This window comes from Oncorhynchus masou, chromosome 33, assembly GCF_036934945.1.
Source record: "Oncorhynchus masou masou isolate Uvic2021 chromosome 33, UVic_Omas_1.1, whole genome shotgun sequence".
Taxonomy (NCBI): domain Eukaryota; kingdom Metazoa; phylum Chordata; class Actinopteri; order Salmoniformes; family Salmonidae; genus Oncorhynchus; species Oncorhynchus masou.
Window position 1 is genome coordinate 4,685,617 of NC_088244.1, and position 138,092 is coordinate 4,823,708.

Here is a 138,092-nt window from a genome sequence, read left to right on the forward strand (position 1 = left end):
GGCCTGGTGTCAAGAAGGGCAGCAAAGAAGAAACTTCTCTCCAGGAAAAACATCAGGGACAGACTGATATTCTGCTAAAGGTACAGGGATTGGACTGCTGAGGACTGGGGTAAAGTCATGTTCTCTGATGAATCCCCTTTCCCATTGTTTGGGGCATCCGGAGAAGACGAGGTGAGCGCTACCATCAGTCCTGTGGCATGCCAACAGTAAAGCATCCTGAGACCATTCATGTGTGGGGTTGCTTCTCAGCCAAGGGAGTGGGCTCACTCACAATTTTGCCTAAGAACACAGCCATGAATAAAGAATGGTACCAACCCATCCTCCGAGAGCAACTTCTCCCCACCATCCAGGAACAGTTTGGTGAAGAACAATGCCTTTTCCAGCATGATGGAGCACCTTGCCATAAGGCAAAAGTGATAACTAAGTGGCTCGGAGAACAAAACATTGATATTTTTGGTCCATGGACAGGAAACTCCCCAGACCATAATCCCATTAAGAATTTGTGGTCAATCCTCAAGAGGCGGGTGGATTAACAAAAACTCACAAATTCTGACAAACTCCAAGCATTGATTATGCAAGAATGGGCTGCCATCAGTCAGGATGTGGCCCAGAAGTAAACTGACAGCATGCCAGGGCGGATTGCAGAGGTCTTGCAAAAGAGTGTCAACACTACAAATATTGACTCTTTTCATCAACTTCATGTAATTGTCAATAAAAGCCTTTGACACTTATGAAATGCTTGTAATTATACTTCAGTATTCCATAGTAACATCTGAAAAAAATATCTAAAGACACTGAAGCAGCAAACTTTGTGGAAATTAATGTTTGTGTCATTCCCAAAACTTTTGGCCACGACTGTGTAATAGGCCATTTTTTAAAATTAATTGTTTCACCTCTCTGAAGTATTACCCTTGGGGGCAAGTTCAGTAGGACAATGTTGTGGAGCTTTGCAGACAGAAGTGTTATGAATAGAGCTGGCATGATTCTGTATTCTACACATCAGAGAGGCATGTCGGTTCTAGAAATTGTATTTCTATCTGAACATTCCAACCACTTTGTTAGCCTGTTGAACGCAGCCCTGCTCCGATGCCCCTTACTACTCACCATATAAAACACGTACATTATGTCTACCATACAAATCACTGGTGGTGGGTGACGTACATTAGTTAATTTAAATGTATTTATTTTTCCACGTCTTGATTTCCGGTTTGCAATTAACTAAGTGCTAGCGCTTGAGTGAAGTCTGAAGTCCAGTCTTTCGTGTCAAACAAGGAGTGGAATGATAGCACAAACAGACTGGTACCTGGGCTAGAGAATAAGATAGCTAAGTATGTTGTCTTTAGTGTGTTAGTACTGGAACTTTAATAGTAATCTACATCTCTCTGGGCTGCTTTCACAGACCTACATTTAAAGGGCTCGATTCAATCCGTAGCTCTGAAGATCCACTCTCCAGTGTGATATCAATTTAAAGGCAATCTTCCTGCGTTCACAGTAAATGCTGCATTGTTTCGGCTCAATCGGAAATGACGCTTGAATTTCAAATCGCGCTATAACTTCCGTGATCCGGGTTGAATCGAGCCCTAAACTTACCTGGACCAAACTGCACTTATTTTATACAGACCACTGAAAAATCGTGTCGTTGTTTGGCCATGGATAGAATCCACTTCGACTAACTAGTTCTGGAAAGTGCTTAAAAACATATCTATATATACATAAATAAAGAATCCCTTTAGTAGAAAATTGTGTTTGTGATTCTGCTTTACATACATTGACTCGATTTAGCTTGACCATAGCTCAAAAAAAAAATGCTTTCATGTTGAGAATATTAATGTAGGTCTATGAAACCGACCCTCAGTAATACTGTGGTACATCCCTTCAACGTGGAATATGCATTAGGCGAAACAGCGCCCCCCCCCCCCACCTTTATTATTTGGCTTTATGGATGAAACGGTCAGGTGAAGTGCGGTACAAATGAATCGGTTTCATTGTTGGCAGTAACTTGAACTTTGGTTGTTACATCCAAAATAAACATGTCAATTTCACCATTAAGGTGTCCAGCTTTAAATACTATAATCAGTGTTATTGTTGATCCACATCACATGTACTGTATTCTATAGAATAAATGCACATTTTATATATAGTTATTATAATGGGTGGGGATGTATGGATTATATCACAAGAGTTTAAAGCTTTTACTACTGTTTATATGTTATTATAAACGGGGTGGTTCGAGCCCTGAATGCTGATAGTACAAATTGCCATACCCTGGCTGTTCTAATGACGTTGGTAACCAGTTTATAAACAGCAATAAGGCACCTCGGGTTTGTGGTATACGACCAATATACCACGGGCTACGAGCTGTATCCAGGCACTCCTCGTTGCGTCGTGTCTAAGAACAGCCTCGGTATATTGGCCAGTTACCACAAACACTCCTTATTGCTTAAATATCTCACTCAGAGAACATAAACCGATTCCCCCTTAAGAAGAATAGCTATGCTAAATACATGGTTTTAAATAAAAGTCTTACCTGATACAAAAATGGGTATGGGTCAACTTCTTCTTTGTATTTTTTGTGCGCTCAATTGTTCGCTTTAAAAAAAAAAAGTTAAAGAGAAAGGCATTGGTAATTTTCATTATTTTATGAATTTAATGTTAATGTAAATGCATTGAACACACACAAGCTATTCAAAGACGATTGATTCGTTGGCACATGCATTTTCTGTAAAGATGCATCTGAGAAATGCTAAATATTCGTTGAGGCAACACTCCAGACTAGCGGTAAGTAACACAAGGACGTGTGTCAAGAGACTCCAGGTCAGATCTTCTAATCCAGGCTCATGTCCTCGTCATCATCCTTCTTGTCTTTACCCTTGTCAGTCCCTTCCATGGCTTTGGCAAACGCTTCCACATCTAAAACAGAATTTTTAAAAAACAAACAAACATGGGGGTTTCAGTGCTTTGCTCAAGGGGGCAGCAGATGGTATATTGATGCCAACCTCTGGTTACGAGCCTGTCTCTAACTTCAAGGCAACTGCTGCCCCCTGTTTGCCACATGTGCTTACTGCTTGTGTGAGGATGTGTAAATTATGTTGTGTGTGTGTGGGTCACCTCCTTTGTTTGCTGCATCAACAGCCGCAGAGGGCAGACCAAACTGGTTCATGAGAGGTCCGAGCTGTCCTGATGCCAAGGCACTGCTGAACATACTCATCGCCTGGGAAGAGAGACACACACACAGAGAGAGGAGTTTAGCATTTAAGGGAATGTTGAGGAGGTCCTTTGGCAGTCATACCCAATCAAATGTTTCTCTATAAACTAGGAGATATACTGTCGTGACTATCGGTTTAAAAAAAAATTCCTTAACCTGTTGGAACTGTGGCGAGGTGAGTGTGTTCTGGATCTCTTCTGCACTCTGAGGTAGAGACTCTCCCGAGGGCAGGTAGGGTAGGAGCCTCTGCTGTACCTCAGAGTTAGACAGGATAGGAGCCATGATCTCTGGGGTACACACACTGGCCAGGTCCACTGAGGAGAGGGTCAACACAATGATAAAAACACACACTATTACTTCATGAAGACGTATTTTATTTTTTTATTTCACCTTTATTTAACCAGGTAGGCTAGTTGAGAACAAGTTCTCATTTACAACTGCAACCTGGCCAAGATAAAGCATAGCAGTGTGAACAGACAACACAGAGTTACACATGGAGTAAACAATTAACAAGTCAATAACACAGTAGACAAAAAAAAGGGGGAGTCTATTTACAACATGTGCAAAAGGCATGAGGAGGTAGGCGAATAATTACAATATTGCAGATTAACACTGGATACCGTAATACGTAATACCAGATATGTCACGGTCTACTCATCTAAAGAAAATGTCCACGTGAACTGTAGTCATGTATTGCCTACAATTTATTATTCAACTACACTCTCTTTAAAAAATATTTAAAAAAATAATCCCTAGTTAGTCATCTAAAAACAAGCTAATTGTTACAAAAAGTGAGACAAAAACAAAGCCACTAATTATCTGTAGAATGTATACTACTTCTCCACATCAATTTCCTTTTCTGTCGTCCGCTTACCGTCACCTCCCTGCACGGCGACGGCAGCCGACATGGCCGGTACGTTCATAGTGGCCAGGATGCTCTGCAGGTCGCTGAGCTGGATGGGCTGGGTGGGGGAGCCGACGGCTGCCGGCACTACGGGGGCTGCAGCAACAAATCCAATCAAATCCACGTTTATTCGTCACGTGGTCTAGGGTGTTAAGCCGAAACCTCAAGCACAAGTGTCTACAGGTGACCACTACCCTTTAACACAAGCTCTCCATCTTCCCCCCTCTTTCTACATATTCAATAAACTAACAAAATGTGTGTGTGTGTGTGTGTGTGTGTACACACACACATAAATAAATACACAAAAGTATGTGGACACCCCTTGAAATTAGCGGATTCAGCTATTTCAGCCACACCCGTTCACAACTTGCAGACTTGTTTACGTGTTGCTGTGCGTTTTGTTGACAACCTTACTTTGCTACCTGACAACTTTACGGTTTTTTATTTTTTAATTACCGTTTATATTTTTAGTTTTTCCCCCCCCTCACTCAACTTTTTATCTGGACGTGGTTCGTCAGGACCTCCACCAGCCGAAGCTAAGTAGTAACATTAACATGATGCCTTCTAATTGCAGTCGCTGTACTCATAATATACAGGAGAACGATCGCCTTACGGCGAGGATAGCTGTGCTACAAGCCCAGCTTCAGACGCAATCGTTAGGCAGGGTCATTTCAGTGTAGGAAAGGATGAAACAGCGTCTGTGCCACCAGTAAGTACAGATAGTAACGTTAGTATAAATCCCCTCGCACAGTCCCCGCAGCCGGACAACTTTCTCACGGTTTCTGGAAGGAAATGCTGTAGGAACGCTCAACCGGTGTCGCTCATTCAGCCGACAGAAACTTTCAACCAGTTTTCCCCATGAAGCAGCGAGTCGGAGTCAGAGGCCGAGTCTTCTCTGGTCTCTACTCCTCCCGTTATGGGGTCTGAGGCGCCGAAGCTTCCCACCATTAGCTTTGACAAATTGAAAACCCTAGTCATTGGCGACTCCATTAGCCGCAGTATTAGACTTAAAACGAATCATCCAGCGATCATACACTGTTTACCGGGGGGCGGGGCTACCGACGTTAAGGCTAATCTGGAGATGGTGCTGGCTAAAGCTAAAACTGGCGAGTGTAGAGATATTGTTATCCACGTCGGCACCAACGATGTTAGGATGAAACAGTCAGAGGTCACCAAGCTCAACATAGCTACAGCGTGTAAATCAGCTAGAGAGATGTGTCGGCATTGAGTAATTGTCTCTGGCCCCCTCCCAGTTAGAGGGAGTGGTGAGCTCTACAGTAGAGTCTCTGGCCCCCTCCCAGTTAGGGGGAGTGGTGAGCTCTACAGCAGAGTCTCTGGCCCCCTCCCAATTAGGGGGAGTGGTGAGCTCTACAGCAGAGTCTCTAGCCCCCTCCCAGTTAGGGGGAGTGGTGAGCTCTACAGCAGAGTCTCTGGCCCCCTCCCAGTTAGTGGGAGTGGTGAGCTCTACAGCAGAGTCTCTGGCCCCCTCCCAGTTAGGGGGAGTGGTGAGCTCTACAGCAGAGTCTCTGGCCCCCTCCCAATTAGGGGGAGTGGTGAGCTCTACAGCAGAGTCTCTAGCCCCCTCCCAGTTAGGGGGAGTGGTGAGCTCTACAGCAGAGTCTCTGGCCCCCTCCCAGTTAGGGGGAGTGATGAGCTCTACAGCAGAGTCTCTGGCCCCCTCCCAGTTAGGGGGAGTGGTGAGCTCTACAGCAGAGTCTCTGGCTCCCCTCCCAGTTAGGGGGAGTGGTGAGCTCTACAGCAGAGTCTCACAACTCAATCGCTGGTTGAAAACCAATTTCTGCCCCTCCCAAAAGATAGAGGGCCAATTATCTACAAATTCTTTCTGGGACTCACCCACAAACAGGACCAAGCCTGGCCTGTTAAGGAGTGACGGACTCCATCCTAGCTGGAGGGGTGCTCTCATCTTATCTATCAACATAGACAGGGCTCTAAATCCTCTAGCGCCACAATGAATTAGGGTGCAGGCCAGGCAGCAGGCTGTTAGCCAGCCAGCTTAGTGGAGTCTGTCACTAGCACAGTCAGTGTAGTCAGCTCAGCTATCCCCATTGAGACCGTGTCTGTGCAAAACTAAACATGGCTGTGTTCGCCTTAGCAGTCTCACTGGAATAAAGACCTCCTCCATTCCTGCCATTATTGTGATACCTCACATCTCAAAATAGGGCTACTTAATGTTAGATCCCTCACTTCAAAGGCAATTATAGTCAATGAACTAATCACTGATCATAATCTTGATGTGATTGGCCTGACTGAAACATGGCTTAAGCCTGATGAATTTACTGTGTTAAATGAGGCCTCACCTCCTGGCTACACTAGTGACCATATCCCCCGTGCATCCCGCAAAGGCGGAGGTGTTGCTAACATTTACGATAGCAAATTTCAATTTACAAAAAAAAAAAAAAAAAAAAGACCTCGAGCTTCGAGTCATGAAATCTCTAAAGCCGACTCAATCACTTTTTATAGCTACTGTTTACAGGCCTCATGGGCCATATACAGCGTTCCTCATTGAGTTCCCTGAATTCCTATCGGACCTTGTAGTCATAGCAGATAATATTCTCATTTTTGGTGACTTTACTATTCACATGGAAAGGTCCACAGACCCACTCCAGAAGGCTTTCGGAGCCATCATCGACTCAGTGGGTTTTGTCCAACATGTCTCTGGACCCACTCACTGTCACAGTCATACTCTGGACCTAGTTGTCCCGTGGAATAACTGTTGTGGATCTTAATGTTTTTCCTCATAATCCTGGACCATCGGACCACCATTTTATTACGTTTGCAATTGCAACAAATAATCTGCTCAGAGCCCGACCAAGGATCATGAAAAGTCGTGCTATAAATTCACAGACAACACAAAGATTCCTTGATGCCCTTCCAGACTCCCTCTGCCTACCCAGGGACAAAAATCAGTTCACCACCTAACTGAGGAACTTAACTTAACCTTGTGCAATACTCTAGATGCAGTTGCATGCCGAAAAACATTTGTCATAAGAAACTAGCTCCCTGGTATACAGAAAATACCCGAGCTCTGAAGCAAGCTTCCAGAAAATTGGAACGGAAATGGCGTCACACCAAACTGGAAGTCTTCCGACGAGCTTGGAAAGACAGTACCGTGCTGCTCGATCATCCTATTTTTCAAACTTAATTGAGGAAAATAAGAACTATCCAACATTCATTTTTGATACTGTCGCAAAGCTAACTAAAAAGCAGCATTCCCCCAAGAGAGGATGGCTTTCACTTCAGCAGTGATAAATTCATGAAGTATATATATATCTTTTGTTTCATGATCATTAGAAAGCAAATTACGGACTCCTCTTTAAATCTGCGTATTCCTTCAAATCTCAGTTGTCCTGAGTCTGCACAACTCTGCCAGGTCCTAGGATCAAGAGAGACACTGAAGTGTTTTAGTATAATATATCTTGACACAATGATGAAAACAATCATGGCCTCTAAACCGTCAAGCTGCATACTGGACCCTATTCCAACTAAATGAGCTGCTTCATGTGCTTGGCCCTCCTATGTTGAACATAATAAACTGCTCTCTATCCACCGGATGTGTACCAAACTCACTAAAAGTGGCAGTAATAAAGCCTCTCTTGAAAAAGCCAAACCTTGACCCAGAAAATATATTTTTTAAACTAATCGGCCTATATCGAATCTTCCATTCTTGTCAATTTTTTAGAGAAAGCTGTTACGCAGCAACTCACTGCCTTCCTGAAGACAAACAATGTATACAAAGCTTCAGTCTGGTTTTAGACCCCATCATAGCACTGAGACTGCACTTGTGAAGGTGGTAAATGACCTTTTAATGGCATCAGACCTAGGCTCTGCATCTGTCCTCGTGCTCCTAGACCCTAGTGCTGATTTTGATACCATCGATCACCACATTCTTTTGGAGAGATTGGAAACCCAAATTGGTCTACACGGACAAGTTCTGGCCTGGTTTAAATCTTATGTCGGAAAGATATCAGTTTGTCTCTGAATGGTTTGTCCTCTGACAAATCAACTATACATTTCGGTGTTCCTCAAGGCTCTGTTTTGGGACCAATATTGTTTTCACTATATTTTACCTCTTGGGGATGTCATTCGAAAGCAATGTTAATTTTCACTGCTATGCGGATGACACACAGCTGTACATTTCAATGAAACATGGTGAAGCCCCAAAATTGCCCTCGCTAGAAGCCTGTGTTTCATACATAAGGAAGTGGATGGCTGCAAACTTTCTACTTTTAAACTCGGACAAAACAGAGATGCTTGTTCTAGGTCCCAAGAAACAAAGATCTTCTGTTGAATCCGACAATTAAACAGTCGTCTCAAATTAAAAACTGTGAAGGACCTCTGCGTTACTCTGGACCCTGATCTCTCTTTTGTCGAACATATCAAGACTGTTTCAAGGACAGCTTTTTTCCATCTACGTAACATTCAAAAAATCTGAAACTTTCTGTCCAAAAATTATGCAGAAAAATTAATCCATGCTTTTGTTACTTCTAGGTTAGACTACCGCAATGTTCTACTTTCCAGCTACCCAGATAAAGTACTAAATAAACTTCAGTTAGTGCTAAATACGACTAGAACCAAAAAAAATGATCATATTACTCCAGTGCTAGCCTCCCTACACTGGCTTCCTGTTGAGGCAAGGGCTGATTTCAAGGTTTTACATGGGCTTGCTCCTACCTCTCCCCGATTTGTTCCTGCCGTACATACCTACACGTACGCTATGGTCACAAGACGCAGGACTCCTAATCGTCCCTAGAGTTTCTAAGCAAACAGCTGGAGGCAGGGCTTTCTCCTATAGAGCTCCATTTTTATGGAATGGTCTGCCTACCCATGTGAGAGACACAGACTCGGTCTCAACCTCTAAGTCTTTACTGAAGAGCCATCTCTTCAGTGGGTCATATGATTGAGTGTAGTCTGGCACAGGAGTGTGAAGGTGAACGGAAAGGCTCTGGAGCAACAAACCGCGACTTGCCTCTGTCTCTGCCTGGCCGGTTCCCCTCTCTCCACTGGGATTCTCTGCCCCTCACCCTATTACAGAGGCTGAGTCACTGGTATACTGGTGCTCTTTCATGCCGTCCCTAGGAGGAGTGAGTCACCTGAGTGGGTTGAGTCACTGACGTGATCTTCCTATCTGGGTTGGCGCCCCCCGCCCCCGGGTTGTGCCGTGGCGGAGATCTTTGTGGGCTATACTCGGCCTCGTCTCAGGGTGGTAAGTTGGTGGTTGAAGATATCCCTCTAGTGATGTGGGGGCTGTGCTTTGGCAAAGTGGGTGGGGTTATATCCTTCCTGTATGGCCTTGTCCGGGGGTATCATCGGATATGGCCACAGTGTCTCCCGACCCCTCCTGTCTCAGCCTCCAGTATATATGCTGCAGTAGTTTGTGTGTCGGGGGCTTGGGTCAGTTTGTTATATCTGGAGTACTTCTCCTGTCCTATCCGGTGTCCTGTGTGAATTTAAGTGTGCTCTCTAATTCTCTCCTTTCTCTTTCTCGGAGGACCTGAGCCCTAGGACCATTCCTCAGGACTACCTGGCATGATGACTCCTTACTGTCCCCAGTCCACCTGGCCGTGCTGCTGCTCCAGTTTCAACTGTTCTGCCTGTGGCTATGGAACACTGACCTGTTCACTAGACGTGCCGTTTTTCAACTCTCTAGAGACAGCAGAGCGGTAGAGATACTCTTAATGATCGGCTATGAAAAGCCAACTGACATTTACTCCTGAGATGCTGACTTGCTGCACCCAACAACTACTGTGATTATTATTATTTGACCATGCTGGTCATTTATGAACATTTGAACATCTTGGCCATGTTCTGTTATAATCTCAACCTAGCACAGCCAGAAGAGGACTGGCCACCCCTCATAGCCTGGTTCCTCTCTAGGTTTTGGCCTTCTTGGGAGTTTTTCCTAGCCACCGTGCTTCTACAGCTGCATTGCTTGCTGTTTGGGGTTTTAGGCTGGGTTTCTGTACAGCACGTTGAGATATCAGCTGATGTAAGAAGGGCTATATAAATTAATTTGGTGTGTATAAAATCGAGCACACAGCCATGCAATCTCCATAGACAAAACATTGGCAGTAGAATGGCCTTAATGAAGAGCTCAGTGAATTTCAACGTGGCACAGTCATATGATGCCAACTTTCCAACAAGTCTGTTGGTCAACTTTCTGCCCCGCTCGAGCTGCCCCTATCAACTTTAAGTTCTGTTATTGTGAAGTGGAAACGTCTAGGAGCAACAACGGCTCAGCCGCAAAGTGGAAGGCCACACAAGCTCACAGAACGGGACTGCCGAGTGCTGAAGCGCGTTAAAATAGTCTGTCCTCAGATGCAACCGAGTTCCAAACTGCCTCTGGAAGCAACGTTAGCACAAGAACTTTGTCGGGAGCTTCGTGAAATGGGTTTCCATGGCCGAGCAGCTGCACACAAGCCTAACATCACCTTTTGCAAAGCCAGGAGTGTTGTAAAGCTCTCAGCCATTGGACTCTCGAGCAGTGGAAACATGTTCTCTGGAGTGATGAAATACGCTTGAAGATGGGTTTGGCAGATGTTAGGACAACGCTACCTGCCAAAATGCATAATGCCAACTGTAAAGTTTGGTGGAGGAATAATGGTTCAGGCCCCTTAGTTCCAGTGAAGGGAAATCTTACCACTGCAGTATACAATAACATTATAGACGATACTGTGCTTACAACTTTGTGGCAACAGTTTGGGGAAGGCCCTGTTTCAGCATGACAATGCCCCCGTGCACAAAGAGAGGTCCATACAGAACTGGATTGTTGAGATCGGTGTTGAAGAACTTGACTGGCCTGCACAGAGCCCTGACCTCAACCCTATCGAACACCTTTGGGATGAATTAGAACACTGACTGTGAGCCAGGCCTAATCGCCCAACATCAGTACCCGACCTCACTAATGCTCTTGTAGCTGAATGGAAGCAAGTCCCTACAGCAATGTTCCAACATCTAGAGGAAAGCCTTCCCAGAATAGTGGAGGCTGTTATAGCAGCAATGTTCCAACATCTAGTGGAAAGCCTTACATTTAAGTCATTTAGCAGACGCTCTTATCCAGAGCGACTTCCCAGAAGAGTGGAGGCTGTTATAGCAGCAATGTTCCAACATCTAGTGGAAAGCCTTCCCAGAAGAGAGGAGGCTGTTATAGCAGCAATGTTCCAACATCTAGTGGAAAGCCTTCCCAGAAGACTGGAGGATGTTATAGCAGCAAAGAGCGGGGACCAACTCCATTTTAATGACCATGATTTTGGAATGAGATGTTGGAAGTGCAGGTGTCCACATACTTTGGGTCATGTAGTGACACACACACACACACTTTGACATTGCACCGTTTACACTTCGCTTTGTTGCGTCAGACAGAATACAGCGGGGTGTAAACGGGACAATTAAAATATAAAAGTATAAATGGTAATAACCAATAAGGTGCAACACTATAGACAGAAGAGATGGTAATAACAGTACCAGCAGGAGTGGTGGGGGTGACCGTGGGGGAGGCAGCGGAGGTGGCAGCAGGGGTAACTGGAGTGGTGGGGGCCACGGTCGAACTGATCCTGGTGGTGGTGGAACCGGAGGAGGGGGTGACAGCTGCAGACTGACTACGGGAGCTGTGGTGGGGAGGTAAGAGGCGGAGGAATTATAAATGATTTGTTATGATGCGTACTGTGATCGTAGCGCAGCTTGTATCTCGCACTCCGACCTTTGCAACATTGTTTCAATTTTGAAATGCGATCTCAACCGGCCCACAGAGAATGAACGCGTCAGAGCTGTTCTGAGACAGGTGAAATAATGCATCAAACTGTTTGTGGATATACACAAAAACCATGTCAACAGAACTGGTAAAAATGTCATTTAATGCAGCTGGTTTTCCGTCTCTCCAACTTCAGTCTGACGTGATTGTTTAGTATATAGTTGTTTTAGCTGTGTAGTTGGCTGGCTACGGAGCCAAAGGAACGAAGGAACAGCTTCTTTAGCACAGCTGTGCTGATCTAGGGAACAGCTTCTTTAGCACAGCTGTGCTGATCTAGGGAACAGCTTCTTTAGCACGGCTGTGCTGATCTAGGGTACTCTGCTCCGCCTCGACCGCAGCAAAAGTCGTATCACACGCCCCCCCCCTCCCTGCTAGGGCCTCTTACCTGGAGGATGAGGAGCTGGTAGCAGGGCCTCCACTGCCTAACAGACTGGCGAGACCTGGTCCTGCTAGGGCCCCTAGACCACCAAGTCCTCCCAGACCAGTTGGTCCAATCAGCTGCATCAGCTGTGTGTGGCTCATGTTACCCAGGAGGCTTTGCAGGCCACCCTCACCTGGGGGAAGAAAAAATTAATAATTCTGAACTTAAAACAATTCAAATAAATTGTTATTAAAATGTTGAGTGGTCTGTGTGTGTCCTACCTCCTAGAGCAGACAGCTCGTGGCTGCTACTGCCTCCACTGCCCAGTGTTCCAGGCATGGGAGGGTTGTTCAGGTACTCATTCACCTTACGGCAATACTCCTCGTCCTTGTCCGATTTAGGCTCCTGGTGATCACAGGAATCAATAACATTAAGAGATCAATATCAAAAGTATTGGCTCTTGGTGACAAGAGAAATGGATAACATCATAAAGAATAAAAAGTGAAGTAAAAAAATAACATAATCTTGTGTTTTATATCATATTTTAAAAACAGCTGATGAAACTAACACTGTAATAGTGTGAAAACATATGATTGGCGTTATTTTCTGATTCTATTTTTAACTATCAACACGGGACCTTCTAAATCAACAGGTTTGCATGGGGCGGGAGTTTTTCCCCAAATCAAATGTATTTGTCACATACACATGGTTAGCAGATGTTAATGCGAGTGTAGTGAAATGCTTGTGCTTCTAGTTCCGACAATGCAGCATTCCATGGTGACCTCACCATACGTAAAAAAAAAATAATAATAAGTTAACAGACCAATAACAAAGAGCGTTCCAAATCTCTCTACCAATAACAGCTAGGATTCAGTTCTAGCTTGAGAAATAGTTATTTGGCTCATTTGTTATATATTTTTTGCACATTTTAATGTTAATCTATTACAGTAAGATACTGAATTGTTCCCAAGAAAACATTGAATATATTTATTTAAAAAAAAAAGCTGCTTTGGTCCTTTAAGGGTCTAACAAAATCCCATAATTTCATTGACTGGTCCCAGGTCCATTTATACTGTCTTTCCAAACTCCTATGGTCATTGTCACACATTTGGAAAGACCGTACCAACAGACCTGGGACCACCAGGCTAATTAATTCCCACCTTGCCTTTGACAGTTCCACGTCAAAAGAAATGGTATTATGTTAAATGTTATGTGTAATGTTAATTCAACCCTCACCTGCATCCAGAAGAACAGCCTCTTGGATCCAGCCTTGAACTTGAGCACAAACACACGCCCAGTAGTACACTGGCTCACCTTCTTGAACTCACAGTCATCAGGGAAGATGATCAGGTCCTGGAATCAAAAAAAGCACTGATATTATAAGACTTACCGGAAACCATCACGTTTTCTTTTTACTGGGTTAATATTGTATAAAGTCGTTAAGATATTCTTCAGTTTATATACTGTTTCACTACCAGAGACATCATAGCCTGGTACAAGAATCTGTTTGTGCAGTTTTACAATCTCCATTGCTGCCATCTTTGGGCAAACCAAAATTGGGACCAGTCTAGAGACACTACGCCATCTGATTCAACTTGATCTAAATCCAGCAATCCACTCACATCATCAACATTTCCAGATCCCCGGTCCTTCCAGCAGAAGTGGATGAGGGAGTCGTCCGTCTGTTGGACATACACACTGCCCTTACGTTTGTCCGGTGTCACTGTGCTACCCTTCATGGTCATCTTACCGGCACGAAACTCCACCAGATATTTACTGGACGAGCCCCGGGAGCCTGACACCAGGCTGGGGAATAGGGCACCTGAAGACATGATGATCCTCGGGTTGTTGACAGACAAGTAGGCTGGTTGGTTTACTTCTGAAGTGGGAGGAGACAAGAAAAAAAATGTTTTCCTGACCTAGCAGACAGTTGCACGAGCAACTTAAAAATGACTATTAACGCCATAGTATTGTTCTGCAGTGTCACGTAATTTTGGACAATTCTTGAAAATGTGCCGTGTAATTACTTGGACATTATATACACTGAACAAAAATATATATAAAAAAAACACAACATGCAACAATTTCAACGGTTTTACTGAGTTTATATAAAAGGAAATCTGTCAATTGAAATGAATGAATTAGGCCCTAAATCTATGGATTTCACATGACTGGGCAGGGACGAAGTCATGGGTGGGCATTAGGCTTGAGAGCTAAGCCCAGCCATTCAGAATGAGTTTTTCCCACCACAAAGGGGATTTATTACAGACATAATTACTCCTCAGTTTCATCAGCTGAAGGATGGCTGGTCTCAGACAATCCCGCAGGTGAAGAAGCCGGATGTGGAGGTCCTGGGCTGGTTACACATGGTCTGTAGTTGTGAGGCAGATTGGACGCACCTACCAAATTCTCTAAAACGACGTTGGAGGCTGGTTATAGCAGAGAATTGAACATTAAATTCTCTGTCAGCAGCTCTGGTGGACATTCCTGTAGTCAGCATGCTGATTGCACCCACCCTCAAATCTTGAGACATCTGTGGCATTGTGTGGTGACACAAAACTCCAAATTTTAGAGTGGACTTTTACTGTCCCCAGCACAAGGTGCACCTGTGTAATGACCATGCTGTTTAATCAGCTTCTTGATATGCCACACCTGTGGTGGGATCTGGAGTGGCGCAGCGGTCTAAGGCACTACATCACAGTGCTAGAGGCATCACTACAGACCCAGGTTCGATTACAGGGGGGGATTTGGCCAGGGTAGGCAGTCATTGTAAAATTAGAATTTGTTCTTTACTGACTTGTCTAGTTAAATAAAATATTAAATAAAAAATAAAAAAACTCTAACCTGTCAGGTTGATGGATAATCTTGGCAACCGAGAAATGCTCACTAACAGGGATGTAAACAAATTTGTGTGCTAAATCTCAGAGGAAAAACTCCATGCGTATGGAACATTTCAGGGATCTTTTATTTCAACTCATAAAAAACACTTTACATGTTGCGTTTATTTTATTTTTGTTCAGTGTAACTAGAAAAATATTTGATTGGACAATTAAACTGCAGTTTCAAGACGAGACAAATCAACCAAAATATGTTGTTTGGCTAACTATCAATAAGAAATTCATAAAATGGAAACGTATAATCTAAAACAACATTTCGCTTGTGTCTGGCTGTATCATGATACCTGCTAGCTAGTTAGCATAAGCTAAGTAGCTAGCTAACGTTAGCTCATGACAAGGCTAAAAACTCTAAGCTGAGGACGGGACTAGTTTTTCAAAACCGTCATTCTCAAGAAAAACACATATCGATGTTCTCTCAAATTTAACTGAATAATTAATCTTTCTACATTTCACATACCGTATACAATGTTTTATTGAATTACCTGAAGTTTAGCTGGCAACAAAAGTTATCAGACTTCCTCGTTGCTCTTCTTCGTGGGTTTGCGTAAACTGTTCGCTTCTTCTATGGTGACTCTTTCGCAATTCTACCAGTAGAAAACGTGACCATCGCCACTCAAATAGAAATGGCAAGCACATTGGATTTCCTGTGGTTTTTATTTTCCTGGATGTTAAACCCAAGGATATACTGCTCAATTAAACAATGTAAAAATTTGTTGTCCTGTGAGATTTTGTAAACAGAGATTAAAGGCTTCCAATTAGTGTATAACATTTACATTTACGTCATTTAGCAGACGCTCTTATCCAGAGCGACTTACAAATTGGATAAAAAAAGTGTATAATGGAAAGTCAAATATGACTTGACCTTTACAAATAAAGTGTATTACAACGAATGCCCCTTGCTTAGATAGGCTTTGTCCTCGTTTGCTACACTAGTGTCAAATGTGGGTCTCGAGGCTACCAAAGACACGTGACAATAGAACTCTAGGATTGTCATAGTTCTATTTAATTCTACATGTGCATGCCTCTCTGATGGCCTCACAGGCGCCATCCCACTTCTGACACCAATGTCTCATATACACTGCAACTGGGAAGTGGTCCTCCATAGGAATGAATGGAATTCTACAGTATTTCAATTACATTTTTTCAAGGATAAAATTACATGTATTTAAATATTTTTGTAATGGGGACAGTAACAGTAGAACTTTCCAGAAATTATACTTTAAGGAAAAGGTTGTATATATTTGTATGTTTAGCTCACATAATATTTCTTACACAAGCATGTTGCTACACCTGCAATAACATCTGCTATATACGTGTATGTGACCAATAACATTGTACTTGATTTAAAAGTATGCATTAAAGTGTCTGGAATAGAATAAACATGTAAAAAAAAATGTAGACATTAATAAATGCATTTCAATAACATCAAAATACATTTTTACAACGGTGGAGGAGTGCCAAGATGGAGGCTTCAAAACAGCGCCTCCTATTAGTCACATCTAGTATATATATAAATCATTGTTAGGTAAACTAGTAACAAGCCTACCTACGCAAGACTTGATACAAAACAATGCCAGGTTAGACCTATCAATAAAGTTCCAAAATCTGATGCAGGAACGGGTTCATGTATTTCTCCATCAACGACTAGCTTTTAGGGACGTTGAAGGATAGATCAGACATGTTATAGAAAGATATTGTAAAGTGGACTTTGGGAAAAGGGAGAAACACTACTCAATTTTTCTCGATTACATCACTCAGGACGGATTTGAAGAACAGGAAAAGGACATCAAAAACAAAATCCCTCGTTTTTGTCGAGATCAGAAAATAATTGTGTGAACAACTTTTGTTATATCGTGATTACAATACAATTATTTTGTGATCGACAAAACGAGGGAATATTTTGATTTTATTGATATGACTTCTGTGCGAATTCCCTCATACCTCCCACTTTTCCAACACCCAGTGTGACAACATTTCAATTGAACCTGTGCTACATTGCGGGAACGATTTGTACTAATACACGTTTCTCCAAAACGTTATTCTATGTACTTGAACAAAGGGTGTAATTCATTATGCCAATTTTGTTGCAAAATATATCTTAAACGGAAACAAACGGAACGAAGCAAACCCCTCCGTTGTTTTTTTATTTTTTTTTTAAATTTTATTTACATAATGGTCGTTCAGTACAACACCGTTTCCGTTATATGTTTTCGTGATGAACGCAGCCCCCGGATGTGGGAGGGATTGACAGCCAACCAGGACCGCTTCTAGTTTAGCTAGTTTACTACGTGCTCTTTATTTATTTTATTTTATTTATTGAGTGCTCAACCAAAGGAAGAGAGCGTGTGTACTGTTGCTTTTTTGTTGTTGTTGGTATGCGAACAAACATAGATACCTTTTTCAAAATCGAAAGATCAACTGTGCCCAAAGTAGCTAAACGGTAAGAAGTGCATTTGGATAGTATGTTTCCTATCTCCCCCCCGGAGTGGCATGGTAGTATGCTTCTCCACCCGGCCTTGGATTAGAGAGCTAATGTTAGTGAATGGGTGGATGGTGTTAGCTAATCTAGTAACCACGAACCCAACATAGACGATGTGTTTCCCTTTTTGATACGGTAGCAAGAGATTATCCGCTTTACCGTTTTGTCTTCCGATCTTTATTTTATAGACAGCTAGTGGGAGATTGCTTATAGGTTGGTTTTATAACGTTTAAAAAATAAGTAAAAAGCCAATTCATCATGGCCCGGTTAACGTTAGCTGGCTAGTAAGTTTAGCTATATTTTAGTTAACTATTTACCTAGATAAACATCTCAAATTTAATATCCAGCTAACATGGACCCCGGTGAGTTGAGTAATTCTGGATTTGCTGTAAATGGGACCGGTGATTTATATCTAACTACCTAGCTAGTTAACGTCAGTTGTTGTCGATGTTTGTCAAAACTAATGTTTTATCTACTTATATATATATATATATATATATATATATATATATATATATATATATATAACACTAAGTCATGTTAAGGTCCCCCTGATCAAAGATTCGTTATGTTCTTTAGCCAGCTAGTTAAACAAAATCGGATATAGGTCTGATTTATTTTGCCCTGCTTGGACCCTTTTACATGAATCTAGTTCCTGTTAGCTATTTAACTGATCAGCTGATGCCAGTACTAGCCATGTTAGAATGTCATGCCTTTGCCATTTAAGAAGAACAGAACAGCTCAAATGTATTATATATTGAGTCCAGTGAGGCCAACCCACACATACAGTAAGTCTGTGGGCCAAACAAGCCCTTTATTCCACAACACGAGTTACAAAGGATTCTGGTCACTATAATGGAAATGAGCTACTTCTCATACAGACTGGATGCATGATTTAGTGATGTAGACAGCAACACATATAGCATGGATATGCCTGCAATTTCCTCCAAAAACCAACACACATTTAGCATTGTGTGCACATTTTTTAAAGGGAGTTGTTTCATTATGTTGTCATCAAGAAGATGGGCATCACTGACTCTGACAATGGCTGACTTAGTGACTATAGAGGATATCATAAATCAAATGTGTGGTTCCTTATTAGGCATGTCACACAGCCAATCCTGCATCCCAAGTGGCGCAGCGTTCTAAGGCACCGAATCTCAGTGTCCCTACAGACCCTGGTTTGATTCCAGGCTCTATCACAACCGGCCGTGATCGGGAGTCCCATAGGGCGGCGCACAATTGGCCCAGCGTCGTCCTGGTTTGCGTTTGGCTGGCGTAGGCTGTCATTGTAAATAAGAATTTGTTCTCAACTGACTTGCGTAGTTAAGTAAAAAATATGGCCAACCTTCATTTGAGCTCATTTGAGGGTGTGGATTAGCGGCCTAGCTAGCGACCTCGCTAGTGTCAACAAGTTCATTGTGTGTGTATAGGCCTAAAACGTGTGCTATTGACAGTCTTACTGCTTCAGGCAAGCTGTGGGTGGAGCTGACCATTAACTTACAGTATTGGTTTGAATGTTGTTGACCCAACATGTTTGTGGTGGTTACGGGTGATGTAGTGGTAATAAAATTGGTGGGTAAAGTCTGATTGCCGGTCGTGGTGGAAAAAAAGCAACGCTTTTTATGGGTGGGAGGGGCAAACTGTCCCAGAAGGGGGCACACAAACTGTCCCGGGGGGGGGGGGGGGGGCACACAAACTGTCCCGGGGGGGGGGGGGGCAAAACTGTCCCAGAGGGGGGGACTGTCCCAGGGGGAGGGAGAGGAAAAGGAGGGTAAACGGTGTTTACTTGCGTTTACCCTCCATTACTGGCTAGTTTCTATCCATGGTACCAGAGAGGATGGGCCTACTTCTCCTTTCAGGCATTACATTTACATTTAAGTCATTTAGCAGACGCTCTTATCCAGAGCGACTTACAAATTGGTGAATTCACCTTATGACATCCAGTGGAACAGCCACTTTACAATAGTGCATCTAAATCATTTAAGGGGGGGGGGGTGAGAAGGATTACTTTATCCTATCCTAGGTATTCCTTAAAGAGGTGGGGTTTCAGGTGGTTTCAGGCATGTGGAGAGCAGTTTAACTAGTTGATCTTCGTGTCTTGTGATCTCTGTCCCAATACATTGTTCAACTTTCACTTCCATTGTCCCTGCTCTCGCACTCTCACTCTTCTCTCACCGAATGACATTCTTCGCTAAGCTGCTGCTTCCACATGTGGAAAGGGGCCCACAATAGGGTTTGTAAATCAGCACTGTACACTATCAACACAATGCACAGTAAGCATCCCATTAAGGAAAATACCGTGTTTCTGTCTCAAATGGTACCAGGGCCCTAAGGGTAGTGCACTACTTTTGACCAGGGCCCTATGGGTAGTGCACTACTTTTGACCAGGGCCCTATGGGTAGTGCACTACTTTAGACCAGGGCCCTATGGGTAGTGCACTACTTTAGACCAGGGCCCTATGGGTAGTGCACTACTTTAGACCAGGGCCCTAAGGGTAGTGCACTACTTTTGACCAGGGCCCTATGGGTAGTGCACTACTTTTGACCAGGGCCCTATGGGTAGTGCACTACTTTTGACCAGGGCCCTATGGGTAGTGCACTACTTTAGACCAGGGCCCTATGGGTAGTGCACTACTTTAGACCAGGGCCCTATGGGTAGTGCACTACTTTAGACCAGGGCCCTATGGGTAGTGCACTACTTTAGACCAGGGCCCTATGGGTAGTGCACTACTTTAGACCAGGGCCCTATGGGTAGTGCACTACTTTAGACCAGGGCCCTATGGGTAGTGCACTACTTTAGACCAGGGCCCTATGGGTAGTGCACTACTTTAGACCAGGGCCCTATGGGTAGTGCACTACTTTAGACCAGGGCCCTATGGGTAGTGCACTACTTTAGACCAGGGCCCTATGGGTAGTGCACTACTTTTGACCAGGGCCCTATGGGTAGTGCACAATCTAGGCAAAAGGGTGCCATTCGGTTGGCCGCTGCCCATTTAGTTAATTAATTGGATGCTTTTGCTTCAGAGGTCTATTCCAAAATGTTAAATTAGAGAGCTGAGCTAAGCAGGTTGTGTGTGTGTGTGTGTGTGTGTGTGTGTGTGTGTGTGTGTGTGTGTGTGTGTGTGTGTGTGTGTGTGTGTGTGTGTGTGTGTACGCGCAGCTGTGTTTACCTCGGGGCTTGTACCTCCTGTGTCATGTTACTTTGCTAACATTGATTGTACACAAGGAGGAAGGCATTGGTTGTGGGATAGCTGATAGGACTGAAAGGGAAACCATCTACTCACCATTTAGCAAAGAGCACAGTAGGGCACGCTAGCTGCCTGGCAGTCTTGTTTACCCTATTCCCTATATACTGCATTTGTTTTGACCTGAACCCACAGGGGGAATAGGTTGACTAATTTGATTTCACGCGTATAGCCTCTGTGCAGCTGCTCAGTATATAGTGTATATAAATGCAACATACAATTTTCAAAGATTTGACTGAGTTACAGTTTATAAGGAAATCAGTCAATTTAAATATTTATTAGGCCCTAATTTATGGATTTTATATAACTGGGAAGACAGATATGCATCTGTTGGTCACAGATACCTTTTAAAATGTTATGGGTTGTGGGTCTGAAAACCAGTCAGTATCTGGTGTGACCACCATTAGCCTCATGCAGCACGACACATCTCCTTCACATAGAGTTGATCATGATGTTGATTGGTGGGGAATGTTGTTCCACTCCTCTTCATTGGCTGTGTGTTGCTGGATATTGGCGGGAACTGGAACACGCTGTCGTACACGTCGAACCAGAGCATCTTAAACATGCTCAATGGGTGGCATGTCTGGTGAGTATGCAGGCCATGGAAGAACAGGGACATTTTCAGTTTACAGGAATTGTGTAAAGATCCTTGCGACATGGGGCAGTACATTATCATGCTGAAACAGGATGTGATGGCAGTGGATGAATGGCACAACAATGGGCCTCAGGATCTCGTCACGGTATCTCTGTGCATTTAAATTGCCATCGATTAAATGCAGTTGTGTTTTGTTGTCCGTAGCCTATGCTGCCCCTACCATAACCCCACCACAGGCACACTGTTTACAACATTGACATTTATCCCTTTACACTTGTGTGTATACGGTAGTTGTTGTGAATTGTTAGGTTAGATGTTGGTTGTTACTGCATTGTCGGAACTAGAAGCACAAGCATTTCGCTACACTCGCATTAACGTCTGCTAACCGTGTGTATGTGACAAATAAAATTAGATTTGATCAGCAAACCGCTTGCCCACACAACGCCATACACGACGCCTGTCATCTGCCCGGTACAGTTGAAAGCGGGCTTCATCTGTGAAAAGCTCACTTCTCCTGCGTGCCAGTAGTAATCGACGCATTTTGAAGTTGATTTACGACGCCAAACTGCAGTCCCGTCAAGACCCCGGTGAGAACGACGAGCAAGCAGACGAGATTCCCAGAGACAGTTTCTGACACATTGTGTATAAATGATTTCATCAGTTGTCCGGGTGGCTGGTCTCCGATGATCCCGCAGGTGAAGAAGCCAGATGTAGATGTACTGGGCTGGTGTGGTTAAACGTGGTCTGCGGTTGTGAGGCCGGTTAGATGTACTGCCAAATTCTCTGAAAACAACGTTGGATGCCGCTTAATGTAGAGAAATGAATACAAAATTATCTGGCAACATCTCTGGTGGATAAAGCTACAGTCGGCATGCCAATTGCACGCTCCCTCAACTTGAGACATCTGTGGCTTTGTGTTGTGTGACACAACTGCACATTTTAGAGTGGCCTTTTATTGTCCCCAGTACAAAGTGCACCTGTGTAATGATCATGGTGGTCAATCAGCTTCTTGATATGCCACACCTGTCAGGTGGATGAGTTATATTGGTAAAGGAGAAATACTCACTAACAGGGATGTAAACAAATTTGGTCACAAAATTGCACTGAAATACACTTTTCTTAGTGCGTATCGAACATTTTTTCATTTTCTTAAAAAAAAAAAGTTTTATTATTTCACCTCATGAAACATGGGACCATGTTGTGTTTGTATATGTTTGTTCAGTGTATTTTTGTCTGGGTTACGCTGTCTGTGTGTTATCTGCATCCATTATGGAACTGAGAGGACATTGAAAGCGAATTAACTGATCTCTGTATAAGTGTCTGGAACATTTAATTTGAATTAAAATTAACATTTAACATTTAATAATAGCAGAACTGTCTCTTTAGGTCCAGGGATCGTAGTTCATATAGCCCACTTTTTGTTATCCTGAGTAGTGATAATTTTGGCAGCTATGTTAATTATTTGTCTTTTAATATACCTTTTTAGTCTTTAGTCATATTTTAGTCATTTCTAGTTATCAGTTGACTAAAATTGGACAAGTTTTGTTTAGTTTGTCACTGACATTTTAGTCAGTCAAAAAAAAAACAACAAAAGAAAGATTCTATAAAATAATGATTATTTAGGCTACTTCCATTGTGGTCGTTCAGATATCCTTGTCCAACTCGGTCTACTATCCCCTAATATGCCTTAGTTGGCAACGTGATATTGTGGCAGATGGTAACCAGTGCCAGCCATAGTTAACCATATAATTATAAAGCCTTGGTAAGAGGGGGGCCCATAGAAAGCTCTGATTTTTCTCTCTGTCATAACTGTCAATGGGGGTGAATGACAGTGGTTTCCTAGAAAAAGAGGAGAATTGGAGCTTTACGAAAATGACAGAAATATTACTGTACTCCTAATTAGTCAACAAATAGTTGTTGTTTTTCCCCCTATATGTGTATGTACAGTATATGTGTGTGATGGGATGGATAGACATTATGAACAGTATGTATTATTATTTATTTTATTTTACCTTTATTTAACTAGGCAAGACAGTTAAGAACAAATTCTTATTTTCAATGACGGCCTGGGAACAGTGGGTTAACTGCCTGTTCAGGGGCAGAATGACAGATTTGTACCTTGTCAGCTCGGGGATTCGAACTTGCAGCCTTTCGGTTACTAGTCCAACGCTCTAACCGCTAGGCTACCCTGACGCCCCGATACAATGTATATGTGTAGAATACATGGATAGAATGTAGTATATGTGTAGAATATATAGTATATGGATACACTATGTAGTATGTGTAGAATACATTGATAGAATATGGAGTATATGTAGTATATATGTAGAAAATGTGGGAAGCATAGTATATGTACAGCAATAGTTGAATAGGATGGACTTGACTAGAATATATTATATACATATGTAATGAGTAGAACAGTATGTAAACACTACTAAAGGGACCCGTGTTCCACTACTAAAGGGACCCGTGTTCCACTACTAAAGGGACCCGTGTTCCACTACTAAAGGGACCAGTGTTCCATGATAGTGATGATATGTTAGCGAGCTGGCTATGGCTATCCAACAGAGAGGGATGCTAGGTTAGCTAGCTGGCTATGACTATCCAACAGAGAGGGATGCTCGGGTAGCTAGCTGGCTATGACTATCCAACAGAGAGGGATGCTCGGTTAGCGAGCTGGCTATGGTTTTATTAAAAGGGGTGTTACTACTAGATGCAGGCAAGAATGTGCAAGGCAGTATTGAATGTGTCCCTGACTGTCCATGTGTCAGGTTGTAGCAACCTGGTTATAGATTAAACTTCGAGTATCATGAAGTAGCCTAAACCTATCGATGTTACATTTAACTGGGTGAATGGGAGATGAATGCTGTAATAAATAATAGAAATAAGACCATGCTCATGAAAACAATCGTACTCGCTCATTCTTATGGTATATTATGACAGCATTTAGTGATAATAATATTATTAGATAATACTGACATGGTGTCCCCCCCCCCCCCCCCCAGTCAGATAAAACTGACATGGTGTTCCCCCCAGTCAGATAAAACTGACATGGTGATCCCTCCTCCCCCCTGTCAGATAATACTGACATGGTGTTCCCCCTCCTCCCCCCAGTCAGATAACACTGACATGGTGTTCCACCCCCCCCCCCCAGTCAGATAATACTGACATGGTGTTCCCCCCACCAGTCAGATGATACTGACATGGTGTCCCCCCAGTCAGATAATACTGACATGGTGTTCCCCCCAGTCAGATAATACTGACATGGTGTCCCCCCAGTCAGATAATACTGACATGGTGTTCCCCCCAGTCAGATAACACTGACATGGTGTCCCCCCCCAGTCAGATAATACTGACATGGTGCTCCCCCCCCCCAGTCAGATAACACTGACATGGTGTTCCACCCCCCCCCCCCCAGTCAGATAATACTGACATGGTGTTCCCCCCCCAGTCAGATAATACTGACATGGTGTCCCCCCCCAGTCAGATAATACTGACATGGTGTCCCCCCCAGTCAGATAATACTGACATGGTGTTCCCTCCCCCCAGTCAGATAATACTGACATGGTGTCCCCCCCCAGTCAGATGATACTGACATGGTGTCCCCCCAGTCAGATAATACTGACATGGTGTTCCCTCCTCCTCCCCCCCCAGTCAGATAATACTGACATGGTGTTCCCCCCAGTCAGATAATACTGACATGGTGTCCCCCCAGTCAGATAATACTGACATGGTGTCCCCCCAGTCAGATAATACTGACATGGTGTTCCCCCCAGTCAGATAATACTGACATGGTGTCCCCCCAGTCAGATAATACTGACATGGTGTCCCCCCAGTCAGATAACACTGACATGGTGTTCCCTCCTCCTCCCCCCAGTCAGATAATACTGACATGGTGCTCCCCCCCCAGTCAGATAACACTGACATGGTGTTCCACCCCCCCCAGTCAGATAACACTGACATGGTGTTCCACCCCCCCCAGTCAGATAATACTGACATGGTGTTCCCCCCCAGTCAGATAATACTGACATGGTGTCCCCCCCCAGTCAGATAATACTAACATGGTGTCCCCCCAGTCAGATAATACTGACATGGTGTCCCCCCAGTCAGATGATACTGACATGGTGTCCCCCCCAGTCAGATAATACTGACATGGTGTTCCCTCCTCCCCCCAGTCAGATGATACTGACATGGTGTCCCCCCCCAGTCAGATAATACTAACATGGTGTCCCCCCAGTCAGATAATACTGACATGGTGTCCCCCCCCAGTCAGATAATACTGACATGGTGTCCCCCCCCCAGTCAGATAATACTGACATGGTGTCCCCCCCCAGTCAGATAATACTGACATGGTGTCCCCCCAGTCAGATGATACTGACATGGTGTCCCCCCCCCAGTCAGATAATACTGACATGGTGTTCCCTCCTCCTCCCCCCAGTCAGATGATACTGACATGGTGTCCCCCCAGTCAGATGATACTGACATGGTGTCCCCCCAGTCAGATAATACTGACATGGTGTCCCCCCAGTCAGATAATACTGACATGGTGTCCCCCCCCAGTCAGATAATACTGACATGGTGTCCCCCCCAGTCAGATAATACTGACATGGTGTCCCCCCAGTCAGATAATACTGACACGGTGTTCCCCCCACTCCCCCCAGTCAGATAATACTGACATGGTGTTGTCCCCCCCCAGTCAGATAATACTGACATGGTGTCCCCCCAGTCAGATAATACTGACATGGTGTCCCCCCAGTCAGATAATACTGACATGGTGTCCCCCCCAGTCAGATAATACTGACATGGTGTCCCCCCAGTCAGATAATACTGACATGGTGTCCCCCCCCAGTCAGATAATACTGACATGGTGTCCCCCCCCAGTCAGATAATACTGACATGGTGTCCCCCCAGTCAGATAATACTGACATGGTGTCCCCCCCCAGTCAGATGATACTGACATGGTGTCCCCCCAGTCAGATAATACTGACATGGTGTTCCCTCCTCCTCCCCCCCCCCCAGTCAGATAATACTGACATGGTGTCCCCCCCCAGTCAGATAATACTGACATGGTGTCCCCCCCCAGTCAGATAATACTGACATGGTGTCCCCCCCCAGTCAGATAACACTGACATGGTGTTCCCTCCTCCTCCCCCCAGTCAGATAATACTGACATGGTGTTCCCTCCTCCCCCCAGTCAGATAATACTGACATGGTGCCCCCCCAGTCAGATAATACTGACATGGTGCCCCCCCAGTCAGATAACACTGACATGGTGTTCCCTCCTCCTCCCCCCAGTCAGATGATACTGACATGGTGTTCCCTCCTCCCCCCAGTCAGATAATACTGACATGGTGTTCCCCCCCCAGTCAGATAATACTGACATGGTGTCCCCCCAGTCAGATAATACTGACATGGTGTCCCCCCCAGTCAGATAATACTGACATGGTGCTCCCCCCCCAGTCAGATAACACTGACATGGTGTTCCCCCCCCCCAGTCAGATAATACTGACATGGTGTCCCCCCCCCAGTCAGATAATACTGACATGGTGTCCCCCCAGTCAGATAATACTGACATGGTGTTCCCCCTCCTCCCCCTGTCAGATAATACTGACGTGGTGCCCCCCCGTCAGATAACACTGACGTGGTGCCCCCCCCCCCCAGTCAGATAACACTGACATGGTGTTCCCTCTTCCCCCCAGTCAGATAATACTGACATGGTGTTCCCCCTCCCCCCAGTCAGATAATACTGACATGGTGTCCCCCCCCAGTCAGATAATACTGACATGGTGTCCCCCCCAGTCAGATAATACTGACATGGTGTTCCCCCCCCAGTCAGATAATACTGACATGGTGTTCCCCCCAGTCAGATGATACTGACATGGTGTTCCCTCCCCCCCCAGTCAGATGATACTGACATGGTGTTCCCCCCCCCCAGTCAGATAACACTGACATGGTGTTCCCTCCTCCTCCCCCCAGTCAGATAATACTGACATGGTGCTCCCCCAGTCAGATAATACTGACATGGTGTCCCCCCCCAGTCAGATAATACTGACATGGTGCTCCCCCCAGTCAGATAATACTGACATGGTGCTCCCCCCCCCCAGTCAGATAACACTGACATGGTGTTCCACCCCCCCCCCCCAGTCAGATAATACTGACATGGTGTCCCCCCCCCCAGTCGGATAATACTGACATGGTGTTCCCCCCAGTCAGATAATACTGACATGGTGTCCCCCCAGTCAGATAATACTGACATGGTGTCCCCCCAGTCAGATAATACTGACATGGTGTCCCCCCAGTCAGATAACACTGACATGGTGTTCCACCCCCCCCCCCCCCCCCAGTCAGATAATACAGACATGGTGTTCCCCCCCAGTCAGATAATACTGACATGGTGTCCCCCCAGTCAGATAATACTGACATGGTGTCCCCCCAGTCAGATAATACTGACATGGTGTCCCCCCCCAGTCAGATAATACTGACATGGTGTCCCCCCCCCAGTCAGATAATACTGACATGGTGTTCCCCCCACCCCCCCAGTCAGATAATACTGACATGGTGTTCCCCCCCCCCCAGTCAGATAATACTGACATGGTGTCCCCCCAGTCAGATAATACTGACATGGTGTCCCCCCAGTCAGATAATACTGACATGGTGTCCCCCCCCAGTCAGATAATACTGACATGGTGTGTCCCCCCAGTCAGATAATACTGACATGGTGTCCCCCCCCAGTCAGATAATACTGACATGGTGTCCCCCCCCAGTCAGATAATACTGACATGGTGTCCCCCCCAGTCAGATAATACTCACATGGTGTCCCCCCAGTCAGATAATACTGACATGGTGTCCCCCCAGTCAGATAATACTGACATGGTGTCCCCCCAGTCAGATAATACTGACATGGTGTCCCCCCAGTCAGATAATACTGACATGGTGTCCCCCCCAGTCAGATAATACTGACATGGTGTCCCCCCCCAGTCAGATAATACTGACATGGTGTCCCCCCCCAGTCAGATAATACTGACATGGTGTCCCCCCCCAGTCAGATAATACTGACATGGTGTCCCCCCCCAGTCAGATAATACTGACATGGTGTCCCCCCCCAGTCAGATAATACTGACATGGTGTCCCCCCCCAGTCAGATAATACTGACATGGTGTCCCCCCCCAGTCAGATAATACTGACATGGTGCCCCCCCCCCAGTCAGATAATACTGACATGGTGTCCCCCCCCCAGTCAGATAATACTGACATGGTGTCCCCCCCCCAGTCAGATAATACTGACATGGTGTTCCCTCCCCCCAGTCAGATAATACTGACATGGTGCTCCCCCCACCCCCCCAGTCAGATAACACTGACATGGTGCCCCCCCATTCAGACAACACTGACATGGTGCCCCCCCCAGTCAGATAACACTGACATGGTGTCCCCCCAGTCAGATAATACTGACATGGTGTCCCCCCAGTCAGATAATACTGACATGGTGTTCCCTCCCCCCCCAGTCAGATAATACTGACATGGTGTCCCCCCAGTCAGATAATACTGACATGGTGTCCCCCCCCAGTCAGATAATACTGACATGGTGCCCCCCAGTCAGATAATACTGACATGGTGTCCCCCCCAGTCAGATAATACTGACATGGTGTCCCCCCCCAGTCAGATAATACTGACATGGTGTCCCCCCAGTCAGATAATACTGACATGGTGCTCCCCCCACCCCCCAGTCAGATAACACTGACATGGTGCCCCCCCCATTCAGACAACACTGACATGGTGCCCCCCCCCCCAGTCAGATAACACTGACATGGTGTTCCACCCCCCCCCCCCCCAGTCAGATAATACTGACATGGTGTCCCCCCCAGTCAGATAATACTGACATGGTGTCCCCCCCCAGTCAGATAATACTGACATGGTGTCCCCCCCAGTCAGATAATACTGACATGGTGTCCCCCCCAGTCAGATAATACTGACATGGTGTTCCCTCCTCCTCCCCCCAGTCAGATAATACTGACATGGTGTTCCCCCCAGTCAGATAATACTGACATGGTGTCCCCCCCCAGTCAGATAATACTGACATGGTGTCCCCCCCCCAGTCAGATAATACTGACATGGTGTCCCCCCCAGTCAGATAATACTGACATGGTGTCCCCCCCCAGTCAGATAATACTGACATGGTGTTCCCCCCAGTCAGATAATACTGACATGGTGTTCCCTCCTCCTCCCCCCAGTCAGATAATACTGACATGGTGTCCCCCCCCCCCAGTCAGATAATACTGACATGGTGTTCCCTCCTCCTCCCCCCCCAGTCAGATAATACTGACATGGTGTCCCCCCCCAGTCAGATAATACTGACATGGTGTCCCCCCAGTCAGATAATACTGACATGGTGTCCCCCCCCAGTCAGATAATACTGACATGGTGTCCCCCCAGTCAGATAATACTGACATGGTGTCCCCCCCAGTCAGATAATACTGACATGGTGTCCCCCCCCAGTCAGATAATACTGACACGGTGTTCCCCCCACTCCCCCCAGTCAGATAATACTGACATGGTGTTGTCCCCCCAGTCAGATAATACTGACATGGTGTCCCCCCAGTCAGATAATACTGACATGGTGTCCCCCCAGTCAGATAATACTGACATGGTGTCCCCCCAGTCAGATAATACTGACATGGTGTCCCCCCAGTCAGATAACACTGACATGGTGTCCCCCCCCCCAGTCAGATAATACTGACATGGTGTCCCCCCAGTCAGATAATACTGACATGGTGTTGTCCCCCCAGTCAGATAATACTGACATGGTGTCCCCCCAGTCAGATAATACTGACATGGTGTCCCCCCAGTCAGATAATACTGACATGGTGCCCCCCCCAGTCAGATAATACTGACATGGTGTCCCCCCCCAGTCAGATAATACTGACATGGTGTCCCCCCCCAGTCAGATAATACTGACATGGTGTCCCCCCAGTCAGATAATACTGACATGGTGTTCCCCTCCCCCCAGTCAGATAATACTGACATGGTGCTCCCCCACCCCCCAGTCAGATAATACTGACATGGTGCCCCCCCCCCAGTCAGATAATACTGACATTGTGTCACCCCCCCAGTCAGATAACACTGACATTGTGTCCCCCCCCCCCCCCCCCCCCCCCCAGTCAGATAATACTGACATGGTGCCCCCCCCCCCCCCCCAGTCAGATAATACTGACATGGTGTCCCCCCCCAGTCAGATAATACTGACATGGTGTCCCCCCCCAGTCAGATAATACTGACATGGTGTTCCCTCCCCCCAGTCAGATAATACTGACATGGTGTTCCCTCCCCCCAGTCAGATAATACTGACATGGTGCTCCCCACCCCCCAGTCAGATAATACTGACATGGTGCCCCCCCCAGTCAGATAATACTGACATTGTGTCCCCCCCCCAGTCAGATAACACTGACATTGTGTCCCCCCCCCCCCCCCCCCCAGTCAGATAATACTGACATGGTGCCCCCCCCCCCCCCAGTCAGATAACACTGACATGGTGCTCCCCCACCCCCCCAGTCAGATAACACTGACATGGTGCTCCCCCAGTCAGATAACACTGACATGGTGTCCCCCCCCCCAGTCAGATAATACTGACATGGTGTTCCCTCCTCCCCCCAGTCAGATAACACTGACATGGTGTTCCCCCCCCCCCCCCCCCCCCCCCCAGTCAGATAACACTGACATGGTGTTCCCCCCCCCCCAGTCAGATAACACTGACATGGTGTTCCCCCCTCCCCCCAGTCAGATAACACTGACATGGTGCTCCCCCCCCCAGTCAGGTAACACTGACATGGTGCCCCCCCCCCCCAGTCAGATAACACTGACATGGTGTTACCCCCCCGCCCATTCAGACAACACTGACATGGTGCTCCCCCCCCCCAGTCTGATAACACTGACATGGTGCCCCCCCCCCCCCCCCAGTCTGATAACACTGACATGGTGCCCCCCCCCCCCCCCCAGTCTGATAACACTGACATGGTGTTACCCCCCCCCATTCAGACAACACTGACATGGTGCTCCCCCCCAGTCTGATAACACTGACATGGTGCCCCCCCCCCCTCCCCCCAGTCAGATAACACTGACATGGTGCTCCCCCCCCCCCCCCAGTCAGGTAACACTGACATGGTGCCCCCCCCAGTCAGATAACACTGACATGGTGCCCCCCCCCATTCAGACAACACTGACATGGTGCCCCCCCCAGTCAGATAACACTGACATGGTGTTACCCCCCCCCCCATTCAGACAACACTGACATGGTGCCCCCCCCCCAGTCTGATAACACTGACATGGTGCCCCCCCCCCCCAGTCTGATAACACTGACATGGTGCCCCCCCCCCCCAGTCTGATAACACTGACATGGTGCCCCCCCAGTCTGATAACACTGACATGGTGCCCCCCCCCCCCAGTCTGATAACACTGACATGGTGCCCCCCCCCCCCCCCCCCAGTCTGATAACACTGACATGGTGTTACCCCCCCCCCCCATTCAGACAACACTGACATGGTGCTCCCCCCCCAGTCTGATAATACTGACATGGTGCTCTCCCCCCCCAGTCTGATAATACTGACATGGTGTTACCCCCCCCCCCCATTCAGACAACATTGACATGGTGCTCCCCCCCCCCCCCCAGTCTGATAACACTGACTTGGTGCTCCCCTCCCCCCCCCCGGTCAGCCTGGCCCTGCTGCTGTTGTTTTTCCTCTCTCTTCACACATCACGACACAGAGGTATCACTATGCTGACGATGGATGACTCTGTCCTGGCCTGGTGTTAATCCACTGGATTCTGCTGTCTCACAATGTCATAGTGTTATATTATATTATTATAGAATAATTTCAGGAGGATTTGGGATCGTGGCAGTAGTCTCCACATCCTGTCGGTCTCCAGAGAGAGACTAGGATACTGATGGAGATGGATTGGGGGTTTGAAAAGAAACAGAAAGATTTGGTAGGCGGGATGAAAAGGTGTGTGTGTGTGTGAGCCTAGTAGACTGTCCCTATAGCTCTGAGGTAATATGGTTATGGAGAGAGGAGGAGTCTGCAGGGCAGGCCCATAATGTATAGAGCATATGGAGCTACTCCACAATAAGGAAAGGCAGCAGGAGAATGACGTCTTCATTAATGGGCCTTGTGGTAAACCGGTAGAGAACGACCAATTTTTATTTTTATATCGGGCCGACATTGGGCCGGTATCCTAGAAAAGGCCATTCTCTATCAGCTTTTGCACCACTCACCACCTGAGCCATCAGCAGTGGTGGAAAAAAAAAACAATTGTCATACTTCAGTCATTTTCTATTAGGGTGTCTTTTTACTTTTCTCAAATTAAAGTGAAAGGCACCCAGTAAGATATGACTTGAGTCAGTCTAAAAGTATTTTGTTTTAAATATACCTAAGTATCAATATAAATCTGAATTTATTTTACATTTCTTATATTAAGCAAACCAGACAGCACGATGATCATTTTAGTTTTTTTTTTTTACTGATGGCTTAGACAATCATTTACAAACAAAGCATTTGTGACTAACCGGCTCAATTGGGTATATGTATTATGTATGTATGTATGTAGCAAAATTGGAAATGTTTTTTTTTACATTGGATAAAAGTAGAGACTCAGAGCTATAAAATTGTGTATAATACACTACATTTTAGGAACAATGGGGAAAGTAATTCTGCTTTGAAAGTTGATTAACTTGTAACCCCACATTTTGAGAAAATGGCCCTTGAATGTTTTGGTAGCTACTGGAGAGCTCTTCTTTGTCTGCACCAACTCCACACCCACCCATCTCTTCAAGGATTCACATGTGAGGCCATGTGCTAAACCGAGTGAGTACGGTAGTGTAGTAAACAACCAAAGATTGAGACTAAAGGCTGGTTTATGGTCTATCCACATGTCTGTAGACTGTTGTCATTATGAAAACGTATGAACTCAAAAACAACAAGCTGCTTGACATCAGCAGCCTTGCGGTCCAAAATAGCACAACTGGTGTATTTTAACACCAATAAACCCATCTGTTTAAAAATGAATTTAGTTTGTCAATCTAGCAAACCAGGCAACTAAAAGCAACTTTCTAAACAATGTTTTGGTTCATTTCTACCCTGTTAGCTTGTTCGCTAGGTAGCTTGTTCGCTAGTTAGCTTGTTCGCTAACGTTAATGACAAAGCAAAAAAAATCTATATATATATTTTTTTTTTAAACAAAACATGTAAATATCACATTTTACATAACCATTTGGACGCATTACTCGTTACTTTGTTTAAAGACCTTTGGCAGTGATTTCATCCTCGAGTCTTCTTGGATATGACACTACAAGCTTGGCACAGCTGTATTTGGGGAGTTTCTCCCATTTCTTCTCAGCAGATCCTCTCAAGCTCTGTCAGGTTGGATGGGGAGCATCACTGCACAGCTATTTTCAGGTCTCTCCAGAGATGTACGATCAGTTTCAGGTCCGGACTCTAGCTGGGCAACTCAAGGATATTCAGAGACTTGTCCCGAAGCCACTCCTGCGTTGTCTTGGCTGTGGGCTTAGGGTTGTTGTCCTGTTGGTAGGTGAACCTTCGCCCCAGTCTGAGGTTCTGGGCACTCTGGGACAGGTTTTCATCAAGGATCTCTCTGTACTTTGCTCCGTTCATGGTGCCAGGTTTCCTCCAGACGTGACGCTTGGCATTCAGGCCAAAGAGTTCAAGCTTGGTTTCATCAGACCAGAGAATCAGTCCTTCAGGTGCCTTTTTGCAAACTCCAAACTCTATGCAAATGTTGTTAATCACAAGGCTAATATAAGTCCCAAAAGGAAGGAAAACCTATTGTCATCTGTAGCACCATAGACTCCACTGATCAGCCAAAACATGCTCAATAATGCCGTGCATGAACACATTCCTATTGAATATGCATTCCCCTTTACTGTGAGTAGCCCTATGCCGTTTGGCCATTTCAAATCAAATTATTTTTTTTGATTTTAAAATGTACACATTCATGCATAGATGGCTGTCTATTCTAAATTTGTCATCAACGTTTTTAAAATGTTATGATGCTGAATATCGGCCTAAAATTTTGGCCATCTGCCTCCTGGACCCCCCCCCAAAAAAATTTGGTTTCGTCATCGGCCCTACAAAAAAAAAATAATCCATAACGTTCGTTTCTATAAACCGGGGCACTCAGAGCTCTGTCTATTGTTCTGTTTTACGTCTCATTAGGCAGAATGATCCGGAATGACCTCGGGGCCTCTTTTGTCTCGCTGGGATTACATTAGGGTTTCTGGGCTATTGTGGCCCCTGGGGTGGTGGATGAAGCTAAGATGATGATCATTGATTGGTGGGTGAATCACAGCTGCATCTTCCATTTTTTTTAAATTAAATTATCATGTGAGATAATATAGATTGGTTGATCAAGGTAATGAAGCAAGGTGACCAAACATGTTATGTTGCGACTCATGGACACGTAAATGGCAATGTTTCCCCTGTATTTAATTTAGTAGCGGCACAGTTTTTCAATACATTTTTATATTTGTAGCCAATGTTGCCTCAATGTTTTTTTTGTTTTTTTAAAGCATTGAGAAAATGTCAGGTCTGCTGTGCACCAACTTGAACATTGTGAAAAATCCTGTGCAACTTCCAGCTCCCATTTACTGTTAACACTGAGGCTGTACCCGCTTTAAGTTAACATTGGCCAAGTCTGCTACTGTGGCTATTTGATCATAATGTAGGCCTACAAGCGTAGAAGCCTACCATAAAAAAACAATGGATAAAATACATCCCATAACATTTTAACATGGAAATAGCTGTTCTATCATTCAGCCTACAGCAGCAGCCAATGTGTGGTGTTCAATGTAGAACCTACATTCCATGAGACTCTTGGGGGGGGACATGCAGGGCTTGACATTAACTTGTTATTCCACTTGTCCTTCAGACAAGGAAGTGACTGGAAATGTTGTTGTGTTGTTTGATACAAGAAACCTCTTTACAAAATAAAAGGCATTATTATTCCCGTAACATTATTATTATTTATTGTTATTTTTTATTTTACCTTTATTTTACTAGGCAAGTCAGTTAAGAACAAATTCTTATTTTCAATGACGGCCTAGAAACAGTGGGTTAACTGCCTGTTCAGGGGCAGAATGATAGATTTTGTACCTTGTCAGCTCGGGGATTTGAACTTGCAACGTTTCGGTTACTAGTCCAATGCTCTTACCACTAGGCTACACTGCCTAGACTGCCTACACTGCCTAGTAGAATCTGACAAATTATGCTACACTCTTCCTACTTATTATGCTAGCCTCTTCCGAAGCCTTTCTCAAAATACATCTCTGCCCCTTTAAGACAAAAAAAAGAATCTTTTAACTAACTTGCTTTTCAAAGATGTCTAGAAATGTACATGTTTTGTGCTCTTGTAAGAAGCAATCACTCCCCTATTGCTGACTACAAATGATCTATAACTGGGCTAATAACTCACAAACTTGCAACGGATATGAACAACATGAACACACGTGGCTACATGCAGCTCTTGCTGTGATTCAAAACAAGAGCATCTACTCACGACCGCTCATGCTGTCAACACAGTCCAGTTCAAAGTAAATGTCACAGGTCCATATATGGCAATGGTATTTGCATATAGGCCTACTGCAGCTCTGATTGGTTATGCCGCATTGGTCTGTGTCGACTAGTATGGGCTGAGTCATGCACAGTAGAATCCCACTCCGATGAGTTCTGCCTACGACAAAATCTCTTGCGTTGTTCGTTATGTTGCATTGAAAGTGGCTAATATTGCGTTGATTAGATCACATTTGCCACAGTAAAGGGACATGTTGATAGTGTTTAGAGTTTCATTTATATGTTACAGCACTTTGATTTCGGTATTTAAATATGTTGAGATGAGACCAAATGATGTCTCTGTCGTCAGCCCTTTTCTAAAATCGGACAGATGGGGCCGCATGGTCTACGGTGGGCGAGAGGTCTGATGTGATAGTCTGCCTATAACTCTGTTCCTGTTCTACTCAGAGATAATCGAATTGGAAATGAGCTATTATCAGGCTGGAAAATGCAATGCATGTCTGTTAAATTTGGAACACTCGGCCCCCCGCCCCGCGTACTCGGCCAGTCAGGAGCCGCTACTGTGTTGTGGACCTGGTATAAGCCATACTTTTAACTAAATGACACGTGCTAAAAGTCTAATCAAATGTATTGGTCACATACACACCTTTTAGCAGATTGTTATTGCAGGTGTAGTGAAATGCTTACGTCCCTAGAGTGCAGTAATATCTAACTAAATGTTCCTAGCTCCTACAGTGCAGTAATATCTAACTAAATGTTCCTAGCTCCAACAGTAATATCTAACTAAATGTTCCTAGCACCTACAGTGCAGTAATATCTAACTAAATGTTCCTAGCTCCAACAGTGCAGTAATATCTAACTAAATGTTCCTAGCTCCAACAGTAATATCTAACTAAATGTTCCTAGCTCCAACAGTGCAGTAATATCTAACTAAATGTTCCTAGCTCCAACAGTGCAGTAATATCTAACTAAATGTTCCTAGCTCCTACAGTAATATCTAACTAAATGTTCCTAGCTCCAACAGTAATATCTAACTAAATGTTCCTAGCTCCAACAGTAATATCTAACTAAATGTTCCTAGCTCCAACAGTGCAGTAATATCTAACTAAATGTTCCTGGCTCCAACAGTGCAGTAATATCTAACTAAATGTTCCTGGCTCCTACAGTAATATCTAACTAAATGTTCCTAGCTCCAACAGTGCAGTAATATCTAACTAAATGTTCCTGGCTCCTACAGTAATATCTAACTAAATGTTCCTAGCTCCAACAGTGCAGTAATATCTAACTAAATGTTCCTAGCTCCTACAGTGCAGTAATATCTAACTAAATGTTCCTAGCTCCAACAGTGCAGTAATATCTAACTAAATGTTCCTAGCTCCAACAGTAATATCTAACTAAATGTTCCTAGCACCTACAGTGCAGTAATATCTAACTAAATGTTCCTAGCTCCAACAGTAATATCTAACTAAATGTTCCTAGCTCCTACAGTGCAGTAATATCTAACTAAATGTTCCTAGCTCCAACAGTGCAGTAGTATCTAACTAAATGCTGGTGTTCCTGGCTCAAACAGTGCAGTAATATCTAACAATTCACCACAATACACACAAAACTAAAAGTAAAGAATGGAATTAAGAAATATATAAGTATTAGGATGAGCAATGTAGGAGTGGCATAGCCTAAACTACAGTAGAATACAGTATATACATGTGAGATGAGTAATGCAGTATGTAAACATGATTAAAGTGACCAGTGATTCCATGTCTATGCACAGTGGGCAGCAGCCTCTAAGGTGCAGGGTTGAGTAACCGGGTTGTAGCCGGCTAGTGATGGCTATTTAACAGGCTGATGGCCTTGAGATAGAAGCTTTTTTTTGATGCACCTGTACTTGACCTCGCCTTCTGGAGGTTAGTACGCAACGGTAAGTACAGAGTGCGTTGTATACCCGTGCTTGGTATACGGAGAGTGTGTGACAAAGGAGCAAGGGCAAACTGATCTGCTGTCATCATGTTTTAGGAGGACGTGGCCTCCCCTGTTTGACTGTCACTGTTAGTTCTGAAAATCTCCCTGTTCTGTGTTAGTAGACGACGAAGAACCTGGAGGTGGAGCGAAGGGTTGAGCCTGTGACCGTAACGCAGGACGACAGTCCGAGAACACACTGACCTGCCCCAAACACACTTAGCAGTCCATACACAAGGACCTGTCTATATCAGACACAGTCACTAGAGCGGGATCCGAGCAGCATCGCCATGCTCTTTAGTGTCGTGGCAAGGAAACAAAACACACAGCAGATCTAACTTATTTAGGAAAACATCCCTGGTGTTGGAAACAAAACACACAGCAGATCTAACTTATTTAGGAAAATATCCCTGGTGTTGGAAACAAACATCATTATGATGTCATCCAGACATTATGATGTCATCCAGAGTCACCTGGAAGGTTTTTAAAAGGACCAAAGAGTTTGGTTATGATTATTATGATGTCATCCAGAGTCACATGTATTTATTTTCCAGGTTATAGAACACAATATGTTACATACAGAAGGTTTTTAAAGGACAGGTTTTATTTGCCAAGGAAAGATTTGCAATATTTGAGATACTGGTTTTATCCCAGCCCTAACAATCAACACATACTTCCCTAAGCCTGCCATATACACACACACAGCTAACCACCAACGCGTACTGACCTGCCCATAGCTAACACACAGCTAACCACCAACGCGTGCTGACCTGCCCATAGCTAACACACAGCTAACCACCAACGCGTACTGACCTGCCCATAGCTAACACACAGCTAACCACCAACGCGTACTGACCTGCCCATAACTAACACACAGCTAACCACCAACGCGTACTGACCTGCCCATAGCTAACACACAGCTAACCACCAACGCGTACTGACCCCCCCCCCATGCATACTGTCTAAAAGCTGTAAAACATAGAAACACACGCCGCTGAATGACAGGATGCCTGGTTTAATGGCATGGCTTTAGTGGCTCCATCTCGGCAGCGGAGCCTCCGCTTGGTCGGTCTGTGTATTGGAGCCGTGTTGTATCAGTGTGTTTAGGCCTAGTGAGGGTTGTTATGGCGACGTGACGGGGTGTCGACCATCTGGTGAGGGTTTTAGTGGACAGGCCCCTACACACACACACACACAGACTCCTAATGGCAGCTGTGGCAACAGGATTCTGTAACCACGGCGACTCTACTTCTATCCCTCATGGTCTCGTTTTTTTTTTTTTTGGTTTGTCCTCAACACCTGATTTCTCTCATATCACCTCCCTTTATTCTGAACATGGCATCGCTTGACACAGTCTAACTTCAATAGCCGCTAACCAGGCAGAACTGTCAACCCCCCATTGGTAGCTGCTATGACTTGCTACTCATGGTGTGTTTCTGTTCATGGGGAGGGGGGAGGGGGGGAGTAGGTTAATTCACATTGACACATCAATAAGAGGCAACGGTGTAATTAAGGAAGCGGCTTTCTGCCCAGATATCACCTGAGTTGGCGTGCCACACTTTAACCCCTCCCCCTTAAGCGCTATGGGCCCCACCACACACTAGCCTTTAGTCACTGATCTTGGACCAGTTTAGCTTACCCATAGCCTAAACCCTTACCACTATGGAGGAATATAAAATAATGATCTCAGATCAGTCAGTGTCTCGGGCTCTCCACCCCTGGTTAATCCCAACAGGGCTCTCAGAGGAAATTATCAGATTATCCTGAACCAGCGGGCCGTCCTCCTGCTACTTGGTGGTGAGCCTGTCTTACTGCCTGCCTGTTCCTACTGCCTGCCTGTTCCTACTGCCTGCCTGTTCCTACTGCCTGCCTGTCTTACTGCCTGCCTGTTTTACTGCCTGCCTGTCTTACTGCCTGCCTGTTCCTACTGCCTGCCTGTTCCTACTGCCTGCCTGTTTCTACTGCCTGCCTGTATTACTGACTGCCTGTTTTACTGCCTGCCTGTTTTACTGCCTGCCTGTCTTACTGCCTGCCTGTTCCTACTGCCTGCCTGTTCCTACTGCCTGCCTGTCTTACTGACTGCCTGTTTTACTGCCTGCCTGTTTTACTGCCTGCCTGTCTTACTGCCTGCCTGTTCCTACTGCCTGCCTGTTCCTACTGCCTGCCTGTTTCTACTGCCTGCCTGTTTCTACTGCCTGCCTGTTCCTACTGCCTGCCTGTTCCTACTGCCTGCCTGTATTACTGCCTGCCTGTTCCTACTGCCTGCCTGTTCCTACTGCCTGCCTGTTCCTACTGCCTGCCTGTTCCTACTGCCTGCCTGTTCCTACTGCCTGCCTGTTCCTACTGCCTGCCTGTTCCTACTGCCTGCCTGTTCCTACTGCCTGTTCCTACTGCCTGCCTGTTCCTACTGCCTGCCTGTTCTTACTGCCTGCCTGTTCCTACTTACTGCCTGCCTGTTCCTACTGCCTGCCTGTTCCTACTGCCTGCCTGTTCTTACTGCCTGTTCTTACTGCCTGCCTGTTCCTACTTACTGCCTGCCTGTTCTTACTGCCTGCCTGTTCTTACTGCCTGTTCTTACTGCCTGCCTGTTCCTACTTACTGCCTGCCTGTTCTTACTGCCTGCCTGTTCCTACTGCCTGCATGTTCCTACTGCCTGTCTGTTCCTACTGCCTGTTCCTACTGCCTGCCTGTTCCTACTGCCTGCCCGTTCTTACTGCCTGCCTGTCTTACTGCCTGTTCCTACTGCCTGCCTGTCGGGGTTATTTTCGTGCACAAGCCCTGTCAGAACAGGCAGGCAAAGTGAGACCGAGGCCACGAATAGCCTAAAAAACTACCCAGAGGGAGAGGGTCATGGAGTTTGGGACTTGCTATAAAAAAAAAAAAGTTTTTTTTTTTAAAGTGTGAGGAAAGGTCAACTCCTTTTTGTTTGTTGGCTAATAGGCTGCATGGCTTTCATGAGCTGAACCATTCCTGTGACCCAGCAGAGTATACTGTCAAACAACAAGTGTACAGGCCTTCTCTAGGAGAACAGGTTGATCAGTGGGAGGCCTTCCGGGCCAGAGATGAAAGGAAGGGAACCATGGTAGTGTGTAGAACCAGTCAGTCAGTAACACATAGTAATGTTAGATTAGATTAGTTGGCCTGAATGAGTTCCCAGGTTCCTAAATTAACCAATGAACCAGGTGTTGGCTTCTTCCTGTGTGTGCCAATCAGTCAGTGAAGAGGAGAAGAGTCTGTTTCTTCGAGCCCCACGGGGTGACACACACACACACCATGGCTCGTAGTCCTAGCTACCTCTCTGCTTCATCATGCCGGGGCGGCAGGGTAGCCTCGTGGTTAGTGTTGGACTAGTAACAGAAAGGCTGCAAGTTCAAATCCCCGAGCTGACAAGGTACAAATCTGTCGTTGGCTGTGAGGGGTGAGCCGGTTGGCCCTCGGTGGCTGTTAGGGGTGAGCCGGTTGGCCCTCGGTGGCTGTTAGGGGTGAGCCGGTTGGCCTTCGGTGGCTGTTAGGGGTGAGCCGGTTGGCCTTCGGTGGCTGTGAGGGGTGAGCCGGTTGGCCCTCGGTGGCTGTGAGGGGTGAGCCGGTTGGCGCTAGATGAAGTGTGATTTCTACCAGCAGCGAGCCAGGGTTTGCCTGGGGTTTCCTCTTCCTCCGTGACCCGGAAACCGATGTGGTTGAAGTGTGTCAATTCATTAGTAGGAAGACTGTCATCCCCTCCTTTTGGCAAGGAAGCACACCCCTCTGGAATGCAGCCTTGCTCCCTCACAGAGACCGACGTACATATTTCTCTCTCACAAGGATATGTCATGTCGGCCAAATGCTATGAGGTTGTCATGGTGCATTAAGTGTGTAATCCGTGTGACTATTTTGTCTGAGATGCGGGCAGGTTTTTCCATGAAATTTGAGGATATTTGAAGGAAACAAGATCAGAGTATGATGGAAAAAGGACTCTTGCTACTGGTTCCCTTCCCTCATGTTAAAACACCTGGGATTCATTATTAAAGGGACGAAGTGACATCACCCTAACTTTCATTTTAATACACCAATAGGAACCTTCTCTTACCTAATTTAAATAAGTACCGTCTTGTAATCAACATCGGGAAAAGTCATGTTTGCAGAGGGCTGTGGTTTATATAGCTAGATAGCTACTCTACTGGTGCCAATATTTGACTGTAGGGTGTCAGCTAATATGATTAAAAGTTTACCCTGTTAATTTATGGCAAAGATACTTATGTTTCCCTTTCTTCATGTGTCTGGTGTTAGCTAGTGACTGGCTAGCTACGTCTTCATCTGTCTGGTGGTAGCTAGAGACTGGCTAGCTACGTCTTCATCTGTCTGGTGTTAGCTAGTGACTGGCTAGCTACGTCTTCATCTGTCTGGTGGTAGCTAGAGACTGGCTAGCTACGTCTTCATCTGTCTGGTGTTAGCTAGTGACTGGCTAGCTACGTCTTCATGTGTCTGGTGTTAGCTAGTGACTGGCTAGCTACGTCTTCATCTGTCTGGTGGTAGCTAGAGACTGGCTAGCTACGTCTTCATCTGTCTGGTGTTAGCTAGTGACTGGCTAGCTACGTCTTCATCTGTCTGGTGGTAGCTAGAGACTGGCTAGCTACGTCTTCATCTGTCTGGTGGTAGCTAGAGACTGGCTAGCTACGTCTTCATCTGTCTGGTGTTAGCTAGTGACTGGCTAGCTACGTCTTCATGTGTCTGGTGTTAGCTAGTGACTGGCTAGCTACGTCTTCATGTGTCTGGTGTTAGCTAGTGACTGGCTAGCTACGTCTTCATCTGTCTGGTGGTAGCTAGAGACTGGCTAGCTACGTCTTCATCTGTCTGGTGGTAGCTAGAGACTGGCTCGCTAGGTCTTCAGGCAGGCAGCATGGAACAAAAAGGGAGAGGGTAATTCCAAACTCAAGTCAACACATTTATCAGTGCCGCTGACAACCCTATCACAAGAGACATGCGAAATGTATAGATATTTCTATTTTGTAAAGTGATATCATTAACTAAGTTTCCATCCAATTGGCGACCAGACTTTCATGCGAATATTCAAAAATCTGTTTATTTCCTGCAGGGGGGTGTTTCCACCACACTGACTTGTTGATGATATAAATCAGTAATGACGTAGTGCAAACAATGTACTTTTTCTCTTCAGTTTTCATGTACCGAATAAAAAATATATGTTCAATGTGTTTCCATCGCATTTTTACTGCAGCGCCGCATCCAAGTTGCTTGACATCAGCGTTTCAAAGAGCTGTCAGTCAAGGCGAGCTCATGAATATAAGCTCCCCGCCCACTCAGCCTGTCATTTCAAACTTCCTGGTAGTTAACCATGAGAGGAAGTACTTATTAGTTTAATGTTGTTGTGAAAAATCGCTGGCTGTGATGTCTACTTTCTCAACTTCCTAGGTCTTCACGGGTCCAAAAAAGGGGGGTGGCTCGCTAAACTGCGGGGACGTCAAAATAATAAACTATTTACCAAATCTATACATTTTTAAATGTTGATTTACTTCTCCTCGACGTTGTCATTTACCTGATAAGAAAAGTCCTAGCCTATGTGGTCCCTGGGTCGCTAGTATACCTGGGTGGGGGGGTTCCCTTGTCAAGAAAAGGTTTAGGAACCCTGAGCTATTTTTCTATTTACCAGGTAGGCCGTCTGTCTGTCTGCTAGTGTCGTCTGTCTGCTAGTGTCGTCTGTCTGCTAGTGTCGTCTGTCTGCTAGTGTCGTCTGTCTGCTAGTGTCGTCTGTCTGCTAGTGTCGTCTGTCTGCTAGTGTAGAGTCATGTTTTATCTGATCATAGATATTTCTAGAATCTCACGTCACTGAGTTTCTCTCCCCCCCTCTCTCTCAGACTGGTGAGGAGTGCGTGAGTGTGAGAGACAGAAGGAGAGAGCGAGAAGGAGTGGTCGTCATGGCAGCTGAAGCGCAGAGACAGCGGTCTCTGTCTACGTCGGGAGACTCGCTCTACCTGGTCCTGGGGATCAACAAGAACGCCACACCAGAGGACATCAAGAAGTCCTACAGGTAACACTATACTAGGACAACAGGAAGTCCTACAGGTAACACTATACACCACTACACCAGAGGACATCAAGAAGTCCTACAGGTAACACTATACTAGGACAACAGGAAGTCCTACAGGTAACACTATACCAGGACAAAAGGAAGTCCTACAGGTAACACTATACCAGGACATCAAGAAGTCCTACAGGTAACACTATACCAGGACATCAAGAAGTCCTACAGGTAACACTATACCAGGACATCAAGAAGTCCTACAGGTAACACTATACTAGGACATCAAGAAGTCCTACAGGTAACACTATACCAGGACATCAAGAAGTCCTACAGGTAACACTACACCAGGACATCAGGAAGTCCTACAGGTAACACTATACCAGGACATCAAGAAGTCCTACAGGTAACACTATACACCACTACACCAGGACATCAAGAAGTCCTACAGGTAACACTATACACCTCTACACCAGGACATCAAGAAGTCCTACAGGTAACACTATACCAGGACATCAAGAAGTCCTACAGGTAACACTATACACCACTACACCAGGACATCAAGAAGTCCTACAGGTAACACTATACCAGGACATCAAGAAGTCCTACAGGTAACACTATACCAGGACATCAAGAAGTCCTACAGGTAACACTACACAAGGACAACAGGAAGTCCTACAGGTAACGCTATAGGCATGCTACACCACATAATACAGGTCACTGTTACTACACAGCGCCACTAGCCACGCCAGAGAACAACAGGAAGTCCTATAGGCACGCTACACAGCGCCACAGGACACAACCAAGAGATTGTGGACTTTAAAAATAAAATAAAACACAGTCCACTGTGAGAGAAGATCCACTAGAGGTCAACAGAGAGCTGGTGTGCTGCTGTTGCTGAACGACACTGAGTGTACTAAGCATTAGGAACACCTACTCTTTCCAAGACATAGACTGACCAGGTGAATCTAGGTGAAAAGCTAAGATCTCTTATCGATGTCACTTTAAATCCACTTCAATCAGTGTAGATGAAGGGGAGGAGACAGGTTAAAGAAGGATTTGTAAGCCTCGAGACAATTGAGACAATGATTGTGTATGTGTGCCATTGAGGGTAAATGGCTATGGTGTAAAAGTACTTAATTAAAAATACTTAAGTCATTTTTTTGGGGGGGGGGGGGTATCTATACTTTACTATTTATATATTTGACAACTTTGACTTCACTACATTCCTAAAGAAAATAATGTACTTTTTACTCCATTAATTTTCCTTGACACCCAAAAGTACTCGTTACATTTTGAATTTGTGGTTTGCTTTTAACATAAAGAATTTGAAACAATTTATACTTTCACTTTTGTTACTGAAGTATATTTTAAACCAAATACTTTTAGACTTTTACTCAAGTAGTATTTTACTGGGTGACTTTCACTTTTACTTGAGTCATTTTCTATTAAGGTATCTTTACTTTTACTACAGTATGACAATTGGGTACTTTTTCCACCTCTAGTAAATGGGCAAGACAAAAGATTGAAGTGCCTTTTGAACGAGGTATGGTAGTAGGTGCCGGTTTGTGGAAAGATCTGCAACACTGTTGAGTTTTCACGCTCAGTTTCCCGTGTATATCAAGAAGGGTCCACCACCCAAAGGACATCCAGCCAACTTGACACAACTGTGGGAAGCATTGGAGTCAACATGGGCCAGCATCCCTGTGGAATGCTTTCAACACTTTGTAGAGTCCATGCCCCAGCGAATTGAAGCTGCTCTGAAGGCAACTCTATATTAGGAAGGTGTTCCTAATGTTTTGTACACTCAGTGTATGTGATAGGGCTGAAGTCATGTCGTTACATGAGGGTTCTAGAACTATAGAATGGGAGGGGATGTTTAACACAGACCCCAGTCATAAACCTCTTCCTGTTCTCTGTCCAATCAGGAAACTGGCTCTGAAGTTCCACCCAGACAAGAATCCAGACAACCCCGAGGCTGCTGATAAGTTTAAGGAAATCAATAACGCCCACGCCATCCTCAACGACTGTACCAAGAGGAACATCTATGATAAGTACGGATCCCTGGGACTCTACGTGGCCGAGCAGTTTGGAGAGGAGAATGTCAACACCTACTTTGTCCTCTCCTCCTGGTGGGCTAAGGTAAGACAACATCTCGTGTTTGGAGAGGAGAATGTCAACACCTAAATTTAGCGATAGATGTGTCGTTATGGAGTCCCCAGTAAATGTAGTTATAGACATATTGAGTTATGATGGAGTCCCAAGTAAATGTCACCCCTCAAGATCAATAAAATGTTCATCAGTTTGTGCGTCTCACCTCTGACCTCTCCCTGACGGTCTCCTCTGTCTGCAGGGCCTGTTCATCTTCTGTGGCTTGGCGACTGGCTGCTACTTCTGCTGCTGTCTGTGTTGCTGCTGTAACTGCTGCTGTGGGAAGTGTAAACCGCGGCCGCCCATGGACCAGGAGCCAGAGTTCTACGTCTCCCCTGAAGACCTGGAGGCACAGATGCAGCCTGACGAGAGAGGTGAGGAGTTCAATCAATCAACCAATAGAACTAGAGGTAAGAGAGGTGAGAGAACTTCATCAACCAATAGAACTAGAGGTGAGAGAGCTTCATCAACCAATAGAACTAGAGGTGAGAGGTGAGAGAGCTTCATCAACCAATAGAACTAGAGGTAAGAGAGGTGAGAGAGCTTCATCAACCAATAGAACTAGAGGTGAGAGGTGAGCGAGATTCATCAACCAATAGAACTAGAGGTGAGAGGTGAGAGAGCTTCATCAACCAATAGAACTAGAGGTGAGTGGTGAGAGAGCTTCATCAACCAATAGAAATAGAGGTGAGAGGTGAGGAGTGTACTCAATCAACCAATAGAACTAGAGGTGAGAGGTGTACTCAATCAACCAATAGAACTAGAGGTGAGAGCTTCATCAACCAATAGAACTAGAGATGGAGAGACTTACTGAGGCTGTTGTTTAAATCAAATCCTTTCTGGGTACCAATTAAGTACCCTACTGTGATCAAAAATAACTAGAAATAGCTTCTAAGGCCAAAGCGATTTCTCAAGCAAGAATTGTGCTAGGACTGTCTGGGAGTTGTCTGAGTGAGGAAGAGTTGTTGGCACTCTCTTTTTTGATTGATCTATCTATCTAATTTATCGCCTGGTGATGTCACCAGGCAGGTCAAATCTCCATCCCACCAAAAACGGGCTGAAATGTCAGGCCATCTTTTCAAACAGCACTTCCACTAAAAGGGCATTATCGTTTTTGCAGTATTATTCCAATCTCAATGTGGAAGTGTATATATAAAACACAGGAAAATCACATTTTTGACTGCACTAGGCCTTTAAATGGAGTGGATTTTCACTCGGTTGAACGAAGGGAAGTGTGATAGAGGGCAGTCAATCCCAGGCAGGCAAGGAACTGTACTTTAGAACAGATGAACTCTGCTGCGTCCCCGACAACCTACGGGGGGGGTCATTCAGTTACCTCTGCCTGCCTGTCACACGTACAGTTTATTTAGATTTGTAACATGTGTTGTTCCCCCCCAGACGTCGGTGGTGATCCCATCATGGTGCAGCCGTCCGGAACAGAGTCCACCAGGCTGACGACAGACAGCCACTCCAGCTACCGGACCGACACCGGATACAACTAACCCACCCCCCTCCCTACACCCCACGCCCTTCAAGACTCGGTCCTGCCCGAGAGAAGGTTTCTTTGGCTGCCACTTCAAATATTAGCCTGATATTATCATCAAAACCCCATTTCACTCTGACAAACACAAGCATAATTCCCACCATCACCTATATCCACCGGCCTCTCCTTCTCCTCCCCAGCCTCTCCGTCTCCTCCCCAGCCTCTCCTTCTCCTCCCCAGCCACCGACCCCTCCGTCTCCTCCCCAGCCCCTCCGTCTCCTCCCCAGCCCCTCCGTCTCCTCCCCAGCCTCTCCTTCTCCTCCTCCCCAGCCCCTCCGTCTCCTCCCCAGCCCCTCCGTCTCCTCCCCAGCCCCTCCGTCTCCTCCCCAGCCCCTCCTTCTCCTCCCCAGCCCCTCCGTCTCCTCCCCAGCCTCTCCGTCTCCTCCCCAGCCTCTCCTTCTCCTCCCCAGCCTCTCCGTCTCCTCCCCAGCCCCTCCGTCTCCTCCTCCGTCTCCTCCCCAGCCCCTCCGTCTCCTCCCCAGCCTCTCCGTCTCCTCCCCAGCCCCTCCGTCTCCTCCCCAGCCCCTCCGTCTCCTCCCCAGCCTCTCCGTCTCCTCCCCAGCCCCTCCGTCTCCTCCTCCGTCTCCTCCCCAGCCCCTCCGTCTCCTCCCCAGCCCCTCCGTCTCCTCCCCAGCCCCTCCGTCTCCTCCCCAGCCTCTCCTTCTCCTCCCCAGCCCCTCCGTCTCCTCCCCAGCCCCTCCGTCTCCTCCCCAGCCTCTCCGTCTCCTCCCCAGCCTCTCCGTCTCCTCCCCAGCCTCTCCGTCTCCTCCCCAGCCCCTCCGTCTCCTCCCCAGCCTCTCCTTCTCCTCCTCCCCAGCCCCTCCGTCTCCTCCCCAGCCCCTCCGTCTCCTCCCCAGCCACCGACCCCTCCGTCTCCTCCCCAGCCTCTCCGTCTCCTCCCCAGCCCCTCCGTCTCCTCCCCAGCCCCTCCGTCTCCTCCTCCGTCTCCTCCCCAGCCTCTCCGTCTCCTCCCCAGCCTCTCCTTCTCCTCCCCAGCCTCTCCTTCTCCTTCTCCTCCTCCCCAGCCTCTCCGTCTCCTCCCCAGCCTCTCCGTCTCCTCCCCAGCCTCTCCTTCTCCTCCTCCCCAGCCTCTCCTTCTCCTCCCCAGCCTCTCTATCCACCAGAGCGGGGGAGTCTTGTGCCATCATGCTCTGATAGTATTTCTTGAGCTAGGACTTTAACTGGGTCATTCTCAGTGGGGTGGGGGAGAGGAGTGTAGGGCGACCTGGACATGCATTAATGGACATGACGTCGGCTTCCACATTGTGTGTATATATACTGAACAAAAATATAAACGCAACATGATTTTTCCGAATAAGTTCATATGAGGAAATCAGTGAGTTGAAATAAATGAATTCGGCCCTATTCTATGGATTTCACATGCCTGGGAATACAGATATGACTCTGTTGGTCACAGATACCTCAGGAGCTTGTCACAGTATTTCTCTACATTCAAATTGGCATCGATAAAATGCAATTGTGTTCGTTGTCCGTAAACTTATACCTGCCCATACCATAACCCCACCGCCACCATGGGGCACTCTGTTCACAACGTTGACATCAGTAAATCACTCGCCCACAAGACGCCATACATGGGGTCTGCACGTTTTAGAGTGGATTTTGTATTGTCCCCAGCACAAGGTACACCTATGTAATGATCATGCTATTTAATCAGCTTCTTGATATGCCACACCTGTCAGAGGGATGGATTATCTTGGCAAAGGAGAAATGCTCACTAACAGGGATGTAAACACATTTGTGAACAAAATTTGTGAGAAATAAGCTTCTTTTTTTTCTTTTTTTTGCACTTGGAAAATGTCTGGGATCTTCTGTTTCAGCTCATGAAACATGGGACCAACATTTTACATGTTGCCTTTTTTATATTTTTTGTTAAGTATATATTGTACGAGTTGAGACTGTGTCGAGACCATAACTAACAATCGCATTTCGTTAACACTGGGTCACCTGTCCATCAGTGGCTCGATCAACTTCATTTTTACATTTTAGAGAAGTGGGCCTGATATACTTCCTGGGTTCTGAGCCATGTTCTACCATTCAGTTTGGACCATGATTTGACCGCTGTAGATGTTTCGACACGGTGCCCTCCTCGGGCAGCGACAAGATATCTGTGTTGCGACTTGCCACGGTTCGTATGGTCCACAGCTACCATGTCAACAGGTTATCTTATATGGAAACACACACAAACCCTTCAAAAGAACGTTGATTAGTTTATCGTTGTGTACTGTAGACCGTGTGAACCATTGCCTCTCTAACCATGTACTGATAAAAGGCACATGGTATTTTGCTTATGGACTAAACACTTGCACTGCTTACAGATTTTTGGTTTTCTTTGTTGCGTTTTTCCTAGGATTTTTGTTCGTAGTTTTCATAAGACTAGTGAAATATGAGAAGCATGTGACTGGATAGAAAGGGAGCAGGGGACCACACTATGAAAGATGTGTGTGTTTTAATGAAGGGTAAACACTGATTACACCAAGACCTAGCTAGACTGTTACCGTGGATACAGTAAAGCAGGGTTCTGACACTGATTACACCTAGACTGTTACCGTGGATACGGTATAGCAGGGTTCTGACACTGATTACACCAAGACCTAGCTAGACTGTTACCGTGGATACGGTATAGCAGGGTTCTGACACTGATTACACCTAGACCTACCTAGACTGTTACCGTGGATACAGTATAGCAGGGTTCTGACACTGATTACACCTAGACCTACCTAGACTGTTACCGTGGATACAGTAAACAGGGTTGTGACACTGATTACACCTAGACCTAGCTAGACTGTTACCGCGGATACAGTATAGCAGGGTTCTGACACTGATTACACCTAGACCTACCTAGACTGTTACCGTGGATACAGTAAACAGGGTTCTGACACTGATTACACCTAGACCTACCTAGACTGTTACCGTGGATACAGTATAGCAGGGTTCTGACACTGATTACACCTAGACCTACCTAGACTGTTACCGCGGATACAGTATAGCAGGGTTCTGACACTGATTACACCTAGACCTACCTAGACTGTTACCGCGGATACAGTATAGCAGGGTTCTGACACTGATTACACCTAGACCTACCTAGACTGTTACCGTGGATACAGTATAGCAGGGTTCTGACACTGATTACACCAAGACCTAGCTAGACTGTTACCGTGGATACGGTATAGCAGGGTTCTGACACTGATTACACCTAGACTGTTACCGTGGATACGGTATAGCAGGGATCTGACACTGATTACACCTAGACCTAGCTAGACAGTTACCGTGGATACAGTAAAGCAGGGTTCTGACACTGATTACACCTAGACTGTTACCGTGGATACGGTATAGCAGGGATCTGACACTGATTACACCTAGACCTAGCTAGACAGTTACCGTGGATACAGTAAAGCAGGGATCTGACACTGATTACACCTAGACCTAGCTAGACAGTTACCGTGGATACGGTATAGCAGGGTTCCACCAACTTGCGGTTGACATGTGATCGTAATACAAATGTAACCAACGGTTGAAATAATTGTGTTTTATAGTCAATTATTTTATCTGTACAAGTAATTTGTAATTATGTTCCAGGCACCTTGACCATCAGTTTAAAAAAATAAATAATCTGCCCGCGGTTGAATCACGTTGATGCTGCCTGCTGTAGATGAAACACACGATCTGAACCTGCGGTTGAATCTAGTTGATGCTCTCTGCTGTATAATACGGACAGTGTCTTTAAGACAGAATGATTTCCATACATTTTTAAATAATAGGAAATAATATCTCAGTTTAATTCAGTGTCATCATGTGGATGCTCTCCCTCTTCCTCCACTTTCTCCTCTTCATCAACATCGTTCTCCTCTTGCTCTCTGTTGTGTTCTCTCAAATACGACTACTCCCTCTTTTCTCTCAATACTTTTACTACTACTGCCCTCTGTTTTCTCTACCCTCCTCTCTGTCCAATCCAGTCTTGTTTGTCCGTACTGAAACGTGACATTAATATGAGCTCTGAAGGATTTACTAACATAATTCAACGTCTTTTAGCAACTCTGTGTGTGCGTGCGTAAAACTGCGTACACGAGTACATGTGTATGAATGCTTGTGCCAGGAGCGCCGAGTTCAGTGTTGGTGGGTAAATGTGCTCAGAACGTCTCCCTCTATATACCTATTACCACCAATCTATTCAACTCTTGGTTTTAGATTTTGTCTTTGAGGAAGTAATGAGAAGTGTATTGGTTTAGATTTTATTAAGTTGTGTATATTTGAGTTTTGAAAAAAAAAATGTAGATTTATTTTCTCTTTTTTTTTTCTTCTCTCCAATAGATTGTTTTGTTTGTTATTTATGTTGTCGGAATAGAGAATAACATTCTATATATCCAAAGTGGTGGTTATACCTGTTGGCTATATCTCTGTATTTAGTCAGACTGAATATGAGAATACGGCTGTATCTCCCTATGTAGGGCACACTTTAAAAAAAAAAAAAACATTTTTTTTAGCCAGAGCCCTACTCATGGGACCTGGTCTAAAGTACTGCACTATATAGGGAATAGGGTTCTATAGGGTCCTGGTCTAAAGTAGTGCACTATATAGGGAATAGGGTTCTATAGGGTCCTGGTCTAAAGTAGTGCACTATATAGGGAATAGGGTTCTATAGGGTCCTGGTCTAAAGTAGTGCACTATATAGGGAATAGGGTGCCATTTGGGATTCATCCTAAAAGACCAGTTTACTACAATGAAGCAGCAGCTGCATCATCAGGTTCTAGGTGTTCCAACACCCTCAGTAGTCACGCCGACTCGCTAGCCAATCATCTTTGAGCAGCATGTTGGTTGTATGTGTGATGTAATGCATTGATGAATCTCATTTGTGTTTTTAGATGTTATATATATATATATCTATATTGTTGTTAGATTTTGTTTTACCTCATGTTAGCAGGCTGTGTTATACTCAGACTTTTCAGTGTCAATACAAAATGTTATCCACTTGTCATTTTGTCCTAACCTGAGTGCCAGTCTGTTTATGCTACCATACCAACTCCTTGTCACTCATTGGCACTCGGCTTGAAAAGGACATTAATGGGGTTGGCAAGAGCACAAACAGGTCTGGGACCAGCCTCCATTTTGTTGAGCTCCAGTGAAAGAAAGAGTAAAAATCCGTCCGAGGGAATCTTCCTTTATATTCCTTTTATTTTCTTTCTTAGAAGGTTCAATTATCAAGTCAAACATTTTTAATTGGTTGTAGTCAATTGGCCTGCCCCACTACTCACTCATTTTGATTTTGATTCTATTATCAGAATATCTGTTAACATGAAGACATTGACAAATGAAAATGCCATTTCTGTTCCCCACAAATCCTTGCTGTGGTTTCTTTCTCTTTTAAGGTGTTGAAAGACATGCAACTTGTCGGAGAGAATGCAATGTGTATACAAAACTAAGTTCCATCGGATAAAGAATCAACATCGTGTTAAACTGTTTAAAACAACAACAAGAAATGTTAGTGCAAATATATAGTGGTAATAATAAAGCATTATTTTATTTTGTATTTTTTTTTTTAAATAAATGAATATATATACAGTGCCTTGCGAAAGTATTCGGCCCCCTTGAACTTTGCGACCTTTTGCCACATTTCAGGCTTCAAACATAAAGATATAAAACTGTATTTTTTTGTGAAGAATCAACAACAAGTGGGACACAATCATGAAGTGGAACGACATTTATTGGATATTTCAAACTTTTTTAACAAATCAAAAACTGAAAAATTGGGCGTGCAAAATTATTCAGCCCCCTTAAGTTAATACTTTGTCGCGCCACCTTTTGCTGCGATTACAGCTGTAAGTCGCTTGGGGTATGTCTATCAGTTTTGCACATCGAGAGACTGAATTTTTTTCCCATTCCTCCTTGCAAAACCGCTCGAGCTCAGTGAGGTTGGATGGAGAGCATTTGTGAACAGCAGTTTTCAGTTCTTTCCACAGATTCTCGATTGGATTCAGGTCTGGACTTTGACTTGGCCATTCTAACACCTGGATATGTTTATTTTTGAACCATTCCATTGTAGATTTTGCTTTATGTTTTGGATCATTGTCTTGTTGGAAGACAAATCTCCGTCCCAGTCTCAGGTCTTTTGCAGACTCAATCAGGTTCTCTTCCAGAATGGTCCTGTATTTGGCTCCATCCATCTTCCCATCAATTTTAACCATCTTCCCTGTCCCTGCTCAAGAAAAGCAGGCCCAAACCATGATGCTGCCACCACCACCATGTTTGACAGTGGGTATGGTGTGTTCAGGGTGATGAGCTGTGTTGCTTTTACGCCAAACATAACATTTGCATTGTTGCCAAAAAGTTCAATTTTGGTTTCATCTGACCAGAGCACCTTCTTCCACATGTTTGGTGTGTCTCCCAGGTGGCTTGTGGCAAACTTTAAACGACACTTTTTATGGATATCTTTAAGAATTGGCTTTCTTCTTGCCACTCTTCCATAAAGGCCAGATTTGTGCAATATACGACTGATTGTTGTCCTATGGACAGAGTCTCCCACCTCAGCTGTAGATCTCTGCAGTTCATCCAGAGTGATCATGGGCCTCTTGGCTGCATCTCTGATCAGTCTTCTCCTTGTATGAGCTGAAAGTTTAGAGGGACGGCCAGGTCTTGGTAGATTTGCAGTGGTCTGATACTCCTTCCATTTCAATATTATCGCTTGCACAGTGCTCCTTGGGATGTTTAAAGCTTGGGAAATATTTTTGTATCCAAATCCGGCTTTAAACTTCTTCACAACAGTATCTCGGACCTGCCTGGTGTGTTCCTTGTTCTTCATGGTGCTCTCTGCGCTTTTAACGGACCTCTGAGACTATCACAGTACAGGTGCATATATACCGAGACTTGATTACACACAGGTGGATTGTATTTATCATCATTAGTCATTTAGGTCAACATTGGATCATTCAGAGATCCTCACTGAACTTCTGGAGAGAGTTTGCTGCACTGAAAGTAAAGGGGCTGAATAATTTTGCACGCCCAATTTTTCAGTTTTTGATTTGTTAAAAAAGTTTGAAATATCCAATAAATGTCGTTCCACTTCATGATTGTGTCCCACTTGTTGTTGATTCTTCACAAAAAAATACAGTTTTTTTATCTTTATGTTTGAAGCCTGAAATGTGGCAAAAGGTCGCAAAGTTCAAGGGGGCCGAATACTTTCGCAAGGCACTGTATATAGCTTAAATGGTATGTAACTAGGTGTGTGGTCAATTGAATGAATGGTTGAGTTGTCCTGTAAATACAGTGGAAGTAAATAGAAGATAGGATGTATGGTCATCTACTGTCTAAAAGAGAAGACGGGTGTCATTTATCTGATGTGCTGTTGTAAAATAAATGTTTCTGATGCTTAAACGAGTCTCATTTGTGGCTCCTTTTTTTTTTAGAAAGTAAATTATGTCTACGCATTCTGTATTGTAAACTCAACAACAACAACAAAAAAGAAACATCCTCTCACTGTCAACTGCGGGTTTTTTTCAGTAAACTTAACATGTGTATGAACATAAGATTCAACAACTGAGACATAAACTGAACAAGTTCCACAGACATGTGACTAACAGAAATTGAATAATGTGTCCCTGAACAAAGGGTGGGGGTTCAAAATTAAAAGTAACAGTCAGTATTTGGTGTGGCCACCAGCTGCATTAAGTACCGCAGTGCATCTTCTCCTCATGGACTGCACCAGATTTGCCAGTTCTTGCTGTGAGATGTTACTCCACTCTTCCACCAAGGCACCTGCATGTTCCAGGACATTTCTGGGGGGAGTGGCCCTAGCCCTCACCCTCCGATCAAACAGGTCCCAGACGTGCTCGGTGGGATTTGAGATCCGGGCTCTTCGCTGGCCATGACAGAACACTGACATTCCTGTCTAGCAGGAAATCACACACAGAACAAGCAGTAGGGCTGGTGGCATTGTCATGCTGGAAGGTCATGTCAGGATGAGCCTGCAGGAAGGGTACCACATGAGGGAGGAGGATGTCTTCCCTGTAACGCACAACGTTGAGATTGCCTGCAAAGACAACAAGCTCAGTCCGATGATGCTGTGACACACCGCCCCAGACCATGACTGACCCTCCACCTCCAAATCAATCCCGCTCCGGAGGACAGGCCCCAGTGTAACGCTCATTCCTTTGATAAACGCGAATCCGACCATCACCCCTGGTGAGACAAAACCGCAACTCGTCAGTGAAGAACACTTTTTTTTCAGTCCTGTCTGGTCCAGCAATGGTGGGTTTGTGCCCATAGGCGACGTTGTTGCAAGTAGGGTCTGGTGAGGACCTGCCTTACAACACGCCTATAAGCCCTCAGTCCAGCCTATTGAGGACAGTCTGAGCACTGATGGAGGGATTGTGCATTCCTGGTGTAACTCTGGTAGTTGTTGCCATCCTGTACCTGTCCCGCGGGTGTGATGTTCGGATGTACCGATCCTGTGCAGGTCTTGTTACACGTGGTCTGCCACTGCGAGGACGATCAGCTGTCCGTCCTGTCTCCCTGTCTCGCTGTCTTAAGCGTCTCACAGTACGGACCTTGCGATTTATTGCCCTGGCCACATCTGCAGTCCTCATGCCTCCTTGCAGCATGCCTAAGGCACGTTCACGCAGATGAGCAGGGACCCTGAGCATCTTTCTTTTGGTGTTTTTCAGAGTCAGTAGAAAGGCCTCTTTAGTGTCCTAAGTTTTCATAACTATGACCTTAATTGCCTACCCGTCTGTAAACTGTTAGTGTCTTAGACACCTCCACATCGCTGATCCTCAACACGGGCCCCACAAGGGTGCGTGCTCAGCCCCCTCCTGTACTCCCTGTTCACCCATGACTGCGTGGCCACGCACACCTCCAACTCAATCCTCAAGTTTGCAGGCGACACAACAGTAGTAAGCCTGATTACCAACAATGACGAGACGGCCTACAGGGAGGAGGTGAGGGCCCTGGCGGAGTAATGCCAGGAAAATAACCTCCCCCTCAAAGTCAACAAAACGGAGCTGGTCGTGTACTTCAGGATACAGCAGCTGGAGCACCCCCCTATCCACATCGAAGAGACACTAGTAGAGAAGGTAGAAAGTGTTTAACTTCCTTTGTGTACATATCCCAGACAAACTGAAAGTGATTGTTGGACTGTTTTTTTTGTCAATTATACATATGTAGTAACCGAATGGATATACATTTGTCTTATTTTATTGAGTTTGTATGTGTTGTCCATTTGCCATATATGATCATAGAAAGTCTGCTTCTGAACCGAAAAGTCAGTTGAACCATGTCCAAATGGCATAAGGCACCATGAGCTAAATCAGTTTGATCTAGTTCTAATAAAGGCCCTATGAGTTAAACCAGTTTGATCTAGTTCTAATAAAGGCCCTATGAGTTAAACCAGTTTGATCTAGTTCTAATAAAGGCCCTATGAGCTAAATCAGTTTGATCGAGTTATAAAAAACGCACCATGAGCTAAACCAGTTTGATCTAGTTACTATAAAGGCCCCATGAGCTAAACCAGTTTGATCTAGTTATAAAAAAAATGCCCCATGAGCTAAAACGATTTGAGCAAGTTATAATAAAGGCCCTATGAGCTAAACCAGTTTGATCGAGTTCTAATAACGGTCCCATGAGCTAAACCAGTTTGATCTAGTTCTAATAAAAGCCCAATGAGCTAAACCAGTTTGATCTAGTTCTAATAAAGCCTCAATGAGCTAAACCAGTTTGATCTAGTTCTAATAAAGGCTCTATGAGCTAAACCAGTTTGATCTAGTTCTAATAAAGGCTCTATGAGCTAAACCAGTTTGATCTAGTTCTAATAAAGGCTCTATGAGCTAAACCAGTTTGATCTAGTTCTAATAAAGGCTCTATGAGCTAAACCAGTTTGATCTAGTTCTAATAAAGGCTCTATGAGCTAAACCAGTTTGATCTAGTTCTAATAAAGGCTCTATGAGCTAAACCAGTTTGATCTAGTTCTAATAAAGGCTCTATGAGCTAAACCAGTTTGATCTAGTTCTAATAAAGGCTCTATGAGCTAAACCAGTTTGATCTTGTTCTAATAAAGGCTATATGAGCTAAACCAGTTTGATCTAGTTCTAATAAAGGCTCTATGAGCTAAACCAGTTTGATCTAGTTCTAATAAAGGCTCTATGAGCTAAACCAGTTTGATCTAGTTCTAATAAAGGCTCTATGAGCTAAACCAGTTTGATCTAGTTCTAATAAAGGCTCTATGAGCTAAACCAGTTTGATCTTGTTCTAATAAAGGCTATATGAGCTAAACCAGTTTGATCTAGTTCTAATTAAGGCCCTATGAGCTAAACCAGTTTGATCTAGTTCTAATAAAGGCCCCATGAGCTAAACCAGTTTGATCTAGTTATAAAAAACGCCCCATGAGCTAAACCATTTACCTAGCTCAATTCGAGATGTATTCAAATCTGTTTCCTCCTCTGCTGAAAGAGAATAATTTTCTAAAAGAACGTTACATTTACCCATTAGCTCATCTTCTTTAAAACATGTTTTGGCTTCTTTAGTTCCTTACTGTGTAACAGTATAACTTTAGACCGTCCCCTCGCCCATACCCGGGCGCAAACCAGGGACCCTCTGCACACATCAACAACAGTCACCCACGAAGCATCGTTACCCATCGCTCCACAAAAGCCGCGGCCCTTGCAGAGCAAAGTCCAACTACTTCAAGGTCTCAGAGCAAGTGACGTCACCGATTGAAACGCTATTTAGCGCCGCACCACCGCTAACTAAGCTAGCCATTTCACATCCATTACAACTGCATGTAATGCAGATATATCTTACTTTTTGAATTCAAATATTTTCCAGTTACTTCAATGCTTTGGTTCTAAATCAGTTGAATTAAACGAGTCCCTGATTAAGCTCTACGGATCATTTAGGAGTGAATGAATAAGTTTCCAGTATCCTCGATTGCCAATGGATTTTTCAGAGCTTTCAAACTTCAATGATATCATTTTTAGGATCAGTCAAATAAGCATGTTCATAATTTACTTCTTGTACATTCTGTAATAGTGGGGGGGGGAATGAGAATCTGACTCATTCACCTACCTGGTTTTATTTGTTTGTATTATAGAAACACCATGTATCGACCACTATCAGTTTGTATTGTAGAAACACCATGTATCGACCACTATCAGTTTGTATTATAGAAACACCATGCATCAACCACTATGTTTGTATTATAGAAACACCATGCATCGACCACTGTCAGTTTGTATTATAGAAACACCATGCATCAACCACTATCAGTTTGTATTATAGAAACGCCATGCATCGACCACTATCAGTTTGTATTGTAGAAACACCATGCATCAACCACTGTCGGTTTGTATTATAGAAACACCATGCATCGACCACTGTCAGTTTGTATTATAGAAACACCATGCATCAACCACTATCAGTTTGTATTATAGAAACACCATGCATCAACCACTATCAGTTTGTATTATAGAAACACCATGTATCGACCACTATCAGTTTGTATTATAGAAACACCATGTATCAACCACTATCAGTTTGTATTATAGAAACACCATGTATCGACCACTATCAGTTTGTATTATAGAAACACCATGCATCAACCACTATCAGTTTGTATTATAGAAACGCCATGCATCGACCACTATCAGTTTGTATTATAGAAACATCATGCATCAACCACTATCAGTTTGTATTATAGAAACACCATGCATCAACCACTATCAGTTTGTATTATAGAAACACCATGCATCAACCACTGTCAGTTTGTATTATAGAAACACCATGCATCAACCACTGTCAGTTTGTATTATAGAAACACCATGCATCAACCACTATCAGTTTGTATTATAGAAACACCATGCATCGACCACTGTCAGTTTGTATTATAGAAACACCATGCATCAACCACTGTCGGTTTGTATTATAGAAACACCATGCATCGACCACTGTCAGTTTGTATTATAGAAACACCATGCATCGACCACTGTCAGTTTACTGCAAAATTAGGTGATGTCACTATTCTGAGATCTCTGAGCTATTCTAGGTGTAAATCTATCTACAGAGTTATCAGGTGCTTCATTGAAGTCTCCAACTATTATAAGCTATGAATTTGTATACTTGTTTCGCAGATCAGTCAGCTTATCAGCGAGATCCAAAAAGAAAGTCCTATTTGAGGTGTGAGAATTGTACCCATACACATTGCATATAATAAAACAAGCAGTATCTAGTTTTGAGATCAATTTAACCAATCTTCCATCTTTGGACACACAACACTCTGAAATATCACCTCTAAACGTATGAAGAAATATCCTAGTATTAACTGAGTGGTTAGATCCATGACTATAATAAACAGTGACTTCCAAAAACTAGAATCTGGATCGCAAGGAGTGAGTCTCCTGGAGTAGAATGACATTTTCATTTGAGTGTTTTCATTTGAGTGAATAACTGGTTAGCTCCGTAGTGAATAACTGGTTAACTAGTTGAACTGGTAAGCTCCGTAGTGAATAACTGGTTAACTAGTTGAACTGGTAAGCTCGGTAGTGAATAACTGGTTAACTAGTTGAACTGGTAAGCTCGGTAGTGAATAACTGGTTAACTAGTTGAACTGGTAAGCTCTGTATTGAATAACTGGTTAACTCGTTGAACTGGTAAGCTCGGTAGTGAATAACTGGTTAACTAGTTGAACTGGTAAGCTCGGTAGTGAATAACTGGTTAACTAGTTGAACTGGTATGCTCGGTAGCTAGTAAGGAAACCTGAGTTTAGAGAAAGAACTGGACCGCCCTCAACCGAGGAAGTTGTGTTGTGATCAAAATGATGAACCTGTTTTCAGATTTACCTGGTGATATAAAACAGGCTGGATGTAATAATGACGATCGACTCTATTACTCAAGAATAACTTGGCTTAGAAAGAATTGTAGATACATGTCGCTGTAGATACGGTATATACCTGAGCACACAGTATTTTCAAGTCTATCAGAGCTTTCTCTCTCTCTGTCGGCTGTAACATCGGGGCAGGAGAGACAACGCCATCCACTGACGCCGGAAAAGGCACATGCTGGAAGTTCATCATCGAGCAAAAATGTATGAAAAATATAAAAAATAGGCTATTTTTTAAATATTTTTAAAGTCTTAATTTAAGGTTAGACACAAGGTTTTTACTGTTAAGCTTAAAATAAGATCGCGAAGTAGAAATAGGCGGGGCTTGTGACTTTGGTCTCTAACACTTTTCATGCCACTTTCGATACAGAAGTTACTTTTTCGTAGCAGGTTAGGACACTGATGTTAAAGTTAGCGAAAATGCTCTCCTAACCTGTTACGAAAATCACTTCTCATTGAAGTGGCGTGAAAAGAGTGTGTCCATTTATTGGAGTGAGTAGGTAGTATTTAGGGTGTATTCATTACGCCGATTCTACAGAAACCGTTTCCTCTAAACGGAAAAAAACGTTTTGCAACGAAAATAAGAGTTTCTATTGGACACATTCAGATAGATCCCGTTCTTATTATAGCGCTAGGCAGTAGGGCCCGTCCCCGTTTGGTGCTTAAACGGTTTCCGGTGCGAGACGTAATGAATATACCCCTTGTTCGTGTACGTCTCCCTCGACGTGTTTTGTTATTGTGGAATCCTGTCAAACACACGGAGAGGCTCAAAGGTTTCAATTGATTGAGTGGACGGCGCTGTGCTAGCCACCTTTAAAAATATATATAATCTAACTTACATATTTATTTTTGTTTGTTGCTATAAAGCTCCCCAAAAAACTCCGCTCAATTCGACGCCATGGACGTTGGTCAAGGTAACGTTTATTACTGACATGTAATTGTTGTTGAATATGAGACATGTTTGTCCTAACGTTGGTTGATTTTGGGGGGGAAATGAATACATATTATGTGTTTGTGATGGTGCACACTGCAGCTATGAATGCAACTTGGGGCCCGACGCAGCAACACAGCCGTTCTGGAAAATGGGGGACCGGAGAGAGCCGTGTTACTATGATGACATTTCTTTTGTTTAAACCTTTTCAATTAACTTGGTATACTCCTTATTTAGATTTTTTTTTCCGTTTTTTAAAATATTTTTTATCTTACAAAAAAATAAATTAACGATATTTGTGCTTTTTAATAGCGTATATATATTTATTTTGTATACAAAGGCTACTTTGCTAGTTAGCTAGTACGCTATTTAGCTCTCACAAGCTAACGTTAGCTGGTAAAGCACAGTGCTACTTGGATTCCTTGGGACGTCCCCACAATAACAACTAGTCCAGGGGTGTCAATCTCATTCCATGGAGGGCCCTGTGTAGTAGGCACGTTTCCCCCCCCCCTTTCAATTAAGACTTAGACAACCAGATTCTTTTAATTAGTGACCTTTTTAAATTAATTAATCAAGTAGAAGGGATGACCGAAAACCCGCAGACACTTGGACCCTCCGTGGAATGAGTTTGCCCTTCCCTATAACCCTTTATGTTAACCATTAGAAATGTAAACTTCAAGCGAAGTAACGTTAGCACCCGTCGGGACGTCCCAATGAGCCAAGGTTGCAGGGACCAGCCAAGAACTCACCCAGGTAGCTTATTAGTCTGCCAGCTCAAGTTTTGTTGACAGTGACACATCTACTATTGATTGGCAGTCCGCGAACGCTAAGGTATTTTTTAAACAACTCTTTTTACTGACTCGATTAGTTTTTCTTTACTATTTTTATGAAATTCACTGAGGAGAATGGTCCTCTCATTCCTCCACTCACATTAACATATTAAAAACAGTACTGGACCGATTAGTTATTTCTTTTATTTAACTAGGCAACTCAGTTAAGAAGAAATTCTGATTTACAATGACGGCCAACCGGGGAACAGTGGTATATATATATATTACACTCATTCATTGCAGCTGCAGTGCTGTTTGTAGCACATTTTATGGCTTAGAAAAGTGTTTTCTAATGTGTCGACAGTTCTGAATAACAACTCAAACATCAACTTACGCAAATTCAGCAGCTCTTTGCTTTCTTTGTTGATTTTTGAAATCTCACAGTGTCAACGTTCCTGTGTGCTCAAGGTTTATTTTTTTATTATTTTTTTACAGTCCTATGGCTCGAAGGTAACTCTGCAGACACTGTGATCTGAGCCATCTGATTGGCCTTGTGGTAGGCTTGTCGGTGCACTTGATTTGCTCTCTGGACCTGCCATGTAGGCAGAGTTCTATCATCAGACACATGAAATTTGTTCAAAATGGGAACACTTTGCCTTCCCGGCGCTAGGGCTGCTGAATCAAGTGCACCTACCCCCCAACAGCACTAGGGCTGCTGAATCAAGTGCACCTACCCCCCAACAGCACTAGGGCTGCTGAATCAAGTGCACCTACCCCCCAACAGCACTAGGGCTGCTGAATCAAGTGCACCTACACTCCAACAGCACTAGGGCTGCTGAATCAAGTGCACCTACACCCCAACAGCTCTAGGGCTGCTGAATCAAGTGCACCTACACCCCAACAGCACTAGGGCTGCTGAATCAAGTGCACCTACACCCCAACAGCACCAGGGCTGCTGAATCAAGTGCACCTACACCCCAACAGCACTAGGGCTGCTGAATCAAGTGCACCTACCCCCCAACAGCACTAGGGCTGCTGAATCAAGTGCACCTACACCCCAACAGCACTAGGGCTGCTGAATCAAGTGCACCTACACCCCAACAGCACTAGGGCTGCTGAATCAAGTGCACCTACACCCCAACAGCACTAGGGCTGCTGAATCAAGTGCACCTACCCCCCATCAGCACTAGGGCTGCTGAATCAAGTGCACCTACCCCCCATCAGCACTAGGGCTGCTGAATCAAGTGCACCTACCCCCATCAGCACTAGGGCTGCTGAATCAAGTGCACCTACCCCCATCAGCACTAGGGCTGCTGAATCAAGTGCACCTACCCCCCATCAGCACTAGGGCTGCTGAATCAAGTGCAGCTACCCCCCATCAGCACTAGGGCTGCTGAATCAAGTGCACCTACCCCCCATCAGCACTAGGGCTGCTGAATCAAGTGCACCTACCCCCCATCAGCACTAGGGCTGCTGAATCAAGTGCACCTACCCCCCATCAGCACTAGGCCTGCTGAATCAAGTGCACCTACCCCCCAACAGCACTAGGGCTGCTGAATCAAGTGCACCTACACCCCAACAGCACCAGGGCTGCTGAATCAAGTGCACCTACACCCCAACAGCACTAGGGCTGCTGAATCAAGTGCACCTACCCCCCAACAGCACTAGGGCTGCTGAATCAAGTGCACCTACACCCCAACAGCACTAGGGCTGCTGAATCAAGTGCACCTACCGCCAACACTACAAAAATAGGAATGCTAGGCTTATCATTGTTTATAGAAATGTTTGGTGATCGACTAGGAATGCCTTGGGAGGTCGACCGCGATCGGCTGGTTGGTGACCACAGAGTTAGAGTTTAATGGCGGTGATGGGAGAACTGAGGATGGGTCAACAACACTGTAGTTACTCCACAATACTAACCTAAATGACAGAGTGAAAAGAAGGAAGCCTGAACAGAATAAAAATATTCCAAAACATGCATCCTGTTTGCAACAAGGCACTAAAGTAAAACTGCCAAAAATTTGACTGAGCAATTAACTTTTTGTCCTGAACACAGTGTTATGTTTGGGACAAATACAACACATTGCTGAGTACCCCTCTCCATATTTTCAAGCATAGTGGTGGCTGCAGCATGTTATGGGTATGCTTGTAATCGTTAAGGACTGGGGAGTTTATGGATACAAAAAAAATGTAATGAAGCTAACCACAGGCAAAATCCTAGAGGAAAACCTGGTTGTCTGCTTTCTACCAGACTCTGGGAGACAAATGGACATTTCAGCAGGAAAATAACCTAAAACGGAAGACCAAATATACACTGGAGTTGGTTACCAAGACAACGTTGAGTGTTCCCGAGTGGCCTAGTTATAGTTTCAGACTTAAATTGGCTTGAAAAGCTATGACAAGACTTGGAAAATGGTTGTCTAGCAATGATCAACAATTTTGACAGAGCTTGAAGAATAAATAAAAAGAGTAATGTGCAAATATTGTACAATCCCAGTGTGCAACTCTCTTACAGACAGAAGGACTTCGTTGTAATCGCTGCCTAAGGGCGTTCTAACAACATGTATTGACTCAGGGGTGGGAAATACTTATGTAAATTAGATTTCTGTATTTAATTTACAAAAAATGTTGCTGCAATTTCTAACGTGTGTGTGTGTGTGTGTGTGTGGCAACAACAAAAACATATTTTAATCCATTTAGAATTTGGGCTGTCACAATGTGGAGTAAGTCAATGGGCAGGAATACGTTCTGAAGGCACTGTAGCTAGCTACCTGAGAAATGTGCAGTTGTGCTGTACATTCTCGCAGCCACCCGTCATTATGAATATATGATGTAATCATCGTGCCGGCTAATCAAGATGCCAACTGAGCTCAACCTGCCGAAGACAAACGATAAATAACTAGGACCGGATGCTATATTTCTGTTCTTCAGCCTCTTCTCACCCTGCCCTGGATACTGTAGCTACTCGTTACGGTTGATAGGACGTGATTAGGTGAACATGCGTTCATCCTCAAATGTGTTACAATGTGGCATCGGGTCAAGAGGGGAGGGGTGTTAGTGGTTAGAGCGTTGGGCCAGTAACCGAAAGGTTGCTAGATCAAATCCCCCGAGCTGACAAGGTACAAATCTGCCATTCTTCCACTGAACAAGGCAGTTAACCCATTGTTCCCTGGTAGGCTGTCATTTGAAAATAAGTATTTGTTCTTAACTGACTTGCCTAGTTAAATGAAAAAGTGGGCTTGGTCGCAAATGTCTTAACTACAGACGTCTCATTTCAGTGTGTAACTAGGTTACTCTGTTACTCTCCAGCTATATTATTGCTTCATGTTGACCCCGTAATACAGTGGTGATCTATTAAACCGGTGTTGTACTACAACATGTGACGTCATCTCTTGTAGTCTTATCTAGGGCCAGGACGATGCCTGAATCACAGTACTCGTTAGTCTGAAACTATAACTAGGCCACTCGGGAACACTCACCGTTGTCTTGGTAACAACAGAACAATATTCTGCTTTTTGGAGTCGCTAAATGATATGGTGTTTGGTCCTCCCACTACGACGCGGGGAAACCATGCAGTTTATTAGGCTACGGATTGTTTTGCCTCCCTACGGTCTGTGAACGGACCCAAGGTCCACTGTCACTCGGGAGCCAGTGTCCGAGACATCGACTCCCTCCTGCTCATGGTTCTGGCCAACTACTGTGATATTGACACCATCGTCACACAGGACCTTTGCTTTAGGTGATCAGAGGGAGGACTACAAAATGTTTTTTTAAAGACCCTCGCTAGTGCAGGGAAGATAATTACTTTTTATATTTATTAATTCTTTTACTTTTAGATATGTGGGAATTGTTAGATATTACTTCACTGTTGGAGCTAGGAACACCAGCATTTAGTTAGCTATTACTGCACTGTTGGAGCTAGGAACATTTAGTTAGATATTACTGCACTGTTGGAGCTAGGAACACCAGCATTTAGTTAGCTATTACTGCACTGTTGGAGCTAGGAACATTTAGTTAGCTATTACTGCACTGTTGGAGCTAGGAACACCAGCATTTAGTTAGCTATTACTGCACTGTTGGAGCTAGGAACATTTAGTTAGATAGTACTGCACTGTTGGAGCCAGGAACATTTAGTTAGATATTACTGCACTGTTGGAGCTAGGAACACCAGCATTTAGTTAGTACTGCACTGTTGGAGCTAGGAACACCAGCATTTAGTTAGTACTGCACTGTTGGAGCTAGGAACACAAGCATTTAGTTAGATATTACTGCACTGTTGGAGCTAGGAACACCAGCATTTAGTTAGTACTGCACTGTTGGAGCTAGGAACACCAGCATTTAGTTAGTACTGCACTGTTGGAGCTAGGAACACAAGCATTTAGTTAGATAGTACTGCACTGTTGGAGCTAGGAACATTTAGTTAGATATTACTGCACTGTTGGAGCTAGGAACACCAGCATTTAGTTAGCTATTACTGCACTGTTGGAGCTAGGAACATTTAGTTAGCTATTACTGCACTGTTGGAGCCAGGAACACCAGCATTTAGTTAGATATTACTGCACTGATGGAGCTGGGAACACCAGCATTTAGTTAGATATTACTGCACTGATGGAGCTAGGAACACAAGCATTTAGTTAGATATTACTGCACTGTTGGAGCTAGGAACATTTAGTTAGATATTACTGCACTGTTGGAGCTAGGAACACAAGCATTTAGTTAGATAGTACTGTACTGTTGGAGCCAGGAACACCAGCATTTAGTTAGATATTACTGCACTGATGGAGCTGGGAACACCAGCATTTAGTTAGATATTACTGCACTGATGGAGCTAGGAACACAAGCATTTAGTTAGATATTACTGCACTGTTGGAGCTAGGAACATTTAGTTAGATATTACTGCACTGTTGGAGCTAGGAACACAAGCATTTAGTTAGATAGTACTGTACTGTTGGAGCTAGGAACACCAGCATTTAGTTAGAATAGTACTGCACTGTTGGAGCTGGGAACACCAGCATTTAGTTAGATACTGCACTGTTGGAGCTAGGAACACAAGCATTTAGTTAGATACTGCACTGTTGGAGCTAGGAACACAAGCATTTAGTTAGATATTACTGCACTGTTGGAGCTAGGAACATTTAGTTAGATAGTACTGTACTGTTGGAGCTAGGAACACCAGCATTTAGTTAGATAGTACTGCACTGTTGGAGCCAGGAACACCAGCATTTAGTTAGATACTGAGGGGTTGAATGGAGCTGAAGGGACTGGATGGTGTTGAGAGAGAGATGGGAGGGGTTGAATGGAGCTGAAGGGACTGGATGGTGCTGAGAGAGAGAGAGAGATGGGAGGGGCTGAAGGGACTGGATGGTGTTGAGAGAGAGATGGGAGGGGTTGAATGGAGCTGAAGGGACTGGATGGTGTTGAGAGAGAGAGAGATGGGAGGGGCTGAAGGGACTGGATGGTGTTGAGAGAGAGATGGGAGGGGTTGAATGGAGCTGAAGGGACTGGATGGTGTTGAGAGAGAGATGGGAGGGGTTGAATGGAGCTGAAGGGACTGGATGGTGCTGAGAGAGAGAGATGGGAGGGGTTGAATGGAGCTGAAGGGACTGAAGGGTGGGACTAACAAGATAACAAATGTAAAAACATACCATGTATGTATGTGTGTGTGTGTGTGTGTGTGTGTGTGTGTGTCAGAACTTTTGTGAAATAGCACAGTTGCAAATAGAAATCAAACTGGATGGACATCAGAAATAGAGGAAGGACTAAAAACAAACCAAATATAACTATTGTAAAATAGATTGTGTCTGTAAAAATGCATGTAATGGGCATAAACTGAAGGTAGAAGCCCATGTGTTATTGTTTTATTAGTTTACTCCAATTGGGGGAGGGGTGGGACGGTTTGGGGAATAATAAAGAAAGGTATATTAAAAGTATATACCTACCTACCTATCTACCTATCTATATACCTATCTATGGGACTGGAAATGATGCAGACAATTACATATGATGGAAGCGAGACAATCTAAAGCTGATCCACCCCTCTAAAACCAAAATAAACTGACTGATAGCCTGGTATTGCTCCTCTGTCATAATTGGCTGACGAGGACAATGGAAACATGGAATGTCCCGTAGCGCAGTTCAATGTTAGAGGAGGTCCTCTAACTCTCCTGATTTTAACTCTGTAAATCGAGCAGCTGTCCGTGTCAAGATTGGGTTATTTCATTTTGATTTAACTAGGCAAGTCAGTTAAGAACAAATTCTTATTTTGAATGACGGCCTAGGAACAGTGGGTTAACTGCCTGTTCAGGGGGCAGAACGACAGATTTGTACCTTGTCAGCTCGGGGATTTGATCTTGCAACCTTCCAGTTACTAGTCCAACAGTCTAACCACTAGGCTACCCTGCCGCCCCTCCACTCTAACCACTAGGCTACCCTGCCGCCCCTCCACTCTAACCACTAGGGTACCATGCCGCCCCTCCACTCTAACCACTAGGCTACCCTGCCGCCCCTCCACTCTAACCACTAGGGTACCATGCCGCCCCTCCACTCTAACCACTAGGCTACCCTGCCGCCCCTCCACTCTAACCACTAGGGTACCATGCCGCCCCTCCACTCTAACCACTAGGCTACCCTGCCGCCCTCCACTCTAACCGCTAGGCTACCCTGCCGCCCCTCCACTCTAACCGCTAGGCTACCCTGCCGCCCCTCCACTCTAACCGCTAGGCTACCCTGCCGCCCCTCCACTCTAACCGCTAGGCTACCCTGCCGCCCCTCCACTCTAACCGCTAGGCTACCCTGCCGCCCCTCCACTCTAACCACTAGGGTACCATGCCGCCCCTCCACTCTAACCACTAGGCTACCCTGCCGCCCCTCCACTCTAACCACTAGGGTACCATGCCGCCCCTCCACTCTAACCACTAGGCTACCCTGCCGCCCCTCCACTCTAACCACTAGGGTACCATGCCGCCCCTCCACTCTAACCACTAGGCTACCCTGCCGCCCTCCACTCTAACCACTAGGCTACCCTGCCGCCCCTCCACTCTAACCACTAGGCTACCCTGCCGCCCCTCCACTCTAACCACTAGGCTACCCTGCCGCCCCTCCACTCTAACCACTAGGGTACCATGCCGCCCCTCCACTCTAACCACTAGGCTACCCTGCCGCCCCTCCACTCTAACCACTAGGCTACCATGCCGCCCCTCCACTCTAACCACTAGGCTACCCTGCCGCCCCTCCACTCTAACCACTAGGCTACCCTGCCGCCCCTCCACTCTAACCACTAGGCTACCCTGCCGCCCCTCCACTCTAACCACTAGGCTACCCTGCCGCCCCTCCACTCTAACCACTAGGCTACCCTGCCGCCCCTCCACTCTAACCACTAGGCTACCTGCCGCCTCTACACTCTAACCACTAGGCTACCTGCCAAATCTGAAGATCTCTACGTAGGCAATGATTTTAATTATTTACAGTGATATTTTCATGTTGCGTGAGATTTGGCATAAACCCCAAGGATTTTAGTTCTATAAAATGAAACCACCCCCTCCAGCCTTTTTCTTATCTACAAAAAAATAAATCCAGGCTGTCGGGCTGTGGTGGTGGCGGGGAAGTTTCTTAACCTGTTAGAATCCTTTAACTTTGTGCCCCCCCTTACGGTTCTGCTACTCTGTTTATTAGCCATGCATAGTTACTTTACCTCTACCTAAATGTACATATTACCTCGACTAACCTTTGCCCCCGAACATTGACTCTGTACCGGTACCCCCTGTATATAGACTCCACATTGACTCTGTACCGGTACCCCCTGTATATAGCCTCCACATTGACTCTGTACTGGTACCCCCTGTATATAGCCTCCACATTGACTCTGTACCGGTACCCCCTGTATATAGCCTCCACATTGACTCTGTACCGGTACCCCCTGTATATAGCCTCCACATTGACTCTGTACCGGTACACCCTGTATATAGTCTCCACATTGACTCTGTACCGGTACACCCTGTATATAGTCTCCACATTGACTCTGTACCGGTACACCCTGTATATAGACTCCACATTGACTCTGTACCGGTACCCCCTGTATATAGCCTTCACATTGACTCTGTACCGGTACACCCTGTATATAGTCTCCACATTGACTCAGTACCGGTACACCCTGTAAATAGTCTCCACATTGACTCTGTACCGGTACACCCTGTATATAGACTCCACATTGACTCTGTACCGGTACCCCCTGTATATAGCCTTCACATTGACTCTGTACCGGTACACCCTGTATATAGTCTCCACATTGACTCTGTACCGGTACCCCCTGTATATAGCCTCCACATTGACTCTGTACCGGTACCCACTGTATATAGCCTTCACATTGACTCAGTACCGGTACCCCCTGTATATAGCCTCCACATTGACTCTGTACAGGTACCCCCTGTATATAGTCTCCACATTGACTCTGTACCGGTACCCCCTGTATATAGCCTCCACATTGACTCTGTACCGATAGCCCCTGTATATTGCCTCCACATTGACTCTGTACCGTAACACCCTGTATATAGCCTCCACATTGACTCTGTACCGATAGCCCCTGTATATAGCCTCCACATTGACTCTGTACCGTAATACCCTGTATATAGCCTCCACATTGACTCTGTACCGGTAACCCCTGTATATAGCCTCCACATTGACTCTGTACCGGTACCCCCTGTATATAACCTCCACATTGACTCTGTACCGGTACCCCCTGTATATAGTCTCCACATTGACTCAGTACCGGTACACCCTGTATATAGTCTCCACATTGACTCTGTACCGGTACACCCTGTGTATAGACTCCACATTGACTCTGTACCGGTACCCCCTGTATATAGCCTTCACATTGACTCTGTACCGGTACACCCTGTATATAGTCTCCACATTGACTCAGTACCGGTACACCCTGTAAATAGTCTCCACATTGACTCTGTACCGGTACACCCTGTATATAGACTCCACATTGACTCTGTACCGGTACCCCTGTATATAGCCTTCACATTGACTCTGTACCGGTACACCCTGTATATAGTCTCCACATTGACTCTGTACCGGTACCCCCTGTATATAGCCTCCACATTGACTCTGTACCGGTACCCACTGTATATAGCCTTCACATTGACTCAGTACCGGTACCCCCTGTATATAGCCTCCACATTGACTCTGTACAGGTACCCCCTGTATATAGTCTCCACATTGACTCTGTACCGGTACCCCCTGTATATAGCCTTCACATTGACTCTGTACAGGTACCCCCTGTATATAGCCTCCACATTGACTCTGTACCGGTACCCCCTGTATATAGCCTCCACATTGACTCTGTACCGATAGCCCCTGTATATTGCCTCCACATTGACTCTGTACCGTAACACCCTGTATATAGCCTCCACATTGACTCTGTACCGATAGCCCCTGTATATAGCCTCCACATTGACTCTGTACCGTAACACCCTGTATATAGCCTCCACATTGACTCTGTACCGATAGCCCCTGTATATAGCCTCCACATTGACTCTGTACCGGTACCCCCTGTATATAGCCTCCACATTGACTCTGTACCGGTACCCCCTGTATATAGTCTCCACATTGACTCTGTACCGGTACCCCCTGTATATAACCTCCACATTGACTCTGTACCGGTACCCCCTGTATATAGCCTCCACATTGACTCTGTACCGGTACCCCCTGTATATAGCCTCCACATTGACTCTGTACCGTAATACCCTGTATATAGCTTCCACATTGACTCTGTACCGGTAACCCCTGTATATAGCCTCCACATTGACTCTGTACCGGTACCCCCTGTATATAACCTCCACATTGACTCTGTACCGGTACCCCCTGTATATAGTCTCCACATTGACTCAGTACCGGTACACCCTGTATATAGTCTCCACATTGACTCTGTACCGGTACACCCTGTATATAGACTCCACATTGACTCTGTACCGGTACCCCCTGTATATAGCCTTCACATTGACTCTGTACCGGTACACCCTGTATATAGTCTCCACATTGACTCAGTACCGGTACACCCTGTAAATAGTCTCCACATTGACTCTGTACCGGTACACCCTGTATATAGACTCCACATTGACTCTGTACCGGTACCCCCTGTATATAGCCTTCACATTGACTCTGTACAGGTACCCCCTGTATATAGCCTCCACATTGACTCTGTACCGGTACCCCCTGTATATAGCCTCCACATTGACTCTGTACCGATAGCCCCTGTATATTGCCTCCACATTGACTCTGTACCGTAACACCCTGTATATAGCCTCCACATTGACTCTGTACCGATAGCCCCTGTATATAGCCTCCACATTGACTCTGTACCGTAATACCCTGTATATAGCCTCCACATTGACTCTGTACCGGTAACCCCTGTATATAGCCTCCACATTGACTCTGTACCGGTAACCCCTGTATATAGCCTCCACATTGACTCTGTACCGGTACCCCCTGTATATAGTCTCCACATTGACTCTGTACCGGTACCCCTGTATATAACCTCCACATTGACTCTGTACCGGTACCCCCTGTATATAGCCTCCACATTGACTCTGTACCGGTACCCCCTGTATATAGCCTCCACATTGACTCTGTACCGGTACCCCATGTATATAGTCTCCACATTGACTCTGTACCGGTACCCCCTGTATGTAACCTCCACATTGACTCTGTGCCGGTACCCCCTGTATATAGCTTCCACATTGACTCTGTACCGGTACCCCCTGTATATAGCCTCCACATTGACTCTGTACCGTAATACCCTGTATATAGCCTCCACATTGACTCTGTACCGGTAACCCCTGTATATAGCCTCCACATTGACTCTGTACCGGTAACCCCTGTATATAGCCTCCACATTGACTCTGTACCGGTACCCCCTGTATATAGTCTCCACATTGACTCTGTACCGGTACCCCCTGTATATAACCTCCACATTGACTCTGTACCGGTACCCCCTGTATATAGCCTCCACATTGACTCTGTACCGGTACCCCCTGTATATAGCCTCCACATTGACTCTGTACCGGTACCCCCTGTATATAGCCTCCACATTGACTCTGTACCGGTACCCCATGTATATAGTCTCCACATTGACTCTGTACCGGTACCCCCTGTATGTAACCTCCACATTGACTCTGTGCCGGTACCCCCTGTATATAGCTTCCACATTGACTCTGTACCGGTACCCCCTGTATATAGCCTCCACATTGACTCTGTACCGGTACCCCCTGTATATAACCTCCACATTGACTCTGTACCGGTACCCCCTGTATATAGCCTCCACATTGACTCTGTACCGGTACCCCCTGTATATAACCTCCACATTGACTCTGTACCGGTACCCCCTGTATATAGCCTCCACATTGACTCTGTACCGGTACCCCCTGTATATAGCCTCCACATTGACTCTGTACCGGTACCTCCTGTATATAGCCTCCACATTGACTCTGTACCGGTACCTCCTGTATATAGCCTCCACATTGACTCTGTACCGGTACCCCCTGTATATAGCCTCCACATTGACTCTGTACCGGTACCCCCTGTATATAACCTCCACATTGACTCTGTACCGGTACCCCTGTATATAGCCTCCACATTGACTCTGTACCGGTACCCCCCTGTATATAGCCTCCACATTGACTCTGTACCGGTACCTCCTGTATATAGCCTCCACATTGACTCTGTACCAGTACCCCCCTGTATATAGCCTCCACATTGACTCTGTACCGGTACCCCCTGTATATAGCCTCCACATTGACTCTGTACCGGTACCCCCACTGTCCCCTCTCTCTCTCTCTCTCTCTCTCTCTCATCATGAACACCACCACTGTCCACTCTCTCTCTCTCTCTCTCTCTCTCTCTCTCTCTCTCATCATGAACACCACCACTGCCCCCTCTCTCTCTCTCTCTCTCTCTCTCTCTCTCATCATGAACACCACCACTGTCCCCTCTCTCTCTCTCTCTCTCTCTCTCATCATGAACACCACCACTGTCCCCTCTCTCTCTCTCTCTCTCTCTCTCTCTCTCATCATGAACACCACCACTGTCCTCTCTCTCTCTCTCTCTCATCATGAACACCACCACTGTCCTCTCTCTCTCTCTCTCTCTCATCATGAACACCACCACTGTCCCCTCTCTCTCTCTCTCTCATCATGAACACCACCACTGTCCCCTCTCTCTCTCTCTCTCTCATCATGAACACCACCACTGTCCCCTCTCTCTCTCTCTCTCTCTCTCTCATCATGAACACCACCACTGTCCCCTCTCTCTCTCTCTCTCTCTCTCTCTCATCATGAACACCACCACTGTCCCCTCTCTCTCTCTCTCTCTCTCATCATGAACACCACCACTGTCCCCCTCTCTCTCTCTCTCATCATGAACACCACCACTGTCCCCCCTCTCTCTCTCTCTCATCATGAACACCACCACTGTCCCCCCTCTCTCTCTCTCTCATCATGAACACCACCACTGTCCCCCCTCTCTCTCTCTCTCATCATGAACACCACCACTGTCCCCCCTCTCTCTCTCTCATCATGAACACCACCACTGTCCCCTCTCTCTCTCTCATCATAAACACCACCACTGTTAGTAAATGGACATGGGTTTTCCTATCCCACTGATTCTGTCCTCTTGTCTTCACAGAGATGACTTGGTGAATGGTTGTAATGACCTATGACCTATGACAGATTACTTTAGAATATCCATAATACATGGTCTGCCTGTACCTGATTTTTATTTAAAAAAATTATTTTAAATGACCACACTCGCTCTTTAAAAAATAAAAAGTTAACTTCGACTAAATGACATGCTCGCATCCCCCATCATCTCTGCCAATAGTTTTTACGATTCTTTATAGAAAATATTAGATCCCAAAATTGACAGTAGTTGGCTCCATACCAGCATTTCTGGTCAGGAGACGCTTGAGGCAACTACTTTGTGACAGTTTGCGGTTTCATTTTTGCACATTGGAGCAAATATCCTTTCGAGTCCCTCCTTGATATGTTTCCTCACATGAAGACCTTCCCCTGCCCCTTGGGCGTGGTCCCTACTTGACTACTGTTGGCCCTAGCATTCTGTCTATTGTAAATAGTTCCCTGTTGGCCCTAACATTCTGTCTATTGTAAATAGTTCCCTGTTGGCCCTAACATTTTGTCTATTGTAAATAGTTCCCTGTTGGCCCTAACATTTTGTCTATTGTAAATAGTTCCCTGTTGGCCCTAACATTTTGTCTATTGTAAATAGTTCCCTGTTGGCCCTAACATTCTGTCTATTGTAAATAGTTCCCTGTTGGCCCTAACATTTTGTCTATTGTAAATAGTTCCCTGTTGGCCCTAACATTTTGTCTCTGTTCCAACCTCTCATTTTATAAAGCCCGATCTAGACCACTCCTGACTAAATCATTTTAGACCTTTCTTTATCTATCTATATAATTAAATATCTAAGATTTTGGAAAAAGTTGTTTTCAAGCAGTTTGAGTATGAACAACTTATTTGGAGACTTCCAGTCTGGCTTCTGCCCACTTCACGAAAACGACTTCATTGAAAATCCGTAATGACCTTCTGTTGGCTGACGGTGTTGGCTATCCTAGTTCATTTGGATCTCAGTTCTGTGTTTGATACTCGGGATCAATAGCATCATGGCTGGAGAGGTGGGCGGGAGTCTCCGGCGTTGCCCTCGACTAGTTCAGGTCATATCTTTTGTGCCAGACGTTTCTCAGTGAGAATGGGTGTTTCCGTGTCGTCCCCGGCACTTATTCACTATGGTGTCCCCCTCGGGTCAATTCTGAGACCAATTCCCCCCCCCCCTCCCCATGTATATCCTCCCCCTTGGTGACATCATTCGCAATCATAGCTTTCCGTTTCGCTGAAGTTTCATCTATGCAGATGACACACAGCTCTATTGACAAAGACCCAGTGACCAAGCTAGCGTAGTGACCCTTCACCAGTGTCTTGCTGACCCCAAATGTTGAATGTCTGACAATTTTTAATATTTTTTTAAAATATTTTTTTAATTAAATTTTAAAAAATTCATCTGAATGATATAAAATCTGAGGTGGTTCTATTTGGCAGCCAGACGTGCTAGAACTCAGATTGTAAATAACCTTTGTTCATTTGTCCACAAATCTCCCTACGAGCCAGGCTGCAGCCAGAGGTTCTCTGGCAGGGCACTGTTGACCATTCCAAGCTCTTTAGGTTGACAGAAAATGGAGACTGGGCATTAGGACCCCTGGACTTAGGAGGAGCGGTCTGCCAGAGGAGAACAGTGCTGATCGTTGCTGAAGAGAGACTTTTTTTTTTTTTTTTTTTTTTTTTTTTTTTTTTTTTTTTTTTTTTTTTTTTAATGAAGATGCTGTTCATGTCATTTTAATTAGCTATCATTTTGTTTACCTGTTTTTGTTAGCACTTTTATTTGATGTGAAGCACTTTTGTTACTTGTATTGAAAAGCGCTGTACCGATAAAGTTATTATTATTATTATTATTACTGTAGATGACACTAACACATCAATTCAAGGCCTTCTACTCTCTCTCTCTCTCTCAACTCAGCATGCCCCCCTGCCCCCACTCTCTCTCTTGACCCAGACATCAACCTGAACTCTCCCAACAAGGGCCTGGGCCCTGCAGGAGGAGCAGACCCTCGGACAGATGTCCCCGTGGAGGTCGGAGCCGTGGGGGTGTCCTCCATCAACACGTTGCCCCCGGGGCTCACAGAGGAGGTGGCTGAGGAGATCCGCTCTGAGCTCGTCAAGGTACGGTTCCGTCTGCCGGCGTCTGTCGGCTGGAACCAATATAGGCCTTGTGTTCTGTCTGTTTATTGTCCCTGTGCTCTAATCTGATCACAACCCTTTTTGACTGAGTTGGATTTACTAACAGTCGGTCCCACAAACATTTGAGTGGAAGTTTTTTGTTTTCAGACAATGGTAATGTTCATAACTAGGTTTGACCCAGCCAGTGGTTGAATGCTCTGCTGTGTTGCTGTCAGGTGGAGGAGGAGATCAACACCCTGAGACAGGTGCTCCTGGCCAAAGAGAAGCATTCTGCTGAGATAAAGAGGAAGCTGGGGCTGAGCCCCCTCAACGAGCTCAAACAGAACCTCACCAAGGGGTGGCAGGATGTCCAGACCTCCAATGCGTAAGTAGAAGATCCCATTAAAAATTGAGACTTAAATTTAAAAAATGTAATCTGTAATATTCTTCTTCTTTTTAGGTTGTTAAAATAACATCAATTTATCGCAGTAACGTAACGTCAGGCAATCGATTGTTCTAGAACAGGGGTGTCAAAGTCAAATGGACGGAGGGCCAAATAAAAAATTTAGCTACAAGCCGAGGGCCGGACTGTTCGAATGTTCATTGAAAAATTTTTAAATGACGCATATAGTCTAGTGAACCTAATTGAACCTACTGAAAACCTAACAAATATATTCCAATATGATCAGATAAATAAAGCAATATTTTCTTATGGCTCTGTCAGTAATCTTTAATTTTCAACAGACACAAAAGACAAATTTCCTTTATATAAAAATCCCCATAACATGAACATTAAATGAAAGAAACCGGTATTCAAGGCACCATCAGTAGCCTATATTTTCTATTTTAGCAAAAGTGGGCTAAATTTACTTCAAAGAAAAAAACAATAATAGCAATTTTCTATCATCCACTCAACTGAAATATTTTTAAAATATAATTGGATTGAAATACAATAAAATAAAGTGCAAAAATCTATTAATCAAAAACAACACTTTGTTTAAGGAGAAGTAACATGCAGTGAAAACAAATATTAAACTTTAACTTTTAAACTTGAACTGAGTAAAAACTCTAAATATGTGATTGCACAGTAATGTTCACTTGTTTGAGGTTGAGGGTGATACTTGGTGGTGTCCCATCTTTTCCACAAGTTCATCAATGTTCGGGGTAAGGCTCTGAGCTGAGGAAATCCTCAGAATTGAGTGGAGGTGTTCAGCAGTAAGTCGACTTCTGTGTGATGTTTTGTTCAGGTTCATCAAAGAAAAAAGTTGTTCACACAGGTATGTGCTGCCAAACATAGACAACGTTTGAGCAGCCTGGATGCGCAGCTGGGGCATTGTGTCGGGGAGGAAACGGGCGAACTCCGCAGCACCCACTGCCGCATATTTTGCCCTCAGTGCATCATTGCATTGGAGGTCAATCAACTCCATTTGGAGGTTTGGTGGTGAGCTTTCCACGTCAACAGCAAATGGGTTACCGAGCAGTTCCAACCTGCTTTTTTGTGCTTCAAAGTCAGCAAATCGGCGTCGAAAGTCAGCGGCAAGCATACCTATTTTATCAGCCAACTGTGCGCTCGGGAACGCACTGGTAGAGAGCTTCTCTTTCATGGTCTGGCAGCTGGGAAAGTGGCTCAAATTTTCTTTCCGCATCTGCGTCTCCCACAGAGTCAGTTTGGTTTTAAATGCCTTCACTGTACTGTACATATCAGAGATGACATGATCCCGACCCTGCAGCTGCAAGTTCATTGCATTCAGATGACTCGTAATGTCACACAGAAAAGCCATTTCACACAGAAACATTTCGTCTCGGAGTTGTGTTGTGTCTTTCCCTTTGCTGTCCAAGAACAGACAAATCTCCTCACGAAGCTCGAAACATCTTTGAAGCACCTTTCCCTGGCTTAGCCATCGCACCTCTGTGTGATAAGGCAAATCACCATGCTCCGTTTCTAACTCCGTCAGAAATGCCTTGAACTGGCGGTGATTCAAACCTGGCGGTGATTCAAATATTGAAATGAAGCAGCCTACTGCTCGGTGCGTCACCGTTGCATTGTGGGAAATGTAGTATTGGTGCGTGTAAAAGATCTGCGGGCTGCCGGCTTGCTGCGGTCTGCGGGCCGGTTCTAATAATAAATCAAGATCATCCCAGGGGCCGTAAAAAACCTTCTCGCGGGCCGGATGTGGCCCGCGGGCCTTGACTCTGACATATGTGTTCTAGAAGATCTCTGCTGTTCCCTTCTATCCTTCTGGCCTGGTCAGGGCTCTTAGTGTAGACCGGCGTGGCCCTGTGAGTGCGGCGTGGCCCTGTGAGTGCGGCGTGGCCCTGTGAGTGCGGCGTGGCCCTGTGAGTGCACTGAAGTGAACATCAAGGCAGATGTGATCCGTAGGCTTTTACAATCACGTCCGTCTACTTCGACCTCTGACCCTACTCTAATATTCCTTTTGCCGTTTATGATGACTCGTGCTGTAACTCTCTGTAATTTCAACGTTCAAACGGCCCCATTGCGTCTTTATAAGTAGCATGATTCAAATCAAATGTTATTGGTCACATACACATGGTAAGCAGATGTTAATGCGAGTGTAGCGAAAAAATGCTTGTACTTCTAGTTCCCGATCATGCGGTAATATTGTAGCATATCATCCTAGCATCTTTTAGATTTGAGTGAAGAAGCCATTTTAAATCAAGTCTTTTAAACCCTGTTCAGTCTTAAAATGCCACATATATTACCAAGTCAAAATGGAGGGAGCAAAAACCTTTATTCTTTTATTTTTTTGATGTTGATAGTGAAGGTGTATCAGTCAGCATCAGTGATTGAAGTAGCCTAAGTTAATGGATTCTCTTCCTCCTCCTCAGATATAAATATTTAAATTAGCTGATGTTTTTATCCAAAGAGACTTACAGTACAGTGACTGCATACATTGTAGTTTTTTTTTTTTTTTTTGTATATGTGGAATTGAACCCATGACTTTTTAGCGTTGCTAGCGTCATGCTCATGCTAACAGAGGACCACTCTCGCCAGATATATCTGATTTCTACTGTCGCGCCTGGCTATGTTTCTGGAATCTGGAAACTTAGTGCTGAGCCATTTTAGTGCTTTTTTTAATGGTCAGTTTAATGTTCAGTTTGACTATTTAAAAAAAAAAATGTGTGTGTGTGTGTCACCGGCGGTGATACATATAATCTTCGGCAAAATCATTCGCAAGGAGATTCCTGCAAAAATATTATTTGAAGATGATAATTATAATATATTCATATTTTTTTAAATAATTAATATAAAACTAACAACTTTAAATGCATTACGTGGATTGAATGTTTTAAGACAGAATTAAATAATGAAAGTCCTGTGATGGTAGTTGACTGTCCATTACTGCTGATCACTTACGAACCGTCATTCACTTTAAATATTTCAGTTATTGTGTCTATTACATTAGTTTTATTTGATTACTTTATATTATTTAGTTCCAAGTCATCTCATCTCCGTAGTGCTGCTGCTCACTCGTTTAGTCGTTTTTCAAAGTAATTAAGGTGTGATTTTATGACTGAACTATCAATCATTTAGATCATGTGTTTTCAGGTAGATACCTGGCCAAGTAACTGCTCTCCATCGCCCATTTTCTGTCTCTCTCTGTCTCTCTGTCTCTCTCTCTCTCTCTGTCTCTCTCTGTCTCTCTCTCTTTCTGTCTCTCTCTTTCAGTCTCTCTCTCTCTCGGTCTCTCTCTCGGTCTCTCTCTCTCTCGGTCTCTCTCTCTCGGTTTCTCTCTCTCTCTCGGTTTCTCTCTCGGTTTCTCTCTCGGTCTCTCTCTCTCTCTCGGTCTCTCTCTCTCTCTCGGTTTCTCTCTCTCTCTCGGTTTCTCTCTCTCTCTCGGTTTCTCTCTCTCTCTCGGTTTCTCTCTCTCTCTCGGTTTCTCTCTCTCTCTCGGTTTCTCTCTCTCTCTTTCGGTTTCTCTCTCTCTCTTTCGGTTTCTCTCTCTCTCTTTCGGTCTCTCTCTCTCTTTCGGTCTCTCCGTCTCCCCCCACACTAACATAAGCAGGTGTGTTTAAAAAATAAATTAAAAATTAAAATTGACCAGACAATAGAGTATGGTCATTGTAGTTTAGTGCAGAACATTTATTAATTAACTATGTAGAATATTGGCCTGTTGAAAACTTCAACTCCCTACTACATCGCAGTTCTGGCTTGACCTAATTTTATATCTAGAGAAACGGCAATGTGCGTATTGAGCTCAGAGGGGGGAGGGGGTAAAACATGTACAAAATGGAATTCAAGTCATTTAACTAATTTCAGTCAATGAGTTTTTAAAAGAAAACCAAACTGAAACGTGGCTTAATGTTTCAACACTATGAAAAGGACAAGGTGAACAGACATCTGAGTCAGAACAGCATGGTTTGGCCTTGTAGCGTGAATCGGACAGCCAGCCTGGCACAGTTCAGGCCTGTACATCTCTAAGCCGGTCTGTTTTCTAGCTATGTCAGAACCACTGAGAAACTTGGCGAGTGGAATGAGAAAGTTTACCTCTCTCTCTCACCCTCAAATTCAATTTGAGAGCACCTGCCGTGGGCTACCAGTGTCTGCAGTGTACCTTGGCTACTGTATCATTGTGATCTTGACTCTATAACACTTGTCCTTTTGTGGGTTCCTCTGCCTGCTGCGTTTGTGTGTGTGAAAACTCACATTCCCATGATACCATCTGTTTTATATAAGCAGGTTTCTATTTTTTTTTAAATATAATACAGTCTAGTTTTAACTTGTCAGAAAGATGCAGGGTCTCCGAGTTATCCCGGTGCATTGGGTGTCGTCGTGACGGAGTTTTCCCACGTTCAGTACGCAGATATTGTTTCACCTTTTTGCCGATAGAAATGTCACGAGTAGAGCTGACGTGATTCTTTTATTCTATGTGTCAGAAGTTTTTTTTTTTTTATACATAATATATTTCTATCGGTACATTCCACTAAGTTCTGCCATGCTTTAACGCGCCGCTGTTGGTTTGCCAAAGAGTTGCTGTCTATCCTCGACTAACCCCGTATAGTCCCTTCTGTCAGACTAGATCTCTTCTGCTTGGGGAAACTTTAAAAGCCTGCTGTATGAGACTGGGGAAATGGCTTGTAGTACTACACTGAGGGAGCTCAAGCTCAACCTGGCAATGACTCTGTCTCTATCACTTCCTGTTTCCCTGTGCTGTATTTCCTGTTAAACGCAAAGAAATCAAGATGGTGGCAGCTGTACAAATAACTCATCCAAAGGACTTTGACTTCTCAGACACGGCAGCAAGTTGACACTGATGCCCTGTCATCTTTTTTAATTTAGCAACGTCACACGACACCTATGTTTAAGTTGCTCGTGAACACAGAATTCCACGTTGTTGTTTTTTTTGACAGCATAGAAATATCTTGCTGTGTTTTTGTAAACGTAGATTTAAAATGCTTATTGTAATTGTTGCTAGGCATCAGACTAATTTTGTGCTTCAGTTCTCAATTCTCATCCGAGTGGAGAACACTCTGATGGGGAGCTACTGTTCTCCATCATTCTATCAGCAGACAGACTGATGAGGAGCTACTGTTCTCCATCATTCTATCAGCAGACAGACTGATGTGGAGCTACTGTTCTCCATTATTCTATCAGCAGACAGCACTCTGATGTGGAGCTACTGTTCTCCATCATTCTATCAGCAGACAGCACTCTGATGTGGAGCTACTGTTCTCCATCATCCTATCAGCAGACAGACTGATGTGGAGCTACTGTTCTCCATCATTCTATCAGCAGACAGCACTCTGATGTGGAGCTACTGTTCTCCATCATTCTATCAGCAGACAGCACTCTGATGTGGAGCTACTGTTCTCCATCATCCTATCAGCAGACAGCACTCTGATGAGGAGCTACTGTTCTCCATCATCCTATCAGCAGACAGACTGATGTGGAGCTACTGTTCTCCATCATCCTATCAGCAGACAGCACTCTGATGAGGAGCTACTGTTCTCCATCATTCTATCAGCAGACAGACTGATGTGGAGCTACTGTTCTCCATCATTCTATCAGCAGACAGCACTCTGATGTGGAGCTACTGTTCTCCATCATTCTATCAGCAGACAGACTGATGTGGAGCTACTGTTCTCCATCATTCTATCAGCAGACAGCACTCTGATGTGGAGCTACTGTTCTCCATCATTCTATCAGCAGACAGACTGATGTGGAGCTACTGTTCTCCATCATTCTATCAGCAGACAGCACTCTGATGTGGAGCTACTGTTTTTCAGTGTAGCCAGACTACTTTTGGTAAAAAATGGCAGATTAGGATGACATTATTATTATTATTATTATTATTGTATTCATTGTAATCTCATTTACTTGTGTGACTGCCAGCCAAATAGTGTCACAAATTAAGCTGTTTTCTGACGAATGTGATCACTCTCTATTGAAGCAACCAAACCCCCCCCCCCCCCCCCCCCACTGACTTTCAACATAAAACCGTGACCCCTGTCAATACACAGCTGGACTTCCATGTTCCCACTTTCTCCCGTTGTGCTCATTACAAACACACTGTTCTGGGGAACTACGATAAACTTCCATAATGTGGACCGGAGGAATAAAGAATTGCGTCTGTTTTTTTTTTTTCTCCTAATGTATTGCATAAGTCAACTGCATGTATTTTTAGTTAAAATACTACAACAACAAAAAAAATAAGCTACAAATATAACAATGTGTTGAGGATGTTGGAGAGAGAAAAAGCGATTAGCCAGTTAGTTAGCCAGTTAGTTAACAAGGTTTAGACAGTTTGTTAGCCAGTTAGTTAGCTAACAAAGTTTAGCCAGTTAGTTAGCTTACAAGGGTTAGCCAGTTAGTTAGCTTACACGGGTTAGCCAGTTAGTTAGCTTACAAGGGTTAGCCAGTTTGTTAGCTAACAAGAGTTAGCCAGTTAGTTAGCTTACAAGGGTTAGACAGTTAGTTGGCTTACAAGGGTTAGCCAGTTAGTTAGCTTACAAGGGTTAGCCAGTTAGTTAGCTTACAAGGGTTAGCCAGTTAGTTAGCTTACAAGGGTTAGCCAGTTAGTTAGCTTACAAGGTTTAGCCAGATTGTTAGCTAACAAGGTTTAGCCAGTGGGTTAGCTAACAAGGTTTAGCCAGTGGGTTAGCTAACAAGGTTTAGCCAATGGGTTAACTAACAAGGTTTAGCCAGTGGGTTAGCTAACAAGGTTTAGCCAGTGGGTTAGCTAACAAGGGTTAGCCAGTGGGTTAGCTAACAAGGGTTAGCCAGTGGGTTAGCTAACAAGGGTTAGCCAGTGGGTTAGCTAACAAGGGTTAGCCAGTGGGTTAGCTAACAAGGGTTAGCCAGTGGGTTAGCTAGTGAGTTAGCTAACAAGGGTTAGCCAGTGAGTTAGCTAACAAGGGTTAGCCAACAACTTTTTTGGGGGGGGAATTTTTCATTTAATAAGTTCTTGTAACTAACATGCTAATTTGTTAGCTAAGTTTGTAGATAACCGTAACTTAAAAACATGTTTTAAATGAAGCTAGTTAGATGTTGTAGTGAAGTCACACAGATTTTCAACCATTTTAAATGTGACAGAAAATGTACATTTTTTTTTGCTAATATTTACCTTTGTAGTTTGTTTCCAAAATATTTTGAATTCCTCTTCAAGGAATACCTAGGATAGGATAAGTAATCCTTCTCACCCCCCCCCCCCCCTTAAATGATTTAGATGCACTATTGTAAAGTGGCTGTTCCACTGGATGTCAAAAGGTGAATTCACCAATTTGTAAATCGCTCTGGATAAGAGCATCTGCTAAATGACTTAAATGTTAATGTTAAATGCGTGGCTATTTCCAAATAGCCAAGTGTAGATTTCAAGCCTGGTTCTAACTCTCTTCTGTTATTTTGGTGGTTGATTTTTTTTTTTTTCACGCTTAAAACGAGGCTAACTGAAATACATGGGGGAATGACGTCTTCCCCCTCTTTCACTATACATTTAATTATATCCCACATCTGTGTGTTAAGGTAGTGAAACTACCACATCCACCGTTGCTACAGAAAATGAAATTGTCTGGGGTGGCTGAAGGCCTACATGAAGACACGGTGCTTATTTGTCAGCTATCTTACGCTGTCCTTTCAGCGCATATATAACACACACACACACACACACACACACACACACACACACACACACAGCAGAGTTTCTCCACCAGACAAACAGCCCAGACCCACCACAGGATTGTGTGGGAGAGGAGAGGGGAGGATTGGAATGTGAGAGAGACTGAAAGAGAGCTGGACTGATAAACGATGGGCAGAGAAGGCGGTGGGCTGGTCCCCAAAAAAATGGTTGTGTTGCTTGATCAGTCGCGTGGCTGGGGGACATCGGCCGCGTGGCTGGGGGACATCGGCCGCGTGGCTGGGGGACATCGGCCGCGTGGCTGGGGGACATCGGCCGCGTGGCTGGGGGACATCGGCCGCGTGGCTCGGAGACATCGGCCGCGTGGCTGGGGGACATCGGCCGCGTGGCTGGGGGACATCGGCTGGGGGACATCGGCTGGGGGACATCGGCTGGGGGACATCGGCCGCGTGGCTGGGGGACATCGGCCGCGTGACTCGGGGACATCGGCCGCGTGGCCGGGGGACATCGGCCGCGTGGCCGGGGGACATCGGCCGCGTGGCCGGGGGACATCGGCCGCGTGGCCGGGGGACATCGGCCGCGTGGCCCGGGGACATCGGCCGCGTGGCCCGGGGACATCGGCCGCGTGGCCGGGGGACATCGGCCGCGTGACTCGGGGACATCGGCCGCGTGGCTGGGGGACATCGGCCGCGTGACTCGGGGACATCGGCCGCGTGGCTGGGGGACATCGGCCGCGTGACTCGGGGACATCGGCCGCGTGGCTGGGGGACATCGGCCGCGTGGCTGGGGGACATCGGCCGCGTGGCTGGGGGACATCGGCCGCGTGGCTCGGAGTGAGGATGTAGAGTGCCTGTGTAGGTATGATGCTGTGGCTGTGATGCTAGTATCAAAAAATAACAAGATTAATCCATGGCAAAAAATGAAAACGTGAAACGGACTCAACTCTCTTGGTCTTTTTTAAAACCTGCTGAATGTGAAATATTGTGTTCGATACCTTGGAAAATGTTTTATTTCCAACAGGATTTTGTCCTTTAAACAAGTGAAATCCGCTTCGTGTTTTATTTCCAACATTAGGGCTTTGTCCTTTAAACAAGTGAAATCCGCTTCGTGTTTTATTTCCAACATTAGGGCTTTGTCCTTAAACAAGTGAAATCCGCTTTGTGTTTTATTTCCAACATTGGGGCTTTGTCCTTAAACAAGTGAAATCCGCTGTGTTTTATTTCCAACATTAGGGCTTTGTCCTTAAACAAGTGAAATCCGCTTCGTGTTTTATTTCCAACATTAGGGCTTTGTCCTTTAAACAAATGAAATCCGCTTCGTGTTTTATTTCCAACATTAGGGCTTTGTCCTTAAACAAGTGAAATCCGCTTCGTGTTTTATTTCCAACATTAGGGCTTTGTCCTTTAAACAAGTGAAATCCGCTTCGTGTTTTTGTTTCTTTGCCACCATACTAACGAGTGTTGCCATACTGGTATGGTCCTGGGCCCTAGAAGACAGGTGTTTTATTTGGTTTGTCTGTGTGTTGCATGGGAGATTTTCTTAATTGGGTCGAGACAGAATCATCAGTGTTTTTACAGATGCATTAAAAAAAGTCAATTTTAAAATAAAATAAAAAGTTTAGTCAGACTACAGCTACAGCAATGCTTGCTATGTATTTAATTTCCATTGTAGACAGCAGAATTAAAGCCTCATTCTCCTTTCCCATGCAGGTTACTGTGCTGACAGTACTGATATGTTTACATTGCACTTTTTTTATTTATTTTATTTCACCTTTATTTAACCAGGTAGGCTAGTTGAGAACACCTTTATTTAACCAGGTAGGCTAGTTGAGAACACCTTTATTTAACCAGGTAGGCTAGTTGAGAACACCTTTATTTAACCAGGTAGGCTAGTTGAGAACACCTTAATTTAACCAGGTAGGCTAGTTGAGAACACCTTTATTTAACCAGGTAGGCTAGTTGAGAACACCTTTATTTAACCAGGTAGGCCAGTTGAGAACACCTTTATTTAACCAGGTAGGCTAGTTGAGAACACCTTTATTTAACCAGGTAGGCTAGTTGAGAACACCTTTATTTAACCAGGTAGGCTAGTGGAGAACACCTTTATTTAACCAGGTAGGCTAGTTGAGAACACCTTTATTTAACCAGGTAGGCTAGTTGAGAACACCTTTATTTAACCAGGTAGGCTAGTTGAGAACACCTTTATTTAACCAGGTAGGCTAGTTGAGAACACCTTTATTTAACCAGGTAGGCTAGTGGAGAACACCTTTATTTAACCTGGTAGGCTAGTTGAGAACACCTTTATTTAACCAGGTAGGCTAGTTGAGAACACCTTTATTTAACCAGGTAGGCTAGTTGAGAACAAGTTCTCATTTGCAACTGCGACCTGGCCAAGATAAAGCTTAGCAGTGTGAGCAGACAACACAGAGTTACACATGGAGTAAACAATTAACAAGTCAATAACACAGTACAAAAAAGGCGAGTCTATATACATTGTGTGCAAAAGGCATGAGGAGGTAGGCGAATAATTACAACCTTGCAGATTAGCACTGGAGTGATAAATGATCAGATGGTCATGTACAGGTAGAGATACTGGTGTGCAAAAGAGCAGAAAAGTAAATAAATAAAAACAGTGTGGGGATGAGGTAGGTGAAAATGGGTGGGTTATTTACCAATAGACTATGTACAGCTGCATGCTCACTAACAATGATGTTCAGGCACTGTGTATGGTTGGTGCTCAATGAAGGACTAATCCAATAGGTTCTAATGCTTGACACATGTCGTCCATTTATGTTTATGAAAAGTATTACAAAGAGTTTTTATTTTATTTTTATCACTAAAAAACACAGGAGATGTGACTGCCAACTACGTCCAAGCTTGAGGAAGGTGTCGTGTTGGGTCCTTAACCCTCTAACGCAGGGTTACCAGGGTTACCAAAACTCATGTCGCCCCACCTGGGTTGCTTTGTTATTGTTACCCCCCCCTTGCGCGACACAGCTGATCAAAAGCTTGATGTTGTGTTTTATTTGAATCCGCTGTGTAGCGCTAGGGCAACAACCCAAAAACATGCACCCAGAGGGGACCCCAGGGGCCGAGTTTGAGAGAAACCCAGCTGTAATAAAACCGTAGAAATTCCGTGTTTGACACTTGTGTAACTTTTCAAAGACTGATGCATTGTCGTAGGGTTACTATTGTTCAGTATATGCACTATTCAAACAAATCAAAGTATTGTGGCAGGTTTTTGGACTGTCTGTTTTATGTGTGTGTGTGTGTGTGTGTGTGTGTGTGTGTGTGTGTGTAGAAGGGTTCTAGTTATGTAAACTTTTTAAAGTCTCTAACTTTCTCTTTCCTCCCTCTCAGTAGTCAGTTATTTAATTGTCCTACTGTTTGTCCGTAGATATCTTACAGCGTCAGCAACTTTGGATGAAATTGCCCGATCTGAAGCGTGAGTTGATCTAATAACTTATTTTATTTTAGTTTTGCCTGAGTTGCATTTTGTTTTGGCAAGGGGGAGGGGCTTCTGACTGTTCATGCTGTTTGCCTGGAGGGGGGAGGGGCTTCTGACTGTTCATGCTGTTTGCCTGGAGGGGGGAGGGGCTTCTGACTGTTCATGCTGTTTGCCTGGAGGGGGGAGGGGCTTCTGACTGTTCATGCTGTTTGCCTGGAGGGGGGAGGGGCTTCTGACTGTTCATGCTGTTTGCCTGGAGGGGGGAGGGGCTTCTGACTGTTCATGCTGTTTGCCTGGAGGGGGAGGGGCTTCTGACTGTTCATGCTGTTTGCCTAGAGGGGGGAGGGGCTTCTGACTGTTCATGCTGTTTGCCTGGAGAGGAGGGGGTGGCTTCTGACTGTTCATGCTGTTTGCCTAGAGGGGGGAGGGGCTTCTGACTGTTCATGCTGTTTGCCTAGAGGGGGGAGGGGCTTCTGACTGTTCATGCTGTTTGCCTAGAGGGGGAGGGGCTTCTGACTGTTCATGCTGTTTGCCTAGAGGGGGAGGGGCTTCTGACTGTTCATGCTGTTTGCCTAGAGGGGGGAGGGGCTTCTGACTGTTCATGCTGTTTGCCTAGAGGGGGAGGGGCTTCTGACTGTTCATGCTGTTTGCCTAGAGGGGGGAGGGGCTTCTGACTGTTCCTGCCTCTCTTCTGTTTGGCTGGTGGTATTTGGATGGCCCTGCACATGATCACCTTCACCTAAATCATGTGAGCTTGTGTGGGGCAGCAACAACAACAACAATGGGTATCGCTGTGGGTTATTTGAGAGGCTGGTTTTTAGGGAGACTGGGGTGCCTGCCCTCGTCGAGCTGAATGCACTTGCTTTTGTCTTGGTCATCACATCTCCTGGGGGAACCTCTGACCCGCTGTACAAAGTGTAACAACATGTCATTAGTTGATTCATCCACCAACTGCATAGTTTCTCCAACTGTCTTCTCGGTATTATCACACAGTTATCTTTACCATTTTTGCATTGGTCAGTCTGAATAAAAATCAATTTTCTGGGATAAAGACTTAGACATACAGACGTGTGTACTGAACGGATAGCGAGTAAGACATGATTACTCGATCAGGGGCGACTTCACTTTTGACGCCGTGCGAGAGGCGATCACCTGCTTGTGTGAGGCCTGTACAGGGGTGGCACCAACACGCCGAACAGCCGTCCGTTCAGAGGGCTGTGGTGGGGTTATGAAATACTATGGGCAGGAATGCGTTCCGATACGTTGTGGGACGTCTTGTTTCGACGCCTGCGGTGGATGGCTCTATAAAGACTCAGTGTGGGATTTAAGCACAGTGATGTCTGGGTAGTTTCCTGCTTCAGGTTGGTACTGCAATGCTAATGGGTCTAAATTCTTCTGTCTGAATTATTATTATTAGTATTATTATTATTTATTATGATTATTATGATTATTATTATTATTATTAAACATTTTCTGTTTAAAAAATCTGAAATAAGCCTGAAATGCACCGTTTGAAAGATCAGAGAGGTTTAACCTCCTCACCTTACTGGGTTGGTAGTCCTCCTCACCCTACTGGGTTGGTAGTCCTCCTCACCCCCTACTGGGTTGGTAGTCCTCCTCACCCCCTACTGGGTTGGTAGTCCTCCTCACCCCCTACTGGGTTGGTAGTCCTCCTCACCCCCTACTGGGTTGGTAGTCCTCCTCACCCCCCTACTGGGTTGGTAGTCCTCCTCACCCCCTACTGGGTTGGTAGTCCTCCTCACCCTACTGGGTTGGTGGTCCTCCTCACCCCCTACTGGGTTGGTAGTCCTCCTCACCCCCTACTGGGTTGGTAGTCCTCCTCACCCCCTACTGGGTTGGTAGTCCTCCTCACCCCCTACTGGGTTGGTAGTCCTCCTCACCCCCTACTGGGTTGGTAGTCCTCCTCACCCCCTACTGGGTTGGTAGTCCTCCTCACCCCCGACTGGGTTGGTAGTCCTCCTCACCCCCGACTGGGTTGGTAGTCCTCCTCACCCCCCTACTGGGTTGGTAGTCCTCCTCACCCCCTACTGGGTTGGTAGTCCTCCTCACCCCCCTACTGGGTTGGTAGTCCTCCTCACCCCCCTACTGGGTTGGTAGTCCTCCTCACCCCCTACTGGGTTGGTAGTCCTCCTCACCCCCTACTGGGTTGGTAGTCCTCCTCACCCCCCTACTGGGTTGGTAGTCCTCCTCACCCCCCTACTGGGTTGGTAGTCCTCCTCACCCCCCTACTGGGTTGGTAGTCCTCCTCACCCTACTGGGTTGGTAGTCCTCCTCACCCTACTGGGTTGGTAGTCCTCCTCACCCTACTGGGTTGGTGGTCCTCCTCACCCTACTGGGTTGGTGGTCCTCCTCACCCCCCTACTGGGTTGGTGGTCCTCCTCACCCCCCTACTGGGTTGGTGGTCCTCCTCACCCCCCTACTGGGTTGGTGGTCCTCCTCACCCCCTACTGGGTTGGTGGTCCTCCTCACCCCCCTACTGGGTTGGTGGTCCTCCTCACCCTACTGGGTTGGTAGTCCTCCTCACCCTACTGGGTTGGTAGTCCTCCTCACCCCCCTACTGGGTTGGTAGTCCTCCTCACCCTACTGAACTCCTACTGGGTTGGTAGTCCTCCTCACCCTACTGGGTTGGTAGTCCTCCTCACCCTACTGAACTCCTACTGGGTTGGTAGTCCTCCTCACCCTACTGGGTTGGTAGTCCTCCTCACCCCTACTGGGTTGGTAGTCCTCCTCACCCCTACTGGGTTGGTAGTCCTCCTCACCCCTACTGGGTTGGTAGTCCTCCTCACCCCTACTGGGTTGGTAGTCCTCCTCACCCCCTACTGGGTTGGTAGTCCTCCTCACCCCCTACTGGGTTGGTAGTCCTCCTCACCCCCTACTGGGTTGGTAGTCCTCCTCACCCCCTACTGGGTTGGTAGTCCTCCTCACCCCCTACTGGGTTGGTAGTCCTCCTCACCCCTACTGGGTTGGTAGTCCTCCTCACCCCCTACTGGGTTGGTAGTCCTCCTCACCCCCTACTGGGTTGGTAGTCCTCCTCACCCCCTACTGGGTTGGTAGTCCTCCTCACCCTACTGGGTTGGTAGTCCTCCTCACCCTACTGGGTTGGTAGTCCTCCTCACCCCCCTACTGGGTTGGTAGTCCTCCTCACCCCCTACTGGGTTGGTAGTCCTCCGCACCCTACTGAACTCCTACTGGGTTGGTAGTCCTCCTCACCCTACTGGGTTGGTAGTCCTCCTCACCCTACTGAACTCCTACTGGGTTGGTAGTCCTCCTCACCCTACTGGGTTGGTAGTCCTCCTCACCCTACTGAACTCCTACTGGGTTGGTAGTCCTCCTCACCCTACTGGGTTGGTAGTCCTCCTCACCCTACTGTGCAAATACCTGATCTCTTTAGCACTCCTCCTCACCCCTACTGGGTTGGTAGTCCTCCTCACCCCCCTACTGGGTTGGTAGTCCTCCTCACCCTACTGGGTTGGTAGTCCTCCTCACCCCTACTGGGTTGGTAGTCCTCCTCACCCCCTACTGGGTTGGTAGTCCTCCTCACCCCCTACTGGGTTGGTAGTCCTCCTCACCCCCTACTGGGTTGGTAGTCCTCCTCACCCCCTACTGGGTTGGTAGTCCTCCTCACCCCCGACTGGGTTGGTAGTCCTCCTCACCCCCGACTGGGTTGGTAGTCCTCCTCACCCCCTACTGGGTTGGTAGTCCTCCTCACCCCCTACTGGGTTGGTAGTCCTCCTCACCCCCTACTGGGTTGGTAGTCCTCCTCACCCCCTACTGGGTTGGTAGTCCTCCTCACCCCCTACTGGGTTGGTAGTCCTCCTCACCCCCTACTGGGTTGGTAGTCCTCCTCACCCTACTGGGTTGGTAGTCCTCCTCACCCTACTGGGTTGGTGGTCCTCCTCACCCCCTACTGGGTTGGTGGTCCTCCTCACCCCCTACTGGGTTGGTGGTCCTCCTCACCCCCTACTGGGTTGGTGGTCCTCCTCACCCCCTACTGGGTTGGTGGTCCTCCTCACCCCCTACTGGGTTGGTGGTCCTCCTCACCCCCCTACTGGGTTGGTGGTCCTCCTCACCCCCTACTGGGTTGGTGGTCCTCCTCACCCCCTACTGGGTTGGTGGTCCTCCTCACCCCCCTACTGGGTTGGTGGTCCTCCTCACCCCCTACTGGGTTGGTGGTCCTCCTCACCCCCCTACTGGGTTGGTGGTCCTCCTCACCCCCTACTGGGTTGGTGGTCCTCCTCACCCCCCTACTGGGTTGGTGGTCCTCCTCACCCCCCTACTGGGTTGGTGGTCCTCCTCACCCCCTACTGGGTTGGTGGTCCTCCTCACCCTACTGGGTTGGTGGTCCTCCTCACCCTACTGGGTTGGTAGTCCTCCTCACACTACTGGGTTGGTAGTCCTCCTCACCCCTACTGGGTTGGTAGTCCTCCTCACCCCCCTACTGGGTTGGTAGTCCTCCTCACCCTACTGAACTCCTACTGGGTTGGTAGTCCTCCTCACCCTACTGAACCTCTACTGGGTTGGTAGTCCTCCTCACCCTACTGGGTTGGTAGTCCTCCTCACCCTACTGAACTCCTACTGGGTTGGTAGTCCTCCTCACCCTACTGTGCAAATACCTGATCTCTTTAGCACTCCTCCTCACCCCTACTGGGTTGGTAGTCCTCCACACCCCCGACTGGGTTGGTAGTCCTCCTCACCCCCGACTGGGTTGGTAGTCCTCCTCACCCCCCTACTGGGTTGGTAGTCCTCCTCACCCCCCTACTGGGTTGGTAGTCCTCCTCACCCCCCTACTGGGTTGGTAGTCCTCCTCACCCCCCTACTGGGTTGGTAGTCCTCCTCACCCCCTACTGGGTTGGTAGTCCTCCTCACCCCCTACTGGGTTGGTAGTCCTCCTCACCCCCCTACTGGGTTGGTAGTCCTCCTCACCCCCCTACTGGGTTGGTAGTCCTCCTCACCCTACTGGGTTGGTAGTCCTCCTCACCCTACTGGGTTGGTGGTCCTCCTCACCCCCCTACTGGGTTGGTGGTCCTCCTCACCCCCCTACTGGGTTGGTGGTCCTCCTCACCCCCCTACTGGGTTTGTGGTCCTCCTCACCCCCCTACTGGGTTGGTGGTCCTCCTCACCCCCCTACTGGGTTGGTGGTCCTCCTCACCCCCCTACTGGGTTGGTGGTCCTCCTCACCCCTCTACTGGGTTGGTGGTCCTCCTCACCCCCCTACTGGGTTGGTGGTCCTCCTCACCCCCCTACTGGGTTGGTGGTCCTCCTCACCCTACTGGGTTGGTAGTCCTCCTCACCCTACTGGGTTGGTAGTCCTCCTCACACTACTGGGTTGGTAGTCCTCCTCACCCCTACTGGGTTGGTAGTCCTCCTCACCCCCCTACTGGGTTGGTAGTCCTCCTCACCCTACTGAACTCCTACTGGGTTGGTAGTCCTCCTCACCCTACTGAACTCCTACTGGGTTGGTAGTCCTCCTCACCCTACTGGGTTGGTAGTCCTCCTCACCCTACTGAACTCCTACTGGGTTGGTAGTCCTCCTCACCCTACTGTGCAAATACCTGATCTCTTTAGCACTCCTCCTCACCCCTACTGGGTTGGTAGTCCTCCTCACCCCCCTACTGGGTTGGTAGTCCTCCTCACCCTACTGGGTTGGTAGTCCTCCTCACCCCCTACTGGGTTGGTAGTCCTCCTCACCCCCTACTGGGTTGGTAGTCCTCCTCACCCCCTACTGGGTTGGTAGTCCTCCTCACCCCCTACTGGGTTGGTAGTCCTCCTCACCCCCTACTGGGTTGGTAGTCCTCCTCACCCCCTACTGGGTTGGTAGTCCTCCTCACCCCCTACTGGGTTGGTAGTCCTCCTCACCCCCTACTGGGTTGGTAGTCCTCCTCACCCCCTACTGGGTTGGTAGTCCTCCTCACCCCCCTACTGGGTTGGTAGTCCTCCTCACCCCCTACTGGGTTGGTAGTCCTCCTCACCCTACTGGGTTGGTAGTCCTCCTCACCCCCTACTGGGTTGGTAGTCCTCCTCACCCCCTACTGGGTTGGTAGTCCTCCTCACCCCCTACTGGGTTGGTAGTCCTCCTCACCCCCTACTGGGTTGGTAGTCCTCCTCACCCCCTACTGGGTTGGTAGTCCTCCTCACCCCCTACTGGGTTGGTAGTCCTCCTCACCCCCTACTGGGTTGGTAGTCCTCCTCACCCCCTACTGGGTTGGTAGTCCTCCTCACCCCTACTGGGTTGGTAGTCCTCCTCACCCCCTACTGGGTTGGTAGTCCTCCTCACCCCCTACTGGGTTGGTAGTCCTCCTCACCCCCTACTGGGTTGGTAGTCCTCCTCACCCCCTACTGGGTTGGTAGTCCTCCCCCTCACCCTACTGGGTTGGTAGTCCTCCTCACCCTACTGGGTTGGTAGTCCTCCTCACCCTACTGGGTTGGTAGTCCTCCTCACCCTACTGGGTTGGTAGTCCTCCTCACCCTACTGGGTTGGTAGTCCTCCTCACCCTACTGGGTTGGTAGTCCTCCTCACCCTACTGGGTTGGTAGTCCTCCTCACCCTACTGGGTTGGTAGTCCTCCTCACCCTACTGGGTTGGTAGTCCTCCTCACCCTACTGGGTTGGTAGTCCTCCACACCCTACTGGGTTGGTAGTCCTCCTCACCCTACTGAACTCCTACTGGGTTGGTGGTCCTCCTCACCCCCTACTGGGTTGGTGGTCCTCCTCACCCCCTACTGGGTTGGTAGTCCTCCTCACCCCCTACTGGGTTGGTAGTCCTCCTCACCCCCTACTGGGTTGGTAGTCCTCCTCACCCCTACTGGGTTGGTAGTCCTCCTCATCCCCTACTGGGTTGGTAGTCCTCCTCATCCCCTACTGGGTTGGTAGTCCTCCTCAGCCCCTACTGGGTTGGTAGTCCTCCTCATCCCCTACTGGGTTGGTAGTCCTCCTCATCCCCTACTGGGTTGGTAGTCCTCCTCATCCCCTACTGGGTTGGTAGTCCTCCTCACCCCCTACTGGGTTGGTAGTCCTCCTCACCCCCTACTGGGTTGGTAGTCCTCCTCACCCCCTACTGGGTTGGTAGTCCTCCTCACCCTACTGAACCCCTACTGGGTTGGTGGTCCTCCTCACCCCTACTGAACTCCTACTGGGTTGGTGGTCCTCCTCACCCCCTACTGGGTTGGTGGTCCTCCTCACCCCCTACTGGGTTGGTGGTCCTCCTCACCCCCCTACTGGGTTGGTGGTCCTCCTCACCCCCCTACTGGGTTGGTGGTCCTCCTCACCCCCTACTGGGTTGGTGGTCCTCCTCACCCCTACTGAACTCCTACTGGGTTGGTGGTCCTCCTCACCCCCTACTGGGTTGGTGGTCCTCCTCACCCCCTACTGGGTTGGTGGTCCTCCTCACCCCCCCCTACTGGGTTGGTGGTCCTCCTCACCCCCTACTGGGTTGGTGGTCCTCCTCACCCCCTACTGGGTTGGTGGTCCTCCTCACCCCCTACTGGGTTGGTGGTCCTCCTCACCCCCTACTGGGTTGGTGGTCCTCCTCACCCCCTACTGGGTTGGTGGTCCTCCTCACCCCCTACTGGGTTGGTGGTCCTCCTCACCCCCTACTGGGTTGGTAGTCCTCCTCACCCCCTACTGGGTTGGTAGTCCTCCTCACCCTACTGAACTCCTACTGGGTTGGTGGTCCTCCTCACCCTACTGAACTCCTACTGGGTTGGTAGTCCTCCTGACCCGACTGAACTCCTACTGGGTTGGTGGTCCTCCTCACCCTACTGAACTCCTACTGGGTTGGTGGTCCTCCTCACGCTACTGAACTCCTACTGGGTTGGTGGTCCTCCTCACCCTACTGAACTCCTACTGGGTTGGTAGTCCTCCTCACCCTACTGAACTCCTACTGGGTTGGTAGTCCTCCTCACCCCCTACTGGGTTGGTAGTCCTCCTCACCCCCTACTGGGTTGGTAGTCCTCCTCACCCCCTACTGGGTTGGTAGTCCTCCTCACCCTACTGGGTTGGTAGTCCTCCTCACCCTACTGGGTTGGTAGTCCTCCTCACCCTACTGGGTTGGTAGTCCTCCTCACCCTACTGGGTTGGTAGTCCTCCTCACCCTACTGGGTTAGTAGTCCTCCTCACCCTACTGGGTTGGTAGTCCTCCTCACCCTACTGGGTTGGTAGTCCTCCTCACCCTACTGGGTTGGTAGTCCTCCTCACCCTACTGGGTTGGTAGTCCTCCTTACCCTACTGGGTTGGTAGTCCTCCTCACCCTACTGGGTTGGTAGTCCTCCTCACCCTACTGAACTCCTACTGGGTTGGTAGTCCTCCTGACCCGACTGAACTCCTACTGGGTTGGTGGTCCTCCTCACCCTACTGAACTCCTACTGGGTTGGTGGTCCTCCTCACGCTACTGAACTCCTACTGGGTTGGTGGTCCTCCTCACCCTACTGAACTCCTACTGGGTTGGTAGTCCTCCTCACCCCCTACTGGGTTGGTAGTCCTCCTCACCCCCTACTGGGTTGGTAGTCCTCCTCACCCCCTACTGGGTTGGTAGTCCTCCTCACCCCCTACTGGGTTGGTAGTCCTCCTCACCCCCTACTGGGTTGGTAGTCCTCCTCACCCCCTACTGGGTTGGTAGTCCTCCTCACCCCCTACTGGGTTGGTAGTCCTCCTCACCCCCTACTGGGTTGGTAGTCCTCCTCACCCTACTGGGTTGGTAGTCCTCACCCTACTGGGTTGGTAGTCCTCCTCACCCTACTGGGTTGGTAGTCCTCACCCCCCTACTGGGTTGGTAGTCCTCCTCACCCCCCTACTGGGTTGGTAGTCCTCCTCACCCCCTACTGGGTTGGTAGTCCTCCTCACCCCCTACTGGGTTGGTAGTCCTCCTCACCCCCTACTGGGTTGGTAGTCCTCCTCACCCCCTACTGGGTTGGTAGTCCTCCTCACCCCCTACTGGGTTGGTAGTCCTCCTCACCCCCTACTGGGTTGGTAGTCCTCCTCACCCCCTACTGGGTTGGTAGTCCTCCTCACCCCCTACTGGGTTGGTAGTCCTCCTCACCCCCTACTGGGTTGGTAGTCCTCCTCACCCCCTACTGGGTTGGTAGTCCTCCTCACCCCCTACTGGGTTGGTAGTCCTCCTCACGCTACTGAACTCCTACTGGGTTGGTGGTCCTCCTCACCCTACTGAACTCCTACTGGGTTGGTAGTCCTCCTCACCCTACTGAACTCCTACTGGGTTGGTAGTCCTCCTCACCCCCTACTGGGTTGGTAGTCCTCCTCACCCCCTACTGGGTTGGTAGTCCTCCTCACCCCCTACTGGGTTGGTAGTCCTCCTCACCCCCTACTGGGTTGGTAGTCCTCCTCACCCCCTACTGGGTTGGTAGTCCTCCTCACCCCCTACTGGGCTGGTGGTCCTCCTCACCCCCTACTGGGTTGGTAGTCCTCCTCACCCCCTACTGGGTTGGTAGTCCTCCTCACCCCCTACTGGGTTGGTAGTCCTCCTCACCCCCTACTGGGTTGGTGGTCCTCCTCACCCCCTACTGGGTTGGTGGTCCTCCTCACCCCCTACTGGGTTGGTAGTCCTCCTCACCCCCTACTGGGTTGGTAGTCCTCCTCACCCCCCTACTGGGTTGGTGGTCCTCCTCACCCCCCTACTGGGTTGGTGGTCCTCCTCACCCCCCTACTGGGTTGGTGGTCCTCCTCACCCCCCTACTGGGTTGGTGGTCCTCCTCACCCCCCTACTGGGTTGGTGGTCCTCCTCACCCCCCTACTGGGTTGGTGGTCCTCCTCACCCCCTACTGGGTTGGTGGTCCTCTACTGGGTTGGTGGTCCTCCTCACCCCCTACTGGGTTGGTGGTCCTCTACTGGGTTGGTGGTCCTCCTCACCCCCTACTGGGTTGGTAGTCCTCCTCACCCCCTACTTGGTTTGTGGTCCTCCTCACCCCCTACTGGGTTGGTGGTCCTCCTCACCCCCTACTGGGTTGGTAGTCCTCTACTGGGTTGGTGGTCCTCCTCACCCCCTATTGGGTTGGTGGTCCTCCTCACCCCCTACTGGGTTGGTGGTCCTCCTCACCCCCTATTGGGTTGGTGGTCCTCCTCACCCCCTATTGGGTTGGTGGTCCTCCTCACCCCCTACTGGGTTGGTAGTCCTCTACTGGGTTGGTGGTCCTCCTCACCCTAATTTTAAAAAATGCTCTTTCATCAGAATATATTTGTAGATCTTTGTCACGGTTTTATTAGGAACTCTTGCTAATTCCTCAGTATTTCTGGAGTGTTTTCCTCAGTATTTCTGCATACTTGTTTTTCTGCTCTTGTCTGTCAGACTTATTAACCCCCTAGATGGCAAATAATCTTGCCTCTGCTTGCGACAGAGGCGTAATCTATTCTAAACTAAGTGAGTCCTGTTTTCGATCTTTTTTTTTCAATTATGTTCTAATGATATTTTATATTTAGTGTTTCTATCCTCTCCCGCCAGGTACAAGAAGACTCAGGAGACCCTGTCTGTGGCGGGACAGAAGACCACTGCTGCCTTCTCCACCATGGGCACTGCCCTCAGCAGGAAACTGGGAGACATGAGGTACAGACCAAGACACAAAATGGCCGCCCTCGATCCCTTTCTGTAGAGCAGTTTCGGACAACCACGAAGTTGTAAAACCTAGAGGTGTCATCTCGGTCCTCTTTTCCACTAGGTTGTATACGTTTATTTGGTGAGGCTACAACAACCCTCTTTCTGGTGAGCAGGTTCGGACAACCACGATGTTATAAAACCTAGAGGTGTCATCTCGGTCCTCTTTTCCACTAGGTTGTATACGTTTATTTGGTGAGGCTACAACAACCCTCTTTCTGGTGAGCAGGTTCGGACAACCACGAAGTTGTAAAACCTAGAGGTGTCATCTCGGTCCTCCTTTCCACTAGGTTGTATAAGTTTATTTGGTGAGGCCACAATAACCCTCTTTCTGGTGAGCAGGTTCGGACAACCACGAAGTTATAAAACCTAGAGGTGTCATCTCGGTCCTCTTTTCCACTAGGTTGTATACGTTTATTTGGTGAGGCTACAACAACCCTCTTTCTGGTGAGCAGGTTCGGACAACCACGAAGTTGTAAAACCTAGAGGTGTCATCTCGGTCCTCCTTTCCACTAGGTTGTATACGTTTATTTGGTGAGGCTACAACAACCCTCTTTCTGGTGAGCAGGTTCGGACAACCACGAAGTTGTAAAACCTAGAGGTGTCATCTCGGTCCTCTTTTCCACTAGGTTGTATAAGTTTATTTGGTGAGGCCACAACAACCCTCTTTCTGGTGAGAGCTGGTCCCGCCTCCCTAATCTCGAACACCTGATTCGGCTGCACACCTGGGACCTTATTTATAACCGTTGGGTCAATTTGACACTAAATATCTGCGTGCCTCACTTCATGACAAGACTGCGCACAAATATTGATTTATAATATACAACGTGTATATCCTGTTATGAGTCAGACCTGTTGTTAAACTGCGCGCGTGTGTCAACGAGCGTTGTCACGCTGCCCGGAAACGCCCATCATTCACCTTTTTTACGATTTGCTCAATCGTGTCGTTTTTTTTTTTTTCTGTGTACTTTGTAAATATGGAAATTAGGCCAGGACCCGAAAGGAAATGGCAATGGTGAACGTGATTAAATATCTTTGGAGGTGTTTGGCAGAGCGTTTTCCTTTGCAGTGACTGTTTGTTTGTACCTGGCCGTTTTTCTGAAAGATGACAACTATTTGCACATTTATTTTTTTATTTTTTCCCGAACAGAAATAAGCTGCACTGCCCACAAATTCTATAACATTGCTCCGGCGGGACACACACACACACACACACACCTGTTTACAGTGGTAACCTACCCACTTCAATGCTAAAGATCAACCGTCAGTTTAAATGATACTATATGTTATACGCCACGCTCCTTTTCAGATGCACAGAGCAAAAACGTTAAATTATAATAGCCTATCTAAGGCCCAATTAAATGATGTGCATTGTAATTTATTTTATGGCTGCTTCGGGAAGTTGAGGGAGTTATTTTTGCAATGGTTATTATATTTATAAATGAAATATTGTCTGTTGGAGGAATGTCACCTTAAGCTATTCATGCGTAGCCTACAAACCTCAATGGTAAAGGTGAACTGGTTGTTCTACCGTTCAACTGCACTTCGGATCACAGAGCAAAGCTGATCTATTTACTAATGCATTTCGGATCACAGAGCAAAGCTGATCTATTTACTAATGCACTTTGGATCACAGAGCAAAGCTGATCTATTTACTAATGCACTTCGGATCACAGAGCAAAATACTATGAAAAAGCTGATCTATTTACCACTGTGAAGTGGGTCGAATTTTAAATGAGAGCTGGGGATGAATGGTAGCCTACGGACCAAACTAAGTTAGGATGGGATGTTTCACCAGTATGGAACCATCTGTCAGGAAAGGTGAATTTATTCTGCGACGATCATGGAAATTAAACGGATGCTGATTCCTAATTATTTTACAATGTAAAGATTTTTATTTATTTTTATTTATTAACTCAAATTATTTTTGCTCTTCTCACTAACGGCAAATAATAGCATTTTTATTATATTTAGTTTTTTATAAAAATACAAATATTAATTGTCATATATTCCTGCAGAAGGCTACGATAGCCTACTGTTGCTTTCTGGGAATGTAATGATTCAAACACTAGACACTGTGCGTACTCATGGTCTAAGCACATGCTCACGTCAAGTTACGTTTTTATAAATGCAAACTTTTTTTGTGAAAACCATTGTGGCATATTTTGTGCGTATGCAACATTTTATTGAATTAAGCCCCAGAACCTTGATTAGCTGCAGCGTTTGAATGAGGCCCCCAGGCCCTTGATTACCTACATCATTTGTGAATGAGGCCCCCAGGGCCTTGATTAGCTGCAACATTTATGAATGAGGCCCCCAGGACCTTGATTACCTACATCATTTGTGAATGAGGCCCCCAGGACCTTGATTAGCTCCAACATTTATGAATGAGGCTCCAGGGACCTTGATTAGCCAGTAGTTTTCCAGGAGGAGTGTTTGGCAGCTCTGATGTAGAAAACACTGTCTGCGTTTACTCTCCTGGAAGACTTCTGAAGTAGACACTGTAGAATTTACACTAACCCCCCACCCACCCACCCTCCCTCCCAGACTCATAACCACCTTTGCCTGCAGTCAATTCCACTTGGTTGCTCCAACTTCAACTAGTTATGGAGGACCTTTCTTACAGCCATGTTATAGATGACTTGTCGTCGAACCAAATGTCTGAAGGCCTTTTTTTAACTTATGGTTTGATTCAACACTTTAATAATTTGTTGTAAATAATCCATCCATTCATCACCCTCGTAACATATTATCTCTAGTGTCTACGAGATCTCAGAATATGTCTACTAACATTCACTATTAATTATTATTATTATTAATTATCATTATTAACGTTGTCCCAAGTCCACATTGACGTGTGTCATCGCCCTCTCCTTGTGTACCTGTTTCTGGATCCACTACTCTGGCCTTGCAACAATACTCCCTTCCTGCTTGCTCTGTGTTTCTGGATCCATTACTCTGGCCTTGCAACAATACTCCCTTCCTGCTTGCTCTGTGTTTCTGGATCCACTACTCTGGCCTTGCAACAATACTCCCTTCCTGCTTGCTCTGTGTTTCTGGATCCACTACTCTGGCCTTGCAACAATACTCCCTTCCTGCTTGCTCTGTGTTTCTGGATCCATTACTCTGGCCTTGCAACAATACTCCCTTCCTGCTTGCTCTGTGTTTCTGGATCCACTACTCTGGCCTTGCAACAATACTCCCTTCCTGCTTGCTCTGTGTTTCTGGATCCACTACTCTGGCCTTGCAACAATACTCCCTTCCTGCTTGCTCTGTGTTTCTGGATCCACTACTCTGGCCTTGCAACAATACTCCCTTCCTGCTTGCTCTGTGTTTCTGGATCCATTACTCTGGCCTTGCAACAATACTCCCTTCCTGCTTGCTCTGTGTTTCTGGATCCACTACTCTGGCCTTGCAACAATACTCCCTTCCTGCTTGCTCTGTGTTTCTGGATCCATTACTCTGGCCTTGCAACAATACTCCCTTCCTGCTTGCTCTGTGTTTCTGGATCCACTACTCTGGCCTTGCAACAATACTCCCTTCCTGCTTGCTCTGTGTTTCTGGATCCATTACTCTGGCCTTGCAACAATACTCCCTTCCTGCTTGCTCTGTGTTTCTGGATCCACTACTCTGGCCTTGCAACAATACTCCCTTCCTGCTTGCTCTGTGTTTCTGGATCCATTACTCTGGCCTTGCAACAATACTCCCTTCCTGCTTGCTCTGTGTTTCTGGATCCATTACTCTGGCCTTGCAACAATACTCCCTTCCTGCTTGCTCTGTGTTTCTGGATCCATTACTCTGGCCTTGCAACAATACTCCCTTCCTGCTTGCTCTGTGTTTCTGGATCCATTACTCTGGCCTTGCAACAATACTCCCTTCCTGCTTGCTCTGTGTTTCTGGATCCATTACTCTGGCCTTGCAACAATACTCCCTTCCTGCTAGCGTTATCCCATGATCCAGGTCTGAATTAGACCAGACTGTACACTCCCTACAGCAGGGTTGCAGAACATGGGACCCTGGTGTTCAATGCAATGCCATCTATCATGTCCGCATCACCATCATTTCTACCAGGTTTGAAAAAATGTAAAAAATTAAAAAACATGGCTGACTTGTGCATTTCAATGAGGTTTTCTTGACTTCTTAAATGATTTCAATATCTGCTAGTGTCCCAAATGCCAACTTTTCCCCTATATAGCCCTATGGTCTAAAGTAGTGCACTAATGTATGGAATAGGGTGCCATAGGGCTCTGGTCTAAAGTAGTGCACTATATAGGGAATAGGGTGCCATAGGGCTCTGGTCTAAAGTAGTGCACTATATAGGGAATAGGGTGCCATAGGGCTCTGGTCTAAAGTAGTGCACTATATAGGGAATAGGGTGCCATAGGGCTCTGGTCTAAAGTAGTGCACTATATAGGGAATAGGGTGCCATAGGGCTCTGGTCTAAAGTAGTGCACTATATAGGGAATAGGGTGCCATAGGGCTCTGGTCTAAAGTAGTGCGCTATATAGGGAATAGGGTGCCATAGGGCTCTGGTCTAAAGTAGTGCGCTATATAGGGAATAGGGTGCCATAGGGCTCTGGTCTAAAGTAGTGCACTATATAGGGAATAGGGTGCCATAGGGCTCTGGTCTAAAGAAGTGCGCTATATATATAGGGAATAGGGTGCCATAGGGCTCTGGTCTAAAGAAGTGCGCTATATAGGGTGCCATAGGGCTCTGGTCTAAAGTAGTGCGCTATATAGGGAATAGGGTGCCATAGGGCTCTGGTCTAAAGAAGTGCACTATATAGGGAATAGGGTGCCATAGGGCTCTGGTCTAAAGTAGTACACTATATAGGGAATAGGGTGCCATTTGGGACGTACCCTCTGAAAGCAGCCCCTTTTGGTAAATAGGCGAGCTCTGCTCAGCTCGTTGCTTCTTGTGCCTCACCCTGTGTTTTTTGTTTCTCTTGTTTGTTTGCTTTTAATTGCTGCGTCTGGTCTACAGAGCGCTGCCATTCTCTAACTCCTTTAGGTAAGACCTACTCTGTGCTACTGGAACAATCCACTTTACCGACTTCCATCAATTACTATGATCACTTACCTTGAGGTCCTGGCTGTTTAATGCAGCTATAGTCTTCATGCTGCCACTCTGCTTTCTCAAATCAAATTGTATTTGTTCACATGCGCCGAATACAACGGGTGTAGACTTTACTGTGAAATGCTTCCTTACGAGCCCTTCACAACGATGCAGAGTTAAAGAATAATGGTAACACGAGGAATAAAATAAACAACAATTAAGCTATATACAGGGAGTACCAGATCAATGTGCAGGGGTACGAGGTATGTGAGGTAGATATGTACATGAATGCAGGGTAAAGCGACTAGGCATCAGGATAGATAATAATAAGGAATTTGAGGTAGATATGTACATGAATGCAGGGTAAAGTGACTAGGCGTCAGGATAGATAAGGTATTTGAGGTAGATATGTACATAAAGGCAGGGTAAAGTGACTAGGCATCAGGATAGATGAGAGTAAAATAAAGAACAGAGTAGCAGCGGAGTGTGTTTATACACTTAGTGGCCTGTTTATTAGGTACACCACCCCTGGTTCACAAAAAAATTGATCTCTCCTACAGACAGTGAGTCACGTGGCTGTGGCTATATGAAGCAGGCATCGAGGCATTCCGTTACTGTTCCATTTGAACGTTTCGAATGGGCCAAACAAATGACCTCAACCACTTTTAGCGTGTTATAGTCGTCTGTGCCAGGCGTGCCGGTTCCAGTATCTCAGTAATGGCCAGCCTCCTGGGCTTTTCACGCACAACATGTATCAAGGGCAGGACTCTCCAACCCTGTTTTCCTGGAGCGCTAGCCTCCTGTAGGTTTTCACTCCAGCCCTGTTCCTGGTCAGCTACCCTCCTATAGGTTCACTACAACCCTGTTCCTGGAGAGCTAGCCTCCTATAGGTTCACTCCAGCCTTGTTCCTGGAGAGCTACCCTCCTATAGGTTCACTCCAGCCCTGTTCCTGGTCAGCTACCCTCCTATAGGTTCACTCCAGCCCTGTTCCTGGAGAGCTACCCTCCTATAGGTTCACTCCAGCCCTGTTCCTGGAGAGCTACCCTCCTATAGGTTCACTCCAGCCCTGTTCCTGGAGAGCTACCCTCCTATAGGTTCACTCCAGCCCTGTTCCTGGTCAGCTACCCTCCTATAGGTTCACTCCAGCCCTGTTCCTGGTCAGCTACCCTCCTATAGGTTCACTCCAGCCCTGTTCCTGGTCAGCTACCCTCCTATAGGTTCACTCCAACCCTGTTCCTGGAGAGCTACCCTCCTATAGGTTCACTCCAATCTTGTTCCTGGTCAGCTACCCTCCTATAGGTTCACTCCAGCCCTGTTCCTGGTCAGCTACCCTCCTATAGGCTCACTCCGGCCCCAGTTGTAGCCAACCTGATTCAGTTTATCAACCAGTTAATTATTAGAATGAGGTGGACTAGATTGGGGTTGGAGTGTTAACCAACGGGACTGTCTTTCTCCAGGAACAGGGTTGGAGTGTTAACCAACGGGACTGTCTTTCTCCAGGAACAGGGTTGGAGAGCCCTGGTCGAGGGTTTCCAGAGAATGGCTCAACAAACAAACAAAAAAACATCAAAGTCAGCTGCAGGAAACAGCTCGTTGATGAGAGAGGTCGCTGGAGAATGGCAAGAATCGTTACAAGCTAACACCCGGGCCACAAACGGGCAAATATTCACGCAGTGCAACGCAGAACGGCATCTCCGAACGCATAACTGGTCGGTCCTTGTCATGGGATTGGCTATTGCAGCAGACCACCACACCTGGTTCCACTCCTATCAGCTAAAAACAAGAAGAAGCTGCTCCACGCCACCAATCACCAACACCAGACAGAAGAGTGGAAAAACATTACCTGGTCTGACGAATCCTAGTTCCTGTTGCGTCAAGCTGATGGCAAAGTCAGGATTTTGTGTAAGCAGCATGAGTCCGTGGCTCCATCCTGCCTGGTGTCAACGGTACAGGCTGGTGGGCACACGTTAGGTCCCTTGATACCAATTGAGCAATGTTCCCATAACCCGAAGAATTCAGGCTGTACTGGATGCAAAGAGGTGTCCGACCCAGTACGAGATGAGTGTACCTAATAAACTGGCCGCTGAGTTTATGGTCGTGTGAAGTGTGCAGAGAGTCTGGGTAACCAATTAACTATTTAGCAGTTTTCTGACTATTTAACTTCTACCCCCCTAGCCATAAGATTGTAATCCCAGAGCCGATGCTCTGGTACCATTTAGTTGGCATTTTCTTTGAAAGATACATTTTTGTTCCCCTTCAGGTTGTGATTTAATTAATTACTTTATCATTTAAGAAGAGTTCAGTTCATATAAATTAATTCCCTGCATATTTGAATGATTAATTACCGGAGTGGCCTAAGGCACTGCATCTCGGTGCAAGAGGCGTCACTACAGTCCCTGGTTCGAATCCAGGCTGTATCACATCTGGCCGTGATCGGGAGTCCCATAGGGCGGCGCACAATTGGCCCAGCGTCGTCCGGATTTGGCCCGGGGTAGTCCGTCCATTGTAAATAATAATTTCTTCTTATAACTGACTTGCCGAGTTAAATAAATGTAAAAAAATGATTAACCTGCAGTAACCACCAGATGGCAGTATCCTCTTTGCACTGACTGACTTGACTGCAGTCCCACTGTGACTATGTTCCCCTGCGTGTGTGTGTGTGTGACTGCTCCAATGGTGGGCCTGGCTTTGGGCCTGCCTCGTTGCTTTTAATAACCCTCTTCTCCACTTGGCTCCTAATGCTCTCACTTCTTTGTCTCCCTCCTTTTTTAACGCTTACAAAGTAGCAACTACTCCATCCGCCATTCGATAAGTATGCCAGCGATGAGGTAAATTAGCTCACACTTTCTTTATTTATTTTTTTATTCTATTTCGTTTTTTTTTTCATCACTTTTAAGTGTCATTTATGAGATTTTAGTGGTTTTTAGAGTAACAGCTGTTGTGGTCTTGTTTGTTATTTTTGTGGGTTTTTTTTAATGATCTTTTTGAATTTCCCATATACAATATAATGATATGGCACAGCCTTGGGAAAATACCTAGTGGAAACGTTGGGTGTTTTAAGTGCTGGCTCTAACTAAATGAAAATACTCAGCGTGACTTTGCCTTTCCCCTGTGTGTGTGTGTGTATATGTATGTATATATGTATGTGTATATATGAGCCAACTCAATACACATCATATGACTGGTAACTCAATGTAAATCAACTCCACTAAGAATATGCCCTGATGACGCATGAACCTGTCATCTCCCAGAGGAATCCCTGGATAAGGGTGTCTGGCAGAGGACAATCAAAGTATAATAAAAATGGAGGTTACCACTTCCGTTTGTCGTGCACCCGAACCCCTTACGGGAGAGGATCATTTGGTTATTTTTCTGAGTCTGGTGTTTTCTATTAATTCTGTGATCTTCCCATGTGCTCATTTTGTAGAAAGTTGTTTTTGTTGTTGCTTGACTTTTTTGTAATATATTATATATGTATTTTTTTATATTTTTTTTTATAGAAACTCTCCAACCTTCAAGTCGTTTGAGGACAAAGTTGGAAACATCAAGGTGAGCTGAAGGTTGTTGAAATGGGAACATGATGCAGAATTCTACTAAAACCTTCACGACTCACAACTGGACTGTACAAACAGTAAAAATGGAAAAGTGTAGTTTGTACATTCCATTTGTATCTTCATTGTGAACTGCACCATTTGCTAACGGTCGCCCCTGCTGCCATTTTGCTAACGGTCGCCCCTGCTGCCATTTTGCTAACGGTCGCCCCTGCTGCCATTTTGCTAACGGTCGCCCCTGCTGCCATTTTGCTAACGGTCGCCCCTGCTGCCATTTGCTAACGGTCGCCCCTGCTGCCATTTGCTAACGGTCGCCCCTGCTGCCATTTGCTAACGGTCGCCCCTGCTGCCATTTTGCTAACGGTCGCCCCTGCTGCCATTTGCTAACGGTCGCCCCTGCTGCCATTTGCTAACGGTCGCCCCTGCTGCCATTTTGCTAACGGTCGCCCCTGCTGCCATATACTTTGCTTCTTAACACCTGACAGACGAGTTAGTTTAGGAGTGCTTTAGCCTATTCCTGCACGGGATTGTATTACTATTGAATTATTCTCAACTGTCTCTCAAAACAACTCTTGAAAATTATAAAATGTTGTGAAAAAAATTACTGAAAGTAATTACTGACTCCCTGAAGATTTCCCATTGGCTGATTTTTTAGTCTCTGCAGCATGTAAAGAAAAGGTGTGTGTGTGTGTGTGTGTGGCCAAGTGGATCTGATAATGGCTATATTTTATAATGGGTATAATATACCACTGTGGGTATATGTAACAAGTGGTACCTATGGGTTGTTGTTAGACGCTAACACACCTGGGTGATGTGTTACGCTGGGTGATGTGTTGCATCACCCAGGGGTCCAGAGTGACACAACGGTCTGAAGGCACTGCATCGCAATGCTAGAGGTGTCACTACAGACCCCGATTCGATTCCAGCCTGTATCGCAAGCGGCCGTGATTGGGAGTCCCATAGGGGCGGTCCACAACTGGCCCAGCGTCGCCAGGGTTTGGCCGGTTGTAGGCCGTCACTGTAAATAAGAATTTGTTCTTAACTGACTTGCCTGGTTACATCAAATCCGACGGAGGAGTGTCACATTAACGATTTACCGGTGCTGCTGCTGCACAGGCATTTTGAAAAGTCTACAACCTTTTTTAACGGGTGATCTATACAAATCTCAGACCATATTCTCTACAGTCTCACTCGGCTCTTTTTTTAAATGAAATGACTTAAGATTTACCCCCATACCATCCTCCTCCCCCTTTTCTCTCTTCCTCTTCCTCTTCAGTACAAGGTGGTTGGAGCCAGAGGTAACGGTGAAGCTGTCCAGTCCCCGACCGACGCGAACCCTGTTCAGGACAACGCACCCTTCTGAAGATCCCCCCCCCCCACACTCCCCTCCTCCTCTCTCTCATCACCGGGACTGTGACATCATCATTAAGCGCCTCATCACTGAGTGACACATGACCTTTGGCCTAAAGTAGTCACCCTCTAATCTCCACATTACTCACTACTGCCTCCCTCGCCTGACCCGGAAAACGTAGTGCCCTATATCATTAATACTACTGCCCAGTCCTAAATCACCCCCTAGCCCCTACTCCGTAGCCCCTACCCTCTCCCTTGTGGAGAAACTGAATGGACTGGAGGGATGTGTGCAGTATGGCAACAATTCCACCTATGCTATGACAGGTCAAGGTGGGAGCCACTACAATATTGTTTAAACCAAAAGGTTGATTGCTTACTCTTATCTAGGTTCCTTCAGATCTCCACAAGTGCCTAGGAGGTTAGGGGCTAAAGGTACGTTTGGAATCTCTCTCCCTCAGCCCCCCCTCGCCTACCAAGAGCATGTGCATATCTCATCTCACTGTGCAAATACAAACTTACCGCAAAATACAACCTGAGGTTGCATAACATCAAATCACCACAGCTTGTAAAATTAAAAAAGGACAACTGTGGTAAAACCATTTTGTATTATAAAACAATTTTACACTGCTTTGCATAATGTTTTTACTTGACTTATCTATATGTATAAATATATATGAATAAATATATTGTGAACAATTACTGCCAGTCGGCATTCATCGGTAGGTATGGCTGACGTGGAGGCTCAAACAAAAAGGCAAATTAAAAAACCCTACATCTACAACAATGATCAGTTTGGGGCCCTGCTGAGCGTTTGATTTCAGTTTGGGGCCCTGCTGAGCGTTTGATTTCAGTTTGGGGCCCTGCTGAGCGTTTGATTTCAGTTTGGGGCCCTGCTGAGCGTTTGATTTCAGTTTGGGGCCCTGCTGAGCGTTTGATTTCAGTTTGGGGCCCTGCTGAGCGTTTGATTTCAGTTTGGGGCCCTGCTGAGCGTTTGATTTCAGTTTGAGGCCCTGCTGAGCGTTTGATTTCAGTTTGGGGCCCTGCTGAGCGTTTGATTTCAGTTTGGGGCCCTGCTGAGCGTTTGATTTCAGTTTGGGGCCCTGCTGAGCGTTCGATTTCAGTTTGGGGCCCTGCTGAGCGTTCGATATCAGTTTGGTGTGTTTCTACAATGTTGAAGCAAAGGCTTTAGTGTAAAGACCAGTTTCTACCTTCATCAGATGGCTATCTTTAGGCCTTACTCTTTTAGTCTTATTGCTTTCTGTTACTTTGCTGTTATAAAATGTTTTTCTTTTTTTTTCCTATTCTTTCTTAATCTGGAAGTTGTAGATTATCGTTTAACCTGGGAGGTGTTTGCTTTCTCTTTTATTTTGTAGGCTCAAGTGTTTGCTGTTATTGTGCCACATCTGAAATGAGCGACTGTCAAATACAGTCCAGACCGCTCTCTGTGTCCACCATTTTATTCTAAGAATTGTCCTCGTGCCTCAGGCGTAACCCCACCACACACTCCTGTACCCAGACGTACTCGTACCCACCCTGTGACTAGCTCTACTGTTATTTCTATATCAACATCACTTCCTGTTTTGCCAGTGTGCACTAACCAAACCTCCTTTACACTATAACACAACTTGAAATAGCTTCTATTGGTTTGGTAACAACGTCACTTTTTGTTATTTTCAACATGTATCTATGGAGATTGTATCTCCCCCCCCCCATATTTAGTGTTACATTTCTATCCAGAGGATGGAGTATTCTTTTACCCTTTTAACTTAGTTTATAATTTTGTATTATTTAGTAGTGATGATCATATTTAGGTTATGTGTTTTTGATGTCTCATTCTTGGTTGGAGTTTAAATAAGGTTTTGTTTTTCTATTTAATTGCCATCTGTAAATCGCTGCCAATATGTAATTACCTGTCTGTTACAGATCTCTCTCACTTTCAAATCAATACCATAGTTGTTATATAGATGGTAGGTCTGCTACGATCTGGACCGGTTTCCCCCAGACACGGATCAGACGAGAGAATTTCCGTTAGGAATGCGTTTTAGTCCAGGATTTTAGCCTTAATCTGTTGGCAGACAGGGCCTCCCTAAGGCAACCCAATTAATGTTTTGTCCGATTTTTTTTATTGACGAAAGATCTGATCGGTCAAAACTACAAATTTTAGTGGCGAAAGATCAGAATTGGGCTGCCTGTGTAAACGCAGGCTTAGTATATTCCGTTGTCTGTTGTCTCTGGTTATGACGGAGCAAGGGGAAAGGCAGATGTATCCCGTAGATTGTGTAGAGCTGCAAAAAAAACATTGTTTGGGTCTAATGTACATTTTTGGGACGCCACAGCTGAATTTGTTAAAACACATTATTGAAGGCATGTACAATGTTGGGAATGATAGGAATATATATATATATATATAGCTTTATTTAGAATGGGAGCCAAGTTGTAGACCTTTAAATGGATATGAGAATGGTGGATGAATCCAAATGTTGGTTTGTCATATGTTGAGAATATCAATAAAGCATTCCTTTAAACAAAGGAGAGTTGTGGGTAATGTTCAAATTTAATCAATCGATCCAAAATATTTTTTTTATAAAACCCTTTCCCTCAGCAGTTCATGAAGTTCTTTACTGTTACCTGGCCTTACAGCCCAAAGTGCAAGCGAGAGCACAGTGGCCAGGACAGGGCATGGAACGGGGATTGAACTACTGAACCAAAATATAGATGCTGTTTTCATGTTTCATGAGCTGAAATAGGTTGTTATTTATCTTATATTGTGTTTACAAATGTGTTTACATCCTCGTTAGTGAGCGTTTCTCCTTTGCCAAGAGGATCATCCATCCATCTGACAGGTGTGGCGTATCAAAGAAGCTGATTTAAACGCTATTCGTTGGGCAAAAAATGTTTTAACAATGGCAACTTAATCGAATCAAATATTATTTGGTCACATGCACATATTTAGCAGATGTTATTGCAGGTGTAGTGAAATGCTTGCATTCCTGGCTCTGGCTGCTCCATGTAGACTGACAGCTCTGGCTGCTCCATGTAGACTGACAGCTCTGGCTGCTCCATGCAGACTGACAGCTCCATGCAGACTGACAGCTCCTTGCAGACTGACAGCTCCTTGCAGACTGGCAGCTCTGGCTGCTCCATGCAGACTGGCAGCTCCATGCAGACTGACAGCTCCTTGCAGACTGACAGGGAAGCCCTCAGTGTAGTAGTATCTAACAATGCACATCTAAAAGTAAACCAAATTGAATTAAGAAATATTTCAGGATGAGCAATGTAGGAGTGGCATAGCCTAAACTACAGTAGAATAGAATACAGTATATACATGTGAGATGAGTAAAGCAGTATGTAAACATGATTAAAGTGCCCGTTGTTCCATTATTAAAGTGGCCAGTGATTCCATTTCTATGTACAGTGGGCTCCAAAATTACTGGCACCTCTGACTGGCAATGCACAAACAATACTTAAAAAAAATATATATATAAACAATATAATTATAGAAAAACTCAAAATACCAACGTGAGAAATACTGTACTTTATTAATGTTTCAATGGAACCAAACAAATCAATTTAATTGAGTTAAAAATCAATGTCCTCCAATTCAAGGTTTCACCATTAATGGCACCCTTAAAGGTTATTGTAAATAACATCTACCAAAATTAAACGAGAAATTAAATTCCACTTGTTTAAGTCTTAAGGAACTATATTGAGCCATTTCATCACTTCCTGTTTCACTAGGGTATAAAAATTTGGTAACAATTTTCCAGATGCCTCTTCAACCTCAGGAGGCTGAAGAAATGTGGCTTGTCGCAATTGAGAGCATCCTGTCGGGCTGTATCACCCCCTGGTACAGCAACTGCCCCCGGCCGGAACCGCAGGTCTCTCCAGAGGGTGGTGCAGTCTGCCCAACACATCACTGGGGGAAAACTACCTGCCCTCCAGGACACCACCATCAACCGATGTCACAGGAAGGCCATAAAGATCATCAAGGACAACAACCACCCGAGCCACTGCCTGTTCACCTCGCTATCCTCTAGAAGGCGAGGTCAGTACAGATGCATCAAAAGCTGGGACCGAGAGACTGAAAAACCTCTACCACCAGTTGCTTTAATAATGTTTACATATCTTGCATTGCTCATATGTATATACTGTATTCTATTCTACAGTATCTTAGTCAATGCCTCTTTGACATTGCTCGTCCATATATTTCTACATTCTTAATTCATCATTCCTTTACTTAGATGTGTATGTTTTGGGTGTATATTGTGAAATTGTTAGATATTACTGCTTTGTTGTAGCTAGAAACACAAGCATTTCGTAACACCCGCATACATTGTTTAAACACGTGCACGTGACCAATAATATTTTGAATTGATTTGAATAGGACGCGACACCCTAAGGTGGAGGTCTGTTGATAAAACAGTTGTTCCCTGACCGGGAATCGAACCCGGGCCGCGGCGGTGAGAGCGCCGAATCCTAACCACTAGACCACCAGGGAAGTTAGTTTATTGGTGTTGGAAATGATTTTGTAAATATAATAATTGTTGATAGATAAATATGTATAAATTGTTTCGCAATTGTTGACAGATAAATATATATATATTTTTTTTTTTACAATTGTTGACAGATATATATTTATTTTTTTACAATTGTTGACAGATATATATTTATTTATTTACAATTGTTGACAGATAAATATGTATGTATTTTTAGTATTTAGTATTTATTTACTATATTTTCTAAATAGTTTTATAACCCGTTTTTTTTCTGAGCAAACACACTCTTGTCAACCCACTTGCACGTCGTGCACGAATGAAAATCAAACCCCTCCTTGTCTGACCAACATCCGAGTGTCTTCCTCGTAGTATAAAACCACTCGCCAATCCTTCATTCTGGCAACAACAAAAAAACGAACATTTTACTGCAGATATATTTCACTACTATTACAGGGTCGTTAGAGAGGGTTTTGTTTTATTTACCCCAAACAAAATCTATTTTATAAATGGGCCCCGTCGTCCAAGCGTTAACTCCCTTACTCGTCTCGCAGATTGACTTGGGTGCTATTTAACATCAGCACGTCTCTTGGGTAACAAACAAAAGAAAGGTGAGGTTTTGTTTTAAACTGCATTTTAATGATGAATAAAGTGATGCTCGGTTAGTTAGCTAATGATGCTCTCGGTCATTATAAGATTGTGTTTTGTTGTTTTGGACATTTTGATAATAGCACGAAGTCATCGTGATTTCAGTCTTACAGACTCGGATCTTTCTTTCTTGTAATTTGTTTGCAGCTAAACTCACTTTCATGTTATTGTTTGCCAACATTACCGAGGAAGATTTGCTTTTTGACATTTTATCTCGACAAAAAAAATCATTTTTTTTTAGGTCTTTCGTCCCAAATGGACAACATGTTATTCTATGTAAGGTTTAGTCGAGTTGGCTTTTTCCTTCAACAACAGACCAACATATGATGTTATGTTTCTAAACTCAAGTTTGTCATTTTCGTTCACGTTTTTTGTTAAAGAATGGGAACATTGTAAGTTAGCAAGCAAGGTGTAGTTAGTCGCCTAGCTATCTAACTTTAGCTAGCTAGTTATGTACCACACGGTTTGGGTCAGGTTTAGGTCATGGTCAGGGTTGGGTTAGGTTTAAGTTAGGTTTAGGTCATGGTTAGGTTTAGCTCATGGTCCCAGAGTTTAGCACACCCACATGACTAAGATATTGCAATTTTGGGGCGAGAGTGGTTATACCTTTGGGTGGTTTCGACCGTTCGTCCGGTAACTGAAAGGTTAATTGGCTCGAATCCCGGAGCTGACCAGGTTAAACCTGTCCTTCTCCTGAACAAGGGAGTTAACCCACTGTTCCTAGACCAGTTAACCCACTGTTCCTAGACCAGTTAACCCACTGTTCCTAGACCAGTTAACCCACTGTTCCTAGACCAGTTAACCCACTGTTCCTAGACCAGTTAACCCACTGTTCCTAGACCAGTTAACCCACTGTTCCTAGGCAGTTAACCCACTGTTCCTAGGCCAGTTAACCCACGGTTCCTAGGCCAGTTAACCCACGGTTCCTAGGCCAGTTAACCCACGGTTCCTAGGCCAGTTAACCCACGGTTCCTAGGCCAGTTAACCCACGGTTCCTAGGCCAGTTAACCCACGGTTCCTAGGCCAGTTAACCCACGCCTACATTAATGTCACAGAACAGATGGTAGCTTACACACTAACAATTTGAGACAGCCTTGCCAGTAATGTTTGCTTCAATATTGATCATATAGATAAGTGTGGGAGGTGTTACTGTATGGACTTAGCCAGCCATGCATTCTGAAGAACTGCAAAAAAACTTGTGCTATAATGTCTGGCTTTGTACATATGTTTGACTTCTAGTCTCCCTTTCTTCCAGGATTTCTATCTAACGCAATATTCAACCAGATCTGAAGAATGGCAGCGATCAACGCAGGTGGTTCTCTTGTTGCTACCAACGACTACTACCGAAGTGAGTAACTCTCGGGCCGGGACATGTCTTTACAAACGAAGCCCTCAGACCCTAACTTAATCAAGCTCCATCCGTGTGATTTTCCTTTGTCTTTGGAAGCATTGAAAACTGTCACGCAAGTAAAAATCAGTCAAAAGTTATCAGTAAAAGTTAAACTTATTTTTTAAACTATTTTCCACATTCTAGAATAATAGTGAACATATCAACTATGAAATAACACATATGGAATCATGTAGTAACCATAAAAGTGTTAAACAAATCAAAATATATTTTTGATTCTTCAAAATAACCACCCTTTACCTCGATGACAGCTTTGCACACTCTTGGCATTCTCTCAACCAGCTTCATGAGGTAGTCACCTGGAATGCATTTCATTTAACAGGTGTGCTTTGTTGAAAGTTAATTTGTGGAATTTCTTTCCTCAATGCTTTTGAGCCAATCAGTTTGTGTGTGATAAGGTAGGGGTGGTATACAGAAGAGAGCCCTATTTGGTAATAGACCAAGTCCATATTATGGCAAGAACAGCTCAAATAAACAAAGAGGAACAACAGTCCATCATTACTTTAAGACATGAAGGTCAATCAATCTGGAAAAATTCAAGAACTGTTAAAGTTTCTTCAAATGCAGTCGCAAAAACCATCAAGCGCTATGATGAAACTGGCTCCCATGAGGACCGCCACAGGAAAGGAAGACCCAGAGTTACCTCTGCTGCAGAGGATCAGTTCATTAGAGTTAATTGGCTCTCATGAGGACCGCCACAGGAAAGGAAGACCCAGAGTTACCTCTGCTGCAGAGGATCAGTTCATTAGAGTTAATTGGCTCTCATGAGGACCGCCACAGGAAAGGAAGACCCAGAGTTACCTCTGCTGCAGAGGATCAGTTCATTAGAGATACCTGGCTGTCATGAGGACCGCCACAGGAAAGGAAGACCCAGAGTTACCTCTGCTGCAGAGGATCAGTTCATTAGAGATGCAATCAATCAGGAGTATAGATTGATCTTGTGACAATAGCCTCGGTCTGGAGTGGGCTTGTAAAGGTGCTGAGTGAGTTGTACTGCACAAACCTAACAATCCTATTGGTTTAACTTTCCCCAGGGCGCATCGGCTCCACCTCCAGCAGCAGCTCCTGTGGCAGTTCAGAGTACAGTGGGGAGGTCATTCCACACCATCCAGGTACACAAAGCAAGCATATGGGTGCTGGTGGGAAATGTGTCTGGTGTGGTAGGGACCGTGTTCAGGGGTGGTACTGGGTGTTCCCAAACTGGTGTGGTAGGGACCGTGTTCAGGGGTGGTACTGGGTGTTCCCGAACTGGTGGGGTAGGGACCATGTTCAGGTGTGGTACTGGGAGTTCCCAGTCTTTCCACAGTGATAAGGTCGTTTAGTGAGTTATGTGACAGTTCAGGTGTTCTTGGACCTGAAATTGAGATCCTAACCGAATTGGATCTGTGAAATTCCCATCTGACACCACCAGGACCAGGGCATTTTTTGGGGGGGGGGGGGGGTCAATCCCTGATTCGGATCTGAGATGGACCTGATCCGTTGAGAATTACATTGGGGTCTACACTACAGCTTAGTATTTTCATAAATTACGTCCCTAATGCTCTCTGTCTCTCCAGAATGCTCTCTGTCTCCCACTAATTTGTGCGCTTTCATTGTGTGAATTGTTTGCCGTTTTTGTTAATTGTTGAAATATGTATATATGTACCTGGCCTGTAGGTCTATAAAAGTTTAAGGATTTCTAACTTTATTTTATTTTTTAACCTTTAACTAGGCAAGTCAGTTAAGAACATTCTTATTTTCAATTACTGCCTAGTAACAGTGGGTTAACTGCCTGTTCAGGGGCAGAACGACAGATTTGTACCTTGTCAGCTCGGGGGTTTGAACTTGCAACCTTTAAGTTACTAGTCCAACGCTCTAATTGTCCTAATGTACCACCACTTATGTTCCACAGAGCGTCTCAATGTATTTTTATGGTCACCACAGCCTAGTGCCTGTATTTGAAAAATCTTTCCAACACTCTCGTTCTCGCCATAGTGAAATGGCAACATGTTGCTGATCCCATATACCCAGCGGAAATCTGAACACTTCGCCCTGGCTCAAATACAGCTGTGTATTACAGCAAAACTGCTGTTTTGTCTAGATTACACTATATAGTGACCAGGAAACATGATGACATCGCTAAAGTAGTCAGATATTTAGTGGGGGGAAACAACTTTTTCAGAGTTAACATGTCATCAAACTTACTTTAGACGGTTGACATTAGCAAGAAAAGTTTGTCAAAAAAATAGCTGGCAATGCTAGCAAGCGTGATAATACGTCTCAAGTCAATCTGGTGAACTCAAAATGACGAGGGGAAAAGTTGTCCAACTAATTATTTGCCTCCTTGTTGAATGTCATTGTATCTCCAAGCCACTCTAATGCATCTTTTGAAATCTTCATCAGCGCTCATTGATGATGCGTTGAGTAGAAGGCTCAGTCGGGGGAAACAGTCCAAAACAAACATTCAAAACTCTATTGTGACGAAACGCCCAACCCATGAATAGCGAGAGTTCAAGTGAGGCTGAGTGAGGAAGACCGGTGAAGGGGAGATTTTCTTTTTTTACTGAAGCAACTGCCATGTGTAGCTAATTTAAAAAAAAATAATAATAATGTTTTTATTTTTTGAGGGTGGTTATTTTTACCGGGGTATTTTATTGAAATTTCAAATCTGGTCTGTATTTTTACATATTTTCACACCGGTCCGTGGGCTACCGAGCGTGATCCGATCCGAGGGTCAACTATAGAATTTTCAGGCCATGGAGGTTACTGTACATCCGTGAATGCATTATGTTGGGGCTATTTATATAGGCAATTGTCTTATGTTTAGTCATTTTATATGTGTTTGACCTAGTTGTTAATCTTGTTTCTCAGGTCTGCCCAAACAAGACTCTGGACATTGGTGGTCCAGCTTCTTCTTTGGGAAGCAGAACCAGCCAGGAATGACCACTCTGACGGAGGAGGCCAAGCAGAAGTATGTTACAGTAAAATGTTGGCAAAATGACACCGGGTGGACTCGGGATTAACAAATGGGCATTTCATGAGATGGGGAAAGTCATTTTTAGGAGTTAACAGGAATTTGAGAGGGAGACATTACTATATTTTATTTCCTTATGCCCACCTTTTGGTACTATTTCAATGCATTCCAATGGCCATAGACTTTCAACGGAGAAATGTCCATTCATAGCTCCTCCCACACCTATGCTGGCTCAGCAAACCGTTAACCCCGCCCTCACACTATGATTGGTGAGGTGACTATAACCTTCCTGATAGCTACTCTTGTAAAGGTGAGATTGCAAGTGTTCATGAATGGGGGGGGAAGACACAAACAGATTCTTGGTTGGGCTGTTTTTATTGGCTTTTAAAGGGAAAGGTGCTTATCTTAAGTTACAAAGTCCCATAGTGAACGTACTTACATTTATACAGACTCATTTGGTCAGAAGAGCCCTTCTAGAATACAGGCCTTCTAGAATACAGGCCTTCTAGAATACAGGCCTTCTAGAATACAGGCCTATTAATATCAAACAAATAAATCAAATAAAAATGTAATTTCACACAAATGTAGGCGTAGCAGGGTTTGCATATTCACGTGTAGCCTACAGCCTTGTAGGATCGTTATTCAGATGGTTAAATCCTTATACTTTTCTTCTCTCACACTGGGATTTGTGGTATTACTGGCTTAGTACACAGGGGGGAACAACAACAAAAAACGCTAAGTCCCATAGGGCGTCTTACCAGGATGCTAGCAAAACCCCGCTAAGTCCCATAGGGCGCGTTACCAGAATGCTAGCAAAACCCCGCTAAGTCCCATAGGGCGTCTTACAAGGATGCTAGCAAAACCCCGCTAAGTCCCATAGGGCGTCTTACCAGGATGCTAGCAAAACCCCGCTAAGTCCCATAGGGCGTCTTACCAGGATGCTAGCAAAACCCCGCTAAGTCCCATAGGGCGTCTTACCAGGATGCTAGCAAAACCCCGCTAAGTCCCATAGGGCGTCTTACCAGGATGCTAGCAAAACCCCGCTAAGTCCCATAGGGCGTCTTACCAGGATGCTAGCAAAACCCCGCTAAGTCCCATAGGGCGTCTTACCAGGATGCTAGCAAAACCCCGCTAAGTCCCATAGGGCGTCTTACCAGAATGCTAGCAAAACCCCGCTAAGTCCCATAGGGCGTCTTACCAGGATGCTAGCAAAACCCCGCTAAGTCCCATAGGGCGTCTTACCAGGATGCTAGCAAAACCCCGCTAAGTCCCATAGGGCGTCTTACCAGGATGCTAGCAAAACCCCGCTAAGTCCCATAGGGCGTCTTACCAGGATGCTAGCAAAACCCCGCTAAGTCCCATAGGGCGTCTTACCAGGACGCTAGCAAAACCCCGCTAAGTCCCATAGGGCGTCTTACCAGGATGCTAGCAAAACCCCGCTAAGTCCCATAGGGCGTCTTACCAGGATGCTAGCAAAACCCCGCTAAGTCCCATAGGGCGTCTTACCAGGATGCTAGCAAAACCCCGCTAAGTCCCATAGGGCGTCTTACCAGGATGCTAGCAAAACCCCGCTAAGTCCCATAGGGCGTCTTACCAGGATGCTAGCAAAACCCCGCTAAGTCCCATAGGGCGTCTTACCAGGACGCTAGCAAAACCCCGCTAAGTCCCATAGGGCGTCTTACCAGGATGCTAGCAGAGTTTGTACACAAGCAAAAACCAGCGATTTAAAAGTGTTGTGAAACAACTTACACTAGTAGTCAACTCATTAGCTGACATTTCCAAACCCTTATTAGGGCGTTGTCTTGCTGAATACTTCCCCCTGGGTCCCCCACTGACAGATCCTGGGTCCCCCACTATGACAGACAGCTTTCTGACACTAAGGCATAATCCTCATGGCAATTTCATCTGCAACATTAAGCAAGGTGCTCCCTGCTGCATTACAATGCCATTTTTCCTTGTTCTCACACTCAACCTCTCCCTCTCTCTCTCAACGACTCCTTGCATCACACTCAACCTGTCCTCCATCCCTGGGAATTGAACCAGTGACCTTTTGCATTGTTAGTGCTACAGTCTTACCAACTGAGCCACGCAGGACACCCTTACCATCTCCCCGTTTTGCTTTGCTCTCACGCTCTACCTCTCTCTTCCAGGGCGGCGGCCATGACTGTGACCAACGGCCAGGTGACCTGCGTTGCCAGGGAGATGGTGATGAAGAGGCAGGTCAGCGAAGCTGGGACGTCCGAGCCGGGGAGTCCCCCCCCGTCCTGAGAAACGGGACAAACGCTAGGAGACCGAGGCTGTGTCCTCATTCCCTAAACCCTTGATTCTGTTCCATCCTCCACACTACATAGAATGTATGCCTGTTACATTGCTTCATACTAGGTAGTATGGATATTGGAACATAGCCTTTTTTTTGTTGTCTTAGTAGGACAGGCTGACAATGATAGTTGTTCTTATTTTGTATCCCGTTTTTTAAATCTATGAACAAAATATATATATATAAAAAAAACTTTTTTACATTTGTATTTGTCTGTAACACGGTGGTGCCCTCCACTTTTGTTAACTTCTCCACTTTGTCACCCTGTGATTGCAGATGTCTAGTAAAAGTTGCCTCAGCCTAATTATGGACTTGTCTGTCATTTTCTGTTTCTTTCAATGAATTTATTGCTCTGAAAACAATCTTGGTATGCCGAACAGTCAACGTTACCCTGGGCACTCAGTTTCCAACAGTCAACATTCAAAGGATCAGACCCTATAGAGAACATGCATTTTTTTTTTTAATTACCAGTATAATTTTTGTACGTTTACACACTCTCTCAGGAATGTCATAAATTATGAATAATTAGCTTCCCTACAGAAAATAAATTAACCTTCACACATCTAGATCTATGGGCAGGGGTTTAAGCTGTAGAACCCAGTTCCTACATTTTTAATATAAAAATAGATTTTTATCAAACAAAACTATGCTACATTTTATGGGACCCTCAGGATGACAAATCTTGAGTCGACGCCATATCGTCTGACACTGTTAGGTTCTACTCCGGTACGGTACTCGGATACCGACGCAGAGAAAAGCTGCGACCAGAACAGGATTCCTCAGCTGAATAGCACAGCGCTAGCTACACAGTCAGTTTTATCTACAGTACCTGGGGTGAATGTCTCAGCAGGCTGGGACAGGCTGGACCGCATGTCTGTCTGGCTCTGATCTCCCTTCAGATACCATTCTGCTATCCGCATCTTGTCATTCTCACTTCTCTCCCCAACTGCTACGTAGAAAGCCATCACCTCGCTTCCCACAGAAACAAGTCAGTTGGACAGTAACTTAACCATGACTGTATCAGAATCCCGACAAATGGCTCCTATTCACCCTTGTGGAATCATTCATGCACTCGGAGGCAGTCCCCTATGCCTAAACACAATGCACATAGATTCACCCTAACCCATAACCCGGATCGTTACTACGGCTTATTCTAGAAAAGGTTCTTGAGTCATAACGGCCTCCAACAGCACCGTTGTATTTTATCTTACCGTGTTGAGAAAAGCTTTGTCCAGCATTCTTCTATTTTTCTACTGAGAGATATATTTCTATACCTCAAAGAAAGGAAAACCGCTTATGATCGGCAGATATTTTTATTTTGATTGAACCTTTTATTTAACTAGGCAAGTCAGTTGAGAACAAATTCTTATTTACAATGGCGGCCTACCAAAAGGCCTGAGGGGACGGGCTGGGATTAAAAATTATATTTTGTGGTTTTATTTTGTAAATCAAGTGAGGTTGGTTCCATAAAACAAGTATGAAAGACTAGTTTACTATATACAAATTACACTTCCATCAGAGGTTAATGTTTGTGAATATATATATAAAGCACATTACATTTGCGTATCAGTCAATACATTGACAGACCTGTCTTGGGGATTTAACCAGAAGCTAACTAAATGCTATTGTCGATGCATGGATTACAATGCTAGAGTTCTAACCATTAGACTACGTGAACGTGTCATGCCTGGTTACCCAGGAACCAAACACACAGAACAGGAGGGAAAGACAAACACGGGCCATTATGTTCCTGAAGTGCTTTTATCTTTAGACTGAGCAGCAGTTTTTCCAGGTCACTGGGTAGTTGTGTTGGGAACATCACAGAGAGAGACCAGGCTACAGGTTTCTGCTGTAGGAGATTGAGAGAGATCTGATTACAGATCAGATTTACCAATCTCTGAACCAGGCAACAGGTTTCTGCTGCCTGTCTCTCTCTAGCTCTCTCTAACAGGTTTCCGCTGCCTGTCTCTCTCTCTAGCTCTGAACCAGGCTACAGGTTTCTGCTGCCTGTCTCTCTCTCTAGCTCTCTCTAACAGGTTTCTGCTGCCTGTCTGCCTGTCTCTCTCTCTAGCTCTGAACCAGGCAACAGGTTTCTGCTGCCTGTCTCTCTCTCTAGCTCTCTCTAACAGGTTTCTGCTGCCTGTCTCTCTCTCTAGCTCTGAACCAGGCAACAGGTTTCTGCTGCCTGTCTCTCTCTCTAGCTCTCTCTAACAGGTTTCCGCTGCCTGTCTCTCTCTCTAGCTCTGAACCAGGCAACAGGTTTCTGCTGCCTGTCTCTCTCTCTAGCTCTCTCTAACAGGTTTCTGCTGCCTGTCTGCCTGTCTCTCTCTCTAGCTCTGAACCAGGCAACAGGTTTCTGCTGCCTGTCTCTCTCTAGCTCTCTCTAACAGGTTCTTGCAATGTACAAGGAGATTTTATTCAACTACCATTCTGCTCCGAAATCAAATACTGTTACAGTAAACATCCGAATCTGACTCATGTCAACAGGTTCCTGCTGTAGGAGATTGGTGAATCTGACTCATGTCAACAGGTTCCTGCAGTAGGAGATTGGTGAATCTGACTCATGTCAACAGGTTCCTGCAGTAGGAGATTGGTGAATCTGACTCATGTCAACAGGTTCCTGCAGTAGGAGATTGGTGAATCTGACTCATGTCAACAGGTTCCTGCAGTAGGAGATTGGTGAATCTGACTCATGTCAACCGGTTCCTGCAGTAGGAGATTGGTGAATCTGACTCATGTCAACAGGTTCCTGCAGTAGGAGATTGGTGAATCTGACTCATGTCAACAGGTTCCTGCAGTAGGAGATTGGTGAATCTGACTCATGTCAACAGGTTCCTGCAGTAGGAGATTGGTGAATCTGACTCATGTCAACAGGTTCCTGCAGTAGGAGATTGGTGAATCTGACTCATGTCAACAGGTTCCTGCAGTAGGAGATTGGTGAATCTGACTCATGTCAACAGGTTCCTGCAGTAGGAGATTGGTGAATCTGACTCATGTCAACAGGTTCCTGCAGTAGGAGATTGGTGAATCTGACTCATGTCAACCGGTTCCTGCAGTAGGAGATTGGTGAATCTGACTCATGTCAACCGGTTCCTGCAGTAGGAGATTGGTGAATCTGACTCATGTCAACCGGTTCCTGCAGTAGGAGATTGGTGAATCTGACTCATGTCAACAGGTTCCTGCAGTAGGAGATTGGTGAATCTGACTCATGTCAACAGGTTCCTGCAGTAGGAGATTGGTGAATCTGACTCATGTCAACAGGTTCCTGCAGTTGGAGATTGGTGAATCTGACTCATGTCAACAGGTTCCTGCTGTAGGAGATTGGTGAATCTGATCTGTAATCGGATCTTATTTGATTCATGTCTATAACTTTCTGTTGTTGTTGATGCTATATGGTCTGATCTAAACGCAGTTGTTTTATTCCACTCATGTATGAATGTTCCCATATTGCTGCCTGGCAACCAGCCAGAATCAGGAGAAAAGGGGAACATCTTGTCCCTTCAGTGGTGCTGCACAGAGAAGAACAGGCTGCGGACAAGTTATGAAACGAAGAAAGGAAGTGAGGGGGGAAAATTAATAAAAGAAAGAGGAGAGTAGGGGCGGGGGGGGGGGGGTATAACTGGACTGTGTGTTTGATTGAATTCACATCTTCGACCAATGTATGGAATAATATACAAAGGGGGGTCTTTTCAATCCATATCGCGGAAGTTCAGCGTTACGGTGTGATTGAAATTTTAAAAGGCGATGTTCGTAGAGACTGCATTCACGGTAAAACGCTGAAATATGTCGGTTCAATCAGAAATGGCCTTTAAGTTTCGATAGCGTGCGATCTGTAACGCTTCAGAGGAAGAGGGAATGAGTCCATATAGAGGAGGTAGGTAGCCTAGTGGTTAGAGTGTAGAGGTGGTAGGTAGCCTAGTGGTTAGAGTGTAGAGGCGGCAGGTAGCCTAGTGGTTAGAGCGTAGAGGAGGCAGGTAGCCTAGTGGTTAGAGTGTAGAGGCAGGTAGCCTAGTGGTTAGAGTATAGAGGAGGCAGGTAGCCTAGTGGTTAGAGAGTAGAGGAGGCAGGTAGCCTAGTGGTTAGAGTGTAGAGGAGGCAGGTAGCCTAGTGGTTAGAGTGTAGAGGAGGCAGGTAGTCTAGTGGTTAGAGTGTAGAGGAGGCAGGTAGCCTAGTGGTTAGAGTGTAGAGGAGGCAGGTAGCCTAGTGGTTAGAGTGTAGAGGAGGCAGGTAGCCTAGTGGTTAGAGTGTAGAGGCGGCAGGTAGCCTAGTGGTTAGAGCGTTGGACTAGTAACCGAAAACAAAATCTGTAACGCTTCAGCGAATAGAGGTTGAATAAAGGCTGACGTCTGTTTTAGAGAGCGCTTGCAGAAATCGCTTATTTTGTCTTTCTTCTCACCCTTCCTTCAACGAAATAGGTAGGAGTCAGGGTAGGATAGGAAGTGACCCAAAATGTAAAACAGGTCCAACACCGACTGGCTTGATCAAGTCCATATTTCTGTGCTGAGAGGACAGACAGAGTGGAAGGTGTCTTCTCCCTTGTCTTCCTTTTGGAGTCTTTTCCCTTTGTGTGTTTCAACCTGTTGATTGGTGGTGGTGTGTCTCTACTGGACCGCTCTGTTGGCTAGCGCGCCGGACCGCTCTGTTGGCGGGGGCACTGGACCGCTCTGTTGGCTGGGGTGCTGGACCGCTCTGTTGGCTGGCGTGCCGGACCGCTCTGTTGGCTAGCGCGCCGGACCGCTCTGTTGGCTGGGGCACTGGACCGCTCTGTTGGCTGGGGTGCTGGACCGCTCTGTTGGCTGGGGCGCTGGACCGGGGCGCTTGACCGGCGCGCTGGACAGGGGGCGCCGGGTGAGGGTGCTGGGCTGAGGTGGGCTGGAGGGGTGGTGGGCTGGAGTGCGCAGGGCGGTGGGCTGGAGGGCGCTGGACGGGACGGTGCGTGGTTTGGGGCTCCCCAGAAGCACACTGACCCACCATCCTTTAGATATCCCCCCTGCTCCTGGGAACCCTGAGGAGGATATGAAGTGGTTAGTAAATCCCCCCCCCCTGCTCCTGGGAACCCTGAGGAGGATATGAATTGGTTAGTAAATCCCCCCCCTGCTCCTGGGAACCCTGAGGAGGACACTCTGGTGCCGGTCCTCAAGTAGTAACAAATGACAGGCGACAATACAAAGTACAAGACAGACAGCACCAGTCTCGTTGAACCACTGTGTGATGTCATCATTAAAGGAGTAGTGTGGAGAATATGATGGTTCAGTCACCTGGTTGTGTTGACATGGTCACCCAGACCAGTACTTGTAGCATCGACCAATCAGAGAGGCTGTAGACTGCAGTAGGCTTTATACTCTCTGTTGGGCTTGTTGTGTCTATGGAAAGAGATACAACAGTGACTATATGGAGAGAGATAAAACAGTGACTATATGGAGAGATAAAACAGTGACTATATGGAGAGATAAAACAGTGACTATACAGAGAGAGATAAAACAGTGACTACAGAGAGAGATAAAACAGTGACTATATGGAAAGAGATAAAACAGTGACTATATGGAAAGAGATAAAACAGTGACTATATGGAAAGAGATAAAACAGTGACTACAGAGAGAGATAAAACAGTGACTATATGGAAAGAGATAAAACAGTGACTATATGGAGAGAGATAAAACAGTGACTATATGGAAAGAGATAAATCAGTGATGACAGAGAGATAAAACAGTGACAACAGAGAGAGATAAAACAGTGACTACAGGGAGAGAGATAAAACAGTGACTACAGAGAGAGATAAAACAGTGACTACATGGAAAGAGATAAAACAGTGACTACAGAGAGAGATAAAACAGTGACTATATGGAGAGAGATAAAACAGTGACTATATGGAGAGAGATAAAAGTGACTATATGGAAAGAGATAAATCAGTGATGACAGAGAGATAAAACAGAGACAACAGAGAGAGATAAAACAGTGACTATAGGGGGAGAGATAAAACAGTGACTACAGAGAGAGATAAAACAGTGACTATATGGAAAGAGATAAAACAGTGACTACAGAGAGAGATAAAACAGTGACTATACAGAGAGAGATAAAACAGTGACTATACGGAGAGAGATAAAACAGTGACTATATGGAAAGAGATAAAACAGTAACTACAGAGAGAGATAAAACAGAGACTATATGGAAAGAGATAAAACAGTGACTACAGAGAGAGATAAAACAGTGACTATATGGAAAGAGATAAAACAGTGACTCTATGGAAAGAGATAAAAGTGACTATATGGAAAGAGATAAAACAGTGACTACAGAGAGAGATGAAACAGTGACTATACAGAGAGATAAAACAGTGACTATATGGAGAGAGATAAAACGGTGACTATACAGAGAGATAAAACAGTGACTACAGAGAGAGATAAAACAGTGACTACAGAGAGAGATAAAACAGTGACTACAGAGAGATAAAACAGTGACGATATGGAAAGAGATAAAACAGTGACTATATGGAGAGAGATAAAACAGTGACTACAGAGAGAGATAAAACAGTGACTATATGGAGAGAGATAAAACAGTGACTATCACATTTCAGATAAGCACATTCACATGCAGATTTTCAGAGACATTCCTGGTTGCTCAGTCTATCTGTATCCGTTGGGAACCGTCAGGGCCTTCTCGTCCTTCCCTAAGGATTTATACAGATGTATGTTTTTTTTAATTAAATGTTGTTTTAATTTCTATTTAATCTTTACAAAAATCTTAATAATCATCATCAAATTTCATCTATAGATTTTCTTCAGCTAGCTTGTGTTGTAGTAGTGTCATAATGTTAGCTAGCTTGTGTTGTAGTAGTGTCATAATGTTAGGATGAGGCTGGATGGATGGGGTTAGGATGTACTGTAGGCTGGATGGATGGGGTTAGGATGTACTTTAGGCCGAGGCTGGATGGATGGGGTTAGGATGTACTGTAGGCCGAGGCTGGATGGATGGGGTTAGGATTTACTATAGGCTGGATGGATGGGGTTAGGATGTACTATAGGCTGGATGGATGGGGTTAGGATGTACTGTAGGCTGGATGGATGGGGTTAGGATTTACTGTAGGCTGGATGGATGGGGTTAGGATTTACTATAGGCTGGATGGATGGGGTTAGGATTTACTATAGGCTGGATGGATGGGGTTAGGATGTACTGTAGGCTGGATGGATGGGGTTAGGATGTACTGTAGGCTGGATGGATGGGGTTAGGATTTACTGTAGGCTGGATGGATGGGGTTAGGATGTACTATAGGCTGAGGCTGGATGGATGGGGTTAGGATGTACTGTAGGCTGGATGGATGGGGTTAGGATTTACTGTAGGCTGGATGGATGGGGTTAGGATTTACTATAGGCTGGATGGATGGGGTTAGGATTTACTATAGGCTGGATGGATGGGGTTAGGATGTACTGTAGGCTGGATGGATGGGGTTAGGATGTACTGTAGGCTGGATGGATGGGGTTAGGATGTACTATAGGCTGGATGGATGGGGTTAGGATGTACTGTAGGCTGGATGGATGGGGTTAGGATGTACTGTAGGCTGGATGGATGGGGTTAGGATGTACTATAGGCTGAGGCTGGATGGATGGGGTTAGGATGTACTATAGGCTGAGGCTGGATGGATGGGGTTAGGATGTACTATAGGCTGAGGCTGGATGGATGGGGTTAGGATGTACTATAGGCTGAGGCTGGATGGATGGGGTTAGGATGTACTGTAGGCTGAGGCTGGATGGATGGGGTTAGGATTTACTGTAGGCTGGATGGATGGGGTTAGGATTTACTGTAGGCTGGATGGATGGATGGGGTTAGGATGTACTATAGGCTGAGGCTGGATGGATGGGGTTAGGATGTACTATAGGCTGAGGATGGATGGATGGGGTTAGGATTTACTGTAGGCTGGATGGATGGGGTTAGGATGTACTGTAGGCTGGATGGATGGATGGGGTTAGGATGTACTGTAGGCTGGATGGATGGGGTTAGGATGTACTGTAGGCTGGATGGATGGGGTTAGGATGTACTGTAGGCTGGATGGATGGATGGGGTTAGGATGTACTGTAGGCTGGATGGATGGATGGGGTTAGGATGTACTGTAGGCTGAGGCTGGATGGATGGATGGGGTTAGGATGTACTGTAGGCTGAGGCTGGATGGATGGATGGGGTTAGGATGTACTATAGGCTGGATGGATGGGGTTAGGATGTACTATAGGCTGAGGCTGGATGGATGGATGGGGTTAGGATGTACTGTAGGCTGAGGCTGGGTGGGGTTAGGATATATTGTAGGCTAGATGGATGGGGTTAGGATGTACTGTAGGCTGGATGGATGGGGTTAGGATGTACTGTAGGCTGGATGGATGGATGGGGTTAGGATGTACTGTAGGCTGGATGGATGGGGTTAGGATGTACTATATGCTGAGGCTGGATGGATGGGGTTAGGATGTACTATAGGCTGAGGCTGGATGGATGGGGTTAGGATGTACTGTAGGCTGGATGGATGGATGGGGTTCGGATGTACTGTAGGCTGGATGGATGGATGGGGTTAGGATGTACTGTAGGCTGGATGGATGGGGTTAGGATGTACTGTAGGCTGGATGGATGGATGGGGTTAGGATGTACTGTAGGATGGATGGATGGGGTTAGGATGTACTGTAGGCTGGATGGATGGGGTTAGGATTTACTGTAGGCTGGATGGATGGGGTTAGGATTTACTGTAGGCCGAGGCTGGATGGGGTTAGGATGTACTGTAGGATGGATGGATGGGGTTAGGATGTACTGTAGGCTGGATGGATGGGGTTAGGATGTACTGTAGGCTGAGGATGGATGGATGGATGGGGTTAGGATGTACTGTAGGCTGGATGGATGGGGTTAGGATGTACTGTAGGCTGGATGGATGGATGGGGTTAGGATGTACTATAGGCTGGATGGATGGGGTTAGGATGTACTATAGGCTGAGGCTGGATGGGGTTAGGATGTACTGTAGGCTGGATGGATGGGGTTAGGATGTACTGTAGGCTGAGGATGGATGGATGGATGGGGTTAGGATGTACTGTAGGCTAGATGGATGGGGTTAGGATGTACTGTAGGCTGGATGGATGGGGTTAGGATGTACTATAGGCTGGATGGATGGGGTTAGGATGTACTGTAGGCTGGATGGATGGGGTTAGGATGTACTGTAGGCTGGATGGATGGGGTTAGGATGTACTGTAGGCTGAGGCTGGATGGATGGATGGGGTTAGGATGTACTGTAGGCTGGATGGATGGGGTTAGGATGTATTGTAGGCTGGATGGATGGGGTTAGGATGTACTATAGGCTGGATGGATGGGGTTAGGATGTACTATAGGCTGAGGCTGGATGGGGTTAGGATGTACTGTAGGCTGGATGGATGGGGTTAGGATGTACTGTAGGCTGAGGCTGGATGGATGGATGGGGTTAGGATGTACTGTAGGCTGGATGGATGGGGTTAGGATGTATTGTAGGCTGGATGGATGGGGTTAGGATGTACTGTAGGCTGAGGCTGGATGGATGGATGGGGTTAGGATGTACTGTAGGCTGGATGGATGGGGTTAGGATGTACTGTAGGCTGGATGGATGGGGTTAGGATGTACTATAGGCTGAGGATGGATGGGGTTAGGATGTACTATAGGCTGGATGGATGGGGTTAGGATGTACTGTAGGCTGGATGGATGGATGGGGTTAGGATTTACTGTAGGCTGAGGCTGGATGGCTGGGGTTAGGATTTACTATAGGCTGAGGCTGGATGGATGGGGTTAGGATGTACTGTAGGCTGGATGGATGGATGGGGTTAGGATGTACTGTAGGCTGAGGCTGGATGGATGGGGTTAGGATGTACTGTAGGCTGAGGCTGGATGGCTGGGGTTAGGATTTACTATAGGCTGAGGCTGGATGGATGGGGTTAGGATGTACTATAGGCTGAGGATGGATGGATGGGGTTAGGATGTACTGTAGGCTGGATGGATGGGGTTAGGATTTACTGTAGGCTGGATGGATGGGGTTAGGATGTACTGTAGGCTGGATGGATGGGGTTAGGATGTACTGTAGGCTGGATGGATGGATGGGGTTAGGATGTACTATAGGCTGGATGGATGGGGTTAGGATGTACTATAGGCTGAGGCTGGATGGATGGATGGGGTTAGGATGTACTGTAGGCTGAGGCTGGGTGGGGTTAGGATGTACTGTAGGCTGGATGGATGGGGTTAGGATGTACTGTAGGCTGGATGGATGGATGGGGTTAGGATGTACTGTAGGCTGAGGCTGGATGGATGGATGGGGTTAGGATGTACTATAGGCTGGATGGATGGGGTTAGGATGTACTATAGGCTGAGGCTGGATGGATGGATGGGGTTAGGATGTACTGTAGGCTGAGGCTGGGTGGGGTTAGGATATATTGTAGGCTAGATGGATGGGGTTAGGATGTACTGTAGGCTGGATGGATGGGGTTAGGATGTACTGTAGGCTGGATGGATGGATGGGGTTAGGATGTACTGTAGGCTGGATGGATGGGGTTAGGATGTACTATATGCTGAGGCTGGATGGATGGGGTTAGGATGTACTATAGGCTGAGGCTGGATGGATGGGGTTAGGATGTACTGTAGGCTGGATGGATGGATGGGGTTAGGATGTACTGTAGGCTGGATGGATGGATGGGGTTAGGATGTACTGTAGGCTGGATGGATGGGGTTAGGATGTACTGTAGGCTGGATGGATGGATGGGGTTAGGATGTACTGTAGGATGGATGGATGGGGTTAGGATGTACTGTAGGCTGGATGGATGGGGTTAGGATTTACTGTAGGCTGGATGGATGGGGTTAGGATTTACTGTAGGCCGAGGCTGGATGGGGTTAGGATGTACTGTAGGATGGATGGATGGGGTTAGGATGTACTGTAGGCTGGATGGATGGGGTTAGGATGTACTGTAGGCTGAGGATGGATGGATGGATGGGGTTAGGATGTACTGTAGGCTGGATGGATGGGGTTAGGATGTACTGTAGGCTGGATGGATGGATGGGGTTAGGATGTACTATAGGCTGGATGGATGGGGTTAGGATGTACTATAGGCTGAGGCTGGATGGGGTTAGGATGTACTGTAGGCTGGATGGATGGGGTTAGGATGTACTGTAGGCTGAGGATGGATGGATGGATGGGGTTAGGATGTACTGTAGGCTAGATGGATGGGGTTAGGATGTACTGTAGGCTGGATGGATGGGGTTAGGATTTACTATAGGCTGAGGATGGATGGGGTTAGGATGTACTGTAGGCTGGATGGATGGGGTTAGGATGTACTGTAGGCTGGATGGATGGGGTTAGGATGTACTGTAGGCTGAGGCTGGATGGATGGATGGGGTTAGGATGTACTGTAGGCTGGATGGATGGGGTTAGGATGTATTGTAGGCTGGATGGATGGGGTTAGGATGTACTATAGGCTGGATGGATGGGGTTAGGATGTACTATAGGCTGAGGCTGGATGGGGTTAGGATGTACTGTAGGCTGGATGGATGGGGTTAGGATGTACTGTAGGCTGAGGCTGGATGGATGGATGGGGTTAGGATGTACTGTAGGCTGGATGGATGGGGTTAGGATGTATTGTAGGCTGGATGGATGGGGTTAGGATGTACTGTAGGCTGGATGGATGGGGTTAGGATGTACTGTAGGCTGGATGGATGGGGTTAGGATGTACTATAGGCTGAGGATGGATGGGGTTAGGATGTACTGTAGGCTGGATGGATGGGGTTAGGATGTACTGTAGGCTGGATGGATGGATGGATGGGGTTAGGATGTACTGTAGGCTGGATGGATGGATGGGGTTAGGATGTACTGTAGGCTGGATGGATGGGGTTAGGATTTACTGTAGGCTGGATGGATGGGGTTAGGATTTACTGTAGGCCGAGGCTGGATGGGGTTAGGATGTACTGTAGGCTGGATGGATGGGGTTAGGATGTACTGTAGGCTGAGGATGGATGGATGGATGGGGTTAGGATGTACTGTAGGCTGGATGGATGGATGGGGTTAGGATGTACTGTAGGCTGGATGGATGGGGTTAGGATGTACTGTAGGCTGGATGGATGGGGTTAGGATGTACTGTAGGCCGAGGCTGGATGGATGGGGTTAGGATGTACTGTAGGCTGGATGGATGGGGTTAGGATGTACTGTAGGCTGGATGGATGGGGTTAGGATGTACTGTAGGCTGGATGGATGGGGTTAGGATGTACTGTAGGCCGAGGCTGGATGGATGGCCATACTTAGGGTGATTTTGAATGTTGTGTACGTAATCAAATGATCAATGACAGATGAAGACCAATGTCTTCTTTGGTTTTTACTTGAGCTGTCTTCTTGGCCAGGTCTTCCTTGAAAATGAGTCATTTTGACCACAATGGGACAACCTGGTTAAACTAAAGGATGAATCCAACTCTGAAATGTTACGTTTTTGGAGTTTGTCCTCTGTTTATAAATAGCAGAGGAACGAGACTACAGTCAATATAAACGAGTCATGTATTCTTTAGACCAGGGGTTGATAGTGAGGTCAAAGTTCAGTCAACCAAACGTTCATCAAACATAAACCGGAGTGTATAAAAGACACCCTGTACTTAAGTATTTATTTCAGAAAGGTTCAAAAGTTAAAGTGCAGAGTTTGACGGTAATTCTCCATTAAGTTAACACGTGTCCTCTGGTCACTCTTCATATCCTCTATCAAACAAACAAACACCAACACCCAGACGAAACCAGTTGTCTGTCCAAGTTCAATAATGAACGAGACAAAGTCAAGGTTTAAAAATAGGGTTTATCTTTACTTCTATAGAACTGGTTACGAGCCAGGAGGCAGGCGGGGGAGTTAACACTGGTCATGGTGCTTCTGGTCGGCCTGTCGACGGTTCAATTCCCTGAAAAAAAAGAGACGAGAGAAAGAACGAACGAGTAGATCAGCCTGGTTCGACGTGAACAAACAGAGTCATGGATTCTTTTTTTATTATCCTGAACTCTGGAACAATTTGTTTAACCTATAGTCCAGAAACCTCTGCTGCTATTTTCAGCTATTTAATTTGACAGTATATTTCAGTCATTTTTTCAGAAGCTATTAGCTGAACTTTGAACTGAAGTAGATAAAATAACCAATGACGTTGAAGATACTGTAACTTCTATTACTGGTAATCCCACTGAGCAAAAAACTGGTTGAATCAATTAAATAAATAAAAAATATATTAAAATAAAAAAATATATATATTGATAAATGTAATTTATCAATATATTTTGACGTGGAATCTATGTGGAAAATACATTGGATTTGAAAAAAGTCAAACAATTGTTGTTTTTCAGGGTAAGATTTCAACCACAGGATTACGTCACCGTGGTAACCAAATGTCACGCTATTTGTTACTGACTATTACCAATGCTGCCGTGAGAACGATAGTTGAGAGATCTCCACTTAAAAAACTAAATAGATTCACTGTTACTATCGGTTTAACAAAGCAAATTAAATACTTTGTCACTCACATCAGCAATGATGCTATTTAGGCCTATATAGCACTTGCAAAAACATCAACAGCTATTTACAGTTAAGAACAAATTCTTATTTGCAATGGCGGCCTATCCCAGCCAAACCTGGGCCAATTGTGCGCCGCCTTACGGGACTCCCAATCACAGCCGTATGTGATGCAGCTTGGATTTGAACCAGGGACTGTAGTGACACCCCTTGCATTGAAATGCAGTGCCTTAGACCACTGCACCACTCATGAGCCCCTATTCTTTCAATTCAACCCAGATTTCAACTAAAAATAAACAATACAATAGGTCTAAGGTTTCAATTGAATTCTGTTTGGGTTGTCTAACAAAGCCATACTCTTTTTGAGTAAGTGAATATAGGTTGTAATCTCATTGATCAACGTCTCAACCAAACATTAAGCAATTTTCCACTTTGAAATGACGTGGTGTGCCCACTTCCTAGTAACTAATCTTGCATAGTGTTGTGCCCACTTCCTAGTAACTAGTCTTGCATAGTGTTGTGCCCACTTCCTAGTAACTAATCTTGCATAGTGTTGTGCCCACTTCCTAGTAACTAGTCTTGTATAGTGTCATTCCCACTTCCTAGTAACTAGTCTTGTATGGTGTCGTTCCTAGTTCCTAGTAACTAGTATTGTATAGTGTCGTTCCTAGTAACTAGACTTGTATAGCGTCGTTCCTAGTTCCTAGTAACTAGTCTTGTATAGTGTCGTTCCTAGTAACTAGTCTTGTATAGTGTCGTTCCTAGTAACTAGTCTTGTATAGTGTCTGTACCAGTTCCTAGTAACTAGTCTTGTATAGTGTCGTTCCTAGTTCCTAGTAACTAGTCTTGTATAGTGTCGTTCCTAGTAACTAGTCTTGTATAGTGTCGTTCCTAGTAACTAGTCTTGTATAGTGTCTTTCCTAGTAACTAGTCTTGTATAGTGTCGTTCCTAGTAACTAGTCTTGTATAGTGTCGGTCCCACTTCCTAGTAACAATAATCTCCTTAGTCACTGAGGTGAATTTCGTTTTGTTGTAGTATTGAGGAAATCAACCGTAAAGCTGTCTAGTATACAACAGATTTGTCAGTAATATTAACCTCATCACAGATACAGTAATAAAATCATCTGTCGTCTTGACCTTCAATGTCTGGTTTGATAATGAAACAGAGATTAAACTATCAATGGAAACTGAAACACGCAACCAAACCGGGTTTAATCTCCCAGACAAAGACTCGTTATGTCAACCTGGGGGGCCGTGGCGTGTTCCTTTGACTCCAAGTCTGGAATCAGCCAGCCGCCCTCCGGCTAAAAAAAGCAGAACGTTGTTGACTCTAGATAACAGTTGTTCTGTGTATCATAGGACCTTTTAGAAATATTTGTTTTTCTGTTGGATGCTCAGAAAAAAAAACAGGCACGACCTGGAAAAAGGTCATTGTCTTGTTGCTCAACGGTGTCTGGACTGCACAACTTGTGGCGATGTTTCTTCGTAAATATGAAATAATCTGATATTTATGGACATGTATGTTGTCGTGATGAGATGTTGAGAGGCTGACACACAGGGCAAATAGTTCGGACGATACCGACGTTTTCGAAGAACGATTTTCAGGATGTCTCGTGGACTGACAAACACGGCAGTTGGCGGATTGTTTTCTCTCGCTTAAACAGATGGATTTAGATGGGGATTTAGATAGGGATTTAGATGGGGATTTAGATGGAGATTTAGATGGAGATTTAGATGGGGAATTAGATGGGGAATTAGATAGGGATGGGGATTTAGATGGGGATATAGATGGGGAATTAGATGGGGAATTAGATGGGGATGGGGATTTAGATGGGGATATAGATGGGGAATTAGATGGGGAATTAGATGGGGATGGGGATTTAGATGGGGATATAGATGGGGATTTAGATGGAGATTTAGATGGGGATTTAGATGGGGATGGGGATTTAGATGGGGATATAGATGGGGATTTAGATGGGGATGGGGATTTAGATGGAGATTTAGATGGGGATTTAGATAGGGATGGGGATTTAGATGGGGATATAGATGGGGATTTAGATGGGGATGGGGATTTAGATGGGGATATAGATGGGGAATTAGATGGGGAATTAGATGGGGATGGGGATTTAGATGGGGATATAGATGGGGATTTAGATGGGGAATTAGATGGGGAATTAGATGGGGATGGGGATTTAGATGGGGATATAGATGGGGATTTAGATGGGGAATTAGATGGGGAATTAGATGGGGATGGGGATTTAGATGGGGATGGGGATTTAGATGGGGATATAGATGGGGATTTAGATGGGGATTTAGATGGAGATTTAGATGGGGATTTAGATGGAGATTTAGATGGGGATTTAGATGGGGATTTAGATGGGGAATTAGATGGGGATTTAGATGGGGATTTAGATGGAGATTTAGATGGGGATTTAGATAGGGGAATTAGATGGAGATTTAGATGGGGATGGGGATTTAGATGGGGATATAGATGGAGATTTAGATGGGGATTTAGATAGGGGAATTAGATGGGGATTTAGATGGGGATGGGGATTTAGATGGGGATATAGATGGGGAATTAGATGGGGATGGGGATATAGATGGGGATTTAGATGGGGATGGGGATTTAGATGGGGATATAGATGGGGATTTAGATGGGGAATTAGATGGGGATGGGGATATAGATGGGGATTTAGATGGGGATTTAGATGGGGATTTAGATGGGGATTTAGATGGGGATTTAGATGGAGATTTAGATGGGGATTTAGATAGGGGAATTAGATGGAGATTTAGATGGGGATGGGGATTTAGATGGGGATGGGGATTTAGATGGGGATATAGATGGGGAATTAGATGGGGATTTAGATGGAGAATAGGATGGGGAATTAGATGGAGATTTAGATGGGGATGGGGATTTAGATGGGGATGGGGATTTAGATGGGGATATAGATGGGGAATTAGATGGGGATTTAGATGGAGAATAGGATGGGGATTTAGATGGGGAATTAGATGGAGATTTAGATGGAGATTTAGATGGGGAATTAGATGGACATTTAGATGGGGATTTAGATGGAGATTTAGATGGGGAATTAGATGGGGATTTAGATGGGGAATTAGATGGGGATTTAGATGGGGAATTAGATGGGGATTTAGATGGATATTTAGATGGATATTTAGATGGGGAATTAGATGGGTACATAGCCTCCACATTGACTCTGTACCGGTACCCCCTGTATATAGCCTCCACATTGACTCTGTACAGGTACCCCCTGTATATAGCCTCCACATTGACTCTGTACCGGTACCCCCTGTATATCGCCTCCACATTGACTCTGTACCGGTACCCCCTGTATATAGCCTCCACATTGACTCTGTACAGGTACCCCCTGTATATAGCCTCCACATTGACTCTGTACCGGTACCCCCTGTATATAGCCTCCACATTGACTCTGAACCGGTACCCCCTGTTTATAGCCTCCAACTTGACTCTGTACCGGTACCCCCTGTATATAGCCTCCACATTGACTCTGTACTGGTACCCCCTGTATATAGCCTCCACATTGACTCTGTACTGGTACCCCCTGTATATAGC

General features: G+C 45.7%; 5 protein-coding genes and 1 non-coding gene across 15 annotated transcripts in view; 4 read left to right on the forward strand and 2 right to left on the reverse strand.

Annotated features, from left to right (window-relative positions):
• lama5 (laminin, alpha 5) overlaps window positions 1-2,541 on the forward strand; it is a 255,832-nt gene extending 253,291 nt beyond the window's left edge. Inside the window, exon 79 of the mRNA XM_064956204.1 lies at window positions 1-2,541. This exon is cut by the window's left edge and continues 980 nt beyond it. The gene's annotated coding sequence lies outside the window, so the exon portion shown is untranslated.
• Window positions 2,542-2,624: 83 nt separating this feature from the next.
• On the reverse strand, window positions 2,625-15,726 carry adrm1 (ADRM1 26S proteasome ubiquitin receptor). 2 transcript variants are annotated; one of them, XM_064956205.1, is made up of 10 exons: window positions 15,618-15,726; window positions 13,861-14,117; window positions 13,475-13,591; window positions 12,520-12,643; window positions 12,263-12,431; window positions 11,592-11,734; window positions 4,080-4,205; window positions 3,362-3,519; window positions 3,109-3,211; window positions 2,625-2,910 (listed from the first exon to the last, which is right to left on the reverse strand). In XM_064956205.1, exons 2-10 carry the CDS (start codon window positions 14,068-14,070, stop codon window positions 2,825-2,827), a joined length of 1,236 nt encoding a protein of 411 aa, XP_064812277.1. In that variant the 5' UTR covers window positions 14,071-14,117; window positions 15,618-15,726; the 3' UTR covers window positions 2,625-2,824. The 2 variants fall into 2 exon arrangements, with proteins under 2 accessions (XP_064812277.1, XP_064812278.1); XM_064956206.1 differs by lacking the exon at window positions 4,080-4,205.
• A 1,637-nt stretch (window positions 15,727-17,363) lies between these two features.
• Window positions 17,364-50,816, forward strand: LOC135527703 (dnaJ homolog subfamily C member 5-like). 2 transcript variants are annotated; one of them, XM_064956208.1, is made up of 5 exons: window positions 17,364-17,575; window positions 43,834-44,006; window positions 45,926-46,139; window positions 46,351-46,522; window positions 47,547-50,816. In XM_064956208.1, the coding sequence occupies exons 2-5, from the start codon at window positions 43,894-43,896 to the stop codon at window positions 47,648-47,650; spliced, it is 603 nt and encodes a 200-aa protein (XP_064812280.1). In that variant the 5' UTR covers window positions 17,364-17,575; window positions 43,834-43,893; the 3' UTR covers window positions 47,651-50,816. The 2 variants fall into 2 exon arrangements, with proteins under 2 accessions (XP_064812280.1, XP_064812281.1); XM_064956209.1 differs by lacking the exon at window positions 17,364-17,575 and adding an exon at window positions 17,813-17,976.
• A 10,419-nt stretch (window positions 50,817-61,235) lies between these two features.
• On the forward strand, window positions 61,236-111,705 carry tpd52l2b (tpd52 like 2b). Of its 7 annotated transcripts, none has more exons than XM_064956212.1 (9): window positions 61,236-61,485; window positions 76,892-77,058; window positions 77,292-77,440; window positions 88,545-88,592; window positions 99,066-99,167; window positions 104,200-104,226; window positions 107,056-107,100; window positions 107,773-107,821; window positions 109,100-111,705. In XM_064956212.1, the coding sequence occupies exons 1-9, from the start codon at window positions 61,470-61,472 to the stop codon at window positions 109,184-109,186; spliced, it is 690 nt and encodes a 229-aa protein (XP_064812284.1). In that variant the 5' UTR covers window positions 61,236-61,469; the 3' UTR covers window positions 109,187-111,705. The 7 variants fall into 7 exon arrangements, with proteins under 7 accessions (XP_064812284.1, XP_064812285.1, XP_064812286.1 ...); XM_064956210.1 differs by having other exon boundaries at window positions 61,238-61,485; window positions 76,856-77,058; XM_064956211.1 differs by having other exon boundaries at window positions 61,238-61,485; window positions 76,856-77,058; window positions 107,059-107,100.
• Window positions 111,706-113,010: 1,305 nt separating this feature from the next.
• On the forward strand, window positions 113,011-121,299 carry ppdpfb (pancreatic progenitor cell differentiation and proliferation factor b). Of its 2 annotated transcripts, none has more exons than XM_064956218.1 (5): window positions 113,011-113,221; window positions 115,573-115,665; window positions 116,760-116,837; window positions 118,576-118,675; window positions 120,829-121,299. In XM_064956218.1, the coding sequence occupies exons 2-5, from the start codon at window positions 115,611-115,613 to the stop codon at window positions 120,944-120,946; spliced, it is 351 nt and encodes a 116-aa protein (XP_064812290.1). In that variant the 5' UTR covers window positions 113,011-113,221; window positions 115,573-115,610; the 3' UTR covers window positions 120,947-121,299. The 2 variants fall into 2 exon arrangements, with proteins under 2 accessions (XP_064812290.1, XP_064812289.1); XM_064956217.1 differs by lacking the exon at window positions 113,011-113,221 and adding an exon at window positions 114,008-114,280.
• trnae-cuc (transfer RNA glutamic acid (anticodon CUC)) lies at window positions 113,603-113,674 on the reverse strand. Its single transcript has one exon. It is a non-coding gene; the product is annotated as a tRNA-Glu (tRNA).
• Window positions 121,300-138,092: the final 16,793 nt, after the last annotated feature.

Bases quoted from the DNA above. Each gene is read 5' to 3' on its own strand.
- tpd52l2b (XM_064956210.1), top strand. The intron at 99,168-104,199 runs GTACAGACCAAG...TCTGGTCTACAG, and splicing joins AGGAAACTGGGAGACATGAG to AGCGCTGCCATTCTCTAACT. The intron at 107,822-109,099 runs GTGAGCTGAAGG...CTTCCTCTTCAG, and splicing joins ACAAAGTTGGAAACATCAAG to TACAAGGTGGTTGGAGCCAG.
- adrm1 (XM_064956205.1), bottom strand. From the start codon at position 14,070: ATGTCTTCAGGTGCCCTATTCCCCAGCCTGGTGTCAGGCTCCCGGGGC. The intron at 12,644-13,474 runs GTGAGGGTTGAA...TGTGATCACCAG, and splicing joins GGCTGTTCTTCTGGATGCAG to GAGCCTAAATCGGACAAGGA. The intron at 3,212-3,361 runs GTTAAGGAATTT...CTCTCTTCCCAG, and splicing joins CCTCGCCACAGTTCCAACAG to GCGATGAGTATGTTCAGCAG.
- ppdpfb (XM_064956218.1), top strand. From the start codon at position 115,611: ATGGCAGCGATCAACGCAGGTGGTTCTCTTGTTGCTACCAACGACTAC. The intron at 115,666-116,759 runs GTGAGTAACTCT...AACTTTCCCCAG, and splicing joins TACCAACGACTACTACCGAA to GGCGCATCGGCTCCACCTCC. The intron at 116,838-118,575 runs GTACACAAAGCA...CTTGTTTCTCAG, and splicing joins GGTCATTCCACACCATCCAG to GTCTGCCCAAACAAGACTCT.
- LOC135527703 (XM_064956208.1), top strand. From the start codon at position 43,894: ATGGCAGCTGAAGCGCAGAGACAGCGGTCTCTGTCTACGTCGGGAGAC. The intron at 44,007-45,925 runs GTAACACTATAC...CTGTCCAATCAG, and splicing joins GACATCAAGAAGTCCTACAG to GAAACTGGCTCTGAAGTTCC. The intron at 46,140-46,350 runs GTAAGACAACAT...CTCTGTCTGCAG, and splicing joins TCTCCTCCTGGTGGGCTAAG to GGCCTGTTCATCTTCTGTGG.